This window comes from Spea bombifrons, chromosome 8 (genome assembly GCF_027358695.1).
Source record: "Spea bombifrons isolate aSpeBom1 chromosome 8, aSpeBom1.2.pri, whole genome shotgun sequence".
Lineage (NCBI taxonomy): Eukaryota > Metazoa > Chordata > Amphibia > Anura > Pelobatidae > Spea > Spea bombifrons.
In genome coordinates this window covers 17,302,036-17,446,214 of record NC_071094.1, presented here as the reverse complement: position 1 = coordinate 17,446,214, position 144,179 = coordinate 17,302,036, and the positions used below count along the sequence as shown (strand labels likewise).

General features: G+C 39.5%; 5 protein-coding genes across 6 annotated transcripts in view; all 5 read right to left on the bottom strand.

Annotated features, from left to right (window-relative positions):
* Window positions 1–43,711: 43,711 nt before the first annotated feature.
* RABGAP1 (RAB GTPase activating protein 1) lies at window positions 43,712–105,780 on the bottom strand. Of its 2 annotated transcripts, none has more exons than XM_053472747.1 (26): window positions 105,731–105,780; window positions 101,338–101,522; window positions 97,891–98,125; window positions 96,958–97,165; window positions 96,691–96,865; window positions 95,538–95,695; window positions 94,422–94,532; window positions 93,859–93,925; window positions 93,617–93,719; window positions 92,824–92,993; window positions 91,072–91,246; window positions 88,979–89,072; window positions 86,867–87,017; window positions 70,867–70,980; window positions 70,434–70,508; window positions 69,886–70,011; window positions 65,257–65,400; window positions 63,708–63,749; window positions 61,973–62,101; window positions 54,429–54,521; window positions 53,853–53,963; window positions 51,937–52,041; window positions 51,618–51,701; window positions 47,251–47,322; window positions 46,237–46,437; window positions 43,712–45,757 (listed from the first exon to the last, which is right to left on the bottom strand). In XM_053472747.1, exons 2-26 carry the CDS (start codon window positions 101,485–101,487, stop codon window positions 45,635–45,637), a joined length of 3,216 nt encoding a protein of 1,071 aa, XP_053328722.1. In that variant the 5' UTR covers window positions 101,488–101,522; window positions 105,731–105,780; the 3' UTR covers window positions 43,712–45,634. The 2 variants fall into 2 exon arrangements, with proteins under 2 accessions (XP_053328722.1, XP_053328723.1); XM_053472748.1 differs by lacking the exon at window positions 105,731–105,780 and adding an exon at window positions 105,549–105,671.
* LOC128502812 (probable G-protein coupled receptor 21) lies at window positions 80,004–82,367 on the bottom strand. The gene is made up of 2 exons (XM_053472749.1): window positions 82,280–82,367; window positions 80,004–81,620 (listed from the first exon to the last, which is right to left on the bottom strand). Exon 2 carries the CDS (start codon window positions 81,550–81,552, stop codon window positions 80,281–80,283), a length of 1,272 nt encoding a protein of 423 aa, XP_053328724.1. The 5' UTR covers window positions 81,553–81,620; window positions 82,280–82,367; the 3' UTR covers window positions 80,004–80,280.
* Window positions 105,781–113,245: 7,465 nt separating the features above from the next.
* Window positions 113,246–116,908, bottom strand: ZBTB6 (zinc finger and BTB domain containing 6). The gene is made up of 2 exons (XM_053472750.1): window positions 116,739–116,908; window positions 113,246–114,963 (listed from the first exon to the last, which is right to left on the bottom strand). Exon 2 carries the CDS (start codon window positions 114,951–114,953, stop codon window positions 113,697–113,699), a length of 1,257 nt encoding a protein of 418 aa, XP_053328725.1. The 5' UTR covers window positions 114,954–114,963; window positions 116,739–116,908; the 3' UTR covers window positions 113,246–113,696.
* A 14,315-nt stretch (window positions 116,909–131,223) lies between these two features.
* ZBTB26 (zinc finger and BTB domain containing 26) lies at window positions 131,224–133,470 on the bottom strand. Its single transcript, XM_053472752.1, has 2 exons — window positions 133,298–133,470; window positions 131,224–132,972 (listed from the first exon to the last, which is right to left on the bottom strand). The coding sequence occupies exon 2, from the start codon at window positions 132,913–132,915 to the stop codon at window positions 131,677–131,679; it is 1,239 nt and encodes a 412-aa protein (XP_053328727.1). The 5' UTR covers window positions 132,916–132,972; window positions 133,298–133,470; the 3' UTR covers window positions 131,224–131,676.
* Window positions 133,471–136,894: 3,424 nt separating this feature from the next.
* LOC128502815 (keratin, type I cytoskeletal 18-B-like) overlaps window positions 136,895–144,179 on the bottom strand; it is a 12,245-nt gene continuing 4,960 nt past the window's right edge. Inside the window, exons 4-9 of the mRNA XM_053472753.1 lie at window positions 143,588–143,744; window positions 143,187–143,351; window positions 139,074–139,199; window positions 138,588–138,805; window positions 137,858–137,886; window positions 136,895–137,151 (exon numbers count right to left, since the gene is read on the bottom strand). Coding sequence (XP_053328728.1) covers window positions 137,027–137,151; window positions 137,858–137,886; window positions 138,588–138,805; window positions 139,074–139,199; window positions 143,187–143,351; window positions 143,588–143,744 — 820 coding nt within the window. The 3' untranslated portion in view covers window positions 136,895–137,026. The remainder of the gene's footprint in view (window positions 137,152–137,857; window positions 137,887–138,587; window positions 138,806–139,073; window positions 139,200–143,186; window positions 143,352–143,587; window positions 143,745–144,179) is intronic.

Sequence of the window (144,179 nt, the reverse complement as noted above, 5' to 3'; positions counted from 1 at the left end):
TTTCTGAACACTATTTAGTGATACATTGAGTTCCACTGAGAATAAAGGGAACCTGATTACTGATAATTCTGTACAATGTTTTTTCATTGCACCCTGACTGATTTTATTCTAAGCACCATTGCTGCCACTCACAAGATGGCACTGCCAACTGAACAGCTAATGACTTCACAAGGGTCTGTCCATGTACTGAATTCAACCACACAGTCAATGGAGCCCAGCTCACTAATCACAAGTGATCCGTAAAATCATAATAATAATAATAAAATAGTTTAAAAAATGTGTAACATGTAAAAATAATTTGCCACGGATGTCAGCATCAGGAGAACCATCCAGTTTCACAAATCTTTTTTTTTTTAAAGTCCAAATATACATGCAGATATGAGCAAGTCCTAAAATTAGCACTATATCTTCACAAACATTATCACATGGAAAGAGTTTTAAAAAATGGTGTTGTAAATGCCCATGGAGTGTGTAGTTTAAAAAAAAATATGATTTGATGGGGTAGATTGACTTGGCCAGGTTGAAAGATCTCCTAAAAATAGGACATGGCACATGTCTGGAATGCGCACTACTCCAAGCAGGCACGTGACTTATTTTGGCGGTAAGAGGGTCTAAATCACTATCTGTCTTCACTAGACTGGAAAATAATAATTAAATGCCCCGCTTACACACCTCCCACTCTGATATAAAGATAGGTAATGCTGCCACCAAACCTGGTTAAAACGCTCAACTTACTTTTTAATCTACTGTCCCCAAATAGTTTATATATCCAAACATGCAGATTAGCCAAGCATCTAAGAAGACTACGGATTATTAAATAACTCTCTTCAAGGCAAATGTGGTTCTTATACCAGACAAAGGCAGGAACTTAATAAATGAATGATTTATTATGAAATAAAAAATATTTACAGTACATACAAACAATTATATTAACAATTTAGTCACACCAAGCAGATAAAAATAAAAGGGAGAACAGTTAATAGAAATCCTACTTACAGAAGTACTTTATTCTATTCCCGGAGGAGCTTTTGGCAAGAATAATGGCGATTTATTGCAAAATTAGATCTTGGCCACCAAAATAAGGACACCTTAATATCGAAGTACAGGATACTTTATACCTGTTGACTGCAGGTCAGATGTCAGGGCTGCAGTCCGCAGAAGAGTAGGAGGGGCTACGAGATTGGGCCACTTATTCGACACCTAGCAAAGGGTTTTTCTATCCAGTTACAGCATATAAAGGTTATATTTTTTTTAGATCCAGACTTGTCAGAAATCCTTCTTTCCATAATGACCTTCCTTGGTCAGTCTGTGATCTAACACTGCAGACTTCAGTTTATCTATTAAATGATTGGAGGTAACCCAACCTTGTCTGATGTCATTCTGCTAGGAAAAATGTGGGCACCTCAAATATAAATATGAGGACCCCAGATCCCTATATCTAGATTTAATCTTTTAAATATAACCTTTAGTAGAAAAGGGGCTGAGTTTGTAACGCCTTTGTTTGTTGGAGGGTTCTTTGCAGGGTCAAAACGGTACCTTTCTGGCTAGGAGAGGTGTCACATTTCCCAACTTGGAATGGTTTAGGCAAAAGGACTCCCATAATAACACAAAGATACTAATGAATTGGAGTAAACCTCATTTACGGTTGATTGGGTTCACTCCACATCTTATTTAAACTCTGTTAACTCTCGCCACTCCACCCTCGTACCATTTCTGCCTGAAAGGGTAACCGCTCCATGTATCTACTACACACATATTGGCTAAACACTAGATTCACAATAAACTAAGTGTAATGGGCCTGGCAGCACAGACTGATGTTGAAATTAAAAAAAAATGCAAACCTTGTCAAGATGGCCTTTTACCTCCCAGACAACCCAACAAACCCCTATTCATGAGGGTATCACTGTACTCAGTGTTACTGAACACAAATTGGGCTGTTTTTTGACAGTAACATATACCAGGAGCTGTAAATTCATACCTAAATGTGTGTGGGGGGGGACACAAAAACTACTGCAAATGTTGAGAAAGGCTGGTGATAAAATGTGTGCATGGAAAGAAGGAAAATATCAGTATTTGAAATACCCTGGGGTGTTTAGTTTTCAAAAATATATAATATATGATATGTAATGTTTGTGGTATAATGTGTATAGAATGTGTGTGGATGCACAAAATGACAAAGAAGGAAATTATAAACAGTAACACAGCAAAAACGTTAAAACAGCCTTTGCCCAAAAGTGTACAGTCAGCAATACAAAGGAAGGCTGATATTCAAACAACATAAAAGTTCCAAGAGGGCAAGGTAACGGGTCAAGCTGTACAAGCTTTGTTAAAGAGACGGGCATTCGTTTTCTTTTTGGATTTATGGGGTGGGGGGTGGGGTGACTTGCACTTAAATTAGCCAGACAATGCCGGCTCTGTGGGGGTAAGTGGTAAAAATTGCCTGGAACCTCATCTCAAACCGTCTTAATTATGGGTATCATATGTACATTGACAACTATTACTGAAGTGTCCCTTTACTCGGAAATATTTGTTTGGAACCGTGGCCTGTGGGACTGAACAAAAACAACTGCCTCCAAAGGTAAGCCACAGAGAAGTTGTAGGGTCTGCTGGAAAATAAAATAACATGTGGAAGGACAGTAGCTTTTACTGCCCCTCTCGCCCATCGTTGTATCGGAAGTTGCTTTCAAAACTACAACCCACAGTGCTATTTATTTGGTGATCACAAGGACCAACAATGACTCCCTAACAAGCCCGGGTTATCCAGTTGCAATTTGTTAGCTGCAATAAATTACCTGTACCTGAGCTTTACGTCTTTAATGTCAACAAAGTCCCTGGAATAAACATCTGCTGCCGACCTAAGAGATAGAATTACCCCAAAAACTTTGCCTGAAAAGTCCTCGGATATGCAATAAAGTCTCTATATTCCTCCTGGAACAAAATTTGGCAGTTTTCAAAATAATATAAAAAATATTTCAATAATTTCCATTATAATAATAATTTTCCAATAATATTCCATTTTCCAATAATTTAATTGTTGTGGTATCTTTACTCAACAATTGTACATCATGTTTCCTTCTGCGTGATGATTATACCTAAAAATATGCAGATTTAAAATATAAAAGGTTTCCTGGACCTGAGAGCAAGTTGGCAACCCCAAAAAATAATCTATACACAAAGGTGGGGAACTGCTTCAATGAATGGTAATATAAACAATGGGCGGGGATAGCAAATTACCCATACCGCCATATCCCACTATTGTGTGACTGCCCGATGGATACGGGCGACCGTACACTCCAAAACTGTAATAACGTTACTCGCAGCCACACATATCCTGCTGATCTCTGCACAAATGTTATTTGGTGGCCTTCAAGTGCCAGAGCCAGTTGGTCATCCTCAGTCAAGACCTGTTTAGAGTCAGGTCCTTTAGTTTTTTAATCCCGCTCCCGCTGATTTTGTGACCATTACCGCCCGCTTCCACAATGTGCGCGTTCCACTCCCGCCCGCTCCCGCAACATGTGTCCAATCCCACCCGCTCCCGCAACATATGTTTCCGATTCCGCCCGCTCCCGCAACATATGTGGTCAATCACACCCACCCCCTTACCTGTACTGCAGATTTTCTGTGCAGTCCCGCAAGGCTGCCTTCATGTTGCTCCCTTACAGCATCTCTTCTCTTGTTCCACCCAGGAGCTGAGCAGAGTCATGTGACATGGCGTAAAATCACGTGACTCCGCTGGCTTCCTTTTGCGGAACAAGAGAATAGATGTTGTGAGGGAGCAACGCGAAGGCAGCCTTGCGGGAGTGCGCAGGATTACTGAGACCCGCAGGTACAGTGTCTGACCGCCCGCAGCGCCCGAAAGACCACCCGAGTTTTTTGGTGGGTCCCGCAGAACCCGCATCCCAATGCAGTCCTCCACTTTAGTCTGCTGTTTGTAGTTATTCACCAACAGAAGGCTTGTCAGGAGAGTTGTGGTTTCAGCTCCTTGATTTCACGAACTTCCCTCTGATACATTGTGAAACGCCTTTATTTATGTAAATGTTTCTTTAATACCCCCCCTCTGTTTTCTATATTGAGCCCCCGTGTTATTTCCTGATAGATCCCTCAGTCTGCTCAATATTCAGCCCTAGGCTGTAGACGATTGTATAGAGTCTATATACAGGTACTCGGTATATTTCATAAGATATTGGAATACTTCAACAAGTTTGTTTAAGGTTTTATTCTGAAAACCCATGACCTTTAAGTAAAGATCAGTATATACATTGCAGACCATTTACAAACACACATGCAGAAGCGCATTAATAAGTATAATGGAGGTTTGTTAAATGCATGTTCCAGCAACATTGTATCACTTTAGTTCTTCTAATACTTGTCTTTTTTCTTCTTTCCTCCCTGTAAGAAATTTAGAAAGAAAAAGAAATACTTAACATCAGAAATTCATATAAATATAAATCACACAAAATAAGTGACAAGTGAGGTCTTAAAAGCTTTTGTTACTTTATATGTATTTCTATTTTAGCGTAATAAAGTGTATCAACTGACTAAAGGCTTCATTTTCTTTTGGAATAATACAGCTATATCATTTTTTTTCTTACTGCATGACTTTACTTCTATGTCGACCCAAATATTATGTCACGTTGCCGCTCCGTCATAGGAGTCCCGGCACATTGCGCAGACGTCCACCAGCTGACAGAGACAAGGATCCAGGTCCCCTGTAGCGCTGCAGGGATCTGGATCTTACTCTTATTTGAGGTTGGATTATAAAACAAGGGGTATTTTTCAGAGCATTTCCCTTTAATCGCTTTAATCTTATTTCCCATTAAGACATACTTGCCAGGGGCTGGTAATTGACTCTAAAAAATGAAAAATATACAATATACAAAAATCTTTATGTATTAGTTATTGGCAGGGCTGGATTAAGATCATCATGGGCCTGGTGCTGAGGATTTTGGTGGGCCTTTTTTATAGAAATAAAATCAATAGACAGAAGCTTAACTCCTTAGCATCCATGTGTACTGGATAAGATGACATCAGTGCTAGGCAGATAATATAGGATATAATCTAATGTGATGGGATTGGGAGTACATCAGTACACTAAAAAAGTCATCATACACAGGGTGCCTGAAGTCACTAATCAATTTTAATAAAATATGCAGATTGAAATAGAGTAAATAACACAATAACTTTACTTCTCCTCTCACTGATTTTTGGGCCTGGAAAGGTTTGTCCTTTGAAGTGATCTACAAAGGAGGGTGCTTTACCTCTGAAATGGTAAAAATTAAATAGTTAAATTTATTTCTACAGTGCCAGGAAACAGATGACCAAACACACACACCAGGACAGGCTCTGCCACATCAACAACCAAACATCAGGATGGGCTCTGCCACATTGACACCCAAAAACACACACACCAGGACATGTTCTGCCACACCGACAAACACACCAGGACAGGCTCTGCCACACCAACACCCAGACATATACACCAGGACAGGCTCTGGCACATCGACACCCAAACACACACACACCAGGACAGGCTGTGCCACACTGACACACACACACCAGGACAGGCTCTGCCACACCAACACCCAAACACACACACCAGGACATTGACACCCAAACACACACACACCAGGACAGGCTCTGCCGCACTGACACACACACCAGGACAGCCTCTTCCACATCGACACCCAAACACAGGAAAGGCTCTGCCAAACTAACACCCAAACACACACACACCTGGACAGGCTCTGTCACACATCTGGATGGGCTAAGCTACAACAATAAAAACAATGTTTTTTTCCCACAATTCTTTGTCGTTGACCCCCCTTTTGTGTTTTTGCCCCCAGCCAGCCCCTCCTTTTAGTATTGATTTAAGTAATGGCCCCAGCTGCCCCCTTGTGTATTGATGCCGCCAGCACAGATAAAATGATGCCCCATACAGCAGGTTTGGTCAGCAATATGTAAAAATTATATGTGTCCTGGAAAACAAGGCAAATTTGGTCACCCTAATGACCCCACACCCTTGCTGAATTTTCTAAAATGAGAGAATGTGTAAAAAAGTTACTTGGTGCCATTTAATGGAGTACAGGAGGAATGAGATTATTTAAAAGTTCAATTATTGAAGGTAACATAAAGTTTTATTAGGCTGGTCAGTAAGAGCAAAATTTAAAGAAAACACTGTGATACTCCGCAGAAGTGGCCAGAATAGTAAGAAACAAGAAGCATTTAGTAAATACAAAGAAAAGCAAAGTTAGGAAGACAGACAGATCTATAAGATTAGGCAGAAAGAAGAAAAGCATGTTATAAGAGCTGCCAGAGCACATGCAGAAGAGAGAATTGCTCTGTTAATAAAAAGTGCCACAGCTTCTTTGGTGGAGCACTGGAAGGTCATGTGATGCCTGCGCTCTGTCATAGAAGCCACTGGCTGCCAGAGAGAAGGATTAAAGTCCCCTGCAGCGCTGCGGGGAATATGGATCTTAGTCTTGTAGTGAGATCTCTATTTGAGGTTTGATTATAACGAATATAAGACGAGGGATATTTTTCAGACCATTTACTCTGAAAAAACTAGAGAAAATACGGTATTTACCTAATTTCTTCAATTTCTCCTTTCTTGTCATATTTACATGTTAATATAAAACAATTTATAAACACAAAATGCAGCTTTTAAATCATTATTTTATTTATTGAAGGTAAAGAGTTCATCAAAACCTTTTTTACTCATGTGAAAAAATAATGCCATTACTGGTTGCCATCCTTTGCGCAAAAAGTGCAATCAAACATTTGCAATAAATAGCAATATTATTATTAATATTGGTGACTCTTCTTGGCAGAGTTGTCTTAATTCAGCCACATTGGAAGGTTTTCGAGCATTACCTACGGATTTAAGTCAGGACTTTGACTTGGTAGCACCGAACCTTCATTTTGTTTATTTTGAGCCATTAAGAGGTGGACTTGCTTATGTGCTTCGGATCATGGTCCTGCTGCATAACCAACTGCGCTTGTGCTTTAGGTCACAAACTGATAACTGGACATTCTCCTTCAGGATTTTCTGGTAGAGAGCAAAATTCATGGCGTCATCAATTATGGGAAGTCGCCCAGGTCCTGAAACAGACAGCAGTCCCAGGCCACCACACTACCACCACCACCGTGTTAGACTGTTGGTATGATGTTATGGAATGCTGTGTTAAGATTTACTTCAGATTTACCAGGAAGCATGTCTTTCAAAAAAATTCCACTTTAGACTCATCAGTCCACAGAATATTATCCCAAAAGTCTTGAGGATCATCAAGATGTATTTTGGGAAATGTCAGACAAGAGTTTGTGTTCTTTTTGTTCGTTTTCTCCATTTGTAGATAATGGCTCTCACAGTGCTTTGCTGGAGTCCCAGAGCCTTAGAAATTGCTTTGGATGATTTCCAGACTGATAGATGTCAATGATTTTGTTTCTTCTTTGCTCTTGAGTTTCTTCAGATCGTGGCATCATGTGCTGCTTTCTGAGATCTTTAAGCCTACATCACTTTGCAAAAAACTTTCTATTTAATTGATATTTAGATTCAGCAGGGCTGGGAGTAATTATGTCTGGGGGTGTCTAGTGAAATTAAACCCAATTATCATTTAAATTTGGTTAATTAATTGATTCAATAAGTAAGGGGGCAATTACTTTTTCACATAGTGCCAGGTTGAGTAGGATAGCTTATTTTCCTCCCATACATAAAATCTTCATTTGAAAACTGCATTTTGTGTTTTACTGGAGTTGACTTTATTTAATATTAAAATTAGTTTGATGATCTGAAACATTTCAATGTGACAAATGTGCAAAAGCTAGAAAAAATGGGAAAGAGTGGAAATACTTTTTCACAGTACAATGTATATGTACGCATATTTATTTTTTACTACGTGTTTGTGCATCTATGTTACGCTTTACAGTATAATAAAAGGGGAGGTACAATAAGTGCAGTCATATAATATGTGACGTTGTCTAAAGACAAGGGTACGGTGAGTATTAGTCCCTGTCCCATCATTAGCTGTCCCACTGTGCCAGTCCCTCCACTAGCTCTGCATACCCTCTGAAACTAAATTTAAAATATGGACCTTTACCTATAGCTTGCTCTGACTCTTTCTCCTGGCTCACATTGTATTGATGGCATCAGATGTATCTCAACATTTCAACATTTCAATCTTATGCCCCCTGAGCCAGAGGTAAGTTATGAATTTGGTTCCTACTGTTTGTGATTTTCGTATGTCTCCTGGTAAGGTAAACCTGCAGTATTTCAATGGCTATATCCCAATCATACCAAAACTTAACGTTACCTTCACATTCGCTATTGTGCCACATGAATCAATGGATGCAGCTTTTAGAGGAGCCATGAGGGTAGCGGCGTCTGGACTGGACGACTTCAAGTAATGAGAGACCTCGTCTAACAGCTCTTCAGGAGATGAAGGCCCCCAGAAAACCGAGATCTTCAAGCAGCTAAATGGAGGAAAATTTAGCCAGTGTTTAATATGTTGCGCCTACAACATAATTACATTGAATGTTACATGTGTCGATATTCAACGTACTCTACTCAATATACTTTTGTAACTAAATATACATACAGTTTTGAAATAATTCTTGAATGATAATAAATTATTATTAATTGTTGCTATGGCAATAGAATTGTTTAATTCCCAATGTATGTAGTCCATTATGGCTACGGTTCTCAATGCCAATGTAGAGTTCTTCTGTGTATGACCAAGCATGAAGGGGTTTTTTTGTGGCCCCTAGTGGGTGGGGGTCCAACCTACTTATACATTGCGGGTATTTTCTTACATTACATTGGGACCTACTTTCATTGGAGGACACCATATTTTCTGGAGTGACAGCTGGCATTCTCCTGGTCCAGGCAGGGCTGTAGCAAGGGTGAGGCGAGTGAGGCACTCGCCTTGGGCGCACCTGCGAGGGGGCGCACAGCTGCCCGATCAGAAGCTGCAGGTCTGCTTGGGGAGATCACGGACAGTAGCATTTCTATATGGGAGAGGGCGACCGGAAAGGCCCCCTCCCCTGTGCCGGTCTTCAGGGGACTGCACGATTGTGCTCTCCCCATCCAGCCCTGCTCATCAGGCGCCCCCGTGGGCAGTGCGCACCCAGGCACCATCAGCACTGGTCTGGGGTGGAGGTGTCCGATGAGCAGGGCTGGTTGGGGATATCACAATCCCCCTCAAACCGGCCCAACATTTGACAGACCTCACGCTCCCTATTCAGACCTCGTCTTCCGTTCTCCCTAACCACTATGCGACGGCAAATAATGCAGAGCTCCGGGATATGTCGTCAAGCAGAGGCCTGGAGTGACAGACCTCGAGCTCCCACCACAGGATGGAAGATAGAAGATGATGGAAGATGAGAAAAGTAAGAGATGGGAGAAAGGGCTGTGTATAGATGTGTGTTTGTAAGCTGGTGTGTGTGTGTGAGGGCTGTGTATATGTGTGTGTTTGTAAGCTGGTGTGTGTGTAAGTGCTGTGTATGTGTGTGTGTTTGTAACCTGGTGTGTGTATATGGGCAGTGTGTGTGTATGTGTATGGGCAATATGTGTGTGTGTGTATGAGCAGTGTGTGTGTGTATGAGCAGTGTGTGTGGGCAGTGTGTGTGTGTGTATGGGTAGCGTGTGTGTGTATGGGCAGCATGTGTGTGTATGGGCAGCATGTGTGTGTCTGTGTGAATAGGCAGTGTGTGTGTGTGTATGGGCAGCGTGTGTGTGTGTATGGGCAGTGTATTTCTGTGTTTGTAAGCTGGTGTGTGTATATGTGTGTGTGTATATGTGTGTGTGTAAATGTAGGGGAGTGTGAGGGCAGTGTATGTGTATACACGTGTTAAAGGGCAGGTGTGTGTTTGTAAGCTGGTGTGTGTGCGTGTGTAAGGGCAGTGTAGGTATTTGTATGTTTGTAAGCTGGTGTATGTGTATATGCATATTAATGGGCAGGTGTGTGTGTGTGTGAGGGCAGTCGCGTGTAAGCAGGGCCGGACTGGGACTGAAAAGCAGCCCTGGAAAAATTTGGAGACCAGCCCCATATAGTTTATCTCACGGTGAAGCTCTTATACCCACACGCACCCCTTATACACACCCGAGTCACACTATGTGCCATTCTTTTTATCTCATTATTTGTATTAAAATGCCAGAAAGCAAAAGTGTTAAAAGGCCCTAATAAATGAAATACATTACACAGAATGGGATCAAAACATTTACTACTGCAAACATTTTTAGATGAAAGAGTTCCATTTTATTCAGTGGAACAAAACACTGATCACATTATTCTTCACGATATTCTGGTAAGAAACTTTTATTTCTTTATTAATTCATGTAGACTATTTTTTTCCATATTTAATAAAAGCTATGATTGAGACATGTAGGGGGTTAAAAGGCATATCATGGGACAGAGTGGCATATAGTGGGTATAAGGCATTCATGGAGGCAGAGTGGCATGAAGGGGGTTAAAAGGCATATCATGGGGCACTCTGCCTCCAGAAAAGCCTTATGCCCCCTATATGCCACTCTGCCTCCCTGATATGCTTTATACCCTCCTATATGCCACTCTGCCCCATAATATGCCTTTTAATCCCCTATATGCCACTCTGCCTCCAGAAATGCCTTTTACTCCCTATGTCACTCTGCCTCCAGAAATGCCTTATACCCCCCATATGCCACTCTGCCTCCCTGATATGCCTCAACCCTCCTATATGCCCCTCTGCCCCGTGATATGCCTTTTAACCCTCTTTTTGCCACTCCACCTCCAGATATGCCTTTTGACCCCCTATATGTCACTCTGCATCCAGAAATGCCTTATACCCTATATGCCACTCTGTCCCATGATATGCCTTCTAACCTCCTATATGCCACTCTGCCATATAGGGGGTTAAAAGGCATATCATGGGACAGAGTGGCATATAGGGGGGTATAAGGAATTTCTGGAGGCAGAGTGGCATAAAGGGGGTTAAAAGGCATATCATGGGGCACTCTGCCTACAGAAAAGCCTTATGCCCCCTATATGCCACTCTGCCTCCCCAATATGCTTTATACCCTCCTATATGCCCCTCTGCCCCATGACATCCCTTTTAACTCCCTTTATGCCACTCTGCCTCCAGATATGCCTTATACCCCCCTATATGCCACTCTGTCCCATGATATGCCTTTTAACCCCCTATATGGCAGAGTGGCATATAGGAGGTTAGAAGGCATATCATGGGACAGAGTGGCATATAGGGTATAAGGCATTTCTGGATGCAGAGTGACATATAGGGGGTCAAAAGGCATATCTGGAGGTGGAGTGGCAAAAAGACCCCCTATATGTCACTCTGCATCCAGAAATGCCTTATACCCCTATATGCAACTCTGGCATATAGGGGGTTAAAAGGCATATCATGGGACAGAGTGGCATATAGGGGGGTATAAGGCATTTCTGGAGGCAGAGTGGCATAAAGGGGGTGAAAAGGCATATCATGGGGCACTCTGCCTCCAGAAAAGCCTTATACCCCCCCTATATGCCACTCTGCCTCCCTGATATGCCTCAACCCTCCTATATGCCACTCTGTCCCATGATATGCCTTCTAACCCCCTATATGCCACTCTGCCATATAGGAGGTTAAAAGGCATATCATGGGACATTTTTGATTACTTTATATGGCAAGCCGATCCAGCTTGCCATATTAAATAAAAAATAATATATGCCACTCTGTCCCATGATATGCCTTCTAACCCCCTATATGCCACTCTGCCATATAGGGGGTTAAAAGGCATATCATGGGACAGAGTGGCATATAGGGGGTATAAGGCATTTCTGGAGGCAGAGTGGCATGAAGGGGGTTAAAAGGCATATCATGGGGCACTCTGCCTCCAGAAAAGCCTTATGCCCCCTATATGCCACTCTGCCTCCCCGATATGCTTTATACCCTCCTATATGCTCCTCTGCCCCATGATATACCTTTTAACCCCCTTTATGCCACTCTGCCTCCAGATATGCCTTCTGACCCCCTATATGTCACTCTGCATCCAGAAATGCCTTATACCCCTATATGCAACTCTGGCATATAGGGGGTTAAAAGGCATATCATGGGACAGAGTGGCATATAGGGGGGTATAAGGCATTTCTGAGGCAGAGTGGCATACACACATGCCGATTTTTGTTCTTAACAAATACAAAAAACATACAGTACAAAAAATACATTATTTTACTCACCTTCTACTTCTCTTGACTTCTTGGCAGCTGCACACTGTTCTCCTCTATGCTGACAGGATGCCACTGACCTGACATCCGGTGCTGCAGCAGTCTGAGCGCGAGGGGGCGGAGCTTCCACCTCAAGCTGCTCCCATCACTATGCAGCCATCAGGCTGCTGGGAATGTAATCTAAACGGCCGGTGCGTGCTGATGCCGCCGGCCGGAGCTACTTTAACACTTTTTTTTTTATTATTTATATGGTAAGCTGGATCGGCTTGCCATATAAAGTAAAAAAAAAGTATTATAGCAGAGGCGGCCGGCGGCATCAGCACGCATCGGCCGTTCAGATTACATTCCCAGCAATCTGATGGCCGCATAGTGATGGGAGCAGCGTGAGGGGTGAAAGGTCAGTGCGAGGGGGCGGAGCTTTCACCCCTCACACTGCTCCCATCACTAGACGGCCATCGCACACGGCTGCTGGGTGCTGATGCCGGCCGCATCAGCACCCAGCAGCCGCTTTGATTAGATTTCGGGCAGCCTGGGGGGCAGCTCAGCGGCTGTCTTCATGGCCGCCCAGCCCCCGGACCTTCCGGCCCACCGGGAAATTTCCCGGTATCCCGGAGGGCCAGTCCGGCCCTGCGTGTAAGGGCAGTGTATGTGTGTGTTTATGGGCAGTCGTGTGTAAGGGCAGTGTATGCATATATGTGTGTTTATGGGCAGTTGTGTATAAGGGCAGTGTATGCGTATATGCGTGACAATGAACAGGTGTGTGTAAAGGCAACGTGTATGTGTGTTTGTGTGTTTATGGACAGGTGTGTGTAAGGGCAGTGTAAATAAAACAACCTCTGTAAAAAAAATAGCTGGGGGGTGCAATTTTCCATTGTTGCCTCGGGTGCAAAAGGGCCTAGCTCCGGCTGTTGGTCCAGGTGCCACAGAAGGGCACCATCTGTCACCCAGAAATGTGGAAGTAGGTCTGATCGCCCATACTACATGTAGCACTATATGTGTCTCATAGACAGAACCCAGTGACTCCCTCTTGGATGTTCGGGAAAGTGTCACCAGACTGCTTTGAAGTATTCAGTAGCTACCAACAGCAGTAATGCCATGTCAAGGCTTCAACCCTAATTACTGACCATTCACACGCCTTTCATATCTCCATTCACTCACAGAAGCACACGCCATTCTTTCCATACATTTACTCACAGAAGCACACACCATTCTTTCCATACATTTACTCACAGAAGCACACACCATTCTTTCCCCTTACAATCCCTAAGAAATGATGGTAAAGGGAGAAAAAAAACACTTTTACAGCAAAAATAAGTTTTGCAGTAAAAATGCAAGGCGCTCCAGGGATGATATGGTTACTGACGTACCGCACAGGCTAAATGGCTGATTTTAATAATATTTGCAGTTCATCAGGATTTCAAAAATTGCCTCCCTCTACCGCTGGCTAAATTTAACCCCATGATCAAAGGGATCATAGGATTAAAAATTAGTATCGGCCATTTTTAAAAAGGGAATGTGACTTTTTAAAGCTATATGATCGCTGTGGTAACATTGGCTATCACAGTGATCATCTAGCTAGAATACTTAAACTTTTTTTTTTTTTAAAGTTAAACTACTTTATGTTTAAATAATTTATTTTGGGGGTCTCTAGGCAATTTTGATCTTTTTTTATCTGCCTTTAGAGACCCCCCAAATCATTTTTTTTTTCATTTTTATTTTTTTAACTTAATATTTTTTATTCTTTTTTTACAATCTATATACCGTTGGAAAGGTGAGTCGATTACAGGCATCTAAGCAGCATGCCCCCATACCTCTTTAACTGACAATTGTCAGTTGTTAATAAAGTTGCGCGGTGACGTCATCGCGTCATTGCGCGAGACGTCACCGGGCAGATCAGGTGGCCCAGGTGATGCCCTTCAGTGTGAGGGTCAGATCGCTGGGGTAGGTGGTGATGGAGGTCCACAGACCTCCATGAAGGTAAGATAGTGCTAGTGACGGCATGGTGCCGTCGTTAGCACCTGACTGGGACTGCTAGCGACTGCTAGGCACCATGCCGTCGTTAGCAGTCAAGGACTGTCCTGGGTGGTTACAAATTCGGCGGGGGGGCAACAGGGGGGGCAAGGAATAACCTAGGGGGGGCAATTGCCCCCCTTGCCCCCTGTAGCGACGCCACTGCCTGGAACACATACATACACACACTAACATCCCTAAAGACACACGTTTTGTAGTGGAACGTGACTCAACGAAGAGGGGTACAGAGTTGATATAAAGATTCCCTCTATAGCTCTATATTCTAAAGGAGTCATGTTTTTTTCAGTAGCTAGTATATAGAGCTGTTATTCTAACTAACTTTATGTTGCTTTCCCTTTTAGAAGTGAGCATGATGATCATCTTTTCTTCAACATTACCTGAACAAGTTATAAAGTTCCAATTGTATAATATTAAGATCCACAGAGCCACCATCAGCAAGTCCATTCTACTTCCAGTACAATTGTGCTTGCAACCTCAGTTTAATTACTAACCTCTTATTGCCTAGAGGGATGGGCAGTCCTTTTAGCCATGGATCTCCAGAGGTTTCCCCACAGGGGGTTTTCCTCTCCTGAGTGCTGGAGGATGACTCTAAGTGAGTCCAGAGGGCGTTTTCTGTACTCTCGAGTACTACTTAATGTACTTGATCAGGCTTTTTGTAGAGAATATCAAAAGCCACATTATGCTAGGTGGTACTTTCAACTACAGATCTTTTTCTAATAAATAATATAATCTTAAAGTTCAAATGTACTCATTGTATTGTTTATTATCCTACTTGTGACATTTTCATGTGGTTTAACCTGTGGACCTCAGCCTTTCTCTTCACTTGGCAGTAGGGAATCTGATTTTGAAATGGACAATTCAGTATTTAGTCTCCCTATCAGACCATCACAGTAAGTTTAACAAAACTGAGGGCATGGGTGGAACAGGCCTAAGATGAAGATAATTTTAGCACTTCAGAGCTCTGTTTATGATCTACTAATCATATATTCTTCTGTGGCAAATACAGTGAATTCCTATATATGCTTATAATAATGTAACATACTAAATCTTCCAACCATTTTGAAAATAAATTGATTCAAATAAGCAGCTGTAAGTCATAAAACACAAGAATGATGCAAAAAGGTCTATAAAGCACTTAAAAGACATTTACATAATATCTCAAGATATTACAAAATGGTAAAGTAAACATTTATATTCCCTTATCTATCAAGTAAAACTTTTTTTACATAGATGAGGAATTTGCAAGAAACTTACATTTTCTTAACCAGAAGTCATCGAACATAAGACGAAGTTACCTGGCAGAGAAAATTTCTCGAAAGCATTACTTTTTTTGGGAGCTTAGACAACTGTGTGGATGAGTCAGTGTCTGTCACGGACTGGGTCCAAGCTGGTGACTGGAAGGACCCAGCGCGCCCGATGGTTGTGTGCAGGAGTCACGATGCAGCAGTGGAGTCTGGGGCAGGGCCTGGTTGCAGGGTGACCACACTCACCCAGGCGATGAGCACCTAGGAAGTGCAGCCAAACACCAGCGCCCTGATATGGCAGCAGATGGAGTCCAGAACAAAACGAATCCTGCAGGCACCCTGGAGCAGGCATGAAGCATAGCACACGGATCACGAGCAGGATGCTGCAGGCTGGGAGAATGAAAGCTAGGCAAAGGGTTAATGTAGCAGACACATAACACAGCAAGGGAAAGGGAGACCAGGCAAGAAACATGATATAGGATATACATGAGAAGTGGCTAGAAACATGACATGAATAGCGAAAGATATAAACAGGCACAAGACAAGGAATGGAAAATAGAACAAAGCAAAAGGAAATCCAGGAATGGATCAAAGCAAAGCAGAAAAACTACAGCAGGACAGATATGCAGCTCCGCAGCCTGGGCAGACCGTGACAGTATCCCCCTCCGAAAAAGCGGCCTCTGGACGCGAACAGAAACATCAACAGAAGGAAGCCCAGCTCTCTAACGGAAGACTGAAGAAACAAGTCAAACCAGGAACCAGCATACGGAGTCTGAAAAACGTAGGAGTCCTTCGATGACCAGCACTGCCGCTAGTAGACCAATCTCCTCCAAAAACAGGAATCAGAATGTCTGAACAGGATTGAGGAAGTTGACTCTAGCTGACATTTAGTCCAAACGAAGGCAAAGTAGATAAGCCACTTAACAAGGCAGACACGGCAGGTAACCCACTTGCTGGGCAGACACGACAGGTACAGGTTCAGGGTCAGGCACGGGTTCAGGCACGGTTCAGGCACAGGGACGGGTTCAGGCACAGGCACGGGTTCAGGAACAGGCACGGGTTCAGGAACAGGCACGGGTTCAGGCTCAGACAACAGGTAGCCCACTTGCAGGGCACACGGCAGGTTGCCCACTTGCAGGGTACTCGACCAGGGTAGCCCGGATGCAGGCACTCATCCTGGGAGTTCACAGTGGGGCGCTGGCCGCAACTCAGGAAACCCTCTTTCAGGGTACACGGCGGGTTGCCCACTTACAGGGTACTCGACTTAGGAGTCCACTTACTGGGGCGCTGGCCGCAAATCAGGAAACCCTCTTTCAGGGTACACGGCAGGTTGCCCACTTACAGGGTACTCGACTTAGGAGTCCACTTACTGGGGCGCTGGCCGCAAATCAGGAACAAGGCAGGTACTGGAACAAGGCAGGTTTCTGGAACAAGGAGAAGCCCTCTTGCGGGGCACACGACTAGAAGCCCTCTTCCAGGGCACACGGCATGGCTAGAAGCCCTCTTGCAGGGCACACGACTAGACTAGAAGCCCTCTTTCAGGGCGGACGAGAACGGAGTACCACCGGGCCAGGCACGTGTACTGGACCAAGCATGGGTACAGGCATAAGCTCAGATACTATGTCATGCATGCGTACCGGCTCAGGCACGGGTACAGGAACGGAGGTCCACTGGAAGGGCGGACGAGAACGGAGTACCACCGGGCCAGGCACATGTACTGGTTCATGCAAGGGTACCGGCATAAGCTCAGGTAGTGGATCATGCATGCGTACAGGCTCAGGCACGGGTACGGGAACGGACACAGGCTCAGGCAGGAACAGGCACAGGCTCAGGCAGGAACAGGCTCAGGCAAGCGGGTACGGAGGCCCACTGGAAGGGCTGACGGGTACGGAGGCCCACTGGAAGGGCAGACGGGTACGGAGGCCCACTGGAAGGGCAGACGGGTACGGAGGCCCACTGGAAGGGCAGACGGGTACGGAGGCCCACTGGAAGGGCAGACGGGTACGGAGGCCCACTGGAAGGGCAGACGGGTACGGAGGCCCACTGGAAGGGCAGACGGGTACGGAGGCCCACTGGAAGGGCAGACGGGTACGGAGGCCCACTGGAAGGGCTGACGCTGCAAACTCCACTCCGCGAACTCCTGGCCGTTTACCTGCGGCCATGTGTCACGGACTGGGTCCAAGCTGGTGACTGGAAGGACCCAGCGCGCCCGATGGTTGTGTGCAGGAGTCACGATGCAGCAGTGGAGTCTGGGGCAGGGCCTGGTTGCAGGGTGACCACACTCACCCAGGCGATGAGCACCTAGGAAGTGCAGCCAAACACCAGCGCCCTGATATGGCAGCAGATGGAGTCCAGAACAAAACGAATCCTGCAGGCACCCTGGAGCAGGCATGAAGCATAGCACACGGATCACGAGCAGGATGCTGCAGGCTGGGAGAATGAAAGCTAGGCAAAGGGTTAATGTAGCAGACACATAACACAGCAAGGGAAAGGGAGACCAGGCAAGAAACATGATATAGGATATACATGAGAAGTGGCTAGAAACATGACATGAATAGCGAAAGATATAAACAGGCACAAGACAAGGAATGGAAAATAGAACAAAGCAAAAGGAAATCCAGGAATGGATCAAAGCAAAGCAGAAAAACTACAGCAGGACAGATATGCAGCTCCGCAGCCTGGGCAGACCGTGACAGTGTCCTCCATGATGTGTCCATATGCATGCATAAGGTGTGAATCTCATGCAGGTTAACAGAACCAGAGTGAACATCTTAACATATAACACGGATCCATTGAGTAGTTGCCCTCGTATACATGCATTTGATTTGACTCACAAACACGTTCTTTGATATGTGACCATCACTATTACTAGTCAGATCGTCACTCCTTTTTGAAGATTAAAATCATGTAGAATTTAGGTGGTAAAATATAAAACAAATAAACAAGCAACTATTCCTATTTTATTTAAAATCAATACTAATTGTACGTTTTAACAAATTAGAAAGGAACTTGCTAACGCAATGTACATATTGACTACAATATTGTATTCGATTAAAAGTTCAGTCATTTTATGTGACCATATCTTGACTACTTTCTCCAATGTTATCCTTGCTAATGATCTTTTTTAATTGGATTGTCAATACTTAGTTCTTCTTTGCATCCACCTAAAAAGGGGGAAAAGAGCGTTGAATGTGTTTATACATACATACATAGCACTCAATTCAAGGTGTGTACATGCAAAATCTGCATAAGCTGGGTGGTTGAGTGTGTCGAAGCAATTTCTGGGCTGTTGGTAGTTATGGAAGAGCAGTGTAACTACGTTGGCTGGTCTGTAATTCCTTAAAGACTGCTTAGGACTTCCCTATTCCATTGGTGGGGAAGTCCATGGTTTACTGTACTTGATGTCTGGTGGTAAAGCGGGAGGATATAAAAATTACTGACTGACTGATTTTCCGTTTGTGGTTCCATCGGCTACACCAGGGCTCGACAACTCCCAGCTGCCAGGTCGCCATGGCGACTGAGAATTTTGTCCTGGCGCCTAGGTGTTTGCCAGCCTGCTACATCCCCCCAAAAATGCCCCCACATCGCCACAATCATGGTGATTGCGGGGCCGCTGCTGCTGCTGCTGTCTGCCCAGGTGTCTGGGAAAACCAGCACAGCCACTCCGAGCCCGAGCCTGAGATCACTCCCACGAAGTGATTCTGTAGGCTGAAATGCGATTGCTGGCAAACCAGCAATTGCGTTTTCAGCTGCCACAGACAGCTTCAGGGAAGGGGGTTGTGTGTTGATTGGGTCCCCACAAAAGTGTGGGGATCTGACACAACACCCCCCTGCTGCCTGATTGCTCCATGAGAGCTAAATTGCCGCGTTAACCCCTTCAATGCCGCGATCATGGCATTTTAGGGGTTAATTCCCGTTTTGTACGGGGCTCTGCTGCTGGTGGTCTGCCTGGAAGACCAGGCAGACCAGCAACAGCAAAAACGAGCCCCCACAAGCCCTTTGATGACTCCTGTAGGCATGGAAGCCTACAGGAGTCATCAAAGAGACTCCTCCCTGCAATGGCTCCTCTATAGACCAGCAATTGCGTCCCAGCTGCCAGAGGCAGCTTCAGGGATAGCGGGAGAGGGTTCTTCCACTCATGTGGAGACCAGCCCCAACCCTCCCCTGCTGCCTGATCGCTCCATGAGAGCGACAGTGCAGCGTTAACCCCTTCAATGCCACAATTGTGAATGACACATTTGTGGCATTGCATCCAATGGAACATCAGCATTGAAAGAGTTAAAAAAAAAATTTATAAAAAAAAAAACAAAAAAAAAAAAACAGCACTGACCTGAAAGTCCAGGGTGCTTCCAGGTCAAATGCTGTGAGTTTAGTAAGTGGGCTGATGATTATCAGATCACTCCTGACCAACTGTTAGTTTTAAAAAAATCCTGGCTCCTAACTTTTTTAGCTGGCGCCTAGATTCACAACAAATTTGTCAAGCCCTGAGCTACACAATGCTGTCTTATTTACAAATTGATGTTCTGTAAGCTGCTTATTACTCCAGTTACCCTCCTTACTCTTTTCCTTTACTGCAAACAGCATTTCTTTATTTCATATGGAAAGCAGAAATAGAAGAACTAGCAGATTTTTAAGTTTCTGACAGTTCACAGGTGGGCTTCTGGATTTGCTTACATATTGCTTTCCTTACCGTCAAGCACTTCCGTTGCTTACTCTCTCGCTCTTCGAGTATGGAGGCCAGCAGTGTCCATATCACGGTGTTGGTTCATCCCAGATGGGAGAGAACTGTCTATGTGGACACTGCTGGCATACTGTTGGAAAGAGGAAGCAGGCCGCAGGAAGCATTTGATGATTAGGTAAGCACGATGGCTTTTTAATCAGATACTTAAGATAACCATTATGGAAAGCTATCTTTTCCAAACACACACACCAGGACATGCTCTGACACACTGACATCCAAACACACACCCTAGGACAGGCTCTGCCACACTGACAGCCAAACACACACACCAGGACAGGCTCTACCACACCAAAACCCAAACACACACAAACAACAGGACACAGTCTACGTCACAGACGTTTACATCAGGATGGATTTTTCACACTGCATTGTCGTTTATACCTCCCTTAGTGTTTTTGCCCCTTGTGTATTGATGCCCCTGCTGCCCATATATATAATAATATTAGCCCCAGTTGCCGATATATATTAACCCCTTAAGGACAATTGGCTGTCCCTAAACCTGTTGAAAACAATGCATTTTGAGCACATACATGTACAGGCTTTGTCATTAAGGGGTTAATATTAGTCCCTGCTGCCGATAGCAGGTATAGATCAACACATTAACACAAAAACTAAGCTTTGCATGTATAGATCAACTGAAATTCACTTGTGATCTCAGCACTGAAGGTATATATCAAATAAACAGAATCAGACATACAAATCCTGTATTTGCGGGTATACAATAATATATGAAACGTAGCATCACAGGTATAGATCAAATAAATACATGGAAACCGCATTGCAGGTTTAAACAACTGAATAAGACATACAAACACTGTATTTGCAAGTATACATAAATAATGTATGGAAATATATAGATATGGTTTTACAGAATAACACAAAAACCCAGCTTTGCAGGTATATATCAATTGGAATTCACATAAAAACACGGCACCCAGATAACACACATAAGATTTGCCATGTTTGTCCCCATATAGCACAGCACAAGTCAACTTTGTCCCCAAACAGCTCGGCCTGTGCCATCTTTGTTCCATATACTCCAGCCTGTGCCATCTTGGTCCCCAAGGTTCAAACATCCCGCTAGTTATATATACAAACAATTTTACAGTCACTCACTAATTCACACTTTCATTCAGACAGTTCATCCACACATTAACTCATGCTCTCCCTCATTCAGACAATTCATCTACATATTAACTCATACTCTCCCTTATTCAGACAACTCATCCACATATTAACTCATGCTCTCCCTCATTCAGACAACTCATCCACATATTAATTCATGCTCTCCCTCATTCACACAATGCATCCACACATTAATTCACACTCTTTACTTATTTAAATATTCTTACTACCCTCTTCCTCACTATCTACCCCTCTCTCCCTCCCTTGTCACTTACTACCCTCTCTCCCTCCCCTTGCCCTACTACCCTCTTCCTCAATATCTACCCCTCTCCCTCCCCTTTCCCTACTCACAATCTACCCTCCCCCTTTGTAGTTCTCTTACCTTTAGGTCCAGCGACGGGAGCACAAGGCTTCTGTCTTCCTTCTCTGCTGCGGTGCCTGCTGCTTCACTGATGAGCGCCGAAGTATGACGTCATATTTCGGCGCTCCGCCTGAAGTGCCGGCACCGCAACGGAGGTAGAGGCCTCGTGGAGGAGAATGGGGGGCGCCGAGCGGTTGCTAGGCGCCCCTCTCTCTCCTCTGCATTAAAAAAAAAAGACGGGACTTTATTCCAAATTCGGCAGGGGGGCAAAAGGGGGGCAAGGATTAACCTAGGGGGGCAATTGCCCCCCCTTGCCCCCTGTAGCGACGCCACTGCGCACTGTACACAGGAGAATGCTATTGGGACCGCAGTCTTCAATCCCGCATTCCTGCTGAGTTCTGCCCCTGTCCTGAAAAGCGGGATAGAGGGGGGGAAATCAAGGCTGCCCCACGCAAAGCAGGACAGTTGGGTGGTATGCATTTTCTTTGTTGTATATACACATTATTGTGCGCTGTGGAATCCGCTGGCGGTCTATAAATATGATTTAATGCAATGACCTTTAGGGCTGCAGAACACTATGATAGACTCATACACACCAAAAGACTCCAAATGGGTACATGGGGAGGAAATAGGCACAGAGGAGTCTGGGTCTTAAAGAGGGACTTCCCCTACTAAACAGGGACACTTGAGTGGTATGGTATAATTGTAGTTAATGTTTTATGTTGTGAGTACACTTGCTATTAACCCTTTAAGCTTTATAGGCAGGGTGAGCATGGCATGTACCCTAGTGTGAAAAGGGTTAATGCGGCGCAGGCATAACACGCCGGTGGGAGAATGTTGTCTTTACATGCGCGACTTTCTTCGGGGACGTTTACATGCGATATAGGCACTCGGCATCGCCCACCACCGCTCTGGTCTAAAAGCGTTTGTGAGCTTTGTCAGTCCTTCCATCTGTTGTGGAAATCAAACGTCGTGCTGACCACCAGACTTCTTTGAATGCATAAAAGTTTATTCCGGATACAAGCAGCTGCAGGGAGATCTGCACAAAAGCTGCAGACCAATGCCAGTTACCTGGAGCATGTGAAACGGCAGCAAAATGACCCCACCGAGCAGTTAAAAACCATAGAGTTTTCCTGGAAAGCAGTGGCTTCGGGGAAAGTGGGCACGTGTCCCGGATACATTTTATCCTCCAGAATTTCACCAGATCCACTTCTTTGAACGTAGCAAATTATTTTCCCATGATAGCTTCCCGAGAAAGGTCTGATTGTTTGTGTAGGAAGCCGTGGGGACTTCAAGAAGCCTGACGATTTCAGAGATATGGAAATGGTTTTTTTTTTAGTATTGTTATTACTGTATTTGCTCGATTATAAGATAGGGGGTTCTATGACGGAGCGCCGGCGTCACATGACCCTCTGGTGCTCTTTCATGCCGGCAGCAGCAGCGGAGGTTGTCTGGGCGCATCGCACAGACCTTCACCGGCTGCCACCACTACACACCAAGGAATCTAAATCCCGGGGAGAAGTCTAGGGAAGCACTGGTAAGTCTGGGGAGGGTAAGAGTGGCATATGGGGGGTATATGGGCCTTCTAGAGGCAGAGTGGCATATAGGGGGTTAAAAAGAATATCCTCTAGATTGTAAGCTCGTTTGAGCAGGGCCCTCCTCATCGGTTGTCTCTGTAAGTCAATTTGTTATGTTACATATTACTTGTTATGTCTTGTTTACCCATTGTACAGCACTACGGAATTTGATGGTGCTATATAATACAATAAATAATAATAAAATAATAACAACTGGGGCAGGTTGGCAAGTAAAAGGACATAAAAGCAAAAATGCCTTTTTCGCAATCATAGTTTTTATTAAATATGAAAAAAATAGTTTACATGTGAATTAATATTTACTAGTAAAAACTGTTTTTTATAGGGTAGTCTTATATTCAGGCTTTTTCTTTTTTTCCTAAATTAACATTCAAATTTTGGGGGGTCGTCTTATAATCAGGGTCATCTTATAATTAAGCAAATAAGGTATTTTATATTTTTTATGTTGTTTTTGTATTATTTTTTTGGGGGGGGGAAATGTTTTTGAAAAATTAATTTATTAATCCAGTGCAGAGCCTTAAGATTTGTTTTGTTTGTTTATTTCAAGGGATTTATATACATTTTGTAGCAAATATTTTCGAACCGGTCCATTAATGCTGTGTGTGATAATCAGCTAAGCGATTGTTTGGCTCGTATTCCAATATTGATATTTCTCTGAATATTTATAAAAGTCTTTTAAAATAATTTCTCACAACTGAGTCAATTTTTTTTTTTTATTGACTACTCTTAAGTTCATAAATGTGCAGGTGAGAGAACGGATTCACATCAATGGGCAGCCAATCAGCAAGGAGCTCTTCAGCAAATACTTTTGGCAGGTTTATAACTGCGTGGAAGAAACCAAGGTAAGCAGCATAGTGGGGGTGGGGACGGTGAGCAAAAAAGGGGGTGGAAGGCAGGGGCGTACCTAGAGTATTTGGCACCCGGGGCGGATCCTGTAAGTGGCACCCCCCCCCAAATGTAAAGACATCTACAAAATTACGTTGGCAAGAATATTTATTGCACCAATTTGTAAACTGTGTATCAACTGTAAACAACCAGAAATCTGAAAAAATAAATTAATAACTTATAAGTAAAATAAATACATTTGAATAACATTTACTGAACATATAATAGTGCTTTCTTTAATAACCCTCCAAAAAAAACAGCGTCCACATTGCCCTCATAGAACCTGACCAGCACCCAAATTACACAGACATAGGACGTGCCATCTTTGCCCCCAAACAGCCCAGCATGAGTCAGCATTGTTTGTCCCATGAACACGCTACCTGTACCATCTTTGTCTCATAAACACCCTGCCTGTGCCATTTTTGTCCCATAAACACCCTGCCTGTGCCATCTTTGCCTTTTTGACAAATCAACTATACACCTATGATTAACACAAACACTTTCACAGTCACTCACTAATTCACTTTCATTCACACAATTCATTCACACAATCATTTATTCTTTCACACAAATTATTTACACATATTCATTGATGCATTCTCACAAATTCATTAATTCTCTCACTCATTCACACAATTCATCCACACATTAATCCATTCATTTTCGATCTCTCATTCTGACTCTTTATTTCAATATTCTTGCTACCCTCCTTTCTCCCTATCTACCCATTCTCACCCCCTTCTGCCCTATCTACCCCTTCTCACTCCCTTCTCCCTATCTACCCCCTATCCCCCCGTCTCACTCCCTTCTCCCTATCTACCCCCTATCCCCCCGTCTCACTCCCTTCTCCCTATCTACCCCCTCCTAACTATCTACCCTCTCCCCCCTTTGAAGTTCACTTACCTTTCAGGAGTCCTGCGGTGGGGGTGCAAGGCCTCTGTCTCCCAGCTCTGCCACTGTATGGAACAGTATAGAGTGATGGGAGTTATGATGTACTTTAGAGCATAATTATATAATGAAAAAGACATTGGAAATGGTACAGCATAACACCCATCACACATTTACCAATCCACATTTACCAATCCACACTTACCATTCCACAGATTCCACACATACCAATCCACAGATTCCACACATACCAATCCACACTTACCAATCCACAGATTCCACGCATACCAATCCACAGATTCCACACATACCAATCCACACATACCAATCCACATTTACCAATCCACAGATTCCACACATACCAATCCACAGATTCCACACATACCAATCCACTCTCACTGAATGATTTCCTACCTTTCCTCTTTTCTTCTTGCAGCAGTCAGCTCCTTTTCTTCCTCTTCGCTCCTCTTCTTCTGTCTTCTTCCGGTTCAGAGGGCACGGACGGCGGTGGGCGCGGCTTAAGTGTTGCTTCAGCAGCAGTTACTTGCCGCGCGGATCGCGAGGGAGCGGTATCGGAGGTCTTTAACAGACCTCCGGCTCCCTTGAGTGATTTTAAGCCGGTTCCCTTGAACCGGCTTAAAATCACTCAAGGGAGCCGGAGGTCTGTTAAAGACCTCCATTACCGCTCCCTTGCAAGCCTTCTCCTCCAGCGGCGGACATTACTGTCCGTCTCTGGAGGGGACCGCCCCCCGCTAGGTACGCTACTGGTGGAAGGTCTTAACCAGCGAGCTGGTAACAAGCTGCACATAGTAGATTGCATTTAGGCTTATGGAGACTAAAACACTAAACAGGAAGTGAAGGGTGTGGTGCAAAATTGCTTCCCCATCTTGCAAGAAACAACATGCACGTTTCAAATACATTGTGTCATTAAATTTGAATATGCTATAATTAATGCTCTGACACAAACAGTGGAAGGTGTAAAGTGTTAAGGAGGGAGTTCCTTATGCCAATTGCTGAGAAATAATAACTATAGAAAAAGAAGCAATTGTTTACCTGGAGGAGGCAGCCCCATGCCTGCTTATTTCCACTTTCTAACTATGGCATTTCATGTTTCCCTGCAAGAGAAGGTATGTTATCCCTGAGACTTGTGCCTTTTATACATTTTTACAGCATTGGCCATGCTCAGTGGCAGAACTACCGGGCCCCTTCTGTCTCCTCTGTTCCCTGCCGCCGCCGCCGCCTGCCTCAGCACTGCCCCAGCACTGCCCCAGCACTGCCCCGACTGCAGTGGCGGGAGCATGAAGCGTCTGTCTCGGGTGCCCGCGCTTCACGCATTATAATTCTAAACTCCATTGTGCTGGCACTTTTACAAACATAAGAATGTCTTCTTTTCTTATACAATTTGAATGTGTGTTGTGAAGGCTAGGCAAGTCCACCACTCTTGATTTCTAGGTCCTTTCAAACACAGTCACTTTGCACAGTTAGACAATTTCATGGCTAGCTCCTTCAATAAAGGTATCAATAAGGTATCTCCCGAAACAGACAGAGGCTTCTTTGCCATCTCCCGATCACCTCACCTCCACTTAAAGCATGCCTATACATACAAATACATTTGTAGGGGGTCTTTTAACTGTTTAAGTGCTATTGTTATACTTACATACAAACCCTGAATTTGGTGGGCCAGCAGTTAAGATTACTACAACATGTGGATAAAACAGACAATACATCATTAACTTAAGAAATATCAACAAGAATGACAGTGAAAAAAAAATATGTGCTTGGGGTGGCAAAACAATTTTCAACTATCCTGGTCTCTTTTCAAAGGGACATTTTAATGCGTATGATATCTGTGTTGTCTGTTTACATTTTTGTGTTTTCAGTTTCTGCAGAATCCCCCAATATGTATTTGAACATGAACCCTGTGCACATTTGTGGAAAGTGCTGCCACTAATTCTCTGCCGCAAATGACGAACTGGCAAGAATAGTCAGACCATGGGGGAAGAGGGCACCTGTTGAAGCACAACTGCATTTTCTGTATCAGTTAAGTGCTTTATTTTCCTTTCTTCTGTTTTGGAAGAACATATGGAACTGCCTACAGAATACTTTAATATGTGTTCTTCTTTACAGGTAGTGTCAGGGACAGTAAACGACCCTTTCAAGTAGTACCAGCCTACCAATAGTGTGGTAACACATGAAATTAGAAAATTGTGACCGACTATTAATATTACACATTTATCACCCAAAGTGTGCATCACAGTTACACATACCCACAAAAAGACTCCATATGCACTGTTTTTTTTGTAGTCTAAAAGGATGGTTTGCTAACATTACTTTTCTTTTTTTTTCAATAGCTGAAAAGTTAAGTCTTTAACCTGCAATAAAAATGTTGAGTCAGTCAGTATTTTCCGGGTGTATGCTCAGGGCCGGCCCAAGACATAGTGCCGTCTGGGGCGAAGTTTGAAATGCCACCCCCCCATCCGACGCCACTGCTCATTATCTACCCTTACTCTCCCTTCCTATTATCTACCCAATCCCACTTCCCCTTTGTAATTCACTTACCTTCCAGCAGTCCTGCGGCGAGTCTCCCTGCTTTGCCACAGTGCGCGCTGCTTCACTGCTGAACTCCGGAAATGACGTCATATTCCGGCGCTCAGCATTACAAAACCACTCGGCTCCCCTCTCTCTCCTCCACTCCAAAAAAAAAGGCTCTTGGGGGGGCTCTTATTCAACTATAATTTTGAAAATATCAAAGTCTCTTCCCTGAGTGGAGGTGTATCACCAGGGTAGTAGTAGCAACAGACCAGCATGCATCTGTGCAATATAAGAACTTTAATTTACAATAGCTGGGGTGGTAAAGATTAGCCACAACTACCCCAGTCTACAATCCCTATGGTGTTCAGCCACTAATGGCTGGGCCTGGGCTGGGCCTGGGAGCTGCAGTAAACAAGAAAAAAAGTTAGTGTGTAGTAGATTTGCAGTTTTGGATTCATACGAATTGCAAATTTACAGAATGTTTGCATACATTTACTGTGAATTCTGTGATTCTTAAGAAGCCACAAGAAAATAGGGACCAAAACCCATAAACTGGACGAAAATGAAGCAAAAAGCTCAGAAATTTTCATTCGAAATGCGTGAGCCCTTGTTTACTCACATTATCACACACTCTCATTAATTCTCTCTCACGCTTTCTTAATGTTACCCTAACTTCTCTGCCAACCACATTCCGCTTCTGCAACTACTTCATCTTTTATACTCTGCCTTCTCTTCTATCTTCAATCTCCTATCTTCGTCCGCATCACCACAGGCTTAACCGGTGGGAACTTCAGCCAAAAAGGAACTCTGGGCAATATGTCCTGTGACGTCCTCTCCCTGATCCTCTATCAGGGTTGAGGACATCACAGAAAGCACCATAGTATGTAGTGTAGGCCACCACAACCCCAGTCTATAACTACAATTCCTATGAAGCAATATAGCTGAATATGCTGCAGTCAACAAAGGTTAGTGTTTGTATTGCAGACTTAGTGTGGCCCCCAAAACCCAAGCTACAGTTACTCCCTATTATTCCTATAATAATCAACTAGTAATGTTACTGTTCAATAGACATTTAGATTCGTACAAATTGAAAAATCATAATTTTGGGAAATCCAGTGATTTGGCAAATTCCGATAAAAACCTGTTTAACTTAGAAACACAATACCCTACATAGACAGCCTGGAACCACAATCTGGTCAGCATAGCCAGCTATACCCTTAGGCTCAGAATGTCACTCTTTCAAGGGTGATTGCTCGAGGTCCAGTGGAGCTAGGATAGTGGAATTTGGTACACAAATAGCTGGGCTTCTGAGGTATTCAATGGTATGGGAGTAGCTGGTCAGGGTGAGGAGAGCAAGTCCGTTTTAGACCGGTTTGCAGGACTGGATGCTCTTTCAGCAGAAACTCAAGAGTTTATGGGAGGAGGACTTGATTGGAAACATCATTTACTGTTGAATGTGTCATTGCATGTCAAGGACCCCTGTCTGGTAAAAGCAGTCCTGCCTGGTTGCAATAAAGTGACGTCTATTCAAGTCTATTCAGGGTAAGTCTCTGCACTCCTATTCCCATGTCACTTATGATAGCTGCAATACGTGTTTGAAATAAACTACCTTGTGTCTGCAGCATGCAAACTGGCTCTCTGCCCAGGCAGGGAGCGTGTGTCTGTGAAGGTGCAGCTGTCAGAAATAAGGGAAGGAGACTGACTAGATGGAGAGGGTGTACAGAATTAAAAGTTTTTTTTGATGCACTCCCCTGACTGTTTGTCTGTTTTCTTTTAAACAGCCTACTGTTTCTCCCTCCCTTGCTGCTGTTTCGGTGGGCATCTTTGAATTTCCTCCTCTTGCCCTTCTGTGGTCATGCATGAGCTGTCTACTTGATAAAGAGGCTTCTCCACATGGTTCCCAACTAAATACACTTATATAACATTTATATACTGTTGCTATATACCGAATGTAGGGTTCTCCTGTAATAAAGGTGAGGTCCTGGGAAAAGCTGAGCCACTGGCCATGGGAGTCCACACTCCATGCAGGAGGAATGAGCAGCCTTTGGACAACTGAAAATGGGTGATTAGTACCATACTGAGGAGTGTCCTAGAACAAGGCAGGACACATTCAGAGGCAGGGATGACATAAAAAGTGGAGAGAATTGATGTCCAGTCCATGCTCACAGTGATGCATTGGAAAAGGTTGTGTTACAATACTGACTGTGTGATTAGTAGTCTCAATGATATAAAGTATGCTGTTATAATATATCTAGATAATTTAAGGTCTGAAATTAGTTTCAGATGCCATATATTTATACATATGCGATCCACACCGGATAACATGGGCATTATTATAATTTATTGAATTATGAGTCTCTATAATGCTGGACAAATGGAATTGTAAAGATGGGAAGGTGCAGTGCTCACATAACATACATTTCAGGACATAAAAATCATCTGTTCCTTAGGAGGTCTAAAAATAAGGTAAATAAAACCTCAGATGAACAACAACACATATCATTGTGTCATGATTATTCAACAAAAATAAAGTCAAAATGGAGAAACCATGTGTAAAAAACTAAATACACCTTATGATTCAATAGATTGTAGCATCAATAACTTAAAGTAATCATTTTCTGTGTGACTTAATCAGTCTTTCGCATCATTGTGGAGGAATTTTGGCCCACTCTTCTTCAAAGAAAACAAAGAAAACTCTCCCTCAGGTCAGCACTACACAGATATTAATAAAGATGACGATCTAAATAAAATCTGTACTAAATAAATAGAGATCTAAATATTCACATGTAAAACAATTCATTATTAACTTAATATCTTTCTTTTAAAGTAATAAATCTGTAAAAAAAAAGATATAAGACTAAAAAAATCCTTAAACTATAATATATAAATTTCATAAAAATGCAAAATCACACTACATAAATTTCATAAAAATAAGACGACCCTGATTATAAGACGACCCCCCAAAATCTGAATATTAATTTATGAAAAAAAGAAAAAGCCTGAATATAAGACGACCCTATAGGAAAAAAACGTTTTACCAGTAAATGTTAAATCATGTAAACTATGAACAATTGTTTGTTAATAAAAGCTATGATTAAGAAAAATATTTTGTTTTTATTTCCTTTTTTTCAGCCTGCCCCCCCAGTTATGCACATCTGCCCCCTGGCTTGCCCCAGAAATGCCTTATACCCCCTATATGCCACTGTGCCCCATGATATGCCTTTTAACCCTCTAAATGCCACTGTGCCTCATGATATGCCTTTTAACCCTCTAAATGCCACTGTGCCCTATGATATGCCTTTTGACCCCCTATGTGCCACTCTGCCTCCAGAATTGCCTTATACCCCTATATGCCACTCTGGCATTTAGGGGGTTAAAAGGCATATTATGGGGCAGAGTGGCATATAGGGAGGTATAAGGCATTTCAGGAGGCAGAGTGGCGTACAGAGGGTTAAAAGGCATTTCTGGAGGCAGAGTGGCATTAAGGGAGTTAAAAGGCATTTCACAGAGCACTCTGCCTCCAGAAATGCCTTATGCCCCCCATTTAACACTCCCACCCACCCCCTCCCTCCTCCAAACTTACCAGTGCTTCTGAGTCCCTGGTGCTTAGTCCGGGCAGCGTGTAGAGCTCTGTGTATTGTACCAAGCCTATTTTGTGAGTTTTGACTTGATTGTTGTTTATAATTATAGCTGTCTTATTGATAACTTATTAAAGGAACCATTACATTTGGTTGTTAAGCCATATTTTGCTACGCTTTTTTGGATCTTAAAGAGAGAAAAAATATACTGTTCCCAGAGTACACATAAGGTAGTGGATCACACCAGCTACACTGAAGGAAAAAACTATCCAGTTCAGAGTGTGTAAAACAGTGCTTCAAAATTTCTTTTAGAAACATATGTGTAATAGATTTTGGTAATGAAACCATACACTACTAATAACATATTGTTGAAGAAATACACACCATGCTTTTCCCACCTCTCCTAGAAAGCATGAAAGCCACTTCCCCTACAATTATGCACAGTAACCTATGGTCTTATATTTGAGCAAATAAGTTAGTGTGAACCAGGGAAAATAATCTCTAACATTAAAATTAAAATAAATTTTAAATGTCACAATTACACTAGATATAAAACAAAAAATGTTAGTTATAGTAAGTTATAAGCTTTTTTGATACTACATATTCTTCAAGACTGAAGTCAGGAGCACAGCTTCAAAGAGAACTGGGCAAAACTGTAGGTGAAAAATTGGATCTTTGAGGCTCTGTGAAATCAAGAGTGTGGAATCATTCAATTTTTTTTTCTTATAAAACAATACGACTCCTATTTTACACATTTTAGAGGATGCACTTTATCACGAGTATCTATTTCTAGAGGTGCAACTTTTGTATGTGTGAACATGTAATTGGTGTTATATTGTTTATGGTTATTTGCACGACAGTCAAAGTTTTATCAAACTGGTTTAATCCAGTGTGTGAGTGCTTCACTCGCATGGTTTGGTTTGCAGTGTTTTATTAAAACAGCAGTAATGCAACATGAAGCTGCTTTCATTTTCCACCTCTCCAAGTTCAACACTGCACTTTTCTACTCCAAAACACATGGTGCGAATGGATTTATATGGCTACAGCACACGTGGTCAAGAAGAGATAAAACCAAAAGATCAAGAACCTAACTGTATCTGATCTGCAAAAGCTTGGTGTATATAATCTATCTGATCAAATCTTCACAGTGAGTTTAGTTACTCTACACCTAAAACATTTGAAATGTTTACTTTAGAAAATCACTTAATAAGGGAGAGTTAATTAAGTTTCTTACAAATTTATTGAAATCTAACAGTCCCCATTTTGGAACTTGATACTGATTAAAGAAACAGATATTTTGCCATTAACACAAATGTTAAGCCTCACTCTAAATGTAACCCAACAAACAAAGTAGAGGAAAATGCGATTTAGTAAATCTCTTTCAACCAGTTATTTAAGTTTGCTTAAAGAACTGGTTGAAAGAGATTTACTAAATCGTCTGTGTGAGGATCATTATCTCCCCATGTGGGAAAGGGTTATCATGAAAGAACTAAAAAAAATAGAAAAAAATATTATAAAGAATACAGACAAAGGCAGCAGTGTGGTCAACTGGTCACTCAGAATGTTGAAACTTACTTCAGTGAAGCACATCGCCTGCTGTCAGATGTAGTGTTTTACAAATTGCAAGTGACCCAGCACAATCCTTTCAGAAAGAGTTAATGTTTTCATTGAAAGATGGGGTAAAATGGGAGTAATTGGCAAGGATTAACATAATTTCCTGATGATTAAAAACCCAAGTGTAGCAATATTCTACTACCTATCCAAGATACACAAAAATATTAAAAATCTACCAGGGAGACCAATTATTTGTGGGATTAATTATTTTTAAATTAGTCACTCTGTGTGAATTTGTTTCTCCAGGTATTGGTTCCTCATCGTCCTCCTACTTGTCTGTTATTAATCTTCTGGAAGATATAATTTGGTCTGAAGACATGTGGTTAGTGACAGCAGATCATGAGGATGAAATTTAAGGTATTAAAAAATTTTTGATAGCTGAGACTTTTGAAGTAAGAAATATAGAAACTTCATATATATATCCCCTTAGTGACCTTTGACGGTTCAGGGCCGTCATTAAATTGAATACGTTTAGAAAGTGATCGACGATCACTTTTCTCGTTTAAAAGGCGTTGCTGTAATGCCTCGATGTCGAGGCATTCAGTAACGCCGAGATCGCTCGTTTTAAAAGAGTTTAGGAGACGAGCAACGATCACCTCCTAGGCTTCAATGGTGTCGCTGAAATGCCTCGATCGCGAGGCAAACACCCACCCCAGGACGTGTTGTGACCACTCCGGAGAGCAGTCACAACCGCCACTGCGAGTGATTCTGCCACTCGCAAGATGGCGGCGCCCTTTAACAAAAACAATGAAGTTGAAAAGAATCTCCTGAGAATCTGGCTCCACTTGCCCGTTGAATACAGGTACTGCATTCAACCATGCAAGTGAATGGAGCCCAGCATTCTAATCACAATGTGATTAGTAAAATATTTAAATTTAATTATCCAGCTTCAAAGATGGCCCACTTAGGACATGAGGGCAGTAGGACAATAATGCATGTGGGGTATCACCGCACTCAGGAGATGTTGCTGAACACATATTGGAATGCTGTTTGATAGTGAAGCATACCAGGAGCTATGAATTCATTCCTGAAGTACCATTTTTTGTGAAAAAAAAATACAAAAAAAAAAATTGTGGTTGTATAATTAGTGCATGGAAAGGTTAAAATACCAGAATTTTAAATACCTTGTGTTGTCTAGTTTTAAATAAAATTATGGTTTTATAGGTCACACTGAATTGGCCAGGCTCCAAGATGTACCAAAGATGTACCAAATGCATGGGCAATGGATCACCAAATGTCAAAGTTTGCCCCCAAACAGCCAGGCAAACCCATGCATGGGTGATATTGCCATACTCGGGAGATGTTGCTGAACACATATTTTGGTATGACATATACCAGGACCGGTAAATTCATACCGGAAGTAAAATGTGTGTGAAAAAATGACTACAACAAAGACTGTTGGTAGAATTAGTGCATGGAAAGAGTTAAAATACTAGCATCTGAAATACCATGGGGTGTCTAGTTTTCAAAAATATATGGTATGATGGGGTAAATTGCATTAGCCAGCTCCAAAGATACCCAAAATGGCACACAGGGGAAGAATTACCAGAACGGTAACAACAAAACGGTGCTTGTACTTATTGCCCCATAACATGCAGAAAAAAAGCAAAGAAACATAAAAACATTGGATATTTCTAAACTCAGGACAATTAGTAAAATCTATTTAGCAGGTTTTTTTATTAGCTTTTATAGATTGGTAAAAGATTTTTCAAGTAAAAGTCAGAAAAAGTCATTTTATCCTCAATCTTTCACCATATTTTATACTTTTTTTTATAGTAAATGATACAATCAAAATAATGACATCTAAAGAAAGCCCTTTTTGCCTGAAAAAAATATATAAATTGTGTGGGTTCGGTAAACGGGAAAGAAGAAGATTACAGCTAAACACGAGCACCGCAGAAATGTTAAAAGCCATTGTCACGAAGGGTACAAGAAATGAAATCAGCCATTGTCAAGAAGGGGTTAATGTCATCAGCAAAATAATTTTTTGGTTGAACACATAGCCACTGATGATGCAGTATCTTCTGCAGAAAAGAATCACCTTCTTCACAATAACGGGTCATGTGTCGGGAACAAACATCTATGCTTAGTTGCTTAGGCACCCACCTGGCACACACTTTACTAAACTAAAGGCTGTCATGAATCAGGGCCTAGGCAAATTCACACTCACATTCAGCTTTCCTGCAACCTCTTCAACTGAGCACACATGCGAAGATGAATCTGTGCTCCTGGCACACCTTCTGCCCACGAAAAGTGTATGACAGAATGCGGTTTCTTTGGTGCAATTCGCAGCCATCTTCACCCCAGGGTGAAAACTGTAATACTAAACTGCAAGGGCAGCTGGTTTACCAGACAGAACTAGTCACATGTAGAGGCGTATATAGGGTATGGCAGCCATGGCACGTGCCATGGGCGCCATCTCAAGGGGCTTTTAAATGTCGCTCACCGGCATTTTTTTTTTTGATGCGGAGGAGAGAGAGGGGCGCCTAGCAACCACGTGGCGCCCCTCATTCTCCTCCACGAGCCCTCTACCCCCGTCCCGGTGCCGGCATTTCATGCAGAACGCCGCAATATGCCGGCATATTGCAGCGCTCTCCATGAAATGCCAGCACCAGCGAGCGGCTTTTAAACACTGATGCGGAGGAGAGAGAGGGGCGCCTAGCAACCGCTCGGAGCCCCTCGTTCTCCCCCGTATCAAAAAAAGAAGACAGCGTTTAAAAGCCACTCGCTGGTGCCCGCTGCTTCACTGCTGGGCGCCAAAATATGACGTCATATTACCAGCGAGCGGTGCAGGAAGACAGAAGCATCGTCCTTCAAGGACTTCAAGGTGAGGGGGGGGAGGGGTTAGAAAGTGATAAGGGAGGGAGGGAGTTGATAAGGGAGGGAGGGAGTTGATAAGTGATGAGGAAGGGAGGGAGGGAGTTAAAAAGTGATGAGGGAGGGGGTTAAAAAGTGATAAGGGAGGGAGGGGGTTAAAAAGTGATAAGGGAGGGAGGGGGTTAAAAAGTGATAAGGAAGGGAGGGAGGGGGTTAAAAAGTGATGATGGATGGATGGATGGATGGATGGAGGGAGGGGGTTAAAAAGTGATAAGGGAGGGAGAGGGGGTAGATATAAGTAAAGATTGTGCATTCATGTGTGGATGCATTGAGTGAATGAGAGAGAGCATGAGTTAATATGTGAATGTATTGTCTGAATGAGGGAGAGCATGAGTTAATGTGTGGATGAGTTGTCTGAATGAGGGAGAGCATGAGTTAATGTGTGGATGAATTGTCTGAATGAGGGAGAGCATGAGTTAATGTGTGGATGCATTGAGTGAATGAGGGAGAACATGAGTTAATATGTGGATGAGTTGTCTGAATTAAAGTGTGAATTAGTGAATGACTGTAAAAGTGTTTGTGTATCATAGATGTATAATTGTGGAAGGGCAAAGATGGCACTAGCAGGGGGTTTGAGCCTTGGGGACCAAGATGGCACACGCAGGGTGTATTTGGGACAAAGATGGCACTGGCCGGACTGTTTGGGGACAAAGTTGACTTGTGCTGGGCTATTTGGGGACAAAGATTGCAAATCTTATGTGTGTTATCCGGGTGCTGGCCAGGTTCTATGTGGGCAGTGTGGACGCCAGGGCTGGCTTTGGGGTGTGCAACCTGTGATCTATGCTTGTAATTTAGGGGGTTTTAAATATACCTTTAATGTCGTGTTTTCATGTGAATTCCAATTGATCTTTACCTGCAAAGCTGGGTTTTTGTGTTATTCTGTAGATCCATATCTGCTATGCTATGTTTCCATACATTATTTATGTGTACCTGCAAATACAGGGTTAATATGTCTTATTCAGTTGATCTATACCTGCGATGCTACGTTTCATATACTATTATTGTATACCTGCAAATACAGGATTTGTATGTCTGATTCTGTTTATTTGATATATACCTTCAGTGCTGAGATCACAAGTGAATTTCAATTGATCTGGGTTTGTGTGTTGATCTATACCCGCTATCGGCAGCAGGGACTAATATATATATATATATGGGCAGCAGGGGCTAGTAAATGGGTTTTAGATATTTGGACAGGAGCGCAATTTCAGTGCTTGCCATAGGCGCTATTTTCAGTAGATACGCCTCTGGTCACATGACACGCTAAGACACAACCAATTACTACTCCTCCCGCCTTCACAGTTTCCAACGAAATGGTTGATCAATGGGGATAATATTGGTGTTACACAATACAAACTTGTTATCTTTGATTACGAATTATACAAATAGTATTCTGATATTAGGAAATACTTAAATATTGGGATATCCTGCAGGATTTAAACACATGTGGACTACTTTGCAAGATCTGAAAGCACATTTCTTAATTCATATTTTGTATAACTATGAATGTTTTCCTGTATATGTAGCAAATCTGTATTTTGGGTAGATTGTTTCTTTTTAAGCTAAATGTTAGTATTTCCCTTTTGAAATGTACACTTCTTTTGTCCTGATTCCCTGTCACTCTGGTCGCCTACAAGCCATAACTCTGCTCCTTTTTACCTGAAATGGCTGTTACTTCACATCTCTCGTTCTTCTTTTGTAGCCTTTCTGTTACATCCCAAGCTGTGTGCTAGCCATCTTCTGAAAAAAAGACTAACCCACACCCGTCCACCTCCCTGATCATTCTATTTATACACATTGGATTTTTAGATTAAATACTTTGTACCCAAGTGGCCTAAATGAAGGCTTACATTTTGTATCTCTTTCTGTAGGGTTAGTAGAATATATATTTTTCGATGAGGTAACAAAAAGTAGTCTTATTTCTCTAAGCTGTATTTTTTCTGAGATATATGGAGCTTATCATAGTTAAGACAGAATACAGATATTTTTTGTAATAACATAACTATATGATTATGGCCATAATTGATAGATATATGTTTGTACGTTTAATAATATGTGAATATAAAGAAACACGTATTACATGTATTTTTCATAAACGTATTTTTGTATGTTTTTTTAATTGTTTTATTTTTTTTCACATGTACTTTAAATGTACCCTAATTATATGGTCCAATATGCAAGAGTAGGCAGCATCCCTGGCCTCGAGTAATTTGCGCTCCTTGTCCAACAGTGACATGGCTACTGTTGTAGGGGTCCAGTCCTGTACTGGGCACTGTGGAGGGTGAATTCTACTAGGGGAGGAGGGGACTAGCCACGAGGGGGTAGAATCTCAGCCTCTTACCCTATTTAACCTCTGCCCTCAACTCGGTCAGTGTTTTCCAAGCTTGACTTTGTACTGCCCTGGCTATCTCCTGACCTTTGTCTCAAAGTATTCCAATCTTCGGTGGATCCTAGCGCCAATTCTTTAAAGTTCAAAAATCCAGAACATATCAGTTTTACCCAAATGTGGGCAAGATCAGCACCTCTCCAGTTATTGGAGACTTTAAATGATAGTCACTTGGGTTCTTGTCCCCAAAACTAAGTCCAAAGTAGTTTTGGGGCTTTATTTTGGGTGTAAGGTTAGTTTGCTACCTATATTTTGAGCCAGGGTATCTCTTAAGATGGCGTCCCTCAATAAGACATGTCAATGTGTTTCTACAATGTTGCTGGTGTCTCAGACATTGGTATTGTAATCAAATATGGCTGGAATATTTGTATTAAGTGTAGATTTAGCTTTTTCTTTGTACTTCAAGAGCGACAAGCTGTGGACTTAGTTTAACATGGCAATGTTTTGTTCGAAAGTAGACGTGGGATAACCTATTTTAAATATTGTGTTTGGCCGTTGAATACCTCTATGTCTGAAGTTCTACAGATTCCACGAAACTGTTCCTTTAGTATTTTTTTTTAACCAAGTTGAGAAATGACAACTGTTGAGTGATATATATCCATTTACATCAACAGGTTTGAAATGGGTTTTTGTATCGATGGTGTCAGTTTGGATATACATTTCTAGATCTAAAAATGTATAAGGTTCGTACTGTATTCTAATTTCAATGTAATACCACGATCATTTGAATTGATATAGGTGAGAAAATAGTCAAGATCAATGTTTGAACCACTCCATATAAGTATGTCATCTTTGTACTGGAAATAACATTATTGAACTATTGATGTTGACGCCAAATGTATTTGTTTTCCCACCAGGCCAGAAGCTGGGGGGTAAATTTAATACCCATTGCTGTGCCTTTTGTTTGTATGAAAAAAAAATTGCTATTGAACCAAAATATATACTGTCAATTATAAACTGTAACTGTAACAATTATTTTAGGAAAATCATAAACATTTTATCATACATTAATACAATGTTTGACTACACTAAACATGGAATTAAAAGAAAGCCCAAAAAAGGGGCACTACTTTTTGTTTTTTACGCAATATGACGTGTGTCTGCTAATGAGCCAAACAGGATGGGAATTTATATGAACTTACTTACAGATGCAAGAATCAACATTCCAAATGTTTTATACTATGTGGAAAATCTTACACGTTTAAAATGTGCATTGAGTAACAAGGAGTTAGTAATTGATCTCTTGTAGCAAATTGGTTAATAAAGTCTCCTGTGTTTCTCCTATATTCCCTGCTTATCACCAGTATTCTGATAACTTGAGGCAAAACCCCCGGTCACAATGTTATAATGCCAGTGAAATGTAACATGCCAGAAAAATACAGGCTCAAAAAACACATCATCTGTCAAAATCTGTTACGATAAAATATATAGATGTCAACTAACTCACAAACTAACCAAATTTGCTATTAGTAGATTAGACCAGGGTCTAGACTTTACATTAAATAATAAACAGAAAACAACTGTAATGGGGTCCCATTTAAAAGCTCAAATCATAAAACATTACATTTTTATACTATGCAATGTTTCGTTCTGAGGATAACTGAGGCAGGACAATAATTCAGTTCTACAAATCAATATATATAAAGGGGTGACAATGCAAAAAACGTGTGTGCTCATGTAAAGATTGTCAGCATAATGATAAAAACATCCATTTTTTCTACCTACCTGCATTCTAGTCATGTGACCAGTTTCTTCTTCCTCTGGAAATCGCAAGATGATTCCATTTCATGACCTCTGGTAATCATAATATAAAATATTTATCATTTATGGATATTCTGCTGATTTAATACATGCCTTCTGATGTGATAACCTCCTGAGTACAGTGATACCCCACATGCATGGGTTTCTTGGGTTGTGTGCGGGGGTAATGGGGGGGCTTTCCTCCCAATATCCATGGCTAGCCTCACATGCGAGGCTTCCATGGCTGCTGCAAAGCCGGCGATTGCAGGTATTTAAAAGGAAGAATGAAGATGTCCAGCAGTGTCAAACAAAGCATTGGCAGAAAACAGTGGTACACCATTCTTCTGTCCAGAGAGAGGTGGTCTTCATGGAAGACTTGCAGCCAAAAAGCAATACTTCTGATGTGGCAAGGCAAAGAAACGTAACTATTCACGGAAACACAGGAAATAGGGTGCAGAAACATGTTTGGATGTAAAAGAAGGCAGTTTCTTTGCCGTTGAGCTGGAGAGCAGTACATGAATGAGTGTTTGCAGGAAACAAACTCCTTGTGAGTTTAGGGCTGATTTTCTGCAAATGGAGTTGGGGATTTGGTCAGAATAAATGCACTCCTTAATGCTGGGAAGTACAGGCAAATTATTATCCATCATGCAATTGGCCACAAATGTATTCTGCAGTTGTTCAAAGAAGAACAAGGAGTCATGGAAGAGATGGCATGGCCCCCACAGAGACCTGACCTCAACATCACCGACTCTTGGATTACATAAAGTGAGAGAAGCAAATGAGGCAGCCTAAATCTACAGAACTGTGGTTTCTTTTCCAAGATGTCTAGAACAATTTACATGCAGAGTTTCTTACAAAAACTGTGCAAGTGTACCTAGAAGAATTGATGTTGTTTTGAAGGCAAAAGGTGGTCATGCCAAACATTGTTTCAGTTTAGATTTCCTACTGTTAACTCCATTTGCATTTTGTTAATAAAAAAATAAACAATTACCGTGTATTTTTGAAAGCAGTATTTTCATTCATAAACACGTTGGGGGTGATAAAATCTACATGTAAGCAGATCCCTGTATTGCCAGACAGCAATTTATGGATGGTTATTATGTGTTCATTATCAAACCAGTCTGTCATGGTAAGGATCATGGTGGTTGTAATCCAAGACAGATGAATGGGTACTTGTTAGCTACTTTTCATTTAGAATAATGTTTTCAATAGAACAAAAAGACATGACTTTAGTAGCTTGTATGGATGATGTCTTGTATTATTCACTTTATATTTTAACATACATTCTTTTACCTAAGAACATAAAATGTATTTTAGTTAGCCCATAATTAAAAATAGTATCACAACATTGTCATGTAATTTTTGCTTTTAAAAAACCATTTACTTCTCAAACATTTACTATTCCAGGGGCAGTTAATTTTACCATAGCAAAAGGTACTAAAGGTGTGAATCTTAGTTATAATAGAGCCCCCTAGATACTACCATACAGTAATTTAACATGCCAGTCATTTGTAACTACCACAACAAATATACATAAATCACTCGACTATCCATTTAACGTTGTATTATACAGTAATTCAATGTGTCAATCTTTGTTGTAAAATATCAATTTACTCTGACAGTCTTAAATACAGTATGTCTAGTGGTGTTCATTATAGCATGGTCAATTATACACACACACACATAAATATATATGTACACACACAGCAGTCCTTTCAATGCTATTACAACCTTACAGCTATCAGGTATGTCACATTTGTTTATTTTAACCCCTTAAGGACAATGGGGAGTCCCTAAACCCATTGAAAAATTTTGAGCCCGTACATGTACGGGCTTTGTTATTAAGGGGTTAATAACACTGTTAAAATGGCTTGTAACTAATATAGCCTATTAGATGGATTTAATGCCTCATGATTGAATTGAAGGTGTTACCATACTAACAATACATGTGTGCAAACTGCACGTGCAGAACTTCAATGGGATTTCTGGGGTGGAGGATAATCATCATGCAACCCTGACCCTTAATGAATTAATGCTTTAGTTTTTTGTTAGAACTTGTGATACAATCCATGCTAGCATTGTAAAATCTGCATGATTAATTTAGAACTGATTTTGTTTTTAATTTTAAAATAACCTGGTATCCTCTTTCAGATATTTTTTTTTATAATTAGCTAATTTCCCTGCCATACAATGCAAACCTCTTATTATAACTGAATCAAGAGATACTTAAAATACCACTCAAGGCACCTGGAAATGTGCAATAACACATTGGGTATAATGTGAATGCTTAACTTAGAACTAAATTTTTCAGCGAGGTCGTGTTATTTTGTACTGGTATAATGTGCAATAACATCCTATACACATTGTGCCCTTGCCTTATGGTCAAAATGCCTTTTAATTATTTGAGTGCTGGGACATATTTTTACCACCTACGGCACCAGTTTAATTTTTATAGCTATCACAATTGCTCAGCTGGTAATGTTTTTTGTTCCTTTTTACAGATATATCACTATACCACACCACTAACAGATATGATACCAACCGGTAACATTCAAATTAGAACCATTCTCTCTTTCCAAGACACAGCAGTAGCTTCCACATTTAAAGTTAAATACAAGGCAACAGTCTTTAATAGGTCTTAAGGATACAAGGTCTTAACCATCATAAACACAGGTCTTAAATCTCAAACACGGCAAGACTTACATTGAGGAGGTTAGAGAATGATGCCCGTCTTCTATGCACACAGCACCACTATAGTACAGAGATAATTTTTATTTCATTTATAGCAATCGTTATATGGACCTTTCCAACACCACTGTGTACAGAGTACATAGCTGACAAACTGGGCCTAGAATGGCAACTATGTCAAGATGCACATAGCTGGCATTCAATGGGTTAAACAGCCTTAGTGTATTCACCTAAAAAACACATATAGTACAGACCGGTAACAAGGAAAGTTATAGCTGAATTGATTCAAATTCAAATCAATTTTCGATTTTTTTTTATAGCCTATATAAAAAAATAACATATGTTACGGTCATGACCTATGGTCTGATTCCAAGTTTTATTAAGGAAGAGACATGTTTAATCAGGTATATTAATGTATATTAATAGCTTAAAAGAAATACCGTACACTGAACAGTACAGCATATAGTATGGTATGCATACGAGTTTCCTGTCTGTTAGGATGAACTGGTTCACCAATACTGTAAGGAATGAAAATGCATTTTTCTTACCTATATAGATGTACCAAGATTACCTGGAATTATAGCTGTGTTCTTCTATCAAGCCACATGAGATAAAAGGAACCTTTGTAGTAATATATCCTTCAGACTCATAATGAAGTAGTGATAATTTCATGTCATTACCAACTGGCAGAAAGTGTGCTTTTTCTAGACCTGTGTTACTGGAAACCTTTACTTTATAGGTGGGACGTTTTCATATACCTTTATAATTAGGTTGTTTATGTACTTATTTAAATTTTTACTGTGTAAAAATCAAGAAGTGGCCACCATTACATAGATCTTGAAAGAAAGACAGATCTATAGATCAGTTTTCTTTTCACCAACAAAAGTTTCATTGTTACACATTGATAAATGATACAAAACATTCCTGCTCACGTTAAATTCTATTTTGCATAAATCAATGCTGTTATTGATGCACCCTTGTTTAAGCTACGCTTCATTCCTATATAAGAGTAAGCAGTATGACTAGTATGCCAGAATAGTCTAGCCCCACATATTTTATGTTAGTCGCTGTGCAAAGCATGTTATATTTAAAATCTCTGAATGTTTTAAAATTGGAATGTGTGTACAACACTATCTAGTAATAAACACGCAAGCTCCTCACACTGTAAAAAGCGTATACAAACTTTGAAGAAAAGGAATGAAGAATCCAATTTTACATTAGTTACATTAACTATATTTTTGTTCATCAGGTATACACACCGCACCTACACCAGCACTATTTGAACACTCCTGAAATAAGGACAATAGGTTTTTGGTATTAAACAATGAAGACAGCAGTAGCAGTTGGGGGAAAGTCTTTAGCAATTCATGTTATCTTGTGGATATATTGTAGATCATACAGTAGCTAGCGTTAGTACATAAACTCAGAAAGAAAATGTAGATATACAAAATAAACCAAACTTTTTTTTTATATATATATACAAACCAGTGCTTATTAGTGTAACCAGCTTACACCCTGAAGAACCTTATCAACAGACACAAGCAAAACACATACAAATAAATAAACATACAAGGTGCAAAACTGCCATTCTAAGTCTGACTTCTACAATAGTTTTACCTCCAAAGGAATGACACATGACCTGTATTTAGCACCTAAGGTGCAGATATTCTACTGCTGTATGTATACTACCCCTAGGTTACAGAAACATGTAGCATCCTCCGTGGAAAGGCTGAGATCACCTTCTCAGAAGTGCTGGAGACAGAAGATAAGCCACATGCACAATATTTCTTCTTGTTGGTAAATTGATGACTTGGCTTCATAAGTATACTATAAAAAAAAAACCTACAATGTGTTGGAAACTGTTCTCTTGGAAAAATGATCAAACTCACTTATAAAAAACAAAAAACAAATAGTAATAATAGCGGCGTGAAGGTTGGCATATCCAAACTGACATTATTAGGCAGATAGGTGCTACTTAACCTTAAACAAAATGAACAGAACAACAATAAAATAACCTAGCACATACCTCTGTATACCGCACCAAAGTGCATTTAATTTGTTAGGGTGTGCGGGTCTGGCCCACCCTATCTCAGCCATTTTGTATAGCTACATACGGCAAGTAGAATAGTTGGGGTTGCCTTAGGGATTCTAATAAATGGCAGCTATCTATTATAGTTCAGTAGTTTATGTTAGTACAGAATAATAGGATATCAGCCATCCCTCTCTATACTGTAGACAGTGATAGGTGTGCAGTCCTTTACCAATGAGGTTGGTTATCAGGGAAATATACATGTATACAAATTTCAATCCCAAAATTGAATATATTTTAACATTAAAGTGAAGGTCACTGTTAGGTGATGTTAAGTCATATCAGCTTTAATCCTCTGTGAATTATTTATGCTTCATTACGAATGGAATGGGCTATAGTACGTTGTTTACCTATATAATACTCTTCACATCTGTGTTGTAGGCATGTTACACTTCAGCTATACCTTGTACACAAAATGGGACCTGCAACACACTTAACAAGAAAGTGCTGTAAGCAATGCTCCCTGTAAAGACCAATAATATGCAACTTCAATGTTTAAGAAGCATGAACAACAATGTATTGTAATCTAATGTGAAGTGATATGCAGACACTATGCACCATCAGGTTTCAGTTCATGGACATATTACTGACCTCCAACACCATGCAAGATGGACACCATGCAACGCACCCCTATCTGCTCCCGGGTGCCAAACAAGACATCACAATTTCAAGATATTGCAAGGGTTCCTTGAAACTTGAATAGGTGAGCACAATTCACTTGATTTCAGATTTCTACAATATCTGCAAAGTTATTAAATTAGGAATGTGCCCTTAGCTTCATTAAAAAAGTTGAAATGGGACCCTTTAACTTAATGCACAAATCATGGCAGGGTAAAAATAGTCTCTTTTAGTAGTGGGGTTCACTATACTTCTCTCCCTTTCAGATAGGGATAATGGCTAAAGAGGTGAAAGAGCTGCCTAAGTCTCACAAGTAACTTACAGGCGCTGACCTACTACCATCCTGTCATGCTGCTTTCTAGGTCCTCTTACACATTTGCAAACCAAAATATCTGGCCAAGAAAGGCAACGGTGTTTTCAGAAAGATGATTATTTTACAATATATGTAGGGTTAAGATGTCTCTTTTCCTTGTACACCAGTGGCAGTTTTAATGGTGTTGATGGTCCGGTTGAACCATGTCTTCTTTGCTGCTTGGACTTCATTAAGGGCAAGACCCAAATGGTGCTCCAAATCCTGCAGAGGAGATTGATGTCAAATAGATTAAAGGGGCTATTGAATTTAACTCTTTTGTAAACAATTTCAGGATTGGAAACATAATTCCCAGTAATGTTGAATGCACACAATTTTCCCAGAAATAACTGTTTAAATCATGACTTCATAATTTTTTTTTAGGGACTCAATGTCACATGACACAAAAGAACATACTAAGGTTGTTGTCATAGAAACAGAAAATACGGATAGCTCCACTAAGGTTTATTTGCTTTGCATTCTAGAAAGTGTATTCACATGAAATCTTTAGCAGAGCATCTTCGCTCTCTCAGAACCAAACTGACAGTTACGGCTAAAGATATGTTGTTGTAAAGTTTGTCTCATCATGAAAGAAATAATGAAAACATTTCTTCTGTGGTGAAGACACTACTATTTGAACTTTGCACTAGAATTATTATAAAAAACATTTCAATGCATACGTATTATATTAAAAAACAGCTTACCTGTATTTTACACTCGGCTTCTACTAGCTGCAATTTGGTCTGAGCCAACTCCAGCTCCATTTCTCTTAGCTGGTTCTTCAGAGACTCCTTCTCTTCATCTGTGTCCTCTTCAGTGGTGTTATCCTTAACTGCATTAACCAACTTCACTCTTCCCTCCATGTTAAAAAACTCTCTGCAGCGCTCGCACCCATCAACCTTTTGCTGTGTTAAAAAGCGGATAACAATAATAAATGATGTAACATATTTATAACATATTAGTAGCAGATCTAGATTGCTCTTCAATCTGGTATATTTGTTACTTACAAAGAATTGTATGAAAAAGTATTGATTCAACAATATAATGTCCAGAACATATCTGCAACTGTATTAGTTTACTGCAGACAGCTATAGTTTCCAAAAATAAAAATGATATTCACTGTTTATTTTTTAATACCATGTCACACTTTTAATGTTTTTTTTTTCAATCCTGTAGTTTGCATAGATTATTTAACCATCTCACTTTTGGATTGTTTACAAAATACTGTTCATATGGAAAAATCAGTTTTGGATTAGATCTGACACAATAAGCGTTCCCCTGTTATATATATTAACTTTAGCTATTTTTATATTTTATTTTTTTTTAACTATAAAGAGTTGTGCATAAAATACTCAACTTTTTTATGTTAACAGAAATAAAACTAAAACCACATAAGCCACGTTTCAAGGTTATTGGCACCCTTGGCATTTTTTTTGTTATCCATGGAAGCAGAGTATTTCTGTCTATTTCAAAATCAAAATGTTAGACAATAAAGCATTTTTTGCTCATATTCACCAAGGGTGCCAATATTACTAGAGTGCACTATAGATGAAAACTGTCGTCATCTTCAGTGTCAATTCTAAAGACACAAAACATCTGAGCAGAGGTGTAATAAAGGATGAGCTGCACAGTTATTAGCCAAGAACCTTAACCTCCTCTTTACCAATGTAACCTCTGCTGTCACAATTTGAAGGTCGTGTCATCTCTTATGAACTTACCCGAATTTTCTCAATTTCTGCTTTATTTGAAGTCTGTTGCTTTTCAAGCCGATCACTTAGCTGGGAGCAAATCTATGAAGTAACAGAAATATGGAATACTATAAAAAGCCTGTTCCATTGGGTTCACAGCAATACACAAACATGACATTAGCCACAATGTTCACTTTTAAATTCAGAGCAAGATCGTTGAGACATGTCCATATTTACATAAATCTTACTAGTGGTGTACAACCTTTGTTACATTTTTCCTCACCATAAGTCTACCGACTCTGTAGATTGCTGCCATTCTCAGATTTTTATAAATGAGGTCTTTTGATGTCAGACGTTCCTATCATGTTCTAACAAGATCCAACAATATAATAGTCTTCAGCCTTTGCAATTCCAACCATACACTTTGCTCAATAAACAAAAGTGAAAACTAGCAAGCGTATGCAAACAAAAGTGTTTTGTGCAGTTATACATAGAGTACACCCTTGTGTAGAGTATACCTTGTGTTCAGTTCTGGAGACGACATCTGCAGAAGGATATCGGCATTTCGGAGAGAGCTCAGAAGAGGGCTATCAAAATGGTAAATAGCCTTTCATGATCATTTTTACCCCGCAAACTAAGGTAGCTCTATGTGTATAGCTTGAAGAAAGAAGAGAGGGGAGATGTGATAGAAACATTTAAATACTTAAAGAGGCTATGGTCTAAAATTGGAGGTTCAGATGTTTAAATTTAACGTAAGGTTTTACTTTACCAAAGGGGTAGCAAATAAATAGAAAAGTCCTCCTTATGGGAAGGAAGTGTAGTATTGTCAGCACAACTCTAGATCTGGCATTCCCTTCTCTAGCCATTAGTGAAGCATCACTGATTTAGGGGAAAAAATAAAATGCAACTCACTTTATTGGGAACTGCTGCCCATCTCTTGGCAGGCAGCACTGCCAACGCTGCAGCTTATGCATGCATTCCCCACCTAGCACCACACTTCAGGACTGAACCCTTTCAGGCCAATAGCACTACAACCCTGGTGAAGGTGTCAACAATCTTAAGAAAGATTCTGGAGGGTGGGTCAAACTGTTTAAAGGTGCTGTTTCACACTGACAATTTTTCAAAACTTTGCTAGATTATTTTATTAGTATGTACTGCTATGGTACACATCTAAATAAACATATTTATTTATTTTTTTAAGGAGCCATGTTTTGCTGTATTTTCTTGTTGAAAAAGTTTCGGCTGGGCCTCTTAATCTTGTCTGCCTGCACTGCTTTGGCTACCAATCACTGACATCACAGATTGGGTGCCAGTTTTAAGGGATCTCACTCCCTCACATGTATCACTCCCTCACATGTATCACTCCTATTATCACACTTATTATCACACTTATCACACTTTACTCGCATTACAACCTCTCACTCATCATGACTCACTCCCCATCACTGGCCATCATTGTGTAGGGTCTGTAGAGGTTTCCTGTTTCAGGTGCATGAGCATGAAATGGCATCTGGGAGTATTTGTAGGCTGTCAAGACTTCTGTAATACATAGGGGAGCTATGGAAGAATGTCAGGACTCTATTTATAGGCAACTGTAGTATTTCAATAAACTTTTCAGGTGACGGGGAGCATTAAGTAGGAAAACCAAATTGCAACTTTAATTAAAGTACTCTCTGCATAATGCAGCTCTTATCTGTGGTTATGTAGGTGGAAAAGCACCTTTAGGACACCACTCTTATACCAAACCCTCGCCACTTAGTAACATTATTATTATTGTTTAAATACAATTACAATACAATACAATTATAGTACAGGGGGTAATTTTGGCAACTGTTGCAATCTTAGCAATAACTAAAGTTATTACAAATAATTACTACCACTTAGAAAGTAGACATAAAATAAACCAGTCTGTCTCACCACTGTAACACTGTCCATGGAAGCATAATGTACTATACAATCTGAACATAACTGTATAAAAGTTTTCTCATAACAATATACAGAATAATCCACAGGGGTGCGACTTATGCCTATAAGTATAGTATTTGACCACAAGCTAGTCACTGCTTATTTAAACTGGAGCCTTAGGGATTCATCTTTGGGAACGACAAGGGTTAAATTCTATACTCCCAAGGCTTTGGTTTCATCATCCTCCCATGGATTATAATGCACATTATGAACCAGTCAATAACTTGACCTTTAACCTGCTTAAAAATATTTGTCTTTTCGTTGTTAAGATTTTCTGGTTGAGTATGTTGTTGACACATTTTCATTGATTGAGCAGAAAAAAATTACACAACTTTGATTGACTACAATGCAACACGATAAATAGTTGATTTGAACTTCTTCCTATTTCAAAAGATACATTTTTTTTTTTCCCAAGATTACATTTTTCTTAAAGCGATAAACCAATCACTGCATACTATGGATTGCTTTAGTCAACAGCTTAAATATTGATTTCTTATATTGCCTTCCTGTCAAATGTCTACTAAAATGTTGCACAATCGAAAAGCTGTTACAAAGGAGGGCTCTAAAGGTTTTCTATATGCAAATATGGAATTTAAATTATCAGAAATCGGGGTTTGTTCACTAAAATAAGAGTCTGCCTTGGGGTTTTAGTTTTGAGTTTATTATACATTATGACATATTTCTACAAAAATAGAGGAGCATGTACTGCTGATCCTGATTTTAAAAGAATGCCACTGATATAAATATAACAAACTCCACTTTAAGTTCTTATATATATACTTGGCATTGTAAAACATACTTGTCATCTTTAGATGTTAAGACGACCATGATTATAAGACGACTACCCCAAAATTTGAATATTAATTCAGGAAAAATAGAAAATTCTGAATATAAGACTACCCTATAGGTAAAAAGTTTTACTAGTAAATGTTAACTAATGTAAATATTTTTTCATATTTAATAACAACTATGATTGAGAAAATTGATTTTTTTTTAGTTTTTATTTCCTTTTATTTGCCAGTCTCAGGCCCTCTGTTATACCTTATAGTCCCTATATTCCTTATACCCCCCCATATGCCACCCAGGCCCCTCCCCCTGACTTACCAATGCATCCCTAGCCTTGTCCCCGTGCTTCAGACTTCCTGGTGTTTAATGGGGGCAGCCGGTGGACGTCTGCACGATGCGAGTAGACAACCTCTGCTGCCAGTTAGTTCTGCAGGGGCTTCAGTGACTGAGCACCGGAAGGTCATGTCATGCCGGTGCTCCGTCATAGAAGCCCCGGCAGGGCATCGTTCAGACTTTTACCGGCTGCCAGGGAGGAGGATCCAGGTCCCCTGCAGCTCTGCGGAGGATCCTCCTCCCTGGCAGCCGGTGAACGTCTGCACAATGTGCACAGATAACCTTTGCTGCCGGCACTTCTATGATGAAGCACTGGAAGGTCATGTCCCGCCAGTGCTCTGTCATAGAAGGCGCAGAGGAGCAAATACGGTAATTATAAAATTAGCATACAGCTTTGTATTTAAAATCGGTAGTATTTTTTTTATAAAGAAGACATATGAGCTGCAGAAATTTATAGCTTATAATGCAAATTAAAATCTGTAAGTATCTTATAAGCAGTTTCACATTACGAGTGCAAACATATACACAGGGCCGGCCCAAGGCATAAGGGGCAAAGTTTAAAGTGCCCCCCCCATTATCTACCATTCCTCTGCCACCCCCCCCATTATCTACCATTCCTCTGCCACCCCCCCCCATTATCTACCCTTCCTCTACCTCCCTCCCTATTATCTACCCTATCCCCTCCCTTTGTACTTACCTTTCAGCAGTCCTGCGAAGAGTCTCCCTGCTCGGTCTCAGTGCCGGCTTGTAATGATGAGCGCCGGAAATGACGTCATCTTCCGGCGCTCAGCATTACAAGCCGGCACCGAGACCGAGCTAGAGGGCTCGCAGAGGAGAGAGGGGTGCCGAGCGGGTAAGCCAAAACCACTCGGCGCCCCTCTCTCTCCTCCGCTTTAAATAATAATAATAATAAAAAAAAAAGGCTTGGGGTGACAAAGTGCCGCCTGGAGCAATTGCCCCACTCTGCTTCATTGTAGGGCCGGCCCTGCATATACGGCATTTAGCCGGATGTAATGATTGACCTCTGGCCAGTTATTCTGCCTGTGGAATGTACGTCCCCCTATATTACTTAATGCAAAGCTATTACAAAGAAAAGGGTAGTCGTCTACAAATATTGAAACATGTTTTAACTCACACTAGACAGAAATACAAGAATTAGTGACAGCACAGGTTTAAGCACTTCCATAACATAAGATCTAAGTAAATAAGTGCATGGATGTAACACACACACACAGGTACATATAAAGTTGTTAAATACATCCAATGTAATATTGTTAGTGAGGACAGAGACAAGCTTTCTGTAGTTTTTGTACCTGTTTGTAGTCTCCAATGATAGAGCTGTTTTTCTTTATTTCTGACTCTGCTTTATCAAGTTCCCTGCGACACATTTCCTTCAGCTGCAGAAAAATGCAAATATTCACTGTCAAGCAATAAAGCTGGGTGTCAGAAATGACACTTATATGCTGGGGTATAAGTGCATTAATACAAAGTGCAAATTAATTAATTCTATGATTAAGATAAATACTGTACTGCGTGACGTTAGTGCACTTGAATAGCACAGTATACATTATACACTGCTTGGATTCAACACATCTCTTCAATCATACACTCTACTGTGTTACTACAACCAACCTGAGCAGATTCTTCTTCCAATCGTCTCTTCTCCTCTTCTGCATCAATCAGTTTCTGTTTAGTCATCAGTAACTCCTTGTTCAAGGCATCTGCCTTTTCTTCAGCCTGCAAAACAGATCAGCATTCATCAATAATTAAACAAATTACAAAATAAATGAGGCATTCTTGAAATCAGTACAAGTTCTATACTTTGGACTCTTACTGTAGTTGTAAGTAAAATTGAAAATGTGTCATTTTTTTTTCTTCGTTTATATTTTTCTTGTTGAGACTTAATATTTTGTTAATGCTAAATTAATGACACATACACTCTCCTGTGAGTGACTGAAACATTGATTTTTGTGAATAAACCACATTGGATTTTTTTCCATCAAACCCTGAGTGTGCTTACGTTTTGGGCCATTTGTATACTAGCTGATAACAGCTACAAACAGGGTAGAGGGTTCTTTGGTCTGTGGACTGCAGAGGACAATGTAAAAAAAATATAAAAAAAAAACAATAAATAATGTGTGGGTACACAAAATGAAAAACAGGAAAAGTGTAGTTGAACTACCACCTAGCAAAAATGTCAAAAACACTCCAGTCATAAGTGCAAAACCCACTTTGTCGTGAAGGGGTTACATGTCAAGAAATACGGTTCTATTCAGCACAGACCAATAGCCCTGATTGATTTATTATTCTTTCTTGCACAACAGTTGATATTTGTTTTAGTTGCTATAGAAACTTAGTATTGTGACTTGTGAATAACTGTTTGGTATCATATCAGTGACAGTAGATCTTTATTTATTTGTAAGCCAAGATGATTTTCAAAGCTCCCTGTGATGTTGTATTGATTTTTTAGGACAATGCTTCTGATGTTCAAAGCACTTCTTAACATAGGATTCAAAAAACCCTGGGCACCACATCGCCATGGCAACTACAAACCACTTCCTGGCACCCGGTTCAGAGTGCTAGAGAAGTGCGTGTGTGTGTAAACGTATAGTGCCAGTCAGTATGTCTACTGTATTGTAGTGCCAGATTCAGTCCATATGTGTGCATGGTGTTAGGAGTGTGTGTTTTATATTGTTATTATCTTTTATTTATATAGTGCCAACAGTTTACGCACCGCTTAATACAATACATAAATTCAAGGGATATGACAAGACAAGAATTGACAGACTAAGACAAACCGATACATTTGGTGGAGAGAGCCCTGCTCGCAAGCTTACAATCTAGAGATGTATAGTGTTAGCCAGTGTGTGTATGTTGTTGGGTAGTGTGCATGTGTATAAGATGGTAGTGTTAGCATGTATGGTGTTGTGTATGTTACAGAATGGCAATAGCATGAGTATGTATGTCAACGTATAGGGTGTGCATTTGTGCATGGTGTTAGCATGTGCATCCATGAATGTAGACGATGTTAATATGTGTGTGTTTGTTACTGTATGGACTGTAAGAACAAGTCTAACAAACAAGCTTGAGTCTTTATGGTGTTAAATACCCCTTATTATGAAGGTGTTAAAGTGGTACAGCACTGAAGAAAGGTGTGTTTTATGTTTCCAGGGGGTAATATATGAAAATAAAAACATGATTGGGGGGGAAAAAAATGGCTAAATCTTTTGGCTGGCTACCAGATCCAAAGCAAATTTGTCAACATCTGTGTTAATGGATTAAAAAATTGTTATGGGTGCGTAATGAGCAGGTCAAATAACATTTGCACCATTATGATATGTGCAAAATATGATAACATTGAAAAATCACTAATAATGTCTACATATATAAACATACATGCATACAGAGGCCAAACAATGCCTTCATTCAATAAAAACCCATTTGATGTAGCCTACTAATACATCGAATGGATGCCTGTTAGATAGTACAGACCTATAAAAAAAAAACGTTTTAATTAAGAAAAACAAAACAAAAAGATATTGCCTTACATTATCTAAATCCTTGCGCAAGGCAATCTTACTGGTAACGAGCTCATGAGCCAAGTCATCATTTTCTTGCTCAAGTCTCATGTTTGCTTCCTGAAGACGTCTGTTCTCTCGCTGTAAAAAATAGACACAAAACGTGTGATAACTTCAAAGGATATATGGTATACAGAGAATGGTCTTTACCCAGCAGAGTCCAATTAGCCAACAACAAAAAAAACAAAACAGTAGAATACTTAATCCAACGAACTCTGTCTAACCAATTCTTACATTGTTGTTGATCACTAACCTGAGATGGACAATCAGTTTTTCTGCCCTGTTATAGTTTTACTACATGTGGTAAATTTTAACTGCTGTAAGGATAACACCACAAAGACAAGATTTAGTTACATTAGAATAGTTTGAAAGAGGTTACACTAGTGCCTCAATAAAATGAGCAACACAATGTAAACAGCAGAAGAAGATAATATAAGACACATATAAGGTGCTAGTAGCAGAATTCCCATCAAGCACATGTGTACAAAGAGTCTATCCACAGTGTTAAGAATGGCTGCCGGTAACATGTGTTCTCCTGGATTTCACCTCAAATCTTTCCACAGGGTCTTCCTGCTGTGCCTGTTGCTCTCTCATCATGTGATATTCACGCTCAAATTTTTTTAGTTTCTTCTGGCTGATCTAAAACAAAGAAAGAAAAAAGGAAAGATGAGTTTGTCTCCACTGCTCATTTTATCAAATTGGCCAAGACAAGATTGCCTCCTCTTTCCTCCTTTTGTACACATCGCCATCAATAATCATCATGATATTGTGGGAATAGAGATGCATCAGAATGTTTCTTTGCAGATCACATCCTTCTTACTATTAAAAATCTGTTAATTTCCCTCCAAAACTTGAGTATAGGAAGATTCCCTATCCGGGCCCCAAAATGATGCCTCTCCCCTGGATTCTTTATACATATAATATATACACACACACACAAACCAAAGGCTGCACACTCAGAAATATTGTAAATATACACAGGCTTTTATTTGCCCGGGGGCTCCAAAAATAGCCAGATATACGTAACCAAAGAAAAATGGGCACTCACGGGTCTTTGTAGTAAAGTGCATTAAACACTAGTTTATTTCAATCAGCACGGCCAACGTTTCGGACCACCTCTGGTCTTTTCTCAAGACCCTTCTCGTTGGCCGTGTTGATTGAAATAAACTAGTGTTTAATGCACTTTACTACAAAGACCCGTGAGTGCCCATTTTTCTTTTGTTATTCCACTCAAAGGTCACATATCGGAAAGAGATGTGGACAGATTTATTCATTTGGGGATAAGGCTGAGAATTGCTAAAAATATAATTTACCAGCCTACCCATAAGGGAGGATCAGGTTTTCCAAATGTGCCGTTATATTACTAAGGATCTAACTCAATTTTGCAGTATTAACTCGCAATCATCAAATAATCAATTTCCCATATCTGGTGGATGTGCAGCTATCTCATGACCTGATGGAGTTAAGTTGTTTCTCTTGCTTCTAGGATACTAGGCATAGATATTACACCAGCGTCAGTGACAATTGCCAGAAAACGGTGAAGGGTTGATCCCACTTCTATGGGAGAGGTGTCGGCAACGTTTAAACATATATATAGGAATTGTAAAGTTATCAGATTCTGGATTCTGAAATTGAAGGGTGCTTTTCTGGCTGAATTGAGAGATCACTTGACTATAGCCATTATAATACCAAGATATTATTCCTCTTGGTTCTACAACTGCCCTCAAACACCAGGGGCACAAAACAAGCACTGGAGATTTTAAGTACAGCAACAGGTAATGTTCTCCAGGATATGCCAATGTATATTTAGGATGGTGGGAACAATCATTTGTTTGTACATCACAGATGAGAGAATTTACTCAATACAGCCCCTTTAGGAGTATATATATATATTGATGATCATCTTAGTGTGTACTGGTTCGGAAGAAATATTCACCGGCTTTGTTAATGCTCTAAATTCCAATATCATTAGTATGGAACTCAGTTATTGACCCCTTTGCGTTGGTCTTTTTGGACCTTAGGATCAGCAAAACTGATAGTGGCACTTTACAAACATCTTTATTTTGAAAAGAAACAACCACAAATAGTCTTCCACACATGGATTGCTGGCATCCTAACTCACTGAAGAAGGGAATCCCTATCGGAACACTATCAACAGGCACTGGATTCTAATAGACAAAGACTTATTTAAGATACACAAAAAGTTTTTATGGATCAATCAGATGTTTGGGGACATATGACGAAGCCTGACCCAAGTCAAAAGGATCCTTGAAAAACATTACTCTAGGGCTGCAACAACTGATCGATAATAATCGATAATGAAAATCGCTGCCAACGAATTATTATCGATTAGTTGAATTGATTTTATCGAATATAAGATGAGGGTTTTTTCAGAGGAAATGCTTTGAAAAACACCCCTGGTCTTAAAATCTGACCTCAAATAGATAATAACACTGAGCTCCAGATCCGCCGCAGCGCTGCAGGATCCTCCTCTTTAGCAGCCGGTGAACGCCTGTGCGATGTGTGCAGATATCCTCCGCTACTGCCCTCCACTTCCACGGGGGCTTCTATGATGGAGCACCAGCTTGACATGACCTTCCATTGCTCCAACACAGAAGCCCCAACGGAAGTACCGGCCAGCAGCAACGGAGGTTGTCTGTGCGCATTGTGCAACGCTCACTGGCTGCCCCGACTAGACACCAATGAGTCTGGAGCACGGGGGGGGGGGCGGGGGGAGGACGGACGGGACAGAGTGGAATATCTGGGGTATAAGGCATATCAGGGGGCAGAGTGGCATATCAGGGGGTATAAGGCATATCAGGGGCACAGTGGCATAACAGTGGCGTCAGTCCCCCCCCCCGTGCTTCAGACTCATTGGTGTCTAGTCGGGGCAGCCGGTGAACGTTGCACAATGCGCACAGACAACCTCCGCTGCTGCTGGCCGGTACTTCCGTCAGGGCTTCTGTGTTTATAAGGCATATCTTGGGGGGCACGGTGGTATATCTGGGGTATGTGGCATATCAGACGCCACTATGGCATATAGGGGGGTATAAGGCATATCTGGGGTGGGCAGAGTGGCAAGCCCGGGCTCAGATGTGCATAACTGGGGGGCAGGTTGGGAAATAAAATCAAGAAATGCATTTTTCCTCAAAGTTTTTTTATTCTGCTGTTGGTTTTTAACACAGTTTGTTCATTAATTTTAAATGAACAAAAAATTTACATTATTTTTTAATCTGATTAATCTAAAAAATAATCGGCCAACTAATCGATTATGAAAACAATAGTTAGTTGCAGCCCGACATTATTCACTACAAACATCTGATCCTTAATTCAGGACAACACTAAAGGAGAAACCTTGTTACATTACGGAGGGGACGAAACATCAAGGACAGGCTGGTACATTCACAGCTGGCCGTTTCTTGGCCAACAAAGGGGATGTACCGGTGTGGCCAGTGTAAAACTTGCGCAATTGTAATCCCAGTGAAGACATTTATTTGCAATTAATCTAAAAAGGAGTTTATGATTATCTCCTTTATCAATTGTTCAACGGTAGGGGTAGTTAATTTTATCAACAGTCAATGTGGTAAGCAATATATAGGCAAGCCCATCAGACAATTAAAAAACAGAATTCTTGAACATATTGGCACACACAAAAGAGAATTGACACATCAGTAGTGTAACGGGTTCACCAAGAGAGCTGTAGTAACTCCCAGAGATCACCCAGAGGTATCCTCCTGTTGTCCCCGGAATCACTTCCAGCAGCAGCCAGCATGCGCACCTTGGAACCCTGCTATGTGTACCCAATAAGTAGACACACAACTACCTTGAATTGAGTACGGCAGGAATGAACAGTTTATTGTAGTAAAACATAGACTCATATACCCACAGAACTTCATTAACATAAATTAACAGATACATGTATTCAACCCAACCTTTAATCCCCAATCAGCAATCCTATTGATGGGATTAATTAAACAAGAGAGTTCCTGCCTGTTTGGCAGCCAGGCTGGAGCCATCTCTGACTACCTTGGGGCCTTGTATGACAGGTCATTCTGTCACAAGTAGCAAGACATATAAGGGAGAAACATAACAATGATACTATCTATCCTTTCTAGGCATTGAAACTATTTTGACAGGTCCCAGGGGAGGTCGTTGGCACTCCCGAGAATCCTTCTGGATTTACACTTTAAAAACTTTGGCCCCTGTGGGTCTTCATTAAGAGTTTAATTATACTTCCTTTTTATCATGTTAAAATAGAGATATATTTTATGTTTGTCCATTAAGAAATAAGGAAATGTATGTCTTCATTCTATATGTATCCTTCTGCTTTGGAAATTAATATATCTGTGGAGTTTTATTCCAATTATAACAACTCACGGAGAATCAATTCTTCAGTTATTGGACATACATCAAATCAGGTTCTTGTTTTATCTGTTCATACATACTGACCTCTCCTATGAAGAAGACATCTGATCAATAAATAGTGTAAATAAATACATAATGGAGATTACATAGGATAAAAAAGTTAATAGTATTAGACGGTTGATCAAATTCTTTATCCCTAAATGCATATAAGCTTCTGCTGACATGTCCATTGATCCACGTAGATCAATGTAACAGTCCTTTACGGCTCAACCAATTAAAGAGCAGCAATATGCGCAAACAGCTCAAGTCTGCCTCTGCTGATCAGGCAAAAACATCTGTGGAAGCAGATGCTGTTTGTCTCAGCAAAATGTGCGTTGCCTTTTTTGTTTTGTGTTTTCCAGGATATATTTTTCAATATGGCTAGGAGTAGGAATTAGAATCCCTTAGATAGAGTAGGCTTATGACATATGGCCAACTATATTCAGACTCTGGGGGTTTAGTAGGACTTGAGCTCTACTCAGCCTATCGCTATACTTAATTCACCTTTACACTATATTGCCCCAGATATTAAGTATTTCTCCCACCATGTAGTATTTTAAACTTTGAATTGATAAAGATTTAATATTTTAAATGTCCAGTTATATATTGTTCACGGATTTAGTCACCATTTGGAGGACTAGTGTTGGTGGCATTTGCATATAGAGTTGTAAAGTTTGAATCATTCAATAAACTATATACGCTCAATTCAATAAAGAAATGGCAATGTTGGCATTTAGCTCATTGATATGGATATGGGTTAATGTTTGGGGACCCCTGTTTTCCTTTAATGGAATTATGCTACAATAATCCTTTCATTTGGTAATTCCTTATGAGCATAACACTTGTTTATCTTGATGCTTGGACCAAATTATATATGTTAACCTGTGTAAGATGCCATTGCTATGTGGATGTGGTACTGTCGTTATCTGGACGTTATCTTGTGTTAATTTACACCAATGTAACAAGAATCTTTCATTGGAAATATCTTCTGTTATCTTTCTTTTATTTATGTCAATATTCGTCAAACAACTATTTTGTGATGGAAAAATGCTCAATAAAATTAAAGTTACAAAAAAAGCAAGTTTTACAAAGTTGAAATCACCGAGGTTTCCATAAACCATGGTATGCTATGTGTAATAGCCTTTACATCAACGAGGGAATGGTATGTACTTCATAAGTTCAGTAGTAAACACGGATATCATAGAAACATAGAAACGCTTGTCCCATCTATTCTGCCCATTTTTCCTTAAACCTTAATCAATCAATAGCTTTATGTCTACCCCATGTATATTTTAATTCCTTCACTGTATAAGCCTCTACCACTTCTAATGGGATGCTTCTCCATTTAACTACTAGTAAGTAAAACATCCTTACATTACATCTAAACCTCCAATACTCCAGTTAGACTATGATTATTTATGATAATAATTCTATGAAATAATCTATCTTTTCCTCAACACCACCACTTGTCATACATGCTTAGTAGAGTTTTATACAGATATGTATAGCATAAAATTTAAAGTGTAAGGATCTTAGCATTTAAAGGCTTGGTTTAAACAATGGGGAATCTGAATTAATAGATAAATGCTGTTTATCACATTGATATAGTGCAACGAGAAGAGAAAAAAAAAAACTCTCTTTACCTAAACTAAGACACTACAACAAAAATTAAGACGTTTAAATGGGTCTTACACTCTTCCGCTGCATATTCCATATTTATACTTATTTAATGCACTTTCCACTATTCCTTTTAGTCTACTCCACCACCGCATGTAATATTTTATTTCTAACTCTTGTCTCTTTTTTGTCTCTCCATCACCACCCCATAACCTTTATCAAAATGAAGCAATGCACGTATCATGTCTTCTGCAAAGCCAATAACAAAAAAATGTGATCCCTCTGCAGCTCATGAACACTTTCCTACTTCATTTTGTAGGAAAAAAGTCATATTCATAATCCCAATGTTGCCCTCAGAAAGTGTTTTTTTTTATTTTTACACTAATCATGATTTGCTTTGGATATTTATATCCAACTGTAAATAGTCATTATTTTTATTGTTATATGTATTTAATCAAACAATATAAAGTACACCCCATGTACACACAGAAGGCTAACACAGAACACCAGAGGCCCAACGATAACATTAGGGATTAGGTTTAGCATTGATCAGCTATACGCATAAGGTTGAATGCCGGAGGGAGAGTGATAAAAAATATATAATTTGCTCCAGCACGCAAATTTTTTTATTATTCTCCATTCCTAGTTACATGCAAAGATATCAGAGTGAAGCATCCAGACGTTTGTGGGGGGGGGGGATATACTTTGCTGAATTGTGAGCAGGTACAGCAGTTGTATTGGGGCATGTGCTGAACAAAACTAGACACACTGTATTTGCCATTAACAGACTGCACAAGAAATTAAATTGTGCTTCAGAAAGCTTGTACAAAGAAGCACAGGAGAACTGCAGCAGGGAGCGCGAGGAGAAATTGTGACTGCTCCCATGCATAACAGAATAAGACTGTCTCGGTTTATAGGATACAATCCGAACATACATAGCGACTAACTTTCTAAAATATTGACAAAAGCAACCTCTATAAAATCGCATTAGCTCATCATGACATTAAAACACAACTGATAAGATAAAGGGAGTTGTAATCTGCAGAATACTTACAAACGTGAATCAGCAAAGAGGAAGAGCTGCTGGAGGCAGCTTTCCAAAGTCATACTGAGTGAACAGACAGGATATCCTCGACTGGAAACAAAACCTACTGCATTATTAAGCACTTTCCAGGAGACCAAGGCTCACTAACAGACGTTTATGGAACAGGCCTCTCCAAAAACAAGAACTACAGTCTGCGTGGAACTCTGCTTTGTATGCAAAGCTAGATTAATGAGAATTACTCAGTATGTGCAATGAAGAACGAGCTGTAAATAAGAGGGGTGCTGCTGAGAATTAACAAATGAAAAATACCATACATACCGGGATTTAATTAACATTCTAAGTTAATGTTGAGGTTCTAATATACATTTATATTAACAGATTTTGTTTATTTGGATTGTCTTGAAATCTATTCATAAACAGGACTATGCGTAGGACACGCCTTTAGACCGGATGAAAGGAGATTTAGTCTAAGGCAAAGGAAAGGGTTTTTAACAGTAAGGACAATAAGGTTGTGGAATTATCTGCATGCAGAGGTAGTTTTATCGGTCTATACAGACGTTTAAACAGCAACTGGATGAATACTTGCAAAACATAATATTCAGGGATATCATTTTTAAATTATGGGGAAATAGCTTCTTGATCCAAGGAGAGATCTGACTGTCATTCTGGGGTCAAGATTTTTTTTTTGCAAAATTGGAAAGAGCTAGAGCTACAAACCGGATTTGTTTTTGCCTTCTTTTGGATCAACAGCAATTAACTGATGTGGGAAAGGCTAAACTTGATGGACACCTTTTTTCAGCCTATGTAAGTATGTAAAAGCATTTGGTACAGAGCTATTATTTTCCAAAATGTCATGGATTCTACATTACACCATCAACAAGGGTAGATGTCGATTTTCAAAATCAGGACAGGAGATCTATACATATTAAATGACTAATGTTTTTTAAAGCATAAGACACTAATAATGTTGATTATATTGAAACCTATTTGATTTAAGATGTCAGTACTTCCTCCTTCAATTTACCTTCAGGTTGCAGGCGAGCTCCATCAGTTTCTTTGCATTGTCCTCTGAGCGGTAGCGCTTTGGAAGTTGAACACGGAAGAACTTTAAAGCTCCCTCAAAGTCTGTCAGAAGCAAGTCATCCTTGGAGGTCTAGGGAGAGATTTTTGTTATTGGTTAAATGTATGGCACATTGGGTTTTTAGGAAAGAAGTATGAAAAATCAATGGCAACATAAAAAAGGGGACAGAATATTTTGTGGGAAAAACCTAAAAAACCTAATTCTTTCCCTGCCAAGTATCAAGCAACTGAAAAAGCAGGCCTGGTATAAATATTACATTTTCATTTATAGATTACTAGTATCTTCTACAGACCTATTACAATACCAAGAGTGAAAATCATCAAGTATTCAAATTGACAATGGCATTGACCCCTTTAGGACAGAGCTGGATTTTTTGTACCCTTCATGACAATGGGGCTTGTGTTTAGCTTTAATTTTCTTCTCTCTCATTTATTGTACCCATACAAATTATAAATTATTTTTCAGGACAAGAAGGGCTTTCTTTATATAGCTTTTTTGCTCACATAATCTAATTTACTATAACAAAAAGATACAATATTGTGAAAAATTTTATTAAAAAAAGCACATTAAGATATTTGAAAAACATGCCCTGAGTTTAGAAATACCTAAAAGAAATAAGGTATAAGGCAATAAGTTCAAGTAGCATATTGCTATTTAAAAACCATAAAAAAAAAATCAGCTCATTCTGCTTATTTAAGTTATATTTGAAGTTGGTTGGTTCAGTTTACCCCAATTAAACTATATATATATATATATATATATATATATTATATATATATATATATATATATATATATTATATATATATATATATGTTTGAAAACCCCAGTTTTTTTAAACTCTTTCCATGCACTAATTCTACTACCAGCATTTATCAAACTTTATGGTACACACTGTACTTCACTCATGAATATCGCTCCTGGTATATGTCACTGTCAAACAAAACATTTTCTGCTTGTTTGGAGGCCTTGAGAGGTGTCCATTTTCAATGTGGAATTTTGACATCTTGTAATCCTGTCCCTATGTCCTATCTGGGACATCTTTGAAGCCAGCCAATTCAATTTACCCCATCAAACCATATATTTTGAAAATTAGAGACCCCAGCGTATGTCAAATGCTATAATTTTTATTTACTTCCATGCACTAATTCTACCACCTGCTTTTGTCAATATTTGTAGTAGTATTTTGTGCGTGCTTTGTCCCCACACACATTGTACTTCAGGTATGAAGTTACTACTAGATATTTTATAAAACTAGACATCTCCGAGGTATTTTAAACGCTAGTATTTTAACTCTTTCAATCCACTAATTCTACCACCAGCCTTTGTCAAAGTTTGTGGTAGACGTTTCTGTGTGTGTTTTTCTTTAACACACACAACTTCAGGTATGAAGTTATAGCTCTTGGTATATGTCATTGTCAAACAACACTCCAGTATGTGTTCAGCAACATCTCCAGAGTACAGTGGTACCTGCCATGCTTTGTTGGGTTGTTTGGGAGGTAAAAAGCCACATTTGGGGGTGCACATTTTTATTTATTTTTTTACATGAGGTCAATTTGTGCCCATGCCCTATTAGGGTCATCTTTGAAACCAGCCAATTCAATTTACCCCATCAAACCATATATTTAATGGTTTAATATTTAATGAATGTATTACATGATAATCATATAATTACTTACTTTCAACAATCCAAGTGCAACATTGAAAATGACACTTATCCCCTACAGGAAAAAAAAAATAAGCACACACAAGATTCAATACATAGGGTGTCACTTGTAATAGTATGTTTCCATTATATAAAACACAAAGCTAATTTCAAAGATTCAAGAGACAAAATGTATAAAAGCAATAATCTTGGGAAGAATGGTTGTATTCTTTATATTACAAATAATAAAAATAAGAAAAAGGGAAAATAACATTCAGTTCACATTCAGTTCACAAATTAAAACAGCAAAAATTAGATTTATAAATGTACATAGTTATTTAGCTGATGAAATAGGAAATCTAAGCAACACAATCATACATAATATACCACCAGAGGGTGGTAGAGGACTACAGAACAGTAAGAAATACCTTTCCATATTGCGAAAATAAATCATATGGCGGTGGTTTCCAACCAGTTCTATTCCAATAGGGAGATTAAAAAAAAAAAACATGTACCGGTGTCTCTTGAAGACAGGGTTTGGGAACCACTGTCCGGTTTCATTGGATTAAGGGCAGGAAAACTAAAAGAAGCCTGCTTAACATAATTGCGAAATTTCCCACGTGGCCTTTGTAAAGTAGCAGGAGTTATTTAAGAATATAATACTTCCTACTGTATATTTCTACATAAAATAAATATTTTCCGTAATATAAAGCGAGTCAAGAAGCTACACTTCTACGTCTAGCAACCAAAGGGTTAGGCCTTCCCAGTATAAAACATTACAGCTGAGATATGAAATTATGGGAAGCATGGAAATTCAGTTATACTCTGCAAGAGTACTAAATCCTCTGCTCTTCTATGATGCATGACATGATTGATAAACTACTGTATTAGCCTACATTTACAAAGAGGACTGCCACCTATAAAATATTTAAAAAATATATATTTATAGTTTTAACAGTTCCTTTACAATTATTCAGCCATTTCAGTGTATTTTATTAAACAGTAGCTTATGTGTGGATCATTATATTAAGGCACAAATCTAAGTTGATGTTTTAATTAATTTATTTTATTTATGAAATAAATAAGCCACCAAGTATAATGAGGATAACTGCATACCACTTTGAAGGCTGAAAGTATTTATTTCTTGAGAATAAAAACTAACTAATTAAAATAACCCACAAAATAGGGCAATGACAATGCACAAAACAAATAAAACAATTAATAGAGAATTGATCTATAGCATTCAAGTGGACCTGAAGACACACGATGGGAATCACTGCCTTCAACAAATGAGGTAGGTAAGGTTGATGCAAATATTATATGCAAGACCAATTTTAAAATAATAATATAGCGTATATGCCCATTTGAGCAATGCAAAATCGCCATGGACAGCTGTTGACACTTAAGATCCATCACAGGAATCTCTAGATTGCAAGGACTGATCGTTGAAAAATATGTATCTATTGGGGAATTTATTTATTAATTACAATCTCAACATATACTACAAATATTAGTGAACAAACACCCCCAGGTTGATTTGACCCCACAATGCTGTGTAATTTACATTTTGTGGATGCGCGTACCTCACACAGGAGCAAGTCAATTATGTGGAAGACCATGTAGAGAGGAAACTTGGCTGTAAAGAGGGTAAGAAACCACTGGGAGGCGTACATGTGTGCTTCCAAGCTGATCTCCAGGAAATGCGTGTACAGGTCAGGAATGTACTCCTGCCAGGAGAAAAACAATTATTATTATTATTACTGTGCATTTAAAAAAAAGACAACTATAGAGAAAAACAAACGTGAATAACAAACAAAGAATAAACCATCAGCAATGTCACTAGGGTATGGTGTCAACCAGTGTGGTAACTCATGGTGTCACTCCCATTTAGAGGGGCAATGGCGACACTTCCCTCTGACAGACCCCCCCACCCCAAACTTAAACCTCATATTCAGGAGGACACTAGCTCCACGCATATGGGAGAAAACAAAAAAAAAAAAAAGGCCACCAGAGGACAGCAGTGTCAACTCCACTCATGGCGTCTCCTGATGTGGTACACACACGCTGCAACCCCACCAGTGACACCATTTCTCAGTGACTTTAATATGCAGCTTTATTCCTCCGTGTTTGGTGGCAGTTTTGGCTGCCTGAAGCATGGAAAGAAAGTTCTCCCATTTAATCAATGGTAAAGGCTTTTCACGCATGCACATGGGAATATAGTTGGTGCCACTGGAACTCTGGCATTAACTGCCTGGCGTTGGCCGGCAGAGAGTATTCACGCACGTACACTCCTGCGCAGGAGATGCGCTGCTTTTTGCATGCAGGAAAAACCCAATGATATGAGCGTCATACTCTGTTTTCATAAGGACTAAAGTGGATACAATGGCTGCAGCGCATCTCTCGCACTGCCTTATATACACCTCACTAAAAAATAAATATCTATAAGGCGTAGAAACAAACTTACTGTAGATTTAGCAATTATTTCACATTTAATTTTGTGTGTTCACGAATGCGAGGATACCTGTATTTTAACGGAGAAAAGGCATAATCTCCTGAAAAATGCACGCACTCTTTTTATTACGATAATCGTTTTTTCCATAAGCAGAAAGTAAAATATTATGTTGCTGCTAAAAATATCCCAACAAACAGAAATGTCTGTGGGTGAATTTAAAGAGCTGATAAGCAGACACGGAAACACCAGGGCCCACAATGTGCCAGCAATGTCTGAAATAGACTATTGAAAATGGTTTCTGACAGGTTTTTGAAGGTGGAAGTTACGAGGACAATAAGCAATTCATAGCCAGAACCCCCACTGCAAGTCATTTGCATACAATTTAAAGGGAACCTGCCATCCACTGAGATGTTCAACCTAAAGTACCATATGTGTATAGAAACAACGTTGGCCAATTTTAAACAGAACAAATGCATATTGCCAACCAATACTAGTAAACTGCCCCATAGCAATATGTAAAATGCATAACAAACAGATGGGGAAGCAGTGATTTGGTTATTCATCCTATTTACTGCAAGACACAACTTCATCTGTGTTATTCTCCAACAAACGAGGTGGTTATTCTGCAGGTCATGAAAATGTGCAATGATGCGAGTTGCGGATCCAATGAACACTGCCTGTCTCCTAGTGAATGTAGTGTAGAATGAATCACTGTCAACTCACCCACTTTGTAGGTAAAATTATTTATAGTAAGATAAATGGCTACAGATATTTCCAATGTTCTCTGGTTTGAAGGTAAAGCCCATCTTTAGCAGAGAAACAGCCGCTGTTAGGCTTAACATAGCCCATCCCTCAAGCTAAGAATTTTAAAATCTCTTTGAAGAACAAAGCTGGTTAAGGCTTTTCACACAAATTGTTTGACAACCTGAATCTGAATTGCAAATGACTCAATATGAATATCTTAATCAAACATCTTGAGCAGACACCCTCAAGGATCAAGTGTGGCTATCATTTCCAAAAAATACTAGACATGCATGTTATCAGGAGTTATTATATCTTTAACAAACAAAACAAACAAAAAATTAGAGGTTGTAGGCTAAGAACGGTTACCACATTTTTACCGGCTTCCAGTAAAATACCTACTTGGTAGTGAAAAGTCAGGGTTATTTTTTAAGCCTTATGAGTCAAGAAGCTTCAAACAACATTGTGCCATTACAATGTACATACTTCTAGCACTCAAATGGTTAGGCCCTTGGTAATAGCTGGGAAATCAAATTATAGGAAGCATGGGAATTCAATTTATAAACTCTGCATGAGTACTAAATACTCCGCTCTTCTATGATGCATGACATGATTGATGAACTACTGTGAGACATAAAAGATATCTTCTCTTGAAAAAGTGCGGACAATACATTTGCCAAATGTGCAAGGCCATTCTCCTGATACCATGGCTTTTTTTTTTGTTTCAAAACCTTAGCCTTTCCATTTTTTAAAGGGACATTATACCGGCCCTGACAGTCCCACTGAAGAAGGCAAATTAAAGTACTACGTGAGTACTTCAATAAGCATTCTGACCTCTGATATCATATACATTAAATGTCATTAGAGTGCCCTTTTACATACTTGGCATTTAACTAAGATAGGTATATCAACAAAATATACCCAGGACAGCAAAATGAAGTGTGTGAGCTTGGATTAGCCAACACAACATGCCACTGGAACACAGGGGAGATGGGAGTGATACTGCTCGCCACTGTACGCCTATGAAGATACTCCACTAAAAGTCAGCTGTTTTTAAGCTACAATAGTCACTTACAACATTAACAACATCTACGATGTATTTCTGATCTATCATGTTATTTTAAAGCATTTTTTTTCTTTTGCTTGTATTTTTTATCTTAAATATTGAATTTTGTCTTTGTTTCTGGACTTCTGAGGCTACTTGAGGTATGCTGTTAAACTGACCATGAATGTCAGGTGGAGTGAGCATCACAGCACAGATTTTAACTTTATATTGCATGGGTTTTGTACGTAAACAAATACGTCTGTACGCTATGCATAGATAAACAGGTAGACAGACATATAAAAGCATAAACAGATATAGATATTAAGCATATTTGAGTGTTTACTGAACGCAAAACCGCTGAGATGATCTACCTTAGATTATTTTCTCCCATTTGATGGCAAGCAACATATGGTACCTCTAGATTTTCTTTATAATAGAGATTATTTACTCATCTAAGAAAATCCACTCTGCTTAATCCCTAATTGACCCGTTACTACCTACACTGATTTTTGAACATATACAAAAAAAAGAAGATTTAGATTTTTGGGGCATCCGCATTTATTTCAACCGCTTACATTTATAAACATTTGTTGCTTTTAACTACATGTAGACTAAATGTACTGTCTCATCTGTATTTGCCAATGTGTGTGTTTTTCTTTTTTTTCCAAATTAACTGCAGCATTTGTTTTTAAGAGCTGTTATATTTACAATATAGTGTAGATCAATTAACAGATATTACCAACTGTGTACACTGCTCCACACAGAACGTTAATTCAGAAATTAATGTTGAGACTTTATTTACATGAAATTGAGTGGGTGACAGATGACAGAACATCATCGTATGGGATACAATAAAGCGCAGCTCCTCAGGGGCCAGTCTTAGTGTCTGTTCTATTTGATACATTTATTAGTGACATTACTTGTGGAAGGGCAAGTATACCAGGTTCCACGTGACAAAGATTTTTAACTTGGTTGAAACTAGCAGGAGAGGAGGGATAAGGAATTATCTAAGGGCACTAGAAAAATGGACTAAGGTTTGGGACCAACAGTTTAACATGGCTTCATGGAAAGCACTGTATTTAAGACATAAAGGTATACTATAGAGTAATACACTAATAAACTATTACCCTTTTCCAACAACTACATTGAAAGAAAGGGAACTGGGAGGTATGATTTAAAAAATAAATAAATAAAAAAAAAATATATATATATATATATATATATATATATATATATATACACACACACACACACACAATTACTGTCTTTATATAACACTAGTAAAATCTCACTTAGAATTCTGTATCCAATTCTGCAGAAAGACAAATAATTTTGAGAAAATTCAAAGAGGGACCACTAAAATGGTATGTGGTCTTACAAATAAAACATACTGCTTCTAGAGTTCCATTTTCATGTTAATTTACCTTATCATTTAGTTGTTTTTTTAGCTTATACTGTAGCCTGGTGTTTCTCCAGAACTTTATCCCTTGTGTGTTATAAAATTTGTTTGGCTGTATGTATGTTTTGTTTTTATAACTTATACAGTATAATAAAGGGATGGTATAATAAGTGTAAGTATAAAGTACAGTAGTCATGCAGACATTTTAATCAGAGTACAACATGTATGAATACATGAAGAAAATAGGTCCCTGCCCAATTAACCTAACAGTGAGGTTATGTGACATTTAAATTACACATATGTGGAAATCAAATGATTATGTGCATTCTGAGAACATTAAGTTGCACTAATAGTAATTTAAGGCTCCAATAAAAAGGATGAATGTTCATGCAATCAAGAGTTTCTATGTGTATAGATTACCTATAGAAACTTTACTAGAATGAACACAAAATCCTTATTACATTCATATCCATGTTTTAAATGAAAATAATGCTAAGGAATTGACAAACATGCACAGCACAGTCACTTAGGCATGTCAGTATAGTGATAACATGGTGCTTTAAAAACTGACTTACCTGCATCAGGCGCTCTAATTGGTAAAACTTGCAGTGCAGATCCTCAAAGTTTTGTTTAAAAAGCTCCCTGAGTCCATAGTCAAACATGATTTTAACAAGGACACTAAAAGCCTGTTCTTCAGGCATCTACAAGAGAAGAAACAAGTCAAGTAGTCTGTATATAAATGTCCATAATCTACACTTTTATAAGATTCTCAAATCCTGAACAATCTTCAGGTCACTTTAGAATTATTGGTGGGTGCAATTATCAAAATAACAGTCTGTATCTGTCCATACATGTGTGTGCAAAGAAATATTTGCCACTGAGATGGTGGTAGATAAAAGTAATAGCCCTCCAGCTGATGCAGTGGTTATGGCATAGACAGAGACAAGCCTATCCTGTGACAATGCCAAAGGAACAAGTAAGGTTGGAGGCCTGCCAGCATGTAGTAATAAAAAATCATTTTTATTGTTCCATTTCCATTAACCAACCAGAATGATGAAGTCTCCATCCTCAACACAGACAATTTGAATTTCTGTGAACACTTGATTCAGTAATAAGAACTTACATGAAGAAGGAGAACAGCAGCGAGGAAGGACTGTCCTTGGCAATACCCAATCTCCTCATCATATACAGAGTAAGCCTGGGAGAATTAGAACACAAAATAAAATTATTTTTTCATTTGTATCTTAAGAAAAGCATCAATGTAGTGTGTAAAGTCTCAGTTGCAGGGACATCAGCTGCAGATAGGAAGATCATTAGGTATCAATAGAATACGTAACTCAAATATATCCCTTTACAGGTATATTAATCAAGATATTAGTGAGACGGCACATAAGGATGCTTACTATATACAGTCCTCTATTTCAGTTTAACATGAAACATCCTCCTAATCAATCCTAATTTGAGAACTAATATCAATCGGATAGCATTACAAGAGATTGTTCAACAATACTTTCACAGTGTGTATTTTATAGCCATGTGGATTGAGTGATAAAAACCTTGCAGATTTTGTACAAGGAGTCCTGTCCATCTCCCCCAGTGTCTTTGAAGTAGTCGTGGGCTGGGAATGTCCGATTGATATCACGTGTTATAGCACTGTCTTGTGGAGATTCCTGGAAGAGAGGACAATAATAGTAAGTGTTAGTCTAACATGACCAATATCGCTTTCTGTGAGAATTCAAGTGGCCATGATGTGTGTCTGCTAACAAAATCTTGAATTCAGGGAGAAGTTTTTTTTTTGATTGGTTAACTAAAATAATTGATCAAGGTGGTGCAGTAGACATTGCATATCTAGATTTCAGTAAGGCTTTTGACTCTGCCCCACATAGAAGACTTATAATTAAACTGCAATCTCTGAATTTACATCCCAATATCGTTGAATGGATCAGGCAGTGGCTGAGTGACAGACAATGTAGTCAATGTAGTATATTCTGAGCAAGGTTTTGTTACTAGTGGAGTCGCACAGGGATCTCTACTTGGATAGAAAGGTATGTCTTTTTGCTGATGACACAGGGTTGATGTTTCTGGAGGAATAAGCCAAATGGCAAATCATTTAGGTAAACTGGAGAAATGTTCAGAGCTGTGGCAACTGGCATTTAATGTGGATAAATGCAAAGTAATGCATCTACGGCATAAAAACCAGAGGGTTGGCCTAACCTCAACGTCTAAGGAAATGTATTTAGGGGTAATTATTTTAGAGGTTTTAAAAGGTAGGTAGACAATGCAGTAGAGCAGCAGGAAATGCTAGCAGAATACTTGGTTGTATAGGGAGAGGTATTAGCCGTATTATTTTTATAGGAACAGCAGTGTCCATTTTCCAATTTGTTTATTAATTGGGGGAAAAATGACATTTTAGCGCCCGACAGAAAAACATTTTACAGGGCTATATACCGGTATGCCTCACTGTTAAAAAAAAAAAAAAAAAAAAATGAATAAATAATAAGAAAAGGTATAATTGTCGTTTTAATGTGCCAAAAAATAACCATAAACAGAATCACAAATTATTTAGAAGCTAAAGAGAATAAAGGACAATGTCAGCATCTGACATCTATAAATCGGAATCTATAGGTTAATCCAGAACAGATGTTGCAAGAAGATATGCGGAGAGTTGTTTTTTTTTTTTTAATCAAATACGTTGGATACTATTAATAGAACATAGTAAGTAAGCAGACCTACTATTGATGCTAATGAGACAAAGAAAAGAAAATCAGAGCGCTTTAAAACTAAAAATTGTGGATGGATTTATTTAATGGAAGACCACTGTATATTACCTTTAAACATAGTATGTTTCCTAAACTAGGTATATTGTTTGTGCCATGAGGTGCCATGAAGTAAGGCTACGAGGAAGCATTACTCACATGTAGTTATTTCAATTGGATTCAATCTTGAGGAAGCGATAACAGCAGAGGAATTATTCAAACAAAGACCCTGTTTTTATAAGCTTAGTCCATAGTGAGGGCTGTGCCACGGGCATCAGCAAGCCTTCTCCTATTTATATATCTTACTGTGAGAACTGGCTGCCCGGGTAATTTCTCAAGCTTGAAGGCTAGTGGGAAATGTAGGAAACCCCCTCAGAGCACACACCCTGTAAACACCAACTGAGAATGACAGGAAGAAAGAGAGAGCAATAAACAGAACTAAGAGGAGCCATGAGAAATCAGACCTTACTTTCCCATCGCAAATACGAGTTCAAGTTAAAAGAAATATGACATCAAACAACAAAATAAATATCCAAGGGTCTTATTTTTCAGTGTCACACAGTTGCTCTCTTTGCTCTCTGTGCTGTCCCATGCATTTCTAAACTGTGTTATGCTATATGCCAATGCAAACTGCTTGCTTATAGAGAGTGAAACTCATACTGCATATCTTACAGACACCCCTTAGTCAGTAGAACATTTGATTATTCTCTGAAAAATAAAAGGAAAGTCAGTTTTTAACAATTGCTTTGCTAAGGAGGTGGAAGAGGAAGCTATTTTTTGTGTACTTGGACTACTACTGCATATACAATGTTTATTTAAATGTAATCCTATGTCACTAAAAACAACACTTGCCTTAAAATATTATATCCTAAAGAGACATATCTGTGTCGCATGCTGCCCTGCCATCAAAAAATGCATATTAATGTACCTTGCAGGTACTTCAGTATGCATTCTTTAAACATGCAAAGAAATGAATAAAAATAAAATGCGTACCTGTAGGAGAGGCTGCAGTGCATGCCCCATGCGTGGTCCCATTTCTGCACCGCTGTTTGGCTGCTAACAACAGCCAATCAGTGGCAGGAAAGCACTCCCACTCCCTTCGGAACCATCACTGGAGGGAAAGTGTACCACGTGAGCGCAGACAGCAGGAACTGTGTTTGATTAAACACATCCTGCAAGCCAAGGATCTGAGGGAGCGGGTAAAGAGCCAAACGCGATGATACCCAGTGCATTTGCAATAGAGACTAGAATATATATATATATATAAGTTGTATTCCATCTTGAATCCAAACACAAGAGGAGTATATGCATTGGAGGAGTCCCAATTAACAGAGAGCCAACTATGTTTCCTAACGGTGGTCAGAAGGCCGCCACAACAAAATTAAACAGAGTTTCCAACGGAAAAAAGAAACCGTTTTCCTTAATCATCAGTGAAAACATATTAGAATGACCGTCCCTTTAAGTTTATATATATATAGATGGGATATTGGTGATAAACTATGGACTAAATCATAGTTGAGACCAAAATTCCACCTCATAGCATACCTCCTATAGTAGGCATTCTAGCGCTGCAAAGAAAATAATGTAATAAAATAGAAACTAGTAATAAAGAATTGAGAAAACCTTTTGATATTTCTTTAGAAAATCATTTTTCACAGGAACCCTTGAGAAATCGATGATACCATTGAAAAAATTTGACCCAGCAATCCAATAATAAGCTACTTGGCCTAAAGACATATTTAAATGAATTCCATGTGCTATAACTACATTCAGTAACTTCACAGACTGCAATAAAAAGATCTAAAACTAGGCTTCTAGTGGTGGGTAAGATCCAGTCTGGTAGACCCCTGGTAGAAGTGAACAAGATGAAGTAAATCCAAACTTTGAGGGATTCTGAACTATTTCGCTACCTTCAATACGGTACTTTAGACCCAAAACAGAGGATCACAAGGATGCCTGAACACACCCTTTATGAAAAGCTATACTTACAACAAGAAAAAGCGAAAAACATCTGATTTTGTCACTATACACTCACATCACAGGCAAGCAAAAGATACAAGAACCGCCTTATAAGAAGAAGCGGGAGACTGAACTTCGGGATGATCTGACTGAAGAAGATTGGACTGAACTTTACAGTCAATAAGATCTTAAACTGGTATGTTACCTCAGTTGGACTAAAGCTTCCATTCACCATGCACTGTGCTTTCATAAATTTGGTTAAACTGGAAGCTCCACGCCTAGTGGGAATGAGATGTGATACACCGACTATGGACACAGGTGTATTAACTTTTATCTTCAATTTTAAACATGCTCCAAGCACACGGGTAGGTCTGCTTTCCCCAAATGTAAAATAGTCTGATCTCTCAAGAGCGAATCATCAACTAATACACTGAATGTGGGGGCAGGCCTCTCCAGCGCCTAGCCATGGCCTAAGATGCTGCACAAATTCTGTGAGGTCCCGGGAAACACCTGGCACACCTTTAATATGAAAAAAATCATGGCTACGATACAGGACTGATTTGAAAAGTTCCAGGTAATTCTGGGACCCCTGGTCTAGTGGTGTTTGCCCCACGCAAAGTGCCCATGATCCCTATTTTTCATATGTTTGCAATTTTACTGTTTTTACTGTTGGGTTTAAAGCAATTTTTTTCCGAAAATTGTTACAGTTGCAAAATCAGAACATAGTACATCGTAATTGAAATTTTAGACTGAGGCAAATTAGCCTTGGATTCTAACCATGTAGTGTATGCATTCGCAGCTGGAAAAAAACTGCAATAAAAATCTTTAAAGAACAATGTTGATAGCGGTATATCTCTACTGAATAGCATGTAGGTTTTTTCCAGGCCTCCACAATAAGTAGTTCTGTACTATCTCATCATTAACCTTGTCTTGCTGCAGTGACCTTTATTTTGGAAATATTTCATTACAGCACATGCCAACTTTAGAAAATATCTTAAAAAAAGCTTTACGGCTTTAATATTGGTTCTAGATGATGGTGTTTTAAAAGTGGGGGAAGTGGCCCCTCCAAAAAAGCATTTTTATTTGATGCCATTTTACAAAGTTAGCTTCTGTTTATCCGATAACCAAGAAAATGCTTGTTTTAGCATGTGATTCACTACCAAATAAGTATATAATAATCATATAATGTATGTATGTATTTTAAGAAGGACTAATTTAAATAAATAGTTACTATACTCAACCCGTATACACAATCCTCTGTGGCTTGGAAAATTTTATATATATATATATATATACATATTATATATATACATACATATATATATATATATATATATATATACATATACATATATACATATACACATCAGACGTGAGCCCGAAAGCAGTACATATTTTGATTTATCATTAAAAAGCTCGATTCTAAAAATAAAAGTCCCCTGTGAAACTGGCTTCCTCTGAACTTTCTTCCCTTTTATGGACGATGTTGCCCCACGAGCACATTTCATAAGTGTACTTTGGCAATATTAAATCATGTATGAATAACAGATGAAAACAAACTGTGTGGTCAACATTTTCACTAAACTAAGGAATGTTAATTAGGTAGAAGAAAGAATAAATAAAACCAGACTACTGTGGAGCTCTCCTTCCCTCATTTACAGTCCAATATATTTCAAACACTGTCATTGATCATAATGGTGTTTTTTTTTTTTTTATGACAAAAAATTTCGAAATATTGAACGTTTATGAACAATAGAGCATTAATACAATCTTGCCTTACCTGTGTCAAGTTATTTTGTGTACCCTTAATACAGAAAGCTTGACAAGGATCAGGGATAGCACTGGGGCATAAAGACCTAGACTAGATTAAATAAAACAAGCCAATGTACAACATTTTACATCATTTAAGTGTATTAATACAAATACAACTAACTTGGTGGTAAATTACTTCTCACTGTGTCAATAGAAGAATATGAGTGCTTTCCCCCAAGGAAAAAGGTGGGGAAAAAGGTGACAGTTAACTAAACCCTTACGAGACCACCTGTTTAGTCCTTACAGGACCCATGGAGTACCTAGTATGTTATTGGTTAATTGCAGGGGTGGTAAGTTTATGTGGAATTCGTTAGATAGGGTTTAGTTAAGGATTTAAAAATTAACCCCTTAAAAAAAAACATTTTAAAAAACAAAGTCATATAGCTATATGGGGTGGTTTCTAAATCAGGGCACTTTAACCAATATATTTTTGGTACTTTTCCCCTATGCTAGCTGTGTATAAATGTTTTTTTTATTCATAAAAAATAACGGGACACATATTTGAACATGGTTTAAGCACTACTTTTGCAAAAGGAAAATACACCATATACAATTTGTGGGGGTACACTAAATGAGAAAGAGGGAAATAAGAGCTGAAGAAAGACATAGCCGTTAAGTCTTTCTATGTATGATTTTGTAACCAAGCATGTGGGAAAGACAGGTTTAGCATCATAATGGGCATGATAATGACACTAACAACAGGACTTTAATGATTTTTTTTTCAAAACAAATACCATTTTCATTTTGATACAAACATCTCAAAACGCATAACAGAATCTCTAACTTAACGCCATTAACTCCTCTGGTGAGTGTGTATAATAGTAAAAATAAAATAGTAACGCCTGCAACAGTTCTAAGTGGCTGTAAATATGGGAATATTCTTCCTCATGCTCTGAATTTAGTTTAACCACCACTTCTGTGTGCAGTTAAATATCTATAAATAAAATCAAATAAATTATAGAAAATGCTTTCTGAATGCTAAAGCATTCAGAAATAATTTGTGTTAATAATCGACAAAAGTTCAAACCCTTTTACGAACACTTAAAAGTGAATTCTGTTGACCTGTTTGAGTCTGAAAATATATGACAAAGTTAATAGATAATAGACAACAGTGCCTTAATTTGTTTCAAGAGTCTGCAACGATACATAAGTGTTAGAGCATGTGTCAGGCAAGCGTCAAACTGAAATGGATGCTTTAGGTAATAACAAAACCATACTTAAAGCTTAAAGGCTATAAAGCACATAATATTAGGAAACCCACATTATTAATGTAATCTTACTACAACTAAAATATACATTGATGGAAGGTTTATTTTGTTCATTTTTAAAACAGGCTTTATATAGAACATTTTAAACATAACACAAGCAAACAGCAGCCACACTGACCATGGAAACGGAACATAATTAAATGTATAAATCATGGTCTTTAATGCCATTATAACTGCATCTGAATGGAGGTGTGACCAACCTTGCAACGTTTCACGGACAAGCAAGCGCTTTCCCCTATAGGCTCAACCATAAATAAATAATATAATAGAATGTCATAGCCTTATTCATCCTACTTAAGAAAGTGAGGAGGAAAGGACCTTAGAAAAACATTTACATGACTGCCTACAATGGCCCCCTCCACATCTGCAGATAAAAAGATTGGAACACCAAATCTGTTAAAGTCTTGACCCATTACATATACTTTTTTCAATGTTACAATACGGTTTACAGTAATATAGTGTATTAAGTACCCACAAAAATATATATATTTCCACCCGACCTTCCTTTAACTACTAATTTCACTCTTCCCTCCACATCGATAAAAGACAAAACTATTAATTATCATTTACAACTGTTTACATACATATTTGGATTTCTTTCACTGGCCCATTATCTTTAAAAAAAAATAAAATAAACAAATCACACTAACTCATTATGTGTGCATTAAAGTACATCAAAAGGTGTTTAATTTTAAATCTACATGCGGCCATTTTTACATAACATTTTTATGGTACAAAAATCAATATTTACATAGGAGTAACCGGTTTTACTAAATCAAAAACATTGTGTACAGGACAAGAAGCTTCCTGGAAAGCAAAGATAATGTTCCCTAAGAATCGAGTAAGACAAAGGACAAAACAAGTCAACAAAGGACAATAGGCGTTTGGTTTACACAGTAGTGCAACAAATCTTTGTTGGGGTTGGATTAATAGACCTTTAATGAGTGAATAATGGTATAGTAGCACAGTCAGACTATATTTTGTGTACTCACCTTGTCTTTTAAGACCAAAAAGGAGGTAGCTGCCCAAGTATCAAGCATTCCACAGGGGCCAAAAGTGTCCATCGAAAGCATTTTTTTACCCCTCCCAAATAATGAAGACGCATATCGGTAAAGTGCATGTTGATGCTTGACATAGGGGGAGAGGGTGAGTACCGGTGCTGGGATGGAGGAGTATGGGATTTAGGGAATTTTTGGAAGCAGACTTATTCCTGGGAGAAAACACACTGCAGAATGTGCATACAGTCATATTATGCTTCACTGAAGTTAACATCACTAGTAGTGATTTCTCCATGGTGTGTTTTTCAGAAATTAGCTTTATCCGCCAATAAAAGAAAGGATTCAGTATATAGCACAGAACATTTAGCTCAATGGACAAATAATAAATATCTTAACAACAAATATACAAATATCATGGCTAATTACATCCAACAGTGAAAAACTACTGCTATAAATGCATTGTAATGTCACACTGTCCAGCATCATTGAGATTCAGAATAGGTTTTGTTTGATATTCCTTATGTGAAATCCTTATTGAATGTTTATAAATAATAATCCTACACCCTCGTAAAACCAATGTAAGGTACTACAAAAAGAAGAAAGCAAATTTGCAATGCATAGTTTGTATGAAGAATGTATGGCCTAAATCAATTCTGCATTTCAACAGCCCCATGGTGCAAAAGAAAGAAAAAAAAAACAAAAACACACATTACTGAATGCACCCCAAAAAACTGCTATCCAATTCAGATGGAATGGTTATATATAAATGGAAAACTTGCAGCAGAGATTAATGGGCAAGCTCTACAAACAGTATAGTGGGGGATTCCCTAAATCCTTTATGTTAATAACCGTGTCTTTAATTATACATGTTATTCAAAATAATTTTGAACAAATTTTGAATTCTACATTGTTTTTAAATGCACAGCACGGTTTAAGTATTAGACCCATCATGTATTATTGATCTATTTTTTATCAATAGAAAGACCAAGTCCAAAACTCAAACCCAAAGAACTGTATTTAGGTGGGCAAACCAAATAACATGAGAAATACAAAGAAAGATTCAGAATAATTAAAACTTTTTTTTATAGATCCTTACAAACTTTGTAACCATTTTAAGAGTATATCGGTTGGTTTATGCACATTTGAGAATTATTTTTCTGAAGACATTGTGTTAGTCTTACCCGTCTATGTCACCTAATTTACCATGTCTATAATCTTATTTGATAATAGTTAGTAAAATATCCTGACATGGTTGAATAAGAAACGCAGACATAAACTGAAAAATACTCTTCTGTCTTTACGTTCTGCAATTTTTAAAATCTACAGTTATGTATTTTTGCAGATTATTGCAGCCTGTAGTGCATGCATAATAACTCTTGTGGTAGCCAAAGGTGCTTGTACTCCAAACGGGTTAATGTCTATGTCTACCTGCTGCATGACTAATTGCATTTTGTATTCAGCTGGCAATCAAAAGGTTACAGATACATGCTTCTCTTTATTTCGCTAACGAACAACTATAACAAAGACTTGACGCAAAACATCCATATACGACAAAATACTTCAGTGGTCAACAGCATAGTAAATATTAACAATGATATATTATTTTCTTCTTTTAGAAAAATACTGCATTCGTTTTAGTTGGCACCAGTTCAGCACAGCTTATATGAAAATAAAGTTGCACATCTTTAAAAAGAGACATACAGAATCTTTTTCTGATGGTTTCTAATGGGAGATTGACTTGTTTTAAAAGCACCACCAGCTTGCATCAAGTTACGTTGTGTGTCATCTTATGCTCATTTAAGTACACCGACAGACACTTCCAGCTTGAGAGGAAATCCAAATATTTGGCCCCAAATATTACGGAGAGAAATTAGAGAGACTGCCCCACATCAGTAAAAAAAGCGATGAATCTCAGTAGCATGTTCTAGAGCAAAAAACAACAATACAGAGTGGTAGAGAGTTGCAGACTACAAGAGACACCTAGAACGTAGTCACAAGACTTATTGTAGCAACATACTGGAACCATTATATGACTGAAGTTAATAATACTTGATTGCTTCGTAGTGTTTCCAGCACAAGTCTTACCCCTACTGCATTTGTTTTATTGGTTGTATAGACAGAAGAAAATGTTGTAAAATCCTAAGCCGGAAGAGAAGGACCAGCACATTACTTTATAGTTATGGATTGCAGTCATGGGTTGGCCTCTTGCTTACGGTACCTGGAACTTCTCGACTATCTCCATGCCCAGAACATGAAGAACACACAGCCCCTGACAGGCGCTTTAGTCCCTTTTGAAAAACACTGTTTGACATACTGTAGATGACACAGTTACAGAAGCTGTTGCTAATTGCTAACCAGGTAGTTATGAAAGAGGCAGTCTGATTTGCATAGACTTTGGAACTCTCGAGGAGGAAGTATATAATATAGGGTAGCCAAAGTATATAGAAAACACTGGTGATGCGAAAAAGCACAGTAGCATAGCGTTTCTCTGGGCTTGGTTGTCCCTCCGCAGGTTCACTTTCAGTGGTGCTAAAGCGTACACGCCTCTCATTGATCTCCTTGTTGTGTTGCTGGCAGATCCGAAATATGTTGAAGTAGGTGAAGCAAACAGTTATGGCTGCAGGAGCATATAGCATGACCACAATAAAGGAAGTGAAGTAGGGATTAGTGTGCCAAAAATCTGCACAGAATTGAAACACATCTCCATGGTAACCAGGCTTCCCCCAGCCTGGAAGCAAAGAAGGTAGGAACACTGCACATGAATAAATCCAGAGAACCAAAATACAGAAGCGTAGCCGGCACGCAGTAACCAATGTGTTGTATGTCAGGGGCTTGGTGATGGCAATGTAGCGATCTATGCTAATACAGGCTAAAGATGTCATGGATACACTCTTTAGGACAGACACTACATATCCAAATAGTTTGCACACAATGGACTCCGGAATCATGGCAGGGTAATGCAGCAGAGAGAAGGAAGGTACCAAACAGCTAACCCCAACAAGAAGGTCAGCATAGGCCATTGTTTGAATGAAGTAGCTGGTAGTATGGTGGTTGAGCAGAGGAGCACAATGGAAGACAAATATTACAATAAGGTTCCCTGAGATAATCAGAACAGTCAGGAAGATGATAATACCTGCTTCCAAAATACAGACAGGGATGGTTTCATGAGATCCAAAGCCCAATAAGCAGAAAGGAGGGCTGGTGGTGTTAAACCCGTCAAAGGAAGAGTTCATCTTGAGATCTCCAGAGTTATAGGGATCATGCCTGAATCTCTGTTCTTCACCTGAAACGCTCAGATAATTTCTCAGTAAACATTCAGCTGTACTTTGTTTAATCTGAAGTCTCTCTTTAAACTCTGAAAATAGTAATATTGAGCCAGGTTCCTGCCATGTTAAAACAAGAAAGGGAAAAGCTCTGAAAAGGAGCTTAGGACAAAACTCAGCAGTCATCAGGAAGGCTTGTCTCTTTGTCCTCTATCCGATGCAATGCCACTCCATCACTATGCATCTCTAGACATCTGAGCAGAGGAGAGAATGTGACAGTATTTGTATAGCAGCCTGTCCAGAAGCACATCCTTGTAAGCACATCCACAGGCTAAGTATGGAGAACTGCATTTAAAGTTAGTTAGAAACCCTATGCTACAGACAGCACACACACACACAAACACACACAATTTCTAATCTTCTAAAAAGGCTGTAATCTCCCAAATAGAGCTAATAGTAGTAAATTGTGTTTTTGATTTCAACAATGTCATTTGCATTCTCACTACCATCTAACAACCTTATGTCCTCTCATTGACAGCTAGCAGCCTGTACTAACCCAGTCGCTGCTGCTGCCCTTTTGAAGCTTCTGCAAGTCCTCTTCTCTCTCAGCTACCGCAGCCATGCGCTCTCACAGCTACTGCAGCACTGTTCTAGGACACAGAATTGAGGACAACTGGTCCTGTAATTCACATGCTATCTAATAATGCCTCATCACAAAATAACTGCAGCACAGAGCCATCTGTGACCCCAACTAAAATCCCTGCTTATATACTGAATCCCTTTAAATTCACACTGTGCTAATAATTTACAAACACCTGCAAGCTGGCCCTCCAGTTAACCCTTTCCACATCATCTGTATTCTACAATATAAATTAATCTCAATCATGCTTAAATGATTTGAAGTATTATTTACCGAAATGCCTGCTTGATTCACTGGATGTTGAGGATTCCTGCAGTAGGACTGCAGCTTACTTTGCTGCAGAATGGAGAAAATGCCTTTGTGACTGAGGTCCTCCGCACACCCTCCTCTCCGCCTCCCTCATGTGCTCTGCCAAGATCAGCCAGGATCCCAGACTGCACTACAGCACCCAGACAGGACTGTAGGCTTAGGAAGAGCACATTTGCAGCTTCCTCCTCATTTGCAACTTGAATATCACAATAAGAGATGGAGCAAAACCATATGGCGGGTTGTGTGCCGAGCACCATATACATTAAACGCACTTAAAGGTCGTTTACAGAGCACACAAATAAAAAGGCTGTCTTAACCAAAACTAAAAATTATTTATGTGCAATTTGACCAGTCATGGTGCGCAGAAGCTCCCAAACTTCACACACTCTACCCAAGAACAAGCTTAACAAACTGGCACAGTTGGTTGTATGCATGTGAGCCTCTGTTACCAACTAAATACTGCAGTACATAAAATGAATTACACCATAACCAAATAAAAACATATATGGCCTTTTTTTATTTTAGATAATCACCTATTAAAACCCGTTTTTTTTTTTTTCATTCCGTGTTCCCCGCATAAAATAAAATAAGTATTTTTGGAAAGGATTTAGGCAGAAATTGTGCTTCTAGTGTTGCATTTCTCTACAAATTTTAAAAGCAACATTGTAGGTGGAACAACTCCTTTAAAAGTATGCTTCTCTTGATATAACATATCAAGACATAACATGTAACACAACATTGATATAACAGTCTAGTCATGGCTGAACGTGGTTTGAGTGTGGCAGCTCTACACGCGCATGCTTTCCACCAAAGCTCCTTTTTTGGGCAATCATAAATGAAAGCTTTGAAAAACAGAGAGTCTCTGGGGCTTCTTTTTTTTAAGTTGAAATACTCTGAAAGTTGGTGATTTCCATATCCTATGTCTCACCAATGTTGCAGTAGATATTATCTGTAAATGACTACGCCATTTTGCTCTGCCACCCATATTGACAGACTGTTAGGTTGTATGTTTCATTAGTTTCTAACTTGCTTCAATGTTTAACCTCTATCACTAATAAAACACCTCAGCTTGCCGTCACAAATCATTAAAAATGTACGTGCTGGCATATGACATCATATCCAAGCACTCAGCTATGAGGACGGTTGTGCAGAGGGGGCAGCTGGTGACGTATGCCCTGGGTTAAGCCGAGGGCAGGGCTGAAGCTAGATAGGGCACCGGATAAACCTGAATACACTCTGCCGTATTGCCCTTCCTGACTAATTTATTCCCAGCTTTTTTTTGTCAAGTATTTCTGAAGATGCCAGGTGCTACTCAACCTAAAGCCATTATTAAAATGACTCTCCAATAGCCCATAGACACCTACCAATTAAGACTGCATTTGAAGCGCTTCATTTTTTGTTTGCGCTCCCTGTTAAGTGCTAAATACGTGCGGCACGTAAAGCTGCCCTCTTTCTTATCACAGATATTTGCCCAGGCTTGGTTTATGGACACTGTATTTGTTAGAACTCAACCCCAATAGGGTGCCTTGACGTGGCAGATAAGCTTATGCTCGGTGGTCAAAAACAGTACTAAATGTTTATTAAAAAGTATGAATTTTCAGGTTTGGATTTGAGCTCCGGTTATTTGTTCTTTGTTTTTAAATGAATGTCTTTCATGTCTTGTTGCTGTCAAATTAATTGTGAGTCACCGACTTTATGTATCCCTAGTACCACAAGATATGTCAACTACACCATGTGCACAACGCGTGAACTAGAACACACACTACTGCATTGGCAACGCTCAGCAGATTATAATGTAAGAAGACCCAGCCAAGGATTCTGAGGAGGCCCTCATCTGAGACTCCAGGTCTGGCTCCAGACATTTATCAATCATTGACAACATGAGGACAGCATCAATACAGAAGTACCAAAGGGAGGTTGAAATGTAAAATTAGAAAACACAGTGACGGGAAACACTCAATTAGAAGGAAACAATAGTGAAAAGCAAACTGGAGCCAGAAAAAAAATACATTCTCTCATTAATATTTGAACGTAACATTCAATATGATAAAAAAAAAAAAAAAAAAAAAAACAATTGTTCGCTGCAAGTCAAAACAAACAATACCAACAAAGATAGTGGATATTTCCTAAAAGGGATCGCTGCAACATCACCAATAAAACAGGAAGGCAAGAGACTGATTAATGTGATAAAAGAAAAACACCTACCAACAGAGCAGAAACATCCCTTAACAAGTTTTCAAGTAATTTCCAAGAACGTCAGACTCACTGGTCTGTAACAAGCTAGCTGAGAATTTGATCATTTACCGCCTGCCTTCGCTTTTTGTCTTACTGAAGTATAAAATAAGAAAAAGTTATTTTAACTGCCCTTTTGCAATATTTGTTACCATCTTTGTATTTTCAAACCATGTTCCTTCTTGAAAACAATTCATCCCAGTCAATCAATCCCGATTATCACATTCACAGAGTGGGTGGTTATTTATGGGGGGGGGGGTGGTTCACCTTGTCACTAATCAGTGGTGAGGTCTGGTTTTTAGAACACACACCGTCACATTTGTGTCTATTAACACTTATTTTTATATTAGTGTTTCACTTGATCTGTTTTTTTTGCAGTTTATCCCAGTCAACTGGTCCAGGGATGCCCTAAACCTTCCTAAAATCCAGTGCTTTGGTGGAGCATCCACTAGTTTACTTTTGTGAATAAAACTCAATTGTTACCATGTAGTGGCCACTGTTCCCCCAAATGCTCCCTTCCTTGAACATTTGATAAAAGCTTGACATTGTTTGTTATGACCAGATCCAGAAAAGTGTACTTTCTAATCTGTATCTCCGCAAATTGCGACATCAAGCAATAATTTAACAATTTATTCGGTTTGCTCCGCTTTCTGAACTGCTTGCTCCAGTATTTCAATGTCTGGGTAATTATTGGTAAACGTGACCCAAACGTGCAGCTCTTTCAATTTGTGATAAAGACTGATCTTCCCCTCAATACTGATATGTTATGTGATGCGTTGATTGGCCTAAACTAAGTGTCTATGAATGGCTTGATATGTTTGCATTTGCTCTGAAAAAAAACCTTGCCTTATAATCGAGCAAATACGGTCAGTAACACACCAAAATTGGACAGAAAAATGCAATAATATTAATATATATATATATATATATATATATATATACACACATATATATATATATAATTGATAACAGGAATCACACTACTATCATCCCAGGTAACCGGTACATGCTAGAACCTGGGCATGATAGTAGTGTGATTGTTAATTATATATATATATATAAGGTGGGGTGTCATTTTCGGTTCTGATCCAGAGTTTTCATCTTTAGTGTTCGAGCTCCTATTTTAGCTCAATCTACTAGACAAACACACTCACTCTATCACAGTGCCTTGTGGCAGTGTAATTATCCGGCTGGACACTGACAAATGAAAATCTATAGAAGAAATAAGTAGGACTTCATTAGCATTGCCAAAAAGACTTCGCTCAGTGTGGTGATTTAGCAGGGAGCCGCTCAAAATATCACACGACTGCCTACAACGGCAGCTTCCAGGTCTGCGGATAGTTTACTGGAACAAAACTAAACATGTTTGTGCTGAACCAAATCACTCACTGTATACAGTACTGTACTTAAGAAAATATATTTTTTCCACGGGACTTCCCCTTAAACACATATGGCTTCCTTACAGCTACCAGAAAATATATATAAAAGATATATTATATCTTAAATAACGCATAAGATTTGGAAAAAAAAATTCACAGTGAGCATGGTGTTCAATGCATTACAATGAAGCAAATCTCTCTAATAAGCCCTGTTTTGAAAGAAGGCATTCACGCTTAAATAGGTGAGGCATATAAAGCCTGCGCTTTGGTCTGGAGGATTACATCACTATAGCTGTGTTTACATTGGCTGTCAAAGAAACCATGCGATTCATGTATTTCTAAATCCCAGTATTAATGATATACCCATTAATTTATATTTAATATTGACACTTCAGGTGTATATTGTTGTTCACATTTCCTTATGATATCTAAACAATGTAAATACCCAGCACTGGGGTCAAAATCAAATCCGACCGTCAAGCACTTTATGGCTATTGATACAACATAACAACCAATTTGTTCAAAGAGAACAAGTACAGAAAGTAAATCTACATATAGCAATTGTATAGAAAATGACAAGCAGGATTTCATAGAAAAAATTACTACCATCAAGAATACTGCAATAGACCGTACTTAAGTATTAGAAGCACAGTAATAACCAGAAACAGCTCACAGCACATCCAGCCCCTCTGGCAGTTGGTGATTATATCATGCTACGAGAAGTGTTTGCATGCATGGGAATTTGCTTGGCTTGCACAATGGGTTTATGAGCATGTCCAAAATCCAGCTTGCTAACCTTTTAAAAGTTTTGACACTCCAGCTTTTATTACACTACAGCTCCCATTCCACAAAAAGCGGGAAAAAAAGCCGAGATGCCAGTGCATGACAACCCATGAAGTGTAGATTATTTAACTTGCGCAACCCAACATTTTGCTCTTACTTTAGTGATGAGGAGTCTGTACTTCTCCACCAAGTAATCATTGTTATGACAGCCAGCGAGCAATTGCCACACTTCTCCCCGTAGAGCCTCGGGTACACCACTTCTCACCAGAGTCGAAAGCTGCTTGGGCCGCACGCTTAGATTCAGATGCCTGAAATAAATAAAAAATGTCATCATAATAAAGAAGAAAAAAATCTGGCTTGTGGTGATGATTATTTAACATTTTCTAAAAATAGAAAGAATTGTGTCTCATGGGTTTGTATAGTGTTACATTAATAATAATGTGGCAGATGTGGCATATCTGGGAGGCAGTGTGGCAAGCCTGGGCTCAAATGTGCATAACGGGGGGGGGGGGCAGGTTGGGAAATAAAAACAAGAAATGCATTTTTAATCAAAGTTTTTTTATTCTGCTATTTGTTTTTAACATCCTAATAAATTATTTTAAATAAATGAAAAATTTACATTTTTTTATCCGATTAATCGAAAAAATAATTTTAGTTGCAGCCCTAAATATAAAATGAGGGTTTTTTCAGAGCAAATGCTCTGAAAAATAACATTCGTTTTATAATCCAAACTCAAAGAGATAATAACACTAAGATCCAGATCCCCCGCGGCACTGCAGGGGAACCGGATCCTACAGCCGGTGGGCGTCTGTGCGATGCGCGCAGACATCCTCCGCTTCTGCCCGGGCTTCTATAATGAAGCACCAGCGTGACACGACCTTTCTGTTCTCCACCATAGAAGCCCTGGCTGAAGTACCAGCCAGCAGCGGTGGAGCCCTAAATATAATTAAACCATTTGTTTCACACAGTCTACACCTTCACTAACAATTCTATGAAAAAATAGTTTGGGCACTACACACCTAGCTCTAAAAATTTTAGATTACTTTTCATATTATTAAAAGGAACAATATAGTCCCGCAAAAGGTTATTTTGGGCAGGGACTCCAATGCACTCACTACAGAGTTCAAAACTGCCTTTGTAAGCAAACCCGAGCAAGCACTGTGCATCAGAAGCCTCATGAAATGGGTTACATGGCTGAGCAGCTGCACAAAACCAAAGATCATTATGCACAATGCCAAACGTCAGGTGAAGTGGTGTACACCGATTCTAGACTCTGGGGCAGTAGAAATGCACTCTCTAGACAAATCTGGCTTTGGCGGAGAATGCTACCTACCGGAATGCATAGTGCCTACTACAAAGCATGGTGGAGGAATAACGGTCTAAGGCAGTTCTTCACAGTTTGGGCTAGGCCCCTTAGCTTCAGTGAAGGGTTATTATAATGCTTACAGCACACAACTATATTTTAGACAATTGTATGCTTCCAACTTTGTGGCACCAGTTTGGGGAAGGCCCTTTCCTGTTGCGGCATGACTGTGCCCCTGCGCACAAAGCAAGGTACAAAAGGACATGGTTTGGCGAGTGTGTAGTGTTGGGGAACTTGAGTGACCTGCACACAGCCCTGACCTTAATTCCATTGGACTGCTTTGGGATGAACAGGAACACAGACTGTGAGCCAGGCCTGACCTCGCAAATGCTCTTTTGAAAGAATGGGCACAAATTACAACACATGCAAAAATCTGGTGGAGAACGTTCCCAGAGGAGTGGAGGTTGTTATAGCCTCAAACAGGGTCCAACTCCATATTAATGCACATGTATTTGGAATGGGATGTCCAACAAGCTCATATACCTATGGTGGTCAAGTGTCCACATACTGTTTGTTCTATAACGTGTATTTGTCATACATCAGGTAGACAGCTAGTGGCTTTCTGACTCCTAAAACATATCAAGCTCGTGCCCAGGTTAGTCTTTTGGCTGCTAATTTATATACAAATGTGTCGAGCACCGTTAAATATGATGCACTTAGTTGTTGAAACTGCCGTTTATTTAGTGAATTCAAATAGAGGCCAGGGTTAAAGCAAATCATTATTTTAATTATTTAACAGATATTTCCCTAACCAAGACATGAAAGTCCCAAGAAATGGCTGTATAAAGGCCTTTTAAATTAAACCAAAAAGGGCAAGGCTTGCTGATATCAACTCTAATCGGACATTACTCTTTAAGACTGATATTGCTATATAATTACACAAGCACATTTCTTTAACTTAAGTACCATTTCGATAAAAGGTCACCCCAAGTTTCCAAGATCTTCTCTGCACATTCCTTAGACACATCTCCAGAACCACTCAGGAGGGGCTCATCATTATCTGAAGATGGATACAAAGAGCCATAGTGAGTATATTTTAAATTAAACACATTTCATGAAAGAGACCGCAGATAAGAACCATTTCTAGTTTGCCCATTTTTCCTGCTGTAAAAACCTCAAACTTTTTTGCTTCTTTTTTATTAAGATTATTCAATCAATAACATGTTCTTCTTCTTTACACCCTCTCCTACACCACAGGTCCTTAATACCTCCCTCATTTGTCTTCTTTTGACCACCTACCTCTTCAGTTAATTTGTTCACTACAATTTCTGATATCCAACATTTCTCAAAAATGTTGCCCAAGGAGCTTTGTATATTCAGCCTTGATTCCCTTTTTTCATGTTTAGTGTAGCCATGCAAATTACATACTGATTTACAAAAACAGATGGGGCTCTCTTTTGATACTATTTTTATGTATTGTCTTCCATTTGGTATGAATATGTAAAAAAGTAGAAACAAATTAAAATAAAATATAAAAAAATAATACGGTACATACCAGGCCGAACACACCAGTAAGCCAAATAGCGGAAGGGTGAAGTGTCTATGGGGTGTTGTGTGGATTACTTCCTTGCACGTGCAAGGGGTACAACCACAGCTTCTGCTGTCCCGTGTATTTTTCATGATCAGTTTGTTATTGACCCGGGCAACTTAGGCTATTCTACTCTCTGGTATCCTGACCTTGGCTTGTCCTACAATTATCCTGCTTTCTCCACTTGTAACTACAGCTTGCCTCAGGGATCAGGATCATCGCAAGGATCAAGGCCACTACAACTCAAGGGCTCAACGTGCGGAGGGAATATGTTGGGGTCTTTTGGGGTTCCATTGGTCTGACAGACTACTACGGTCTCCGCTTCAGAGCTTCGCCTGACGCTTAGTGTAATACATATGCATTTGAGTGCCTTAATACTAAACAATTATTATTTCTTATCACGTGACTATAGGGTTTGTATATTAAGATACACAGGAATGCTGACAGGTATGTAAAAACTGTTAAAACTATGCTTTTTGCTGACAATTATTTTTTAACTAGCATGCAGACTCAGTGTTTCCAAATATTAGATTGAAACAAGGAATTTATTTTTATTATTTTATATATGGATGCAGATATTATACCTAAAAATAGAATTTCTTACTTATCTACCCATTCCTTTTAATAATCACAATAAAGTTTGACGGAAGAAGATGCTCAAGAGGAGGAAATGTTCCCTTAAACCCTAAAAAGGTCATTTAGGGATCTTTTTTTTTCCTAGGGCTACAAAAAAAAAATCAAAACATGTGACAGTCTGTGAATATCAGGATTTCCAGCTTTTTCCAAAAAACAGCATCATTGAGAAGATGTGGCGTTACAGTTCCAGTCATGCCCTTCTGCTCCTCAGATCAAATTTGTATGCCCATTTTGGCACAGGTCCCAGGTCATCTCATTGAGACATTCCACAAACTAGATTACTTTGCTGATAAACTAAAAATGCCTCTAAGCGCCGAATCTGTGGTTAATCAAATGCGTTCTCCATTCTTTGATGTTGCTTGTAACAGTAGTAAGCAACAGTTCTCAGGGATGGGTCAACCACAATGTCCCCTACTGACCTCTCCTTCTGACAGATTTGTTATAAATTAAGTAAAAAGTCAGAAAAGGTCAGTTTAATAATTTTTCAATTTGAAAGCATGCTCTAAATGCGGAGAAGAAAATCCCTTTCCTAAGCCTGGAAAACAATGTTTCAAAATAAATATTACCATGAAGACTTTGCAGCCATTTCAGCATTTTGAAAGTTACAATCACTGCAAAATTCTGTGTAGTGGGACTTCTGTTTGAGGACCCATAAATATGAAATACTAACTTTGTTGATCTAGAGCTGCAGTACAGTTTTTTTCTAAAAATAGTCTAATAATGGTTTTGCTGCCTAAAATGTTGTATTGACAAACGTAACACTTAACATAGCCCACATTTAACTGACCAGAGCTTCAGCTGCTACACAACTGCCCTTTGCATTCAAACACCTCACCTTCTTCCTCATCATCCTCAGGTGGAGAAGGGATGTTAGGTCCTTGAGGTCCACAGTGTGGGAGACGAATTGATGGGCTTGCTGTCGTTTTCCTTCGCTCTCTCTCAGATTCACTTTCCAAGCAAATCACTTCATAAAATGTGTCACAGTTACTCTTTCTTTCTTTTCTTTCTATCTGTACCAAATCATACAGAGGAGTTAAATCCCATATAGTAATTATTCATTATTAATAATAAGAGCTGAATCTTGCTGGTATCCATCAAGCAAAACGGCACATTAACCCTTCTGGAAACCGAACGCACCAACTAGCCAAAAAGAGGGGAATCAAACAGCATTTATTGCAGATCAAAGGGAGTACGAGGGTTAACAGATACCAGTTAAAGGGAATTTCCTAAACGAAATTACATTAATTTAAACACTTTTGCCCATGCACAAATACAAAGAAGGAGCAAGCCATGAATGACTTATTAGATCGTTCTGTTTAAAGAACTTTATTATGTACTCTGAGACAAAACGGCAATCTCTGAATCATATGACTGAATATTCAGGATAGCCTAAACTAAACTAAAAATGTAGCATTTTGGGAAGTTGGCATTTTTGGCACCACTTCACAAAACAGGTAGCATGAACCAGGAAAAGAAATACATTAAATTAGATCTCAGCAGTAAACCCAGCTATTTTACAGTGCCCTCTAGAAATATCGGCACCTTTGGTAAATATAAAATGTGTTCATTGTTTAACCTTTTGATTATTGGCACCCCTATGAAATTAATATGAAAAAAATATAGTTGAAGTATATTCCCAGTGATATTTCACATTTTTAGTACACCTTGGTGACTAGGAAAAGGAAATTGCTCAACTGTGACTTCCTGTTTTACATGGGTATAAATATTATGTAACACATAGGCCAAATTACAATGGGTAATACCAAGGAATATAGCTGTGATGTACAGCAAAAGTATGTTGAGCTTCACAAAATGGGAAGTAATTATAAGACAATAACAAAAACACTGAAAATGCTCATTTCCATCATCAGAGTTATAACTAAGAAGTTCCAGTCAAAATCCCCAAGGATCACAGCTGGAGAATTGCAGAAGTGAGTTGCGTCTTGGGGTCAGAAAGTCCCCAAAACTACAATCAGACGTCACTTTCATTGCAAGTTGTTTCGGAGGGTTTTGAGATCATCCTAAAACAAACTCAACCATCTCCAGACATTACTGGAACTTTAAATGGGATCGGGTACTATGGTCAGATGAAACCAAATTAGAGCTTTCTGGCAATAAACACCAGAGGTGGGTACGGAACACAGAGAGAAGTAGCCATATGGAAAAGTATATCTGCCGATGGTTAAATATCCACAGATATTAAATGTTGAATGAACATTCAATAACAATAGTATTATATATATATAAATGCTAACAGCAATCACACTCCTATAATGCCCAGGCAGCCAGTACATGCTGAAACCTGGGCATCATAAGAGTGTGATTGCTGTTAGCAATTATATATATATATATAGCAAATAACAGATGAAATAAGTATCTTGTGATAATACCTTGTTTATGGGACTAACCGAATTTTGGAATTACAAGCTTTCGGGAACTTTTCTCCCTTTCTCAAGCCTAAAGTTCATACATTATATTTGTTGTGTATGTTGATTCAGTTCTGTATATTTCCATTTCCACATTAACCTAAGCTTGCAAAGTACAATTAATTATTACAACAAAGAACATTGATTCAGGTCTGGATTACCTGTTTCAGCTTCAGGAAGAAGTTTTCTGTAGAACTCCTTTTGCTAAATGGCCAAAATAGACGCTCACTGGCAGAACAGACCCGGACCTTGGTCTCCAAGAGGAATCGAACAGGCTCCTGCACCTCAGTGATCACAAGGTCAACTGCTGTGGTCATATAAAGAACCTTGTCTGTGAGAATAGATGTGCATTACTATACTTCACATAATAAAAGATACAAGAAATTAAGAGGTACACCAAGGAAATTATATAATAAACGGTTAATGGATTCTTAATAAATCTGTGTTAAAGGGACACTTCTATTAAACAAGAAGGCATGTTAAAGTACACTATATGACAAAAAGCATGTGCACACCCCTCATAAATTTTCAGTTTAGGTGTTTAGCCCTACCCATTGCTATCAGGGATATAAAACCAGGCAATCGCATTTCCTACATGCAAACCAGGCGGAGGAAGGAACATATGCAGAAGCCCTCCATGCATTTGCAAAAGCAACACCATGAAAACTTAAAGGTACCTTGCAGCCATCATATACATTAGAGTACAACTGGATGGGTGGAGTGTCCAATTAAGAAATGTAATCTATGCCGTTCTGCTGTGTGTTTATAACTCTAAATGATTGTTCACTATTATACCTTTGCAGATATTAGATGGCACAGGTTTGCTTTTCCTTTGGCTAACGCTCATTAAATGTATTAGAGGTAGAAAGTAACCATTGTAGTAGCTTTCATTTCTAATTAAACAAGATCAAACTCTAATTTCCATTATTGATCAACCAGAGACAGTCTGAATACCTTTTGGTGTCTCCTCATTCACAGCCTGGAAATGTGGAGATTTTGTATTCCAGATTCCTGTGATGATGTAAGATTTTCCATCAGAGCTTTTACCCATGGACTCCTAAGGAATGCAAAAAAACTATACAGTTATCCTATTCTGTATGCCTGATACATTTTGCGGTTTTCTGTCAGGTTACCCATGTACAACTTATGTACTCATAAAATTGAGATACATTCCCAAGGAATAATCTTCTTCTCACCAGTTCTAACAGATGCATGTCACTGTTTCGGACATCTCTACCGGGACTGAGGAGGAGTCCAAAACACCTGCAATTACAGGAAAAAATGTCAAATAGCACAAATGTATTAGGGATATCTATTTAGTGGGTCAGATATGGAAATTGCAAACCACCAAAAAAAAAAAAATGCGATTGTTGTTCAAGCAAGAATTCGTTTTTGGATATGCATCAACCTCACAAATAAAACTAAAGAAAACAAAGATAGGACTAAAATGTCTGAAATTAAAAAAAAAAGTGTGTGCCCTCAATATACAAAGCAAGCTTTCACTATACAACATTGTAGAATTTTGTTAGTAAAGTGCTATCTCTCGCTTTTGTTTTGTATTCAGGGAGTTACATTTTATTGCAGAATAATAATTAGGATACTTCTGAACATATACACATAAATTATCCCAACATTTTTCTCAGTAACAATGCTTAATGTTACCAAAGGTAATCCACATTAGGGACTGCAGTATCTTATCTTAGTTTACTAAATGGTAACATGGGGTGCACAAGCAAAAACAAAAAATCTAAGAAAATACCTCTCAATGGCTAGTTCTTTGTTGGATGTCTGCTGGACATAAATTACAATCTTCTTTTCTGCACCCTGGCGCAGCCTGAAACACTGTTTGTCCTTGTCTTTAGGAACAGCACTGGAAATAAGAAAAAAGATTGAAATTAGAAATACCAGAAGGGGCAGAGAAGTAAAAGAACAGCAGAACGAAGTGAGGCTGCCCCTAGTATACATCAGTATTTGCCGTTTTCCCCATGCAGTATTTCACTCCTACTACGTGTGCCATTTCGGTCCTGGGTTCTGCTGGCTATCATTTGGAAGGGGTTTTTTACAGACAGCTTTTGCTAAACCTATAGTACAGGACTGTATTCACCCAACCAGCAATATCAGCAGGTGTTCTCTCAACAGACTATAGATCTTTTTTATACCCATGATATATTGTGTCCACTCTCAAGCTTAATTATCGTCTGGTTATTTACCTCTTTATTTTAAGTGTTGGAATGGTATATGGATATAGATACCGACTATAAATATATGGTCATATAGAACAACCAATAGGTCCTGGCATACACCTATGCAAAGCCAGGGACCAAATACTTGGGACTGGCCCTGGTAATCATTAATGTTAAGAGTTCACCTGGGACCTTGACAGCAAAGGAGTTATATACATTAAGGACAAAAATGGAGAGGTAAAAAGGAATATGACAGACATCTTACGTGAAGATAAATATGTGTATAACCTAGTGGGGGAAATACGGGGTGATTACATTTCTGTAAATCAAAGAAAAGCAATTATCAGGAAGACAAATTATAAAGAGACACTAGTTAAAACTCTAAAAGGAGAGTTGACAGGAGAGTTAAGGTTTCAAATTTTGTTATACAAGGTCCAACTACATCCATTGAATTCTGCATTATACAAGACAAGCTCAGCCTTCCTTGCTGGAGAAACCGGCCAAAGCTAGCCTTTCATAATGAAGAGAGAAGCGAGGGACCTGAAACCACAACTCTCCTTTCGGTGAATAAAACCCAAAAAGATGATTAAGTTGCCGAATAAGGAATTTTCCTAATAGGATCCACTACAGAAATGTCAGTATCTGCAGCTTTTAAGCACCGGAATGACATCTCAAGTCTGTAAAGCCCTTACCTGAAATAACCCTTGCCATCATCCTCCTTGATCTCAAGTGACACAGAGAAAGAAAAGATGTCGCTGTCAGGGGTCTGCGGTGGGATAGGTGCAGACAGAAGGGTCTGCTTGGCCGAGCGTCGAAATGCGGTAGCAAAACTGTACAAAATGCGGCTCACCTGAATTAAGAGATAGCAAACCAGTATATTTAAAATTACATTTCAAATCAATTATTTTTTTTTTTAAATAAGAGAACATTTCTATATGAGGTGGCACTGCAATATCATACACAACTATTCCTTACCACGACCGACCTCTTAGTTTACAGTTTTACCTAATCAGTAGGTCAAAATTATTAGAAACCCAGGAATCCATGTGTGTCTTGTAACAATATCCACTAGATTCTGCATTTGTTTTCGTGCAAACCTTATTTTTAAGGAAAATTGCATGTTTTTTATGCTCGTACAAATGATGAAAATGAGAAGGTACAAGCATTAGATATGTGTGTGCGGACCCTATTTTAACTTGTTCAGTAGCAGCTGTTACAGAGTGATGGGAGTTTGAGACAGCAACAGATAGCTTAGCAGAGGCTGAGATTAACGCTCATTGCTCACCTATTATTTTAGTGAAGAAAATGCACCCGTTGGGTGGATTGGAAAAACTGTAGTGTACTAGTTCCTGAGTAGAGTTTACCAAGACAGTTGCCCACTTTTACTACCAGCCAAATCTCGTTATTTTTTTATCACCTTTCTATATCTATTTTTCTGCATTGATAAATAAATATTGGTGGCGCTACTGTACAATACATATAATATATGAAAGTTTCTATAATATTGTGGTGGAAATTCAGTCCTGCTCCACGGGGCCGCATGTGCCTATCATCTGCCACAGGCCCAGTGCTTTACTGCACCTCTTTGACTGTCCATACTCTGGGGGACAGTCCAGAAATGAAAGGTAAGTCCAGAAGGCTTCAGGGACCTCCTCCTTTGGGAACACCCACCGAATGTCATTCTGAATTCAGAAAAAGGACCCCCAATTTTGTTGCTCGAGAGCAAACATGGCAAAAACAAAACAAAAATCCATCGACACAACACAACATTTTTTCTTAAGGGCAAAAATGAGTGATTAGGCCCCACGTTAAAATGACCATTTATCTATTTGGTCACTAACTTACCGCTTCCTGGATCTCACAGCGGAAGACATGTATTCTGAACAACTCTGCATTGTAATGACTCTCTGTAAATGCGAAACAGTCACTTTCTGTAGTTCCATCATGCCCTCGGACACAGAAGAGAATCTTGTAAATTGGATATTTTGCGATCTCTGTATTTGATTGTGGGTCCAGAAGGCTAAGTGAATAAAAGCAAAGTGAATATACAATGCTTCACCTTCAAATTATGTAAGTTTGAGTCACATGTAATAAGGGACAAAAATATCTTACCGAACTGTCCCTTCAGACACATTGGGAACAGAGAGGGTGACATCCAAAGAGTTCTGACACTGTCCTCGTAGAATGGACATCATACGGAGCGCCTCTACCTCACTACGTGGTGCATTAACCGATGCACAACCCAAATAGGTGAGCTTACTGAATACAACACTGTCTTCATCAGGCACTGGAGAGAACAAATCAGGCTCGTCCCCGCTATCTGAAAAACAAACACTAATTCTAGTCTTGATAGCGTACAGTCATGTGAATTTTCATTTCAGTGAAAGGAGGAAAGACATCAGCGATGATCTTCGAGAAGCAATTGTTGTTGCCCATCAATTTGCACAATGACAAGACTTTCATGTATGAAGAGATAACTTTTGGGGTATATAGAAGTAACAATCCACAAATAGTTTAAGGTAAAGCATGATAAACTCAACTTGACAAAGGGATAGTCAGTAGAAATAATGGCAGATTACAAGAACATTTTATTTAAAGAATAAAAAACGAATACAGATGGGCATCTATGTTCTCTAGCTAACATTCCAAAATAACACTTCTCTAACTTTTAACTATATACAGTTCCCATTTCTGATTAAAATTAAATTTAAAATTGAACTGAACCTTCATTTAAGATTTAAATTCAATCCAGAATTTGCAGGGCCCTACTTTGCATATTCACATGAAATGAATTACAAAATAGGTTTAATTTTGTCAACTAGTTAAAGTGCAATAATGGGCATATATACAAGACCAAAAAGGGTATATTTCGTGAAATATTAGAAATTTAAAGGAAAGCAATCAGGCTAACCTGTAAATAAAAATAGCGAGTGGATGTTAGTTTTATGTGGCTAATAACCTACAGCATGTGGAAATTTACAGCACGACACAGATCATTAATATTTTTTATTTTATTTATTTTTTTTAGCCACGCACTAGTAATACCTTGTTGTGCTAGTTTCACTGGGAGACTCATGTCTTGTTTTTGTAGGCCAACAGAGGACGGATTTATAGAAGACGATGTAGTGGAGGCTTCATTTGATGGCTCATCCTGGTCATGTCCATCAGGGCAAGTTCTTTCTAAGTTGTCTACATGTTGATTATTGTCATCGCCTGGTGTGTCCATCAGAACATCTTCCAGTTCCTTCTGAAGTTCTTGCTCACTCCCATTGCCCACAATCTACAGACACGATTAATATACAAAAGACATTTGTTTTAATTACGACTACCAGAAGTCAAACATTCATATGCCACAAAGTAAGCATCCCTGACTATAAGATGACCCCCAAAACCTGATAGCCACTCTTCTTTCTTCCTCTCACCCAACAACCTGTCCCCTCGACCCCATCCCTTCACACCTCACAAAGTCTCTATGTCCATCCCTTGGTCCATCATTTACCCACCTATTTAATCTTTCGCTATCATCTGGAACTGTACCATCTGCCTTCAAGCATGTGCTAATCACACCAATTCTAAAGAATCCTTCCTCAGATCCCATCTGTTTGACTAACTACCGCCCTATCTCTCTGCTTCCTTTTACCTCTAAGCTGCTTGAACGGATTGTGTACAATCGCCTCACTAACTTCCTCTCCTCTAACGCCCTCCTTGACCCTCTACAGTCTGGTTTCAAACCCCTTCACTCTACTGAAACAGCTCTAACAAAAGTCTCCAATGACTTGCTCTCTGCCAAAGCAAAAGGTCATTACTCTATTCTAATACTACTGGATCTCTCTGCTGCTTTCGATACTGTTGATCACCACCTTCTTCTAGACTCACTTGCTTCTATAGGCATTCGAGATACAGGTCTCTCCTGGATCTCCTCATATCTGTCTAACCGTTCCTTCTCTGTCAACTTCTCTGGCAAGACATCATCACCCCTTCCACTTTCAGTTGGTGTCCCCAAGGTTCAGTCCTTGGCCCTCTGCTGTTCTCTCTTTATACTTCCTCTCTTGGCAAACTAATCAACTCATTTGGCCTCCAGTATCACCTATATGCAGATGATACCAAAATCTACCTGTCTTCTCCTGATCTCTCTCCATCTCTCATGTCCCGTATTACCAATTGCTTGACTGCTATTTCCTCATGGATGTCACAACACTACCTGAAACTTAATCTTTCTAAAACTGAACTCATTATCTTCCCTCCCTCCATCTCCACTCCACTACCTGAATTCTCTATCATCATTAACAACACGACTATCTCTCCTACTAACCAGGCCTTGGGGTCATCCTTGACTCAAACCTCTCCTTCATCCCTCACATTCAGTCCCTCGCCAGATCCTGCCGCTTGCACCTAAAAAACATCTCTCGTATCCGCCCATTCCTCACCCAAGAATCCACAAAAACTCTGGTTCATTTACTTATCATTTCCCGTCTTGACTACTGCAACACTCTTCTGGTTGGAACTCCACTGTCTCGACTCTCTCCTCTACAGTCTATCCTAAATGCCGCTGCTAGGCTCATCTTCCTTGCACGTCGCTCCTCTTCTGCTTCCCCCCTCTGTGAAACCCTCCACTGGCTCCCATTTACCTTTAGAATTAAATTTAAGATCCTGGTACTGACATATAAGGCCATCCATAATACTACTCCTCTGTACATTTCTGACCTCATTAGCAAATACTCTCCTACTCGATCTCTACGTTCTTCCCATTGGCTAAGGCTCTCCTCCTCACTTATCACCTCTTCCTTTTCTCGTCTACAAGATTTCACTCGAGCTGCCCCATATCTCTGGAATCTACTCCCAAGGAACCTTCAGCATTCACCCTCCCTCCCGACATTCAAGAATCTAAAAACCCACTTCTTCAGAGAAGCATACCATCTTAGCTGCTAGAACGTCCTTGTCATCGATACAACCACCACACTACCTCTCCCCTTCCTCTATGCCTTATGTTTGTCACCCCATTTCCCTCTAGATTGTAAGCTTGCAAGCAGGGCTCTCTCCACCAAATGTATCGGTTTGTCTTAGTCTGTCAATTCTTGTCTTGTCATATCCCTTGAATTTATGTATTGTATTAAGCGCTGCGTACTGTTGGCGCTATATAAATAAAGGATAATAATAATAATAATAATAATAATATTTGCTCTATTATAAGCGGTGCAGGGGACCTGGATCCTCCTGTCTGGTAACCTCAGCTGCTGCCAGCACTTCTACCAGGGCCTCCATCACCGAGCACTCGCAGCAACGGAGGTTGTCTATGCGCATCGCACAGACCTTCCCCGTCTGCCAGAGAGAATTTCCCTCAGCGCTGCAGGGAATTATCTTCTCTGGCAGCCGGCGAACGTCTGCTCGATGGATGCAGACAACCCCCACTACTGCTGGCACTTCTGCCGGGGCTTCTATGACGGAGCACCAGAGTCACATGACCTTCCGGTGCTCCGTCATAGAAGCCCCGGCGGAACTAACTCCGGCCTCCACCCACTGCCCCCATGGAGTCAGAAGCACTGGTAACTCGGGGGGGGGGGGGTTATATGGGGGCATAAGGCATTTTTGGAGGCAGAGTGCCCCATGATATGTCTTTTAACCCCCTTTATGCCAGTCTGACGCACGTAGACAACCTCCGCTGCTGCTCGCGATAGGTGATAGAAGCCCCGGTGGAAGTTCCGGACACAGCTGAGGTTACCAGACAGGAGGATCTGTCTGTCTGCAGCGCTGCGGGGGATCTGGATCTTAGTCTCATAGTCAGACCTCTATTTGAGGTCTGATTATAAGATGACCTTGATTATAAGACAAGGGGTATTTTTTAGAGCATTATATATTATAGACACACATACATACACACACACACAGACATATACCAAAAGGGTCCAAACATGAGTGCCAACTGAAGAATAAAAATGGATAAAGTTCAAACCATGCTACTGGTTACATCTATTGTACTGTATGTCAATGCCACCAAGCTTCATACCTCTTCATGGCATCTGATTTATTCTCAGATTCGTTTTCCCCCCTTTAACACCGTTCCAACTTTGTCATATGTGTCAAAATGGTCAAACAGCCCAATACCCATGTTAGTTCTAACCATGTAATAAGAGTAAATGTGTAAGCAATATTTATATTCAAGTTCTGACTTGAAACAGAATCATCTGAGAACAGGATCTGCAAGTGTTTTGTACTTGTGCTCTGTATATGGCAGGTGCAGTCTGTTTACTAGAGACAATCTGTCCTGATTTTGAAACACACCTAAAGAAGAAAAGGACAATCTCTGGGAAAATGCACACCACCGGCACAAGTTAAATAAGCATTACACTGCATCCAAGCATGATGCATGCTCCAAAATGCACATAACATATACTTTAAGAAAGCATGAGGACTCTCTCATATTCTGTTCATGACATTATCCAGTAGGAATCACATATACCGTGTCACTTTGCATGCTTGCATGCTGATACCCACCTTTAATCCAGTCTTCTCATCATCACTGCCATTATTTGCAGAATGCATTTCATCCCCTTGCTTGTAAACCAACACAAAGTCCTCACTATTCAGGGTGGACACCGAGTCAGAGGACACGCTGATCTTCCCCACAGATGCCTTGTCATCCATATTTCATAAACGACGTTCCACTCATGAACAGCCCTCTGGAACAATAAGTACATCAAATAATGTTCTGTTTTTGCTTGATACCCAAATAAAATCTATAATTCAGATAGAATATATTTTAAAAAACGAATGATTGCAAGACCAGTGGACTGTCACATTCACAAAATCTGTGACCGTCATTAAACTTCGAAAGGGTGTGCCAGTATGTGGTATATACGGAGTATAATAAATAAATAAAATAAAAAAAACACGTGACAATCAGTACTTCATGTTCAAACAAAGCCAGATTATGAAATAGTATTCTCCTAGCTAGACACGGGTGAGCAACCAAGGGTAAGGTGGATTGTAGATACACTATATGTTTAAGTACCCTGAATTTCCCATTTATACTAGGAGAGAGCGCGAGGTGATCCGTTTGTTATAAAATGTGTGTGTGTGTGTGTGTGTGTATTACACGTACACTACTATTCACAAGTTTGGGGTCGCTTAGAAACGTTGTTTTTGACAGAAAAGCAAATTTTGACCATTAAAATAACATGAAATCATAAAATATTACTCCTGTTTTCTAATGGCTATATCAAGCGACAACTTCAAAAAAAAAATATACTCTGGATTTTACTGTGTAATAAATATATATATATATATAATACTTAAATGGAAATACAGCAATATATACACATATACATATACATATATACATATATATACACACACTCACTGGCCACTTTATTAGGTAAAACTGTTCAACTGCTTGTTAACACAAATAGCTACTTCCATCAGGATAATGCAGCATATGACAAAGCTCACATCATCTCAAACTGGTTTCTTGAGCATGACAATGAGTTCACTGTACTCCAATGGCCTCCACAGTCACCAGATCTCAATCCAATAGAGCATCTTTGGGATGTGGTTCACGTCATGGATGTGCAGCCGACAAATCTGCAGCAACAGCGTGATGCGATCATGTCCACACGGACCAAAATCTCAGAGAAATGTTTCCAGCACATTGTAGAAAGTAGAAAGTATGCCACGGGAAAAAGGGTCCAACCCGGTACTAGCAAGATATACCTAATAAAGTTGTCAATGAGTATATTATATATATATATAATATTTTTTAACATGTCAATTCCCTTGATCAAAGCCAGAAAAAAAATGACTGTCAAGAAAGTCTATTTCCACATTTGTTTGCCTGCATTATACAACACATTGCCTACAGGGATGTAACATTTCTACCGATCTGCTTTTACTGTTCAATTCTCAAATACGGTACTTGAAAAAACTTTTAAAAAATGGCTTCAACATATTAACGCCCTGCAAGAGTCATTACAGAACTCAATAAAAACAACGTATGCTGCCTTACTTGTTTTAATATGTTCTAAATGATTACTTATAAAAGCTTCCTTTGTTGCATGCATGAATATGTGAGGGATATGTGACATATTATACATCCACAAAGACTATCATTTTTTTTCCAGCACTTTATTGGTTGCTAAATTGGGAATGCCAGTCTTTTAACATGATTTGCACCAAAAGCCACACACTTTGTTCACTTAATATGCAACAAATTCATTCTTACAAGAATTCTTACAAAAGGCAGTGGCATCGCTTGGGGGGCTGTTGGGGTAGAATCTCAACTCCATACCCCCGAATCTCGAGACGTTTGGGAGCAGTGGTCTCCAAACTACAGCCCGCAGTAACCTGGAGCATCCGAAATTGGTGTGGCTGTAGCGGCAGCCATAAAAGAGATTGAGGCACAGATCTCCCAACCACTGCACATCTGCCGGTTAGCATTGGACCTGACATGAGATACAAACATGTATTTTGTGTGCACGTGTATACATGTGTGAGCGTCTTTACTCCACTGCCATTGAATCTGCTGCAGGCTCTAGCCCTGGACCTAGCAAAGCTGGTAAAAGGTAATTTAACGTGTTCATTTGGACTCAAAAGCCATAACCCATGTATACATTCAACTGCCACATCATCTACAGACATATTTTAAAAATGATTTGCACAAACATAAGGAACAAGTCATAGATTAATATGATGCGATTACAAATCTTTCCCAAAAGTAATTATTTTTGCCTTATTTTGATCTTCCAAGGGTCTAACCAATACTAGCCTGTGCTCATGTAACACCTAGGGAGGAGGCAAAGGGTTTATATTGCCATTGGTTTTTCTGTTTTTTTTTTTAATGCTTCTGTTTCTTATGTGTTATAACTATTGGCAGAAGAAAAAGAAATATCTTATTGCACTTCAAATCAGTGATAATTTAAAATATCCATCCATTAAGAGTAAAAAGAAAACGTTACGTATCCAAAGATACCCTCATATGTATTTTAACCCAGGCCTATTATATGCCTATCCCAAAATAAAACAAAATATATATTTTCTAAAATTGCCAGGGAACAGCATATTTTGGATGTGAAACTTTTTTTATGAGTAAACTAATTATTTGTTATGCGTGGTAAAATGCAAATAGTTTGTTATTTTTTTGTTTTGTTTTGCCACACCATTTGGTCACCTTTGGTATCCCCCCTTATTGTAATTCATAATATATTTGGGTTACTTTGCTAAAGGGATAAGATATCTCCATACAGAGTTTGTAACTACTATCATAACTTGGATAATCGCACAATTATGGCACCAATCCCACCCATAAAATAAAATGTACTATGTAGGTCCAACGACATTTCCAGACATAGGTTTTAATTGTCTCAGATAACTCCTCCATCATAGCTCAGGAAGTAGGTGCCGTCGAGATCACTTAAGAGCGTGTCATTTGGCTGAGAATAACACGTGCGTTCCTGTGGCTGAGAGTGGTATTTGTGTTTGAGCCTTTGTCAGTGTGGCTCAGAGGAGTCACTATAAACATGCATATAGCGGTAAAGAGAGGTCAGTATGAGTTTGCCTTAAGTAAGGCATACATCAGTTTGCATGAGTGTGTTTAAAACATGATCAGTGTGTTTGTGTAAGATATTGTGGAATTTACTACTTTAGTGCACTTTAGTGCATACGATACGCATTTGGTCTATTTAAATGGTTGAGGTGCCCCCGTGACAAATGCATTTGCCCCTTTAAGCGATTTTCTGCGCAGGAGATGTGCATGGCTGGACACATCTCCTTGCATGTGACATACTCCAGCATCTCTTCACATGCATGGGAAGTGCTCCTATAGCTTTCAATGGGAGCCCTTTCCTGTCACTGATTAGCTGCTTCAAACAGCCAATCGGTGGAAAGAATCATCGGACCACAGAGAAGGGCTGCTACAGCTACCTCATATTATGAAGGATGCTTATTAAAGTACCTCTGCGTTCTTCTTTAGCGGGGTTGTCAGTGGCAGTAAACATGCATGCAGCCAATTTACACTGTTAAGTAAACTGTGCTCACAACCAATTTAGTCTCCAATTTTGAGTCCTTATATAACTATACAGAGCTTGAGTATACTGGCAAACAAAAGTAGTACTGTGCATCTTTCATATAAAGCACACTGTATATCCAGCAGAGCTTGAAAACATGACACATGAAACAAGTTCTCCATACAGAGCTCTTCTGTCACATGCATCACTGGAGTCACAAGCAGATGAATGGAGACTTGTGGGTCAGTATGGGGTAAACACACATCACAGTGAATAATCATGAACATGGTCTGTACACGCTAAGTATAGGTGCAGGATAAAAAGACACACATGAGGCCTACTATATAACAATGCTTGTATTCTTCTGCCGCACACTGAATCATAAGCCGGAATTTGACACAAGTAACACTGCACGATCGGATCTACATGTGAAGTCAGTAATTCCACAACCCATTGCATCTATGCGTGCACCGGTAGCCGGGCCAATACAACATGTCATATTTAAGAATTCGGTTTTTAACCTCTATATCAAGCAGTTGAATAAAATGGGCGGAAGCAAATATCAATAACAAAGCTGACATTTTGCATATCCGTCAACAACGTTGATTCCAGATGCGGAAGGGCATAAAGATCTCTCCCGCTAAACATATGTGTTCTAGAAAGCTTTATATGCAGAAATGCCGAGCGCCCGTGCCAATGTTCACTCACCATAACTTGATCTGGCAAGTCACATAGCACAACTCACTACAACACTGAACAACAAAGCTGTGATCTGTCATCGCCATCAAAGGAGCTGTCCCGAATCACCATGCAGAAAACAACCAATCCCGGTAGTCTCATCAATGCCTCCGTCTCCCCCGCCCTCCCACTTGATACCCCAGGTTTCTCACCTCCGGGATCCAGGCCATGAACGGAACCCTTCCGGAAGTGACGACATGCGTTTCAGTGTCATGTAAAGGGTCGGCCCTACACTGTAAACATCCGGCTAACGATTCAATAGGCTTTATTGACAGCTGACAACGCTGTGGTAATCGGATCAGTCGCGCCAGATCCGAAATGTATCGTTTAGTTGTATACCAACCGTGTGCGGTGTGCGAGAAGGGAGCCAAGAGCTGTCAATACGGGGAGGTAAATACTCCCTAAAACTTATGTTCGTTGAATGTTAAACAGAACTCCGCCTACAGTCAATACTGAAAACTTGTCAAGGTATCGTTATGTACTGTCCGTGTGTAAGACTATTCTGACTAGATAAATATAGGTTCATGCGATATAAACAACTAAAGAACAGGAAATGAGATGTGGATGTGTTCACGCAGCACAGATTTCAAATGGGAAACACAAAATAGCCCATATCTCCCAAGTGCCCCTTGTCCCTCTCTATGACTGCAAGATCGTTTTTTATTTAAATTCGTCACCTATACATTTTTTTTTTCTTTCAGCTTTCTACATTATATAAACTGAATAAAGATGCTCTTCCACCTAGGGTGCTTTGTAAAATTATAAGATAAGTGCTGCATTGTAGAAGGAAGGTAAGTAAGAATAAAACATGTAATTTGCATATGTCCCATAAAAACAGCCTTTATAGGTTAATGTACTTACCACTGTGGCTTCGCAACCGTGCTGTTTGTTACACTGCTTTGCAGAGCAATGCTGAAACCAATCACAAGCACACTTCGTAAGCAGAGCAGAGTTTAGCTTGGTTTCAATGCAGATTTAAGAGTCCCCATAAGAAATGATTTGCATAGTAAATTACAGAAAAACAGCAGTGCCTTTTAAGACTAAAATAAGCTCGTTTAGCATGCATACAAGAGAGGAATATACAGTAATTATTTAATAGATATCAAAAAAAAAAACAAGCAAGTGGAAGAGCACCTTTATCATATCATCAAATGCATATGAATACGTTTTCATACTGAATTTGCCCCTTTCTCCACCCACAGCTATTTATTGTACAGACAATGTGTTCAGGCAAAAACATCTCCTGGCACGTGATGCACTTAATGTCAGCGCCGGTGCTAAATTGGCAAGAGTTCTGCAATGGGGCTAATGACCCCAGCACTAATGCTAAGAATTACTCAAATTGATTTTGAAAATTGGAATATGGCTGCTTGTGTAGAGCCCTCACCAGCTGATGAGGGAATAAAGGTTATTTTAATAAGGGACAAACAACTGCTGCTGCTATCAAGAAAAACCTTGATAACTAAACATTTTAAATACAATCTTCATTAATAACATTAGCATTCACCATTTTATGAGATCCCATTACATCTCCCCTTTCCATTGGGGTGTTTTACTCCCTTAATGACCAGGCTGTTTTTTTTTACCTTTGGGACCGAGGCACTTTTGCGGTGTTCGTGTTTAGATGTAATTTTCTCCTCACCCATGTGTACCCACATAGTGTACCCACATAAGTTATATGTTGGGATTTTGTAGGACAAGAAGGGCTTTCTTCATATACCATTTTTGATCATATCTAATTCACCATAAAAAAATAAATATTTGTCTTGAGTTTAGAAATACCCAATGTTTTTATGTTTTTTTTTTTTGCTTTTTCTGCAAGTTATTGGGCAATAAGGATTGAAGAAAAGAATAAAAAACTGCACTACTTGAAGATTAACTGGTATTATAAAAGTAATCTAGTTGATACACTTCTGTCTAATAAACTAAAGGGAAAGAAACAGTCTATGAGAATTAGAACTAATAGGGATTAGCCTTTAATGAATATTATAAGACTTTATATAAGTCGATAAATAAAGATCCAGAACATCCCCAATATCCCCAACATCCCCAGTATACTTCTCCAAAAGAAAGATTCCTAAAATACCAGAAGAACAATTAGAGGAAATTAACAAACCCATTGATCTAGAGGAAGTAAAAAAGGCTAAAAACGAATTACAAATTAACAAGGCACCAGGCCCGGATGGATATAGTAATACGTTTTATAAAATATTTAAGGATCTGCTAGCAGCAAGGCTGGTCATGACCTTTAACGAGGTGATCAGGAGCGGCTCTTTCCCCGCTGACATGCTAAGGGCTAACATTGTCCCTATACTTAAGACTAATAAAGATCCAGAGATCCTATCACATTACCGCCCAATCTCACTTCTTAATGGAGATGTAAAAATGTACGCAGCTAATTTGGCTAGAAGAATTAAACGATTTATAGTCTCACAAAACCAGACAGGTTTCATGCCCGGCAGAATGGCCAAACATAATATTAGAAGGGTAATTGATATCTTTGATGTCTCCCATCGTTCAGCTCTCCCTACCTTGGTCCAGTCATTAGATCCGGAGAAGGCATTTGACAGGGTCAGATGGGACTTCTTGGGACAAATGTTGGAAGCCTGTGGCCTGAAGGGGAATATCTACAACGCTATTATGGCTCTATATACTTTTCCCTCAGCTAGGGCAGTGAGCACTGGGATAGATGCAGGTATATACTTGAAAGGTTGATGCTTTTAGCACAATGTTGCACAGTTCCCATCAGCACTACTACTCCTAGCTACTAATAGGATTAACCCTACTCAACCCTTCTTTGGTATTAGTGTAAAGAAATGTGACCTGCATTTCAAACTTTATGAATACACATCTCTCCCCTGTGCAGAGTGCTTGGTTTTAGCCAATGCCTTCTTAGGAATATCCTCCAAGGGCAGACTCCTTCCTACCTGTTAAGGGAAGGAAAAAAAACATTGGGAGGTAGTGGAGAGGGGTAATTTGTAGGTTTTTGTTCCTGCCCTGAGTCAGAAGGAGGACTCTATCCTGCCCCTTACCCTCAGTGAATACAAATAATCAAACATTTAGAACAAAATAATCTTTTTAGGAAGAACAAAAAAGTTGCTACTGGGAAGTGACAAGGAAAATTAACTTATCAGGTATGACTCCAAATTATCATGTCTAATAAAGTTATAGACACTTCCTTGAAAATATGATAAATGGGGAACCCCAGCAGCCTCGGCCCACGATGTTGCGACAGCCGGGGCGGAATGAGCTTTAAGGCCTGAGGGAGCTTCTTCTCTAGCCATTTGGCTATGGAAGTTCTAGAGGCCACGAGACCCTTCCTGGCTCTGGAAAAGGAAATTAATAAACTGGATGACCTTCTCCAGGAAGTAGTTCTTTGCAGGTATATCTCCAAACATCTTCAGACGTCTAGGCAATGGAGAAGGTGTTCTTTGTCATTCTTAGGAACTGCACAAATAAAATAGTGGTACAATCTCTTGCTGCAGATGGAATGGAGAAAATTCTTGGGGTAGGAATTCCGGAGGGGTGCACAAAACTACCTTTACCAGCAAAAAAGGCATTAAAATAAGGAGAGACTGAATTTTAGCTAAATGTCTAGTAGATGTTAAGGTCACCAATAGGACTGTCTTCCAGGTCACAATCCTGATGAGAACATCTTGAAGGGGCTCGAAGGAAGGAAAAGTCAGATGAGAGAGAACTAGATTTCTCTTGAAAGGCCATAGTCTGGAAATGGCCTTCATAAAATGACTAACCCAAGGGTGCTTAGCCAACTGCTTGTTCAGGAGAGAAATATGGGCTGCAAACATGAACCTTCAGGGTGGCTGGAGACAGACATTTATGAAAACATGACTGCAGAAAGTCCAAGATTCTGCTAATACAGACGTCATCCGTATGTAGATGCTTGCTCGAACACCAGGAACAGAAGATCTTCCACATTTTATAATACCGGAGATTAGTAATGTGCTTCCTACTCTTTAAGTATCAGCAAACTCTTCGGAGAGACCATCCTCCCTTTCAGAATCCACTCGGTTAACTTGAGGTACGTGGCATTTGGATGGAGAACAGGCCCTTGACAAACCAGGTCCGGCTTGGTTTCTAATCTCTTTTGTACTCTCTATAGACAGATTAGCTCTGGATATCAAATCCTTTTGGACACCAAATCCACAGTCCTGTGTATTTGCTGTGTCAGGAGATCTGGGGAGTTTGCTGCTAGAAGCCAATTATCCATATAGGGGACCACCTTGATACCTTCTTTCCTCAGAAAAACTTCTGATAGCACCTTGGTAAGAACCCTTGGGGCAGAAGCAAGACTGAAGGGGAGAGCCTGGAACTGAAAGTGAAGAATACCACCAGAGGAATAAATAGCTACACGTAGGTACTTCTTAGACTCTTTCCGGATGGGGATGTGAAGACGCATCTTGTAGAGTAGCCAAGAAATCTCCCTGGGACAGAAGTTCTATGGTTGATTTTATTGACTCCATCCTGAACTTTTTGTAAGACACAAAACATTTCAAGAACTTAAGATCTGTTATTAGCCTGAAATCTCTTGATGACTTTGGAACAGCAAAGACATGGGAATGCCTCTTTGGTCCGGGGGCACAGGGATCAAAGCTTCTTTCCTCACAAAGTCGTGGATAAGATCTTGAAGCGCCTTTCTTCGGAAAAGGATCTGAAGGGGCAGCTGACACTGGAGGAGTGCTGATAACTCCAGACTGTATCCTCTGAAGATGATTCCCAGAGTCCAACCATCTAAAGATACCTGAGCCCATTGATGGAAAAATCCCTTCAGCCTGCCCCAAACACATTGCTTCTGGCATCACGCTGTTTTGATGTCTGAGTCCTCCTACTTAGTGGAAGTTGGTCAGCCTCTTCCCCTGAAGAAATAAAATCTGAAACAGCTCCTTCCCAGGCAACTCTTTACCTTAGAAGGGAATGCTACACAGATGATGTTTGGAGGCTTTATTTGCAGACCAGGATTTTATCCATAAAGCTCTTCTAAAGACCACAGATAGGGCAGAATCTTCAGGAGATTCAGGCTCCTCTAGGTTCCAACCCTTCTCCGAGTCTGACGAACCAGAATCACGACCTGTATCTCTGAACATCGGCTGAGGGCCCTGACAAGGAGCTTTAGGCTGAGGCTGAAGGAAAGGGGAGGTCTCGACGAAAAAATGCAGAGTGGAATACTTCTATAAATGTGAAATTATTTTGTTACACTGGGAACATCAAATGCAGTGTATATAAAAGTTTAATGCTTGAAATAAAAGTACAGCTTATTCAGTAAATAGTAAATTGATTTGATTTTTAAAACTTTAATTTTTGTTACAAATGGAACAACAAGAACAGGTACCCACCCTTTCCCTAAAATGCAACAAAATAAATGAAGAAACCATCAACACAAAAAACAAAAGATCTCCTCTAATCCTCCTAGATGAATTGGACTGGGAGAGCGATCACAATCGCCCAATCAGATTTGCATCTTAGCATCAATTGCAAATGATGCTATTATTTGTGCCAATTGGATGTGGACACATTACGTTTTTCATAAAGGTCTTCATGTAATATAATTTGAATGCCATGATATATTGGCCCAATTATAGGCTGCACTTTTTCCCCTTAATTTAAGTCTTTACAGAGGGGGTGTGGCCTATAATCGGGGTCTGGCGCAGGGACATGCAGTTCTGGGTGTCAGGCAGGTGTTTTTTTTCTCTCATTAAGCTCTGCTGCGGGCAAGCAGCAGAGTTATAGGATCCAGGTCCCCCGCAGCCCTGGATCCTTCTCTCTGGCAGCCAGTGGACATCTGCACCATGCAGACAACTTCCGCCGCTACCCGGCTCTTCTGTCATGGCTTCTATGACGGAACGCCCGTGTGACAAGACCTTCCAGTGCTCCACCATAGAAGCCGAAGTACCAGCCAGCATCGCGCTGCAGGGGACCTGGATCCTCCTCTCTGGCAGCCGGTGAACGTCTGTGCGATGCGCCCAGATAACCTCCGCTACTACTTTCGCCGGGTCTTCTATGACCGGGTGCCGGCGTGACATGATATTCTGGCGCTCCATCATGGAAGCCCCATAAGAGGTGCCGGGCAGCAGCGGAGTTTGTCTACACGCATCGCGCAGACATCCACCAGCTGCCCCCACTAGACACCAGGGAGTCTGGTGCATGGTGGTCAAGTCTTGGAATGCATTGGTAAGTCTGGGGGGGGGTGGCATATCTGGGAAGCAGAGTGACATATCTGGAGGTCAGATTGGCATATCAGGGGGGCATAAAGCATATCTAGAGGTCAGAGTTGAATATCTAGGGGGCATAAATCATTTCTATAAGGTGCATTATGAATTAAATGGGGGGCCTTAAAATGGCTATTGGTTTTCCAAATTACTGTTTGTATATAACATATCCTGTAAAAAGCAGGACCAACTGCATAATAGATACCAAAAATGTTAAGATAAATGCATTCCTGTTCATTAGGTAAAATAGTGTTTTATCATTCCACTAATGTATTTTTTTTCTTTAAAATAGCACCAAAGTTTAAGGTTGTGGCATATAATCAGGCCATTTATCATTATAGAAGAAGATATTCCACAATCCATTTTGTTTAAATTTTTGAAAAAAAAAAAAAAAGGCTTTGGGAAAAACCGCCCCCCCCCCAGACCTTTCCATCTCTAGTCCCAGCACACTGATTCTAAGCATGGATATGATGTAATTCCCCCGTGCGCAGATGCAGGCAGTGTATGTGGAGTGAGGTGCTCAGAAGTAGGCAACTTTTGAGGAGTCCGAGGGAGCAGAAAAACAAGGGATAAGCCTCCTGCTGAGCCTGCAAAGGTAGTTAAGCTTGTAGGGGGGGTCTTAAATGTAGATGTGTGTGTGGAGTTATTGGCATATATTATATAGAATTACTTAATTTTAAAATTTAAACCTATGTTAATGACCATCACGAGATATAGACTTCAAGCTACATAAACACAAGACAGAAATTACAGAAATTCAAAAGAAAACCAAAGGAAATCTGAACTTTGAAGAGACAGATGTGCTTTGTTTTATTTCATGTTAAAGAGCCAGTAAAATGCTTTTAATACAGAAGCAACATTTAAAATAATTATTTCTTTTAAAAAAAACCCACACATTTCAAGTTCTCTATCCTTCCTACCCCTAAGCTTTCAGGCAGCCTACCAAACTGACAATGATTATCCTTTCTGCTTTCCTCTTGCAGGAAAAGAAGTGTGATCTTGCTTTAGGATCTCATTGTAATCCTGAGAGTAATTGGGCCCTCTTGGTCAGAGAAAATCTGTTAAAACCCCAAAAAGTACAGTGTTTGTGTTATGAATTCCACTATATTCTTTTGTGTTTGGTGCCAAACCATCCAAAGAAGAGGTATTGATTCACGTGATCACTACAGATATAAATTAGTGCTTATGCAAGTATTTGAACCTAGCACAAATATTAGAATGACCAATAGCGTCAGAGGGATTTATGCCTACAACTACTTGATTGGATGGAACACCGGTTGCCTTTACTGCATTAAAAAAATATCTGCATTGCACAATCCATATTATTGTAAATCTCCAACTGTCCTTTACATTAAGGAACATTATAGAAGGGTTTTGCGTTATGAAAAGACAAACTTACCAAGGACAAACATAGTGCTTCTAGAGAGAGAAACTTAGAATTCATTTTTTTTCTTAGATAATACATAAAGATGCAACTATCCTACAATTCACATATGGGAGAATAGTGGTGCGCACTACTTTGTATCAAAGTATGACAACCCATTTACAATGTATCCAGACAATACAATTTTCATATAAACAAATCAATATAAAAAGCACAAAATATCAGTTGGCAGTAGACGTGTGGCTGTCAAACTACTGGGATTAACGAATACCTAGAGAAATGCATTTCTTTTTATTTCACCACTACAAATGTTAACAGTTGTATACCTGATATAGCTGTCATTTTGATGGTATGGAAATGTCAAGACCAACTATTCACAAATCCTAGGTTCTGTTTTATATATATATATATTTACAGACTTCTATATAAAACTCTGAAAAAATGCTGGACTCGGCAATAATATTTGTAGGAGCTACAACGTTACAGGGGTATATAAAGCCCTGCTATAGGCTAATCATAGTCAATTGTGATTTTGGTTATAGAGTCCAGGTTTGGCTTATCACTTCCAACTCTTCCATGTACTGAATTAAGATGTTTTTTTAGAGCAGACTTGTGCTTAAAATCCATGTCACAACAATGACATTTGTAGGGTCTGTCTCCGCTGTGAATGTTAAGATGATCTTGCAGAGTGCTTTTTGCAGTGAAAGTTTTCATACATACTGAGCACTGAAAGGGCCTGATACCCATGTGCCCACGTATGTGCCTATTAAGGTTCTTTTTCTGCGTAAATGTTTTCCCACACTGCAAGCATAAGAACAGCTTATGCATCTTGAGATGCCGCAGATAGTTCTCCAGATGTAGAAACCCACGAGGGCATTTCGGACACTGGTGTCGCCATGAGCAGATTGCTTCACCCCCAGTCTGAAGTCCTTGCATCATTCCAGACTGATTCTCTCCTTCACGTAGACCATGATATGGATTCCTTGTTAAGTCACTGATGCGGTTTTCCACTGTTGAATTAATTATAGAATGCTGTGTTTCTGAAAAATACATATTTGATTTGGAAGAGGTACATGGCTGTGGAAACTGATCACTGTCCGCATTGTTTGCACTGTCAGATACAGAGCCCATCCTGAAAACACATATATCATTATCTTTGTAATCAATTTCCAAAGCAGAGAGGTCATTTTTTGGAGATTCGGGGCTATGCAGCTCTTCCTGACTGTCACCCTCTTTCTTAACATTAAAGTCTATGTTTCCAGAACTATCCTCAGACAGTTCAATAATTTCACAGTCTTTATCCTGATTTTCGGAAGCCTCAATCTCTGCATCAAATGACCCCTCTTTTACTGTATCCTGCTGCTCTGAATCAAGGCACTGTTCATTTTGTAAATAGCGAGAGAGAGCTTCTGTGCATTTCTCAACAATATGAACCATTTGCAGATAGCTTGCTGCAGTCAGATATTTCAACAGTTCGTTCTTTCTTACTTCTAAAACCCCTGTGTAACAGGACATCAGCAACTTTTGTCCTACCTCTGCATTCTGTAGTATGGTGATATGAACATGTCTAGACTGATTTAACAAGAACTGATCCCTCATGAATGTGGAACAAGCTGCAAACACCACTTTATGTCCATGAAACTCAGCATCATTTATAGAAATGGAGACATCACAGAAGAGATTCTGTTCTCTCAGAATATTCATCTTGTGCAGTACGCCATCTCCTTGCTGCTCAAATTGGAAATGAAGTATGTCAGAGTCAGACATTGCGAGAGTCCTAGGGAAACAATGTAAATATATTTATATATATATATAAGCCATCACATATAATATATGGCTATATTAGGCACATATATATTACACATACTTAAAACAACTATTTTATGATAGTAATAAATTAAAAATGTATTATGTGTAAGATTTGGTGTTTGTGCATGATATATATATATATATATATATATATATATATATATATATATATATATATATATATATATATATATATATATATACACACACACACTATAAGACACACACAAACAATTATGACATATTGTCCTACATAAAGATAACTTTTTCCAAACAAACTACACGGTTTTGGTTTTGCTTTATTTCATTTAGCCTAATTTTCAATTGTTTTAATATCTTTCTTTCTACAGTATGCAGCCTCTCAATCTAACTTTCATACTAGGAATTTCTCTGAGCTCCACTCAGTCTCAGGGTGAAGTTCTGCTTCTCTGTGTCATTCTGCTCTCTCTCAGGGGCAGAGGAGCGGTGTTTTGCACAATTCCCTTTTCACTCCCAGATGCTATCTGGGGCTAGCACTGTCCATTGCACGGTTAATCACATTCCTTGCGCGGCTAAATCCCATCTACGTGTGGCTTGGCTCACCCAGTCACAAAGCCGCTTTCCCAGGAGAAGGAGAGCTTGGGTAGCCTGACCTGAGAAGTTACCAGGTACTCTAACTTTACTATCAACCAAAAACAATTTTGCTTTACATTGGAGCTGTAAAACTGTTTAATAACAGGAACGTGTTACTATAATATTTATATTTAACTATCTGATGACAATTGGCGTGCCAGGCACTGACGACCTCAGCCTCTCAAACGGTGTTGCTGTAATGTCTCGACGTTGAGGCACTCACACATTGTGCATAACTGTGAGTTTTATTGCTGTGGGGTTCTGTGATACACACACATGAAAGCATACAAAGGGTGAGAAAATGTGATGCACACAAATCTAATTAAAAAAGTGTGTATGTATATATATATATATATATATATATATATATATATTATAATGATTTAAACAAAGTTGTGCAGATAGTATAGCTGAAATAAGTATATTGTAAGACAGATAGATTGATATGTTGTACAGCATAGGCAGGCATAGATTGTAATGCATAGCAATATTCAGCCAGCATCATTAGGAGGCTTTTGGCTGGCTATGCATGATAGGAACGGTAGTGTACAGGTAATATATCTCAATTCACCTGCTGTGAAATAGTTACCATAAAGCTCAGTAGCCAAATCTCTCACGTTAGGTTGGGGGCTGATGGGTGCATCTGTGTTGGGAGCTTGACCACATTTACATAAAGCAATAATCTTATGGACTGCATATACTGCCAGGAGCTCCCACACTAGTACAGTGCAATTTCAATCAATATGTAACCACACTATTAACCCTTTATATTTCCTATCATTCTTCACTGAGAGCTGCACGGTGCCTAGCTTGTAAATCACTGGATTGTGCTTGTTAAAATGCTATGTGATGACAGTTGTTTGTACATGGCTTTGTATTCTTTTCTTTTTGAACATATAGATCTCCGTTTTTGAACAGCTATTAATGTAAAAGTATCTAGCTTCACTTGGGTGCAAAGCTGTCTCCAATTGCACCTTATTGATGGGCCCTCCACTCAGAAATCGTATTATCCCCCACTAAATGTTACAACAAATCTACTGATACGTCTTCTTTATCGTCTAGGGTACTCCTGCACATTGATAGTGTTTCTCTATTCTCTCTTTGGATCAGATACACAACTGATCATCTCACCTCCAGCGCTTGATCCCATGAATGTCAGCCCTCTCCGCCTCAGTTCTGCTTGGATCACTCGGTTAACGCAGCTAAAAATTAACACCAATACGAGCTAAAAGAGCTCTAAACACTTGATACAAAAATCTCAAAGATAGCTTCCAGCAGACATACAGCTCACTGTTGTCACGAGTGACATCAGCAGATCATGTGACTTCACTCTCATATGATGAAGGAACAGCCGTGATAGAAAACGAGCGTGAGCTTAGAAAATGGGAGAGCCAGGAGCAGAGTAGAGATTTGACAACACACACACACACACTATAGTGTGTGTATATATCTGTCTATCTATAGATATGTACACACACACACACACTATATTATTTACTATTATTATAGTATATATTTATTATACTTTATTATTATTATTATACATATTTACACACACACTAAAACCAGATTTTTTAAATGACAAATGGTAAAAAACATAAACTTATAAACTTATTATGCAGTCAGTGGCTTCTCCAGCTTTCATATTTAGGGGGGGCACATGGGGGGCCAGGGACCAAAGTAGGGGGGCCAGCTATAAAACGGTACATATACACTATATATATATATATATATATACACACACACACACACACGTTAGACGTGCATTTTTAACTACATAATATGCACTTATCTCTTTGAAGTTAGCCCCTGCTAACAATATATATAAATATTAGACCCTGCTGCCGATATATAGAAATATTACACCCTGCTTCTGATATATATTAATATTAACCCCTGCTGGGGATATATGTTGATATTAGCCCCTGCTACGGATATACATAAAAATTATACCCTGCTGCTGATATATATAAATATTTGACCCTGCTACCAGTATATATTAATATTAGCCCCTACTGCCAATATATATTATTAGTCCCTGCAGCCAATATATATAATTAGCCCCTGCAGCCAATATATATTAATATTAACCCCTGCTGCCGATATATATATAAATACTAGACCCTGCTGCCAATATATGTTAATATTAGCTGCTGCTGCCAATATATGTCAATATTAGCTCCTGCTGCCAATATATATTAGCCCCTGCTGCCGATATATATTAATATTAGCCCCTGCTGCTGGTATATATTAATATTGGACCCTGCTGCCGATATATATTAATATTAGACCCTGCTGCCGATATATATAGTATTGGTCCCTGCTTCCTATATATATTAATATTAGCCCCTGCAGCCAATATATATATTAATATTAGACCTTATTGCCAATATATAAATATTAGCCCCTGCTGCCAAAACATATATAAATATTTGCCCCTGCTGCCAATATATTTTATAGTGAAAAAATTGGACCCTATCCAAGAATTTCCTTGGGCCCCGCTCAACACTTCTTTGCATGCAATCACTCCCTCTGCTACCACAACAAAAAAAAAGAAATATTCCCCACACTGACTGCAGATCAGGGAAAGACCGTGAGAGTCAGTCCTGCACCGTGACATTGAGAGGTCCTCTCCCCTGTAATCATCCCCAGAGTCCCTTTATCCCCTCATTCACTAAACCATACCGCTCTTTTACTTACACCCTGTAGTTCAGATATAGATCAAATAAACAACACATGGAAACAGCACATGCAACTAAATGAGATATAAAAAAAAACAACTTGTATTTGCAGGTATACATAAATAATGTATGGAAACATAGCATTGCAGTTATAAACCAACAGAACACACAAACCCAGCATTGCAGGTATAGATCAACTGGAAATCACATGTACACTCAGCACTGAAGGTATAGATCAAATAAACAACACATGGAAACAGCACTCCAGGTATTGATCAACTGAATAAGACATACAAATCCTATATTTGCAGGTAAACATAAATAATGTATGGAAATATAGCCGATACAGATGAACAGAATGACACAAAACCCAGCTTTGCAGATATAAATCAATTGGAAATTACATATAAACTCTGCATTAAAGGTATAGATAAAACACCCTAAATTACAGGCATAGATCACTGGTCACACACCCCAAAGCCAACCCTGGTGTCCACACTGCCAACATAAAACCCGACCAGCACCCAAATTACATATTGTGTCAACTTTGTCCCCAAACAGCTGAACGTACGCCAAGTTTGTCCCATAAACACCTCTCCCTCCTAATCTATCCTATCTACCCCCTCTCTCTCCCAATCTATCCCATCTACCCCCTCTCCCTCCCAATCTATCCCATCTACCCCCTCCCCCTCCCTATCTACCACCTCTGCCTCCCTATATACCTACTCTCCCTCCCAATCTATCCTATGTACCCCCTCTCCCTCCCAATCTATCCTATCTACCCCCTCTCCCTCCCAATCTATCCCATCTACCCCCTCTCCCTCCCAATCTATCCCATCTACCCCCTCTCCCTCCCTATCTATCCCATCTACCCCCTCTCCCTCCCAATCTATCCCATCTACCCCCATCTCCCTCCCTATCTATCATCTCTATCCCATCTACCCCCTCTCCCTCCCAATCTATCCTATCTATCCCCTCTCCCTCCCAATCTATACCTATCTACCCCTTCTCACTTCCTATCTACCTCTTCTGACTCTCTAACCCCCTCCTAACTTTCTACCCCCCTTTGAAGTTCACTTACCTTGGGCTTGTCCAGCGGTGAGATCGCGAGGTCTCTGTATCCCTGCGCGGCTTCACTGCCGGGCGCCGGATATGACGACATATACCGGCGCCCGGCTTAGAAATGCCGGCACTGCGACCAAGGCAGAGGCCTCACGGTCGCGGAGAAGAGTGAGAGGCGCCGAACGGTTGCTGAGAACTTAATCCTCAGCGACCGCTCAGCGCATCTCTTTCTCTCCTCCGGGTCTATTAAAAAAAAGCCGGCGTTTCAATTGGGGGGCACACCGGGGGGCACAGCATGATGTTGGGGGGGCCATGGCCCCCTCTGGCCCCCCCCTGCCGACGCCACTGTATGCAGTGCATTCGGTATGTGTTTATAAAGTGATTGTATGATATATATATGCTATTTTGTCCATGAGATTAAAAGATACTTAGAATCTTTTGGGCAGATTGAGAGCATTATGGGTCTGGTGCAGAGGATTTTGGGCCTTTTTATGGAAATAAATACAATAGAATCTTAACTCCACGGTATCAATGTGTACTGGATAAAGATGACATCAGTGCTATACAGATAATATAGGAAAGGATCTTATGTGATGGGATTGGGAGTACATCAGTACACTAAAAACACAGGATGCCTGAAGCCACAATTTAGTGCCAGTAATACTTTTTAATAAGAAATGCAAATTAAAATAGAGTAAATAACCCAAAAGCTTTACTTTTCCTCTCACTGATTTCTGGGCCTGGAAAGTTTTGTCCTCTGAAGTGACTACAAGTTCAGGAGGGAGTTTTATCTTTGGATAGGTAAAAATAACATAGTTCAATGTATCCATACATTAAGTAAAATGCCAGGAAACAGATGACCAAACACGTACACACACACACCAGGACAGGCTCTGCCACACCAACACCCAAACACACACACACCAGGACAGGCTCTGCCACACCAACACCCAAACACAATCACTCCCATCAAGCCTAGTCAGCCAGTACATGCTGGAATCTGGGTATGCCTGGGCATGATAGGAGTGTGATAAATATTATATTAATATTGTTGCTATTTAAAGGGTGGTTAACACACCAAAATTCAAGAACGATATATATATATATATATATATATATATATATATATATATATATATATATATATATATATATATAATTGTTAACAGCAGTCACACTCCTATCATGCCCATGCAACAAGTACATGCTGGGACCTGTTCCTGATAGGAGTGAAATTGCTGTTCCAGTACATGGTGGAATCTGGGCATGATAGGCATACTTGGGAACTCTGCAGTTTTGTCCGGGTCAAGACCAGAATCCTCCGGGTCGCGTGAGCAGGGTCTTGGCACACCCCGCTCCCTGCCCATTTTCCCTTTAAATAGGGGTGTTTCCCACTGCCGTCAACATGAACGCCCCTAATGTCACAGGACCACCCTGGTCTGGGTCCCGCCAGGGAAGACTCCGGAGCCCAGAAGTTCCCAGGTATGATGATAGGAGTGTGATTGCTGTTAGCAATCATATATATTTAATACAGCAATCACACTATCATGCACAAGCAGCCAATACATGCTGAAACCTGGCTAGCTGCCCCCTTGTGTATTGATGCTGCCAGCAGTATGGGGTCTGCACCTCACTTACAGTCTCCCTGTGCCAAGTCCCCCACCCATTTACACATCCATGCTATCACACTGTCAGGGTTCCACCTTGTTAGCCCGGACGTGTCATATCTGTGGCAGCCTCTAGAGGCTGGTCACAGCACTGTGTGGGCTAATGACCTGACCAGCTGTATGCCCCTTAAATACCTGCTTACTCCCCCATTTAGGGCCTTTGCATTGCAGTTTATCTGGCCCTGTTCGTCTGCTAGCAGCATTCTGTTTTTGATTGATTGTTGTGACCTGGCTTGCTTCTGACTTCATCCCTTGGTTCTTGATTTGGCTCTTCCACTGCTCGAGTTGATCCAGCTTATTCTGACTCTCCTCCTGGATTCCGATTTGGCTTTGATACTGTCCTTCTGGTTCTGACCTGGCCTGCCTGACTATATGTACTCTGCCTTAGTGTATGCCCTGTCGTGTGCCCTACCTGAGGGCTCCCTGCCGTGTGCCCTGCTGTGTGTCTAGTGCCCAGCCGTGTGTCCGGTTCCCTGTCTGAGGACCTTCCAGCCGTGTGTCAGAGTCACCTGTCCCCTATCTGAGTCCGAGGCGCATGTTCCTTCTGTGTTAACATTCCAGCCACAGCACCCTGTCAAGAGACTTACAGCCTGTACATACCTGTCTTGCCATGTTCTCCAATACAGACCGCATCTTATTACTTTTCAGCCCGTGGTGTGTTTCATTTCGCCTGTCTGTACCTTCCGTCTGGTAATAATGCATCGTGTGGTACAAACTGAGCCTCTGGTATCCCCTGCAACTGGGCTCCTACCTGACTTGCTTACCCGAGCCCTGACACACACACTCATTTACTCATTCACAAACATTCATTCACAGATACTAATCATTCACAAACATTCATTCCCTCAATCACACATACCCTTTTATACACCCTCACTCACCCCCTTACCTGAACTGCAGATCTTGGTGCCAGTCGCAGACTTCCGCAGGGGCCCTGCTGCTTCCCTCTGTCATTCTTGACAATGCTATGCTTCCAACTTTGTGGGAAGAGTATGGGGAAGACACTTTTGTATTTAAGCATGACTGCACCAGTGCACATATCAAGGTCGATAAAGATATGGTTGGATGAGTTTGGTGTGAAAGAACTTGACTGATCTCAACCCCATCGAACACCTTTGGGCTAACTGGAACAGAGATTGCGAGCCAGGACTTCTTGTGCAACATCAGTTCCTGACCTCACAAATGATCTCTCGGGTGAATGGGCAAAAAATCCTACAGAAACACTCCAAGATCTTGTGGAAGAACAGTGGAAGGTGTTATAGTTGCAAAGGGGGGACCAACTACATGTTAATGTCTATGTATTTAGAATGCAATGTCATTAAAGTCCATGTGTGTGTGTAATGTTCAGATGTCCCAATACTTTTGTCTAATTCACATATATATATATATTATATTATATATATATATTATGGACATGCTTAAAGCGTTTCACACACAAGTGCTTACTCAGAAGTCAGATTTTTGCTCCCTGTTCTGGCATCAATTGACCTATTTGAGAAAGGGAAGTGCCACTTATCTTTTTGATTTGTGTAAACAGAAGGGTATGAATCCAACCCTTAGATTTAACAGAGCACTTACTGCCTTCTGTCTGATTTTATATTAAGATTTTATCGTGTACATTTTCATGAATGAGCCAGTTCCGGTATACTGTACATGACCATGGCCAATTATGGTTACATAAGAATATGGTTAAAAAAGCCTTAACTTTTTTGCATTGATGATATGAGTTGATCTTGCTGACTTGTATATGGCTGCTATTCAACTTGCGCGCGGCTGCTATTCAATTTGCATCTATGCAAGTTAAATTCACACTGATTTGCAAGCTGAGCTGAGAAGTACTGCAGTGCATACACAGGTAGCATACTTAAGAATGTAGGATTCAATATAATCAGGGAGGGTGGAGGAGGAAAATGAACCGGGAGTCATTCTCCAACCGTTGTACCACCATCGCTTCTAATACTTGTACAGTACCAAAGTAAAACAGTATAAGTACACCGTACCTGAATATAGTGCTCATTGCCCTTAAAACCCCAGTAAAAACCCTGTTGTTGTTGTTTTAATGCTCTATTTCTGGATTATTTAAATATTTATTTTTTTAGGGTATTGACTAAAAAGAGGAAAGACATTTGTGAAATGATTTACCAGTAGATGGTGCCAGAGAAAAAGAAAACAGTACCTATTCTGTATTTGTCAGCGTTACATTGTAATCATTGTGCTAGGAACCATAGTGGGCAACATTTTTGGCTGTCTTTAAAGCTGTGAATTCGGAGCAATTCTGAGGCAAAGGGGGTGATTTATGTTAGTGTCTTTCTTGATGGTATTGTAACTCAGACCCAAATGTATGATGTTTGTGTTTTATGCCCTCCTTCCTCCCAAATAACTTAATATGGCAAATAACTTTGCCCCAAATTTATTCCAGCTTTGCATTGAAAAATATTTCACCATATCTGCAATATCTAAGTAAGAAATCATGTAGCAAACTGCATGTAGCAAACAGTTTTTTGATGCGCAGTTTGTGTCGCCCGACGCCTGGGACATGCAGTTTCGACACCGGGCGGGTGTTTTTATTCTGTCTTCATTTACCCTTGCTGCGGGTAAGCACTAAGCAGCAGGGTTAGGATCCAGATCCCCTGCAGCGCTGCGGGGGACCAGGATCCTTCTCTCCGGCAGCCGTAGATGTCTGCGCGATGACCTCCTCTGCTGGAACTACGGTTATGTCATGCCGGTGCACCACCATAGGCGAAAGTTCCGGCAGTGGTGGTCATCGCGCACACGTCCACGGCTGCCGGAGAGAAGAAGGTTGCCTACGCGTGTCGCGCAGACGTTCACCGGCCGGCCCCGCTAGACACCAGGGAGTCTGGGGGTGCATTGGTCTATGCAGCGATGTGCATAGACAACCTCTGCTGCCGGCACTTCAGCCGATGCGTCTCTATCGCTGAAGTGCCGGCAGCAGAGGTTGTTTGACCGCATCGCAAAGACGTCCACCGGCCGGCCCCACTAGACACCTGGGGGTGCATTGGGAAGTCGGGGGTTGGCACTTATAGGAAGCACAGTGGGATATCAGGGGGGGCAGAGTGGCATTTCTAGGGGGCTTAAAGCATATCTCAGGTGTCACAGTGGCATATCTGGGGGCATAAAGCATATCTGGGGGCAGAGGGGCATATGTGGGGGCAGAGGGGCATAGCAGGTTGTAGAGGGGCATATCTGTAAGTAAGGTGCATTATGTATTAAGAAGTGGGGGCCTTACAAAAAAAATAGTTTTCTGTCTGTATATAACATATGCTGATAAACTGATAAATGCCAAAAATGTTAAAATACATGTATTCCTGTTCATTCATTAGACAAAATACTGTTTTACCATTCCACTAATGTGTATCTTTAAATATATTTTTTTCTTTAATATAGCACCAAACTTTTGTTTGAAGAAGTAGTTTTTATTGGTACAGGAGATGATTTCCAAAGACGCAGTAAAGGACAGGCATATCACAAGAAATGTAGGATATACATACAAACTGAGCAGCCCATATTGACATAATACAGAAGCTCAAAAACAGCGAATTCAAGAGATCAGACGACAGGAGCGATAATGCCATCCGCAGCCCGTAACGTATAACAGAAGGCCGACTGTATGTAAAAGTTGGCGGATAAAATAGCACCAAACCTTAAGGGTGGGGCCTATATTCGGGTGTGGCCTATATTCGAGCCAATACGGTAATAAGCTTGCTGTTATATATAGTATATAAATTTATCAGAAAAGCCAGCTCATGTACTGTTGGAGGAAGGGTTTAAGAATGGCACCGTGAAAATACAACAAACAAGTCCAGGTGATATCTTTATTGGCTGGGTAGAGTTGGAGTGCAAGCTTTCAAGACTAAGGTTTCTTCTTCAGAACATGCCAACCCTCAGACATGTTATGAGGGCTAGCAGGGCAGTCCAGTTTCACAGTACAATCATAAATGTAAGAGCAGGATGCATTTTAACCCCAAAGGGGACCACAAGAAAAGTGCCTGTTTATCTCCCTAACACACATATGGACACATAGGTACATCCAAAAAAGTTGTGCCAAGATGCCCCTTAGGATGTAACTGTATGTCCTGACTTTTTTGCAGGTCACGATGATGCCCTTGCCACTGTATAGGAGTTTAGATTTTCTAATGACAACCAGCATCACTGGCTTCTTGCTGAACAATTGCTTGGAATGGCTGTTGGTGCAAGCACTGTTACATCATTTTAATAGGAATACTCGACTGCACGATTGAGTATTCCACCAGGTGTCAATGCAGACACCTGCCAGAAGGACTTCGGAGGCGATCAGCAGTGCAAGGCTATGACAATGTGATCAGTACAAGGAAGATCGGAGGAAAGAGAGTCATAAACAAAGTTTCTCCCTCTTCTATTAAATGTAAATAAAATACAAAAACATTAATTAGAAATACAAAATAAATAAAATCTATGAATAAACAATATAGCCAACTTGGTGATGTCACCGTGGCATCACTGGCATCCATAATATATAGTCTCTAGCTAAATTATACTGAGAACAGCGCAAAAAAATGAAATAAAAAATATTTTACAAAAATTACATTAAAAAAATGTGCCTTGCCATCCTATTGCTCTAGCCTTCCAAATTTAAAAATTATAAACCACCCCTTTAATAACACAAAACCCCTAAGCCAGTCATATTAAAAATAGTATCTATTATAAATATGTAAGGAATGTATGTGGCTCTCTAGAAGAAAACAAAATATTTATATGGCATATTACTGATGTTGCCAAACATAAATTTGGTTATTGTTCAGCAGCGGCACCTACTGTATAGAGGTAATCCTAAGTACAATTGCAAAACATGTTTTTAAGTATAGGTTTTTACATATTCACACTGATTATTATTATTATTATTTATTGTTTTATATAGCGCCATCAAATTCCGTAGCGCTGTACAATGGGTAGACAGAACATAACAAGTAGTATGTAACATAACAAAATAACAGAGACAACAGGTGAGGAGGGCTCTGCTCAAACGAGCTTACAGTTTATTATTATTAATAATTATTATGTCTTGTGTGTTTCTAGGATGTTATTGACCTGAAAAAGGGTTTCTGATTTGCGTGGGTACATCCAGGGGAGGGCTGGCAGCCTAAGGCCTGGGGGGCAAGTCAAGTGAAGTGGCTCCGCCCCCTCGCACTCACCTTTCACCCCTCACACTGCTCCCATCACTATGCGGCCATAAGACTGCTGGAAAACTTATCTAAATGGCCGCTGGGTGCTGATGCCACCGGCCGGAGCTACTTTAATTATTTAATAAATAAATAAAGTATTAAAGTAGCGCCGGCCGGCAGCATCAGCACCCAGCGGCCGTTTAGATTCGATTTCCAACAATCTGATGGCCGCATAGTGATGGGAGCAGCGTGAGGGGTGAAAGGTGAGTGCGAGGGGGCGGAGCTTTCACCCCTCACGCTGCTCCCATCACTTGGCGGCCGCTGGGTGCTGATGCCGCCGGCCGGCGCTGCTTTAATACTATTTTTTTTTTCATTTAATAGCCGATCTGGCTTGCCATATTACATTTTAAAAAAAAGTATTAAAGTAGCGCCGGCCGGCGGCATCAGCACCCAGCGGCCGTTTAGATTAGATTTCGGGCGGCCTGGGGGGCAATTGCCCCCCGGCCCAGCCCGCCCCTGGGTACATCAAACACAGAAAAAGAGAACCTTGAGTAAACCATCCTATGGAGAAAAAAAACTTTTGGGTTGTTGACATATAGCTTGGTGAATCTGCAATTGTCTTCCTTACTAGGACTCTGTCAGCAGCGGTATCCTGTAGAACCTATGAAAAGTAGCTCATTATTATCTTCCTTGCTTACATTGGGGGTACTGTGCTGTGTGGGTCCTCAAAGTATAGGGAGCATCAGAATATGGCTTCATGTGCCATTGTTATCTACCTAGATGACCCACACTGCACAAGGAACATTACAACCTGGAATTAAAATGGATTTTTATTTGGATTTCATGTAATGTACATACACAAAATTGTCAAAATCGGTGAGGAAAAAAAAAAAAAATTCTAAAAGATTCTGGTGCAAACAATTACAAGTCACATAATTAGTTAAATAAAGTCAACCTGTGTGCAAAGTGTCACGTGATCTGTCACATGATTTTATACCCCTGCTCTGAAAGGCCCCATAATCTGCAACACCACTAAGCAAGGGGCACCACCAGCAGCAGAGGTCTGGATCGCACAGACCACCACTAGCTGTCCCACTAGATACCAGGGAGTCTGAACACGGGTTACAAGTACTGGTAAGTTGGGGGTTAGAGTGGCATAGGGGGTTAAGAGTGGCATGGGGGCAGGGTTCAATGGTTTTCTGGATGATTATATCATCTAATTTAGTATTAAAAAAAATAAAATAAAATATGGTAAAAAAATGAGAAAACGTTTATTCTTTTATTTGAAAACTCTTTTTCTCATCTACAACAGCTAATGGAAAAACCTGCAAAAGATTAAAAATGTTGTTATGAGTTTAAAAGTAGCCAATGTTTTTAGTTATAGGGCAATAACTAAATTGAAATTGCTATTTCAAAAGTTTTTTTAATCTAGTCATATTGCCCCCATGTCTTATGTAGGACATCTTTAAACCCTATATTTCTGACAACTAGACACTCCTGGGTATTTGGAACACTAGAATGTTAACTCTTTCCACGCACTAATTCTACCACCAGTCATTGTCAAAACTTGTGGTAGTATTTTTTCCATTTCCAGGTGTAGCCTTAGAGGTGTGCAACCTGTGATCTATGCCTGCTATGTGGATCAATGAATACTAATGTGCATTTTTCACTTGATCACACTTTGGTAGCTTTCTGTTTGTCTGTTTTTTAAACATTGACTTTGTTGATCTGTGATGAATCAATGTTCATATTCTTGTGCATTCTGATTGACCAACCATTCATAGTTTCTTCTTACTGGCCCTTATATATTTAAGCTAGCCTTTTCTAATGTACAGTATATTTATGAGACACATTTTACGGTTACTTGGTGTAAAAAATAGACAAGCTTGGATCAATGGACCAGCACATATAATTAAAAAGTGAGAAGTGACTGGCTGACAGGCCTCTCCAGTGGCCCCAGTGATGGAGGGTTCTATCACAGAGATGTTAATATGCTGATGTGATATTGGGAGTTATGCTGTACCATCGTACCGTCTGTTTCTGGTTAGTATATAGTGATGGGAGTAAGGATGTATCACCATCAATGTTTTGCACAGTATATAGTGATAGGAGATATGCCTTACCACCGCCTGTGTCTGTCTTGCTATAATAATAAGAGATACAATGTAATATAATGGGGGACACAATTTTCTATTCTTGCCTCAGACTCAAAAAGAGCTAGCTACGGCTCACCAGCTTCTTTAAAGTCAGAGCGCTGGTACGATATATAGCACTGTACTAAAGGACTAATCCAAAGAATAATCATAGGCCAAGCAAAGGTCGAAAATCAAGATCAGGCGAAGGTACAAAAGGGCAAAAACAGAGCCCAAAGCCAGAGGTCAAAACCAAAACGTATAAAGCAATAAACAACAGTAATGTAGGGGCAAGAAGTGCAATGTTCCAGCAAGGGAGCCTGGCAGCAACCCTGGACATAAAGGCCCTAAGTTAGCTGATGTGTCACAGATGTGACAGAAATGTGACTCATACTTGTGAGGGACATGGAGAGGACAAGAATCCCAGAGACCACTGAGCCTCCAGTCGCGAAACAAGTAAGTGCATGGTCTGCCGCGCTCAGGGTCAAGCACCATGGTTCCTGGTGCTGAGACAGTGATGGCATCTCAAAAGAAAATCCTTCTTCATTCCAAGGCAGTCAGACACACCCTGGGTCAGCAGTACCTTATCCACTTTTACTTGTGATAACCCTGTATTTCATATCAAATGGACATTTTAATGGACATGCAACGGTGCAGAGTATTTTGGTCTGAGTCAGCCATAAATACGAGGTAGGTGACAGTATGACGCCCTTTATTTGTGCAATCCCTGACACTGATTCCTCAGGGGAGTATAGTGAAGAGAACAATGAATTGATCACCTCTGCTTTCATCTTATCTTTCCTCACCAGTATGCCTTCTTGTCAGGAACCGGGTCCATACAGACGACTGTAATGACCCAGAGCGCCCAAAGATTGTGTTGAGGAGTTACGGTGCAGTAGCGGAGTTGGACAGGGCCTGGTGCAGGGCGACAGCACTCTCCCGGTGGGCATCTAGGGTTGTGCTGCCACATACCAGCGCCCTGACATAGCAGCGGATGATGACAGAACAGAGAAGAACTTCCTGGAGAGAGATATCCTGCAAGCACCCTGGAGCAGGCATGAGGCATAGCACTGGAATCATGTGCAGGATGCTGCAGGCTGGGAGTAGGGAAGCTAAGCAGAGTATATAGCAGAAACATAACAAGCAAGGGACAGGGAGACCAAGCAAGAAACATAACCAGACAAGATATACATAATACAGGGCACAACAGGGAACAAGACTCAAGATCCGTCATGAACAGGTTACTCCTCTACCGGGGATTCAGGACAGGACACCCCTCTACCGGGGATTCAAGAGTACTCCAATATACGGTGAGCCACGGCATAAAGTGGGTATAAGGCATTTCTGGAGGCAGAGTGGCATATAGGGGTCAGTGATCAGTGATTACTCTTAGAGCCATGTTACAGCACGGGGCTCAGGGCTGATCCCCATACTTGTGTGGGATCCAAAAATACCCTGGTGGCATTAAGCATACATTTCACTCATCCTTCAGCATACTTAGGTAAGTTCCAGACCTTATAGAAAATAAAATAAAATATTTTACAGTAAGGGGTACGTTTAGCCCCTAGAATGTAAATCCAGCCTTGATCATTAATAGCATTAAGCGAAAGTAGCACTGATGTTTATCAGATGACAGCACTTTACCAAAAGTATATTTAGTGCTAGAATCCTGGCACCTCAACCCCATGGAGTTTACACGCAGACAGATGACCTACGGTACACGACAGGCCTGCTCCTATAGAAAATCTCTGCAGTGAATCTGTCACACATTTGTGATACATCATTGTTTAGCTGTTACTTTTGTACTGTGCGTTTAAGCAAATCAGTTGTGTTAGAGAGGTATGCAGTTTGGTGTTTATTTTCATAAATTACGACTGCCAACACATATCTAGGCTCACTGCATTACAAAGTGTATTTAAAATGAAGCATTACAAACATCATTCATACTTAAATAAATGTAGTAAGGTATAGGCTGATTAAGGTCTAAGTCTTTATATTAAGAAAAACGGGCAGCCTAAATGGGCCGAATGGTTCATAACTGCGTCAAAGTCTACGTTCCATGGTATTACGGAATCCCTAAACTTTTCTCACAAATAATAATTTAATCATGTAATGTTTTGTCCTATACATAGTGCTTTGCTGGGGTAACTTTGTGACACAAAATCAGGCACCAACAGATGCTGCCCTGTAAACTAAAAATGTTTCTTAAAGGTTTGTGTTACTTTTATGTGACTAAACCTTTTGTTGAAGAATAAAATGACAGATCGGCTAAAGTTTATTTAACACACTGTAGGGTGCAATTAACGTTTTGTCTTAGTGGAACAGCACCTTTAATAAAATATAAAAATGACCGTTAAGGCTCATGACAAAAAGCTAAGCTTTGTAGTTCAGTCTCTGTTGTGAATGGGGTTTACTTGGAATAGAATCTTCTTCTATATCTCTGTAAAAAGCACAAACCAGATGAAAACAGAAGCGTCTTCTGATATATACCAGAATCACATATGTGCATTAATTTAACATCCAAAACATCAACACAGTTTTATTGTTTAACATAAACAGTACCATTGCAACACTCCTATTTAAGGATACACACTGCAGGAAACAAGTATCATATACAATACTGAAAAACGGCTATATTTATATAGTGGAATGAGGTGTACATGAGAATTTACAGAACAGATGTAAAAATACAAATGTTTATGGGGTGGTGTTATGGTGCAGGCAGATTGAGAAAGACTATAGGTAGGAAACTGTCTAGTCAAATAATCATGGGATGTTTAGTCATAATTTACAGACTAGCCCTTGTTTGGTCCATTAACTTATAACAAAGGTTCTGAAAGTTTGCTCTTATGTATCCCAGTGCAGCGCATGTATTCATGAATGCTCAAAAACAACAAATGGGAATCAGTCCATGCTGACCTAAAATCAGTGTTAGTGAAAAGGCTGCCTGTGGAACAGATAACATGCACTGTTTAGTATAGCTGAGGACAAACATGAACAAACTCTGGGGTTTATTCACTACCTTGGAGGAGAGCTAGAGAGCTGAAACTTTCAACCTTTCAATATCACTACACATTTTAAAGAAACAATCCCAGTTAAACAATATATGCAATCTACCAACTGATATTTGGGAGCTGAAAGCAAAAGTTAGTGGCTCCCTGTGAAGCACATCTGTTCATTCATCGGTATTAAATTGCCTTAGCTTCTCTCCAACTCACCTACTCTCTCCTGACACACTGACCTCCTAGAAATGTAACTATAAATATACTGGACACACCTTGACTTGTCTGTCACAAGTCCCACAGTTTAACATTAGTGCATGATTGCAATTTTAAAGGCTTAAAACCAGATTTTATTTTACAAGCATTTCATTTGTGTAGATTCTGTGTTATAATATCATTTCCTTCATGGGTGCCTGTAAATGCATCAAAGTCCAGACTAATATCTTGGCTGTTCCTTTCATGGGCATTGTCAAAGCTGTTTTTACCGTGCAGTTGTTTCAGATGTTTCCGCAGAACAGGTTTATGTGCAAAGACCATGTCACAGTAGTTGCATTTGTGAGGCTTATCCCCGCTGTGTAAGTTAAGATGGTCCTGCAGGGAACACTTTTGTGAAAATGTTTTCCCACATATCTTGCACTGGAAGGGTTTGATACCTGCATGAACACGCATGTGCCTATGGAGGTTACCCTTCTGTGTAAATGTTTTGCCACACAGCAGGCACATAAATAGTTTGTGCATTTTTAAATGGTTGGCATAGTTTTCCAAATGCCTAAAAACACGGGTGCACTTGGGGCACTGGTGATGCCACTGTAGGGTTTTGTCCAAGATCCTGTTATGAGACCCAAACAGTTCCCTTGCTGATGGTCCCATGTTATCACTACTGTTATCAGACATAGTGTAGCTGTGCAGAGGGTTGCCATCTGTCTCCCCAGCTCTGTTTTCCACGGTGGAGTTAATTAGAGAGTGTTGTGGCTCCAGCGAGTGTAATGCTGTTTGTTCAGGAGACGTAAACGGGCTCTGGCAGATTTTGGTTTTATCACTGGATACATCACCAATAGACTCAATTTTAACAATCTGGATATCATCATTATCCATGCTGTCTTCAGATTGGTGGCCAGGTGGTGAATCTGGATGCAAGTTTCCCTCAGCATCTTCGTCTTGTTCTATGGTGTGCTGTACTTTATTTCTCTCCACTTCATTTCTCTCTGCAGCCTGTCTGGGTTTGATGAATTTCCACAGAGCCTGTGTGCACCTCTCCACCACATGACTCATCTGCAAGAAGCTAGCAGCAGTCAGGTAATTGACAAGTTCCATCTCTGGGAACTCAAGGACTCCAGTGTAACATGAAAGGAGCAACTGTTTGCCAGCTTGCGAATTCTGCAAAATCGAAATGTGTACCTCCTGGGAATCACTGAGCAAGAACTGATCTCTCAGGTAAGGTGAGCCGGCAGCAAACACCACCCTGTGTCCTGGCACATCCACATCATCTATGTGCACCGTTACATCACAAAATTTATTTTGCTGGCGCAGGACATTCATTCTGTCTAGCATACGGTCACCATGATTGTCCAATCTGAAGTGGAGGATACCAGATCTGTCACACATCTTTTATTGTAATAAATAAGGGTTTTCTTCTACCATGCCTGTAAAGCCTGATGGCACCTGAAGAGAAAAAAAAATATTTTGTAAAACCAAAAGAACCACTTATATTCACTTATAGAATAACCCAGTTTTGCCACCTGTGTCACTCTGGCATTTGCAGTGGTACATTCATACTGCCAATTTACTTATGTCCCGCATGTTATATGGCATCACCTATCCAATATAGTCAACTAAATTGATGCAACTGTGTTAAATATGTTTTGTTGTGCTAATGTCTATGTGTAAATAGCTGCATTACAAAACAACTGCATTTTTAACAACTCTTTGTACTATCGACTTGTACTTCTCGTTATATTAATTTTCCCTTCACCCCTCAGAGCCAGACCTTATCCCTCATCACTCCAATAAAAACCATAACATTTTCTCGGTTGTTCCGCTGTTCCATTCCTCCCTTCACTCTGTACTGGTCTCTGTTATGATTCCCATCTTCTCATTTCCCTTTGACACGGTTCTGTGCTTTCCTCTCCCATGTCGCCGTCGCGCCGGAAGTGACACATCCAGAAGCCGTTCCAGACAGAGTGTTAGACGCGAGAGGCGAAGGACGGCTTATGCATCTGTTTTAGTTGCCAATATTAGTTTACCGAGACTGTACTTTATATAGAAAACGCATTTAGGTGACTGTGGTGAAAATACAGGATTCCTGATTGTTATTTAAAAGCTGTCTGTACAGCGGATGCTGTGTCTCCGCAATCAGATACCGAATGATTGCAAAGACCACGGATTTTACCAAACTAATTGTAGCGATAACATTGTGTTTTTTTGTGTAGTATTTATGGTTTGTAGAAGAAGTGTCACTAAAACACTGAATAGCGGAGTACAAAATGTGAGAAAAAGGGACAGTCCTTATTGTCTTTGAGGTAGTAACAGAAACTGCTATATTACTTGGTGTCAGACTGCTCATGCGCAGGCTTTTGGGGGCTTTACTCATATGTACCAGACAGGGAGGTTGAGGGAACTGGTTAAATGTCTGTGTCTTTCACAATAATGGCATCTTAGCATTCAGTTGTGCCAAATGGATTCTGCCAGCTAAGGTTCCTTTAGCTGAACAAAGAGAATCAGCAAGGGAAATACTGATGCCTGAACATCCTCCCTTTATTTAACCCCTGTAATGGACTTAATATGTAGAATTGCTATAAGAACCTCTGACCGACCAGGTCACATGTATCCACAGCGCAACATTTGGTAATTTTGTCCAAGTACTGGTAGTTAACAACACACAAGGATTCATTAATCATGTAAAATAACCTCAAATGCCATTGCGCACCCCCCCCCCCAATAAGTACTTCTATTTTACTTGTATTAGCCCTCCTGGGAATCATACCTTGACAGAATTAGGTGTTTGGCAGTTTGTACTTAAGCAGCGGTTGGGGACACAACACAATAAAAGCTCCCACACCCCTAAAAATGCAGTTCTTCACACATGCAGATTGCATGCACAGCCCATGTAGTGACTCTACACAATAGTCACACAACTTTATGTAGAGGATAAACCTGCCCAATAGTGTACCAACCTTTTTGCACTTCTGATGCACCATCTTAAAGAGCTATGGGCCCTGGAACAATTTTACAGGAAGGGCCCCTTCTCTGGTTTTCCTGTCCTTTCCTCCCTCTTTGGCAATTTCTTTTGTCCTATCTCTAATTTTTTCCACTTCGCTTCTGACAAGGGTCCTGTGATGTCTGGCAATCATCCTCCCTCACTGAAACTACCGGCCAAGAGGTGATGTTCTTTCCTTGTGTGAAGTGTCAGTGAGGGATGATCGTTACTGTACGTCGTGGGACACAAACAGATTGTGCTTCGTGGGACAGGTGAGAAGTATGGACCCATTGGAGTGCCAAGGCCCTGGAGCAATTGCTCCATGTGCTCCACGTGCTTCCATCAATCTCATCATCCTAATGTAATATAGTAGCTGGTGAACATGCCAATTGAGAACTGCAGTAAGAAAAAAATTAAAGGACAAAAGATATGGAGGATCTTTCAGATCCTTGGAATAGTAAATTAAAAAAAAAACGCAACAGACACTCCAGTGTACACTTTAGCCAAAACATGGCTGTCATCATGGCACATGCAATCAGAGCATAAAAACATTACTTTTTATGTGCTATGTTTTTAATGTATCTTTATCATTCTGATAGGAGATGCAGATTCACAAATGTTCACCGGTACATTTTTTTTTTGTTAAAAATTATTATTTGTTTTATTTGGTGCAATCGTTTTTTTTGGGGGGTGGGCATTTGTGATGGCTCAATGTCTGATTGTTTCCTCTCGCCATGTGAAAAAGCACTCCAAAAGTAGCCAGGGTAAAGACCAGATCCCTGTTTTCTTCTAGGACTGCACTCCCAACATAGGGATACGTAGTCCCTGGCGGAAGCCTGAGGAGGGCCTCACTGAAGGAGGGGTTCAGTGAAGTCTTCCAGCTGCACTGAAGTGTAGTCAGTGAGATACCATATAAAAATAACAAAAAATGCGCCTGTGAAAATATGATAGTTTAGTGCCATACCTACCCCAGCCCATCTATTGGTGGGGCTGTATAGGTCGTTGGACTGTGCCTTTATGGCATGCTTAAATAATCTGCCTGTTCAAGCATAGCTTGCAAATTGTGTGTCAGACTGTCAGCCACTATCAAGTCTGTAAATTATTAACTTCTGCAAGAAGTCAGCCTTTTCACTGTTGAGCTATTTGATGTTACTGGGAAATAAAGTGAAAAATCACAGTATGGTATTGCACATCTCTCAGACTAGTATTCTAAAATTCAGAGCTAGCCATACATACATAATAAAAATATCAGAAAAACACGGGTAAGTCTGTGTGCACATATCTTATCAGTCTTATTTTTAATCACTTTATATCTTTAATAATCTAAAAGATTATATTTGCTTAAAGCTGCACCCTAGGTATAGGTACATCTTTCATCAGAGTTAAAAATATTTATTCAGTTTCATTGATCAGTGACAGAATCCTATAGTCAAGACAATAAAGTAATTTGTAGCTGTTATTTTTGTTATTATTTACATATTTTTGTAATGGCATTTTAACCCCTTCGTGACAGCGGATGATTATATTTTTTGTACCCTTCGTTTTAACATTTCTGTGGTGCTTGTGTTTAGCTGTAATTTTATTCTTTCCCGTTTACTGAACCAACACACGTTATATATTGTATTTTTCAGGACAAGATGGACTTTCTTTAGATGTCATTGCTTTGATTGTATCATATCATTTACTATAAAAAAAAAAAGTATAAAATATGGTGAAACATTTAGAAAAAAATGGCTTTTTCTAACTTTTACTTGAAAAATCTTTTACTCATCTATAAAAGCCAATGAAAAAAACTGCTAAATAGATTTTGCTGTTTTTGTATGCACACATTTTACCACCAGCATTTTTTCAAAGTTTGCAGTAATATTTTTCTGTGTGTTTTTCCCCACACACATACACACATGCAGTACCTGTATTCAACCTGGAAGTGGAGCCAGATTCTCTTTTCAACTCCATTGTTTTTTTTTTTTAAAGGACGCTGGGGTACCCTGGGGTGGGAGACGCCCCGGGCAGGGGCCAGAAATGGCCCCTGATGCCAATCGCAGGGTTGCTGAATGCCTTGACGTCGAAGCATTACAGCAACACCGTTTGGGTACAGAAACCGAACATAGATCACTCTCTGCATCCGTTTGAAGTCATGACGGTCCTGGTGCGTCAATTGTCGTTAACCCTTTGTTTTCAGGTGACGTGCCCGGACCGTCAATTGTCATTAAAGGGTTAAAAAAAATATATTTTATTTTAAGCTTTTTTTGTGTGTGTTTTGCTATTAGATTGCAATGAAACGGAAGTTGCATACTGGGGTCTGAAAAGTTATGGAACTAGGCTTGGGTATCCGAAACTGAATGCACAGAGAGCAAATTAGTTTATAGATTTATGTCATGTGATATAAGATATTTCGCTGCAACATAAGGTTACAGAAAATCATCTAGATATATTAAGGCAAGGAATATTTGTTGAAGCTGGTCCATAGAGCAAATAGCAAGCACGGTACTGTTTGTCAAATTATCAACGCCATCAGTATTACAAAGAATTTATATTCTCAGCATTCTCAAATTCTTCCACTTCACTGGATTCATCCACAATCTTTCCATCAACTAGAGTTTGTGTGACAATTTTTACAATCTTCTTGGTTCTGACATCCGGTTCTGTAGAAAAGAATAACATTGTTTAGACGCTTATATGAGCCGGAATTATTAACATGGGAGTTTGTGGGATAGCTCAACATTTCAACTCCTTGATCCAACTCTATGGTAAGCTAACTCAACTATTCTCACAAGGGCAGCCCACTGAGGTCAGAATTTAATAATGCTTTCTGATACAAATCACTTGATAAGCTCAACTACAATTTCTCACAAAATTCCCAGGGTAATGAATACACTCAGTAATCAAACGTATAGCAAATATAGCCCCCATTCCACCCAATTGCAGCTGTTAATGGCGTTGGTGTATATTCTACTCAGTCCTTCCCAAACTCTGCTCATTTGGACCTAACTCCGGTCATTTCCCACTAATTTTTATTTTATGCCAGTACCTCTTCTAAAACCCGGCACTGACTGGGCCTCTTTTCAGGTAGGGGCCTGGAGCTGCAGCTCCATCAGCCCCTAGATTAATCCGGCCATTTGCAGTGCCCGTTTAGATTTAGGGCGGCCTGGCAGTTGCCCCCCGGCTCAGCCCGCCCCTGGTGTCTAGGCCACCTGGAGTGCATAAAGTAAAAACGTCAGATTTATGTGTGCCATTGTCATGGTGTAATCTATTACAAGCATCTGCATCTATCAGTTTAATAATTTGGTGCCAAAAGTATTTTTAAAGTCTTAATTGATGTGAGAGCTGAACTAAATTAATAATACTTACGCCTTGGTTGAGGTGCAATGATATTGTCCCTGTAACAAAACAAAAATATATCCTAAGTTGCTGTCAATATAAGCCATAACATATATTCAGGATCTAATATGGTGTAATTCCACTTTTACTAAACTTTCTGGGAATTTAATAGCCTGCAATAATAATATCACAATCTACAACGCTTTATTGTGCACTTTAGTGAACATGGTGCTTCTTAAAGTCTTGAGTCAGCTGCTTCCCAATAATATACTAAACCACTGGGTTGGCTGCACAAATGGCAATAAAGGTATTAATGGGCAATTGCTAGGTGCACTGATGACCAGTTTAGGCCTGCATCCTCTTATGCTGTAGTTCACAAACAATAAAATAATCTGTTTGCACTCTCAAAGCTTTTGAAGTAAGCAGCTGAAGTGTACAGCTGGGCATCTTCCCTTTGCAGACATGCTCGTAACAGCTTGCCATTCATGCATAATCATTCATTCATCACATTTTCTGTTTTATTAAGGACAGAGAACGACAGGAAGTCTTACATTCCTTTAACATACATTTCATTAGCTTTACTTGTTTATCATATTTACTGAAGAGGACAGCAAGGGAATGTTGTCATGTATGTGTGGACAGAGCGATTACTTATCACACAGACCTGTGACATTCTCTGGGTAAAATGTGTTTTAATTTAATTTTAATATGAAATAACCAAGACCCAGCTCCTGTCACCAAGGCAGCATTGAGTACTTACTCATATTCCCCTTCTAGAAGACGTCGATACTCCTTAATTTCAGCCTCTAGAGTCTCTTTGATCTTTAGGAGAGCTTCATATTCTAGCTTATTGTTCTGTCCTGTGCTCACAATCTCTGATATTTCTTGTTCCAGTTGAGTGACACAGCTCTGCAGCCTATCCAGCTCATTCTTGTACCTAACTTCAGTGTTTTCAAGATCTTGTCTTAGAGAATTTACCTGCACAAAGGCAAAATAAAAGCATTTTGCTCACAAATACTGGGTGCGTACTGGTCTTCTCCGTATTTTTTTTCTGTATTTGTTTGTAATTCTCCAACATATTTTGTACATCTGTACAATACAGACCACTGTATTATGTACTTACAAATATAATATAAATAATCACTCCATATAAAAGAAACATATCAACAGATTTTAGAATTACGTGGTCCTTTCCTTTAAGAGGTACACATCTGGCAATGGCATTTACATGTCACATTTTTTTCACCTGGTTGTTCATTGATTCCAGATCCAACTGCAGTGCCTGTAATGAGCTCCGTTTCTCACGTAGCTCCACCTGAACTCTTTGAGCTTCTTGATCTTCCCTTTGCAATTGCAGTGTAACAGACTCATACTAAAATATCAGACACAATATGATTTAATTTTATGAATACAAAAGAGACACAAAATCTTATACAATAAGAAACCCAGATATGAACATTGAAGCTGAGATAAGTAGCTATAGTTTTATTTACCAAGATACAAAATAACAAAATAATGCATAACAAAATCAATTTCTAGCATATCAGAATTGAGAACTCATATAAAGAGGATGAGGCTCCTTGCCTGCCTGCCAAGCCCCCTTATGTCTAAGTCACCCTGTGCTCATTGGGGGGCACAAGGTGACCGGAAAACCCCGTCTGGTCTGCCCTAACCAGACTCCCATGCACCTGACCGGGACCTAGCCGCAAATCGATGGAACTGTGCGGTGGCTAGTGCGGGCTGTCTGGTAGTGATGGGATTATACTCCTGATCTAATTATGTTTGGGTGTATAAATATAAACTTATTTCCTGTTTTGCACCTCCACATTAGGTCTGTCTGATGACTGGGGTGGGCTGCTAAGACAACTTATTGTCATTTTCCAAGAGACATTATAGTTTGCTTCTTAAAGAGATGAGGAAAACCTGGTTAAAAAAAGATCTCATGGGCAACACATGGGTCTAATTACTTATAACATAATTGCTAATGATGTAATAATATCTTGCTGGTCTTATATATACCTACAAATTATTTAATGTACTTGATATTGAAATCTATAGATGTAATAATCTTTGTTCTACCCGATGTTGTTTAACCCCTTAAGGACAATGGGCGGTCCCTAAACCCATTGAAAACAATGCATTTTGAGCCCGTACATGTACGGGCTTTGTCATTAAGGGGTTAAGATGATTACATTAATTTATTACCACTTGATTTAGGCTATTTTTTTTAAATTGTACATATATCTAATTCAATATTGGTTCTGTTGTATATGGGGAATCATTCTTACATAAAAATAATTTTCTTTTTTAAAACAAAATGTAAATATTTGGTTAATGCTCACACGAAGATACACCGACAGTCTAAAATGGTTTAATATGAGACAAGGGATTGTCAGATATTGTATGATAGAAAACATATATTCCATATATTCTGTATTCTACATGAACACAAAATGGAGTCAGAGCCATTTTATTTTACTTAATAATGTAGTGATTATTTCTTTTTGTCCTTGTTCCCTCTATAATTGAGAACAAAGAAGTATTCATGTATAATGATGTTTCAGTGTATATATGATACAATTAATGTTATTTTCCATGAGAAAGTTAAGGAGTAGACACTGCATATCTTTAGAAATGTAACTTGGAATGGGGGATACATGGGAAGACTACCAAGACCTGAGTTACTATCTAGGAAGTAACATTTGGCGCTTAGGGTGACCAAGGATAAATTCCAAACACATATGTAATGGTTTTAAGTTAATTCTTAGACCAGAGCGTCTCTCACAGGTAAATTAAGAAATTACAACGGTGTAAATATGAGTAGAAATTCTAATTATAATGGGTAAAACCTATGATAATAAGCCCTGTTTTTAAAAGCTTAGGTCTTTAATAATTAAAAAAAAAAACGGACCTTAAAAACGCACCCTGAAATGGACAGACCCTGACGGACTTATTCACCAAATTGACCCCAGCGAATTGGAATCTTAAGATTCTGGCACCATATTTTACTCTTAGAGTTACTTTGAGTTCTAACCTATATAACTGGTAGAAAGTTATATTCTTTCCTACTTAATTTCTTGCCAATGAACCTGGATTAATTTCTACAAGGATCGGTGGGACAACAGCAACAAGTGGTGGTAATTATAATTGTTTTATTATTCTGAATAGAGATGAATTTTGTCTTCTTCGTATAGAATTCCCTGTTTCTGGGAAGTAGTATATTGCATTATTGTATATGACGGCTTGTGATACTGCAGCTTATAACCCGTGATAATAACAATAATGAAAAGGTATTTTTACCTATAGATGAAGTTTGACATTATTTTCATCTATTAGGAACTTCACTAATACTCTTAGACACAATTAAATTATTTTTAATTTGTTATATTAGTTGAACTAATATTAGAGATAGTGATATCTTTATTACTGCCCTGATTATTATCAATTTTTGGTTGCTGAGTGGGATGGAAATTAATTGTGTGTTAGACTCATAAAGTAGTAACTCATATTGATAACTATCGATAATATACTGTATTTGGATATACTGTAATTTGACATGTTTTAAGAATCTTCTGTTTTATATTATGCACTGTGTGACTCATATATATATTTTATAAATTGTATTTACAATAAATAATATTTTTGATTGACTATCGTGGCAAGATCTATCTAATTTGAATTATAATTTTCGGCGATCTAAAAGAATTTAGGATCGGAGATAAAATATAGGGTATCTCCTTAAATTAGTATTGTGGATGTGGTACTACAATATTTGGTAGCGTCGTTATTTTGCGTATGTGATAAAATATTGGTTTTGCCTATTTTGTCTCATTAATATCCCTAACATGATACTGATTATGCACTCTTAATATTTTCAATTACTAATTAAGATTTTATTTTATAATAACTTTAAAGTTTGGTTTAAAATTTAAGTGCTATCACCCATCTTGCAACTTATAATCGTTAGAATTTTGCACTACCCCACATTGGTTAATGGAAATTGCAATAATTTAACACAACAGGATAGAAGCTAAAGGTTTTTTTTCTCCTACTCTGGGCTAATAAAGTTGACAAATATAATATATAAAGATAAAGATATACACAAGGATATGGTAAAATAGGATTTATTTTATACAAGTTTTTTTTTTTTTTTGAGTTGATAAAGAGGACAAATTAATGTCAATACATTATAATGCTTACATAAGGATATATAGTCACTCCTAAATGGTTTAATACAAATACATAATGATTGTGCACTACACTATGATGGGTAATGTGAAATGTAATAACCAATAATAATTTTTTTCTCCTCTCTTTCTGGTAATGACCCTCGAATGATATAATCCTCTTTGGCCACACCTCCAATATATATCCCAGATGGTTCAGGGATTTTTTCTCTTCCCAGAGAGGTTGGCTTGCAGCCCCCTCCTGGTTGAGGGGTTTAGAATGTATGTTATATGTTAAATGTTTTTTTGCTTTTTCTTTTCTTTTCTCTATTTTTGCTCTGTGGACTCTTCTTCTTGACCTGTCGGACCAGGATCTTGGGGCCGAACGTTTCGGCAGGATACATTGCAAGGGTATAGTAGACTCCATTAACACTCAGGGGTTGAATTCACCTTACAAGAGATCTTTCTTATATGATCTCTTAGTAAAAGGAAATGTAGACATCGCATTTATTCAGGAATCCCATTGGAAACAACACCAAAATCCACAATGGAAATATCGTAGGTACCCTCATATTTATTCATCATCCCCACCAGACAAAAAGAAGAGAGGAGTGGCAATTCCTTTTTCATGAAACAGATCAGGAGGGAAGACAGATTATTCTTGTGTGCAGGATTAATGATATCCTGTACACACTAATGGTTCTCTATGCCCCCTCAGACCATTTGATTAAATGACTCAATGGAGAGTTTAGAAAAGATAGCCAAAGGCCTAATCACCATGGAAGGAGATCTAAATTTCATCCAGGATTTTGACATAGATTGTAAATTCCTAAAGAAAATGGGGAAATGTGCTAAAAGACTAAGAGCTAGAGCAGAAGCCTTTTCGGCACATCTATTTAAACATAATATCTATGATGTTTGGAGGTCACAGCACCCATGTTTATGTCTAGGAATGTATTGTTTGTAGACGTCTAAGTCTATTTCAAGTAGATCTCAAATGGAAAAGATATCGGTTATTGGTGATTGCTGCAGCTGACACTTAGAATATGCAACATTGTTTATGTTTACATTTTTTTTTAACAACTTACCTTTTCAGCCGCTTGTCCTATAATCTGATTTTTTGTTTAATTTATTATAGTATGTATGTTTTAAAAATTAATAAATTATTTCCAAACAAAAAAAAGTTGTTGTACCTGAGACTGGAATAATGCATCTGCTTCCTCTTTATTTCTTTTTATTATGTCTTCATATTGCAAGCGGATGTCAGATAAGATAGAATTAAGGTCTGGAGCCTGAGCAGCATCAACCTTGACATCCAATTTTCCCCTGGCAAGCAATTCTTTAAGAGCTGCAACTTCCTGTAATACAAACCATACTTGTCAAGCAAATATTGACATATATACCCCTTTTCAGTATATGTTAGCTGAGTTTTTTTGATGCTGGGCTTGTGAATCACAACAGTATCATTGTTCTGCTGTTATGCGTCCTTGGAATATTGTGGGTGTTTTTTTTTAAATGATATGGTGAAATTGGTTGCCTGGTTAATTATTGCAAGCCCTTTAAACAGTTGTTGAAGGTTACATATTAATGGTACCTGTTTATGGTCGCTCTGTATAGTCATCAGCTCCTTCTGGAGGCTCTCTAGTTGCGTTTTCAAGCTAAAGACAATGGACTCGTGGTTTTCCTTAGTGTTTTGTAAAGCATTCATATCTCTTTCCACAAACCGAAGTAGAGCAGATTCGTTGCTCCATCTATTAACGTAAAAAAAAAAATTCTTATTCAACTGGCACATTAGAAATTCTACAGAAACGTATCACACAGATTGAGGAATATTTTCTTGACTATTAATGCTTTCATTGTTAAAAGCAAATTGAAGACAATTTAAAATTGTACAATACTGTTGTTTTACTTAGAACAAACCTTTTTAAAATTGAACACAGGTCCCTACACGTTTGGCATGCACAGCAATTTTAAGATGTAACAAAGAACCAACGTAGATAATAGTAAGACCAGTCATTTATTCAGAAAAAGCGGTGATGTTCAGTATAACATAATCTCTCATTTATGCAAACTGATTGTTTTAAGACAAGTCATTCAGTAATTTTACAAAGACACTTAGACTTCATGCTTGTACGTCTAAATTGTCACAGAAACACTTGGTGTCTCTAGAGCGGGTAGTATACTGG

Bases quoted from the DNA above. Each gene is read 5' to 3' on its own strand.
- ZBTB26 (XM_053472752.1), bottom strand. From the start codon at position 132,915: ATGTGTGACAGATCTGGTATCCTCCACTTCAGATTGGACAATCATGGT.
- RABGAP1 (XM_053472747.1), bottom strand. From the start codon at position 101,487: ATGGATGACAAGGCATCTGTGGGGAAGATCAGCGTGTCCTCTGACTCG. The intron at 96,866-96,957 runs GTAAGATATTTT...TTATTCACTTAG, and splicing joins GTGTCTGAAGGGACAGTTCG to CCTTCTGGACCCACAATCAA. The intron at 46,438-47,250 runs GTAAGTTCATAA...TTTTTAACACAG, and splicing joins CAGAAATTGAGAAAATTCGG to CAAAAGGTTGATGGGTGCGA.
- ZBTB6 (XM_053472750.1), bottom strand. From the start codon at position 114,953: ATGTCTGACTCTGACATACTTCATTTCCAATTTGAGCAGCAAGGAGAT.
- LOC128502812 (XM_053472749.1), bottom strand. From the start codon at position 81,552: ATGACTGCTGAGTTTTGTCCTAAGCTCCTTTTCAGAGCTTTTCCCTTT.